The sequence below is a fragment of the Ceratotherium simum genome, chromosome 19 (genome assembly GCF_057802395.1).
Source record: "Ceratotherium simum simum isolate JZ-2026a chromosome 19, ASM5780239v1, whole genome shotgun sequence".
In the NCBI taxonomy this organism is placed as follows: domain Eukaryota; kingdom Metazoa; phylum Chordata; class Mammalia; order Perissodactyla; family Rhinocerotidae; genus Ceratotherium; species Ceratotherium simum.
The window spans coordinates 22,497,294-22,641,472 of NC_141918.1; the positions used below are offsets into that span (position 1 = coordinate 22,497,294).

At 38.4% G+C, this 144,179-nt stretch overlaps 1 protein-coding gene across 1 annotated transcript; it reads right to left on the bottom strand.

Annotated features, from left to right (window-relative positions):
- Positions 1-32,222: 32,222 nt before the first annotated feature.
- FBXL4 (F-box and leucine rich repeat protein 4) lies at positions 32,223-105,597 on the bottom strand. Its single transcript, XM_004422143.3, has 9 exons — positions 105,467-105,597; positions 85,892-86,021; positions 84,670-85,253; positions 77,342-77,687; positions 68,724-68,968; positions 61,350-61,563; positions 41,389-41,460; positions 37,404-37,716; positions 32,223-32,772 (listed from the first exon to the last, which is right to left on the bottom strand). Exons 3-9 carry the CDS (start codon positions 85,179-85,181, stop codon positions 32,609-32,611), a joined length of 1,866 nt encoding a protein of 621 aa, XP_004422200.2. The 5' UTR covers positions 85,182-85,253; positions 85,892-86,021; positions 105,467-105,597; the 3' UTR covers positions 32,223-32,608.
- Between the last annotated feature and the right edge of the window lie 38,582 nt (positions 105,598-144,179).

The following is a 144,179-nucleotide window of genomic DNA, read 5'->3' on the forward strand; positions in this document are numbered from 1 at the left end:
AATCGAAGTTTACGTGAACCAATTCATAAACGTATTTTTCTTTCTCCCACCGTTCGTTTGAAATTGCCGGGTTTTGTTTTGTTTTCTTCAGCGGAGAGAGTTGAAGCCAGCTCTTGGCCACTCTCCATTTCTAACGGTCTTGTGTTGTCCCTTGTTCTTCTTACTGTTTGTGAACTTTTGTTACCTTCACATCTCCGTCCCCCCCCCCTTACATTGATGTAATGTTTATTCGCTCCTTTTACCAAAGCAAAACGATTGGCTTCATACAAAATAAATAATTCTCTGCTTTCAGGAAATGTGCATGGTCCACCCGCTTTATCCAAGGCAAGAATCCAGTATGGAGTACAAAAGTGAGAGTCAGGCATTGGTTTTTGTTATCGGCCACGAAGTAAACTTCGTTTTCAGGCAGTGTTTCTGGGGGAGGTGTGGAGGGGAGAAAAAGAAAAATCGATCGTGAGTGACTGATCGCTTCATTTTATCAGGCGGGCCCATTGTGAAAGAGCTCAGAGGAAATGTGGAGGTTAAATATATTTCCAGAATTGTCCAACAGAAAGAAAGTGGCACTTTGGAGAGAACTAGGGAAATATACATCTTCAGACACCCCTGTATAGTTCTCTGCCTTCAGTTTTAATAACTTAATTATGAGGAATTATTTGTGCTGACAGCAGCAGTTAAACTTTGTTCCTCTAATAGCTTTTTTTTTTAACATAAAGAAAATAATCTGGGAACTTAATGGTGTATGCATAGACTGTGTTTCTTAGCACACAAATACCCACATGCATACAGAGAATATCTCCACTCTAGACTGGTTTTGTCTTGGCTAGCTCATTTGTTTATCAAATCATGTTTAAGGTCCCACACCTTCTTTCCTGTAATTTATTACAGAAAATGCTGATTTAACTTGGACAGCTTTTTCCCCTTCTTTCACTAAGGAAGCCAGATGAAGTGGGAAAAAAATGCTATTTTCAATCCTTCTGTTAATAGTTTTGTTAATAGTTTTAAGTGCGGTTTTTTACCTTATCTTGATGGAAAATGGTTAACTCCCATAACAAAAGACTTGACTGGGAAGTGTAGGTAAAAAAAGTTGTAACTGTATTGAAAATAAATACCATTAAACTGTGATCAGTTAAAATCTTAAAAAGTAATCAGCACAAAAGGGCGCTAAAAGGGAAAACACTTTTTATTAATCTTAAAAGTTTGGGGCTTTTTTCTGGTTAGGTATTAGGCAAATTTTTATTTTAAAAAATTAAATTCTCAAAACCATAAAATTATGGTTCAGCATCAGATTAGCACTGCGCACTCAGTAGTTAAGGTTTTAGGAAATATGCTTTATATTGTCTTTGCAAACACCTGTGATTGTTTCATTTTCGATGTTTTTGCAAGATAAATGATGACTTATAATGGGCATATTTATTTGCCTGTATTTCATTTCCCCCAACGAATGTCACAAGGAGATGGGCACAGAGCTGCTTTGGGTGCATCACGCTGCTTGTTCCTGAGGTGTGGGGACTGGTCTTTAGTGAAGCTATCCAGAGCAGGGCAAATAGCCAATGGTGAAGGGAGGAAATGAATTTTCAGATTCTTATAACCGAGTGGATAAGGTCAGAAGCTGGAGTTCAGGGGATGTGTCCAAAGCTCCTCTAACTCTAATAGGTTTACTAAGGTGAAAGTTACCACTGAACCTTACCACTATGTATATATGTTTAATATCTGTCTTTTGAAATGCAGAAATAGTTTAAATGTTTCTTTGTCTATTTTTCTTTTTTTTAATGCTACCCAGGGAAATATTTTCATATCATTTTTAAGTGGCCTGCCTCAATGTATATTTATTTCTTTTAAAGCAAAAAGGTTCTGGAAACTGTTTTTCTGTAGCTTTAAATGAGTAGGTGAGCAAAATCTATACGGGATGTAATTTTTTTGTTCAGTCTCTTTAAAAATACTTTGTTTTGGTACATTTGGTTGTGCTTGTGGGGAAAATAAAAACGCAGAGATCCTTATATATTTATGTTAAAGTAATATTTTATTATCTACATAAAACAGAAATGCACAATACCTTCATAGTTTGTTCTAATTATTGAAATTATTTTATTTTTAAAGATAGTGCCAAGTTTTAAGGGGGGGGGGAACCCTAGACCTCATACTGACTGAGTTGAGTTGTGTGTAAAACACTTCCCTTCCTTTATACTACATAAAGTTTTGGAATAAATTTTATGCATATACTGCCAGCTTTCATGTTTATAACTTTCAGAGGCTTTTTTTCTCTTTTCTTTTAAGAGAGGCTACTGTTCTGATTCACTTTTCTTTGCAAAAACTATCAGTCCCAAACCTTTCAGTCACTACGCCTGTAGCAGTAAATTGAAATGGTCTTTGGGTTTGCGCTTCAATTTGTTTGCCATTTCATGGTCCGACAAAGAGATGTTTGTCCCCTTTAAATTTATGCAAACATCCCTGCATCTTCTTTCCAGGTTAGCTTCACCTTCTCTGATTGCGCTTTTTTGGAGAGCATCAATGGAACTGGGTGGACTTTAATCTCTACCCACATGTCCTCACATAATTTGGGATCTACAGAAAAGCAAGGCTTACTTAAGGAGATTATTCTTTTTAATAAAAATTAACAAATATCTTTCAACAAAGAATAACTCTGACAATATGCAATATGTGTGTTTACCAAGTGATTAGAGGTAGGTCTTATATATTATTCCTGTTAGGTTTAGAGAAAAAGATGGATTTTGCAATAGTTTATACGACAGTGTCTATTTCTCTTCAGGCAAGCAAACAGGCTCTAAAACAAGGAAAGGAAAAAAGAAAAGAACGTATGGGAGAGACTCAAGACTGTGATGCTAATAACAGATTGTTTCAGATAGTCTTAGATGGAATATTACACTTACCAGAATCAGTTTTAAGGTTAGTGAGAAATCCAAGCAGTGTTGGGTTAGTTTACAAGTTTGCTGGTATATTTAAGGTCCTCCTTGGAACACTGGTTTAAGTATAAATTTGCATTTTGAAAAGTAGTTTCTGGGCTTATTACATCTGATCATCTTTTCTAACTCCTAGTCAATATTACACAGGTCCCAAACAGATTCAGCCAAATGATCTTATCAATAGTCTGAATGAGAGGTGACAGAAAGAAGTGTTTTGTGACCACAGATACGCTGATGGGTAAAATGTTTAAGCTGGATATAGATTGGAGTTCTGGGTCAATATCCTCCTCCATTGCAGGCAGAAAACAAGCAGCATCTGCCCTCTGCAGGGCATTTTAGTGGACCTTGAGAAGGCGTTTTTTGTTCTTAGCCACAGGGGCTACTGACTGGAAGCCATCACGTGTTCAACAGACACGCCATGGTTTTGACCCATGCTTGCCATTCAGATTCTAAAGCTACTCGGGCAGTTTTGATGCCAGTTGGGAATTCTTACATGCTAAGGTGAAAAACTCCATCACTGCCACTGGGAGAAATTTCTGGGACAGTCATCCCTAAGATGTTGGATAGCCACAATGACAAACCCTTTCTTTTCCCTAAAGACCACAATGCAGAATACGGCCATCCTGAAAGAGCTCCTGTGTTTCCTCAAAATATGTCACTTTTAAAATTTATGGTATAAGATGGGAGAAACGGTCATGTGGGAGAGTTATGTGAAGGTCAGATGGAGAGAATGGCCACAAATAATATTATGCTTGGCACTTGTCAACATTCTCGGTTCCCACGAAGTTACCTCCTTTATATTTCGGATGCAGCAACAAAAGCACTCTGCTCCTTCCCCTCCTGCTCCTACCAGTGGAAACCATATGCTGGTTGGCAAAATTTTCTGGTGAAATGGCTTTAATAAAGGCACTCATCTTTCTAGCTTCTTATTTCTCCAAAAGAAACTAATAAAGAGATGCTATAGCAACAATGGGGAAAAAAATGGCATGTGAGTGCATGGGTACCTACGCATGTTAGTCTATGTGCTGCATTCATTTGCCTCTCATTTGCCTTACTATGGAAGCAGCTTGGGTAGTGCTGGGTTGCTGGGTGGGAGAAATTCTCTTTTTATCACTGGTCTCTGTGATTTGTCTTTGTTGATTTTTCCATCAGTTTATAGAACTCCGTTCTAGATTCTATTGCATTCCTAGACAGGTTAAAGAATGAGGTAAAGAACAGAGCTTGTACAGAAAAAGAAAGAAAGATGGTGAGGTGAGGGTCAAAGGTAAAAATGTTTCTTTGAGTCTGCTTGTATATTTCAGTGAGGCAAAAGGGACAGTGTTTGTTTAAAACGAAAGAAAAAGATACATCTTGAAGTACTATGAGTCTTGACGATATGACTAAAAGAGATGTACAGCTAAATTTTATACACACATTTTCTCTATTGAGGAAAGTTTACTTTTTCAAGGATGCATAATCTCTTAACCTGGGCAGATGGTAGTAGGAGAGACCCAGGGATCCTGGTACCTATTCCCACCACTTGATTTAGGATGGGAAATAATACAAAAGTGGCAGAGGCTTGCCACTCAGCTAGCAAATCATGAAATAAACTTGCCCACCTTTGTAGAACTTGGGCCAGAGTTATTTCAATGCCCCCTACCTAGAGATGGGTATGGGAGTGCCAGAAAATGGCTTTTTAGTTTTCTTTAAGGCTTTGCTTGGTCATGGAGATAAAGAAACAATCAGAATATTTTCACAGTGTTCTTGTATTTGTTGGGAAGCTAGGAAATTTGTTTCCTCCTTTTTTTTTTTTTAACAAAAAAAAAGTTAATTAACTTTATCATGTAGTACTTTCCCATTACCTAAATACCAACTCTGCTTGGCTTAGCTGTTAGAGGTTTTAGAAACAATATCAGATCCCATCAAAGCAATGCTGGCCTCTCTTATTGTTCCTAGAATTCTGGTTGTTGGTAACATTAAGATGTGTTTCTTTTTTTAAAAAAAAAAATGTCTGAAATGTTATTTAATACACCAGTAAAAGTGCACCTATATGTTAAAGTTTATTCTTTCCACGTCTTCCTGAGTTTTTATAGCTCTTTGTCTGGGATTGGGAGGGGGAAACTTCCATATGCGGGGTTTGCTCGTGAAGAGTCTGAGGTCTGGAGTGGTCTGTAGCTGGCGGCAAACAGCTCTCTGCTCTCAGAATAGGGACCTGTCATGTAGAAAAAAGAAGGAAATAAATGCCCCACAAAGACTCACTTGTCACTGATTTTAGAAAGACAGGGGAGCATTAGGACCCCATCTGAGCAATATGGAGGGGATTTTGATTGTTATAAATTGTATACGATTAACTCTCGGTGTGCAGAACGGCGGCGATAGGAAACCTCGCTGTGGAGTCAATTTGAATGTGCGTCCTTTTTCATTCGGGGCATATATTTTTCCTCCCACCAGTGTTTCCTCTGGGTTTGTTGTTTAAGAAGAAAAAAAAAAAAAGCCACACACAAAAAATATGGCCAGAGTTTGGCAGGAGAGTGGGAAAAAGAAAAAGTTTCTTGCGGGTTTGTAACACAAATTAGCCATTGTAAATCAGTGGGCTTGAAGGTCCCAGGCAAATCCTTGTGGAAAGTGTTGGGAGTTCTCTCCCTCCTCCTGTTAAGAAATCTCATTCCGTCAGAGGAATTTTTATATTCCACAGCACATGATTCTGGAAAGAATGACTTGACATTAATAAGTTCTTGTTTGTTTGTTTGCTCCCCTAACAAAATATTCCTTCCAAGTTGTTACAGCGCCTGGGCCAGGCGGGCGAGGGTGCTGCCGGCCGGCATCTGCTCCGCGCCCGGGCGCAAGGGAGGCGCCCCAGCCTCGCCGTGTGCCCCCCACCTCGGGGGAGCTCAGGCTGCTGAAAGGAAGGCCCAGCCCGCCCCGCTTGCCGGCAGGGACAGGAGAGAAGTGAGAGGAGCCGGGCATTCCCTGTCCTCCAGCCCGGGCCTCCGCTCCGGGACGCTAAAGAGCCCCGGAGTGTTTGCCGGGAACGGGATTCTCTGCGCCGCCGGGCTCGGACGCCCGAACCCTTAGAGGGAGGGTCGACAGCCTGGACGTCGAGGGCCATTCCATCACTCTCCCTCTCCAGGGAGACCCCGGAGGTGGGGGGGCGTCGACGATTGCTGGGTTCGCCCACCCGAAGCTGAGGCTAGAGGTGGTGTTAGGAGGAACAGGGCAAATGTCTTAGGTTCGGCCGCCGCCCCTGGGGAAGTTGGTTACAGTCGCGGCGAGTTGGCTGGGCCTCTCTGGGGGCGCGCGTGGCGGGAGCAGAGATGCGATGGGGCGCAGAGGTGACTGCGGGTCGGGGGTCCAGGGGCGAGTGAATCTCCTAGCTTTCTGCCTGCGTGGCTTTTCCACTTGACTCTGCAAAGTTGGGCCCAGGAGGCGAAAGGCGAAAGGCCTCATGCTTTCTGCAGCAGAGGCAATCGTGGGAAAAGGTGGCCCAAGAGGAGAGGGTAGGGGAGGCAACTGCAGGAAACCTGGGGAGGAAAAAGGAATCAGCTGCCTGTGAAGTGCAGTAATTTGGCCTTTTCCTGTTTGTTCTGGGGGTGGGAGGGGGTGGGAGGTGGGGAGGGCCAACGGATGGAGCAAGGGAGCCAAGGGCTGGCAAAAGAAGTTCTGAAGCTACTGCCTCCAGCTCACACCCTTCAAACTTCCTTCTGCTCCTGCCCTCAGCTCCCTGCCTCCAGTGGAGATGAACACACTCTCCAAGCGTTGAAGCGGGGAGGAAACCGACCACTCCCTGCTGGGCTTAAAGTCGCTCTTCTCTCTGCACAGAGGGAAAGTCAGTTCCCCAGCAAAGGGAATCTGGGAGCCCCTCTGGGCACCCCATCATCCCAAGTTAGAGCTAAGGGCAGCGAGCAGGAAGGGGCCGCGCCCCACGACCCGAGGCCTGGGGTTCTCCTCCGGGCCTGGGCACTCGCAGCACAGCGGACACCCGTCTTAGCCCTCCAAGGACCCTGGGAGGAGTCGCCTGGTGGGAGGAAATCACTCAGTTCTTAAAATCCTCCTAAATGGGCGCTGGGAGTTCTAACAAGGCCTTTCGCCTCCGGAGGAAGTGAGGCCCGGCGGGAGACAAGGGGCTCTTGGCGCCTGGGGTGCGCAGCGGGGCCACTGAGGCTGGAGGCCGGCGGAGGAGGGGTAGGAAGGCGGCCAGGGGCAGAACCAGGGACCCTGGCGAGGCGCACATCTGTGCTGGCGCCCGGCCCGGCCTCCGCCCGGCGCGCCGGGGCCTCCTGCTCGCTCCCGCCGCGCCCGCTCGCGGCCACTCACCCGGCCCCGCGGCCAGCCCGGGCGGGGACGCACGCAAACAACGATGCTTCTATTTACTCGCCTCTGCCTGTGGATTTCTAAGACATTCAGCAGGCACAATCATTAAACTAATTTGTATTTGATTGTTTGGGCGGACGGAGGGTAGTTTTATTGCGCTAAGCATTCAAGCAGGCACGCATCGCTGATTACCAGTATACATTAAATAAAGTTGTTTGTACACATTGTCTTACCACATATAGGCAGAGGCTTATTATTCTAATTACTCTAATTAGTGCATTGAAATGTTTTCTACTTGATTTGAGGAGACAGTGATTAGTTCTATTACTTCTTTTAACTCGTATTTTATGGAAAACTGTTGGTGCATGTTCAAATTACTTTATTTGCCCCTGGAATATAACGCTGACCCAAACGCAGTGAACTGCACGGCCCTTGTGGGGCCCCGACTTTGATGTGGGCCTCGGCTTGGAAGAGGCGTCTGTTATTTGTTATTTTCCTGCCCCCCCCCGCCACCCCGCGCGGCCGCGTCTCCCGGAGTGGGGCCCCCCGCCCCCGCCCCATCCTGAGCCCCACATGCGCGCCCCGCGCAGGCCGCGTCCGAGCAGACGCGGATCCGAAACTTGCTCGGACGCCGCATCGCTGGCCTGCTGCCCCGCTAGTTCCCCGGGTGCGATTACTTTTAAAAGACGCCCTTAAGCATATTTTCCGTGAATCTGTTTCTTGAGCTTTAATGTTACTATTAATTGATAAGATCAGCTCATCAAACATACTATTTCGATAGGGAATTGTAATTAAAACCTTAATCCTGTTTGAGACTTTTTTCCTTTAAATTCCTTTTCCTTATGGAAGGGGTGCAAAGTTCACTATATAAAGTATTATAACAGGGAGATTAATTCGTTATCTAAATAACAATCTTTGCTATTGATCCAACGTACTTTCCGCTACCTTTTGTGTTGGTCGAGGAGGCCCTTAAAAAGGAGACTATGACAAAGCAGAAGATTTGGACCGAGCCCCGCAGACTCGGATCGACTTTGCAAAGTGAGGGGGTCCGCGGCCCTCCCCCCTGACCCACAATCCGAGGAAGCTCCGGAGGTGGGTCTTAGCGGGCTGCGGTGATGCCTGGGGGATGCGCCGCGCCAGAGCCGCGGGCCTAGGAGCCGGGCCTCCTCCGCGCTCCTCTCTCCTGGCAAAAGGAGATCTGCTCAGTTTCTAGGTAAATATTCCACCGGTCCTGCTTTTACTGTTAATATTTAAACTCGGATTATCCCATCTCTAAATGCGCGTCCCTAACCTTTGCCGGTGGCTGGGATGTAATAAACCCTGGCGGGGCCCGGGCGTTCAGCCTCCCCTGGTCGCCGCCGCCTGCCGCTCCCGCCTCCACCCCGCCCCGCCGGCCCCCGCCCTCCGCCCCTCGCCGCCCGCAGCGAAAGCCGCGCCGGGATGAAATCAGCGCCTCCCGGCAGCTGACGGCTGAGCATCCAGGGCGCTCGCAGGCTGGGGGGAGGCCGCCCTTTATCCCGGCTGAGGAGTCCTCGGGGGCTGCAGATGGAGTAGGACAACCCCGGGGCGCCCAGGAGGAGAAAGAGCCCGGCGTCCCGGAGGCAGCAGCCCCCAAAGGGGGGTGGGGGGCGGGGAGGTTGGGCGGGGTAGCTGGTGTGTTTGTGGAGAGCTGATCCTCTCCCAATCTAACTCCCCTCCTCAACACCCCCTTTAAAAGAGGTCGTGGCCTCAGTTTGAGAAGAAGCCCAAGAATTTCTGACGCGGAGAGGAGCGTCTGTGCTCCTTGGTCAGCTCAGTGGTCCCAGATTTTCTTCTTTTCTAAGAGCTCCCCCCTCCCCTTCTTTCCTTCTAACAAAATCTTCCTTCACGCACAGACTTGTTATGTAACAAAGTCTCCTAGGCGAGTTTAACTGGAGAAAAAAGGACACCCCAGCCCCACCCCTCCTTTCCTTTCCCTTCCCTCTTTCCTCCCTCCTCTCTTCCCCCAGTGCATCTGTTCTCCAGGACGTCCGTCCTTGCACCCAAGACGGCCGCAGGCCTTAGCCGAGTAGAGCTTTGGCGCCCCACAGTGGCATCGGCTCGGAATTACTCTTGATTTTACAGCCTTCCAATGTGTTCAAATGTTTTGTTTCAGATCTAGTGCTTCTTTCCCCTCCTCTTCCTCTCCCTCCTCACTTGACATTCCTTCCCTCCAGTCCTCCTAGCCACATACTTATGAAGGTGACTCTATGCATATGACTCATATAAAAGTTTCTAAACATCCAGTTCTAGGTAGTTCCTGAGTAGGGATTTGAAAAGCTTCGTCTGGGAAGACCATACATTCCATACCAGAAAAGTTCCCACAGGTAAGAAGAAAGAAGCGCTCCCCCAATCCTTGGTTCCTACATGTTTGGACTGTGGTGGGCAAGTCTTCAGTCTCTCAGAGAAGCCCCAGCTTTTCAGGGACATCAAGACCAGAACACCAGGTTAGAAGCAATGCTTAATAACAGGTAGGATGCTTCAGCAGGAAAAAGGGAGGGGGGTGAATGCCATTTTAACTCAGGCAGGTCTCACCTGTGACTTCTTCCCATACAGTACATTTGTTCATCGGTTTTAGGGTTCAAAAGTGAGTTTCCAACTTGAACAGAGACCTATCCATGGAAGAACTTTCCAGAATAGGGAAAACATCCCCCCACTCCCAGATACAACCACCAAAGATACCAATTCAGCATGTGGAGCTGAACTTTGCTTCCTTCAGAGCCAAGTGAATTAGTCCTTCTCCCACACTATAGGCCATTTTCACCATGATTGGTGATTTCTCCTTCTGCCTTTATCCCAAGTAACATGAGGAGGAGGAGGAAGAGGAGACCAAGGCCCCGGGGCAGCACCCAGAAGACCTAATGGAGCTGGAAAGGGGCCTGCATCAGAACCCTGCATTTGTGTACCAGCTCCGCACCTGCGTGTGAGCAACCCGGAGGAAGTCAGTTGACCCCTCCAAATCTCACTTTCTTCACGTGCAGAATGTGAATAATACCACTTCTTTCTTTCCAACAGGATTTAAGTAAGGCGCAGATGAAACAATGTCCATGAAAGCATATAAACCGCAAGGCCAATGTGCAGTGCTGTTGTGGCTCGCTCCACCGGAGGCCTCTGCTTTGACTGTCCAACAAGATATGTTTTTAACTTAAAAATAATGATGCAGCCTTATGTCTATCAGTGCGGGGAAAGACAAATGCAGGGACAGCCATCTCAATTGCATTATTCAGGAAAAGCACCACTGATTCTGACGAGCTTTAAATCAGGGCTGCCACTGCATGGGATTTTTTGTATTTAGGATGTTCAAGCCCTGGCTTGGAGCTAAAACCATCATTAGTGCCTCCAGCGCCACACGCCAGTAATCACAGCGATGGTAGCTCCACTGCGATGCGAGGGCTAGCCCAGTGCTCCTGCAAACCACTCCATTTCTTTACCATCTTACAAACGCTTGACGTTTATAGCATCCTGCTCATTTATAGCAGCCTGCATTAGTCAAGAAAGGGATACTGGGATCATACACTTAAAACCAAACACACACACAGAAAGCAGCAGCAGCAGCAGCAACAGCAGCACTAACCACCAGCAGCTTATCGTGAATCGATACAGGCCTCCCACCTGTGGAGAGCTCCAGCGGGCGAGGGCCACATCCAATCCCTGGGCTTGGAAATAAAGACAGTTTGGATCCAAAAGGCGCTCCGCGACACCCCGGAGTTGCCCGGCGGGGCAGTGTGGCGGAAGCCAGTCCCCAACTCTGTGGTCCCCTCTGCCACTCAGGGGTCCTATCTCACTCAGAGCCTCCTTCCACCACCCCCAAGTGCCTTCCGGGGGTGCCTCCACCACTTCGGAGGAGGAGGAGTGGTGCGGCCAATCCTTCCCTTTGCCTGCGCCCGTCGGGGCGCCCAGCAGGGCGGGGGTGGGAAGAAGAGGTTCTGGGCGTTTCTCCGCCGGCGCGGAAGCCGAGGACCCCCCTGCGGGTCGGGCGCAGACGAGGCGGAGTCTGCGTTCCTGTCCCCGCGTGGCGACCCGACGGCGCGGGCGGCTCCGCGCGCCCGAAGAGCAGGCGGAGGACGGTTTCGCCCTGGCCGCTCCGGGGCTGCCTCCCTCCTCTCCTCCTTGGCAACGCGGGGGCCGGTGCTGTGCCAGGGCCAAGTTTTACAAACAGGAGTTCTGGGTTGGGGGACGAGAGGCGGTCGGGGACCAGAGCCGCCACCCTGAGCGGAGCAGCGGGGCTCCAGCATCGCGACACCCGTGGGAGCTGGCAAAGCCGCCTCGCGCGGACAAGGAGGTGGCCGGGCCGGGAAATGACCCCCGGCCTACGGCCCGCTCCTCCCGGCGGCCAGGCGCGCTCCAGGGGCTCTCGCCTAGATGTTTCCTTCTGAACCCCGGGAGGCCCCTGAGGCTCCCCCGTCCCATCGCACGGGGGTCAGGGGAGCGGGCGGCCAAGGCTGCTGAAGGCCCCGAGGGCAGCGCGCCTTGCCCGCGGAGAAGGGAAGTGGGAAGGCACCGAGACTGTCTCCGAGCCCGCCTATCCGGCGCGAGCCCAGCACCTTCACCTGGTTATGGGAAAAGCCAAACCACTAGCCCGAGGTCAGCAGGACTTCTGCCAAGGGCGTGGAGTCCCTGAAGCAAGACCTGTGGGCGCTGCACCCCGCAACAGGCGTGATAATGCAGGTACAGGAACACACACGCATTTCCAAACGCACAGACCCAAGTTCAAGCCAGTAGGAGTCTTAGTTGGAATAATCAAAGCTGGAAGGGAAAGGTAATTGGGCAATCTTTTTATTTTTTGAGAGAGAGAGGGAGCTTTGGCAGAAAGAAGGAGGAAGTGGAGTGAGCACTCCAGGTAGGGGGCAACTGGCGCAGTGTGAGCAGGGAAGCGGGCAAGGGCAGAGGGGAGCAGGCTGGGTCGGCTGGGCCGGAGATCAGGAGCCGGCGCCCGGCGTGAGAAGGCTACTGAGGGAGCCTGCGTATGGAGTTAATTGGTAGAGGGTCTTGAAGAAGTTTTAATTAGATTCAGAGCCAATTAAGAGCCATCGTAGAGGAGTGATCCGATGAAGATAACGCTGTAGGAAGAGAGAGAGCTGGCGCAGTGCATGGGATGGGTTGGAGAGGATGAGAAGCACGGAGGTAGCTGGGAGACTGCGGGAGGAGCCCCGACGCTGAGGGGTCAGAGAAGTCTGAAAAAGAGAGTCAGGTAATGGTGCCGGAATGGCTGTAGGGGCTAAAAAGGAGAGATGAAGAATGGTGAGACCGTGATTCATTCTTGGGGAATCAGATGGACAAGGATAGAGGGATGGGAGCCAAGGAGAACTGTAGAAATTGTGTCCAGTTTCAGATGTGCTAGTTTCACTTCCTCTCTCCCTCTCTCCCTCTCTCTCTCTCCCCCTCTCTCCCTCTCTCCCTCTCTCTCTCTCTCTCTCTCTCTCTCTCTCACACACACACACACACAGAGTATCATGAAGCCATCAGGATAGCAGATTTTTCAGCAACATTTACCTTATATTGAACCTACCTCTAAGGCTGATCCGAGTAAAATCAACTTAATTTCAATTCAGGAAATTTTTATTAAGTACCTACCATATGATAGGCCCTGTCCTAAATTATGTGTTGGTAACCGAGCTGGAGAGAATAGGAAGGAAGAAAAAGTGGACTTAAATAAGAGACTACACATTTTTCATACACAGTAGGCACTATCCACCCTGCTGAGAAACCTTTCCAGAACGACCCCAACCAGGCTTCTAGCAACTTCCCAGAAGGAGGCCTGCTTGAGCCACATCACTTCTTTTTTCATGTATCTTCTACCACGTATTATCATCCAAATCTTTGCTTCTAAGGGAGTTAAAGAAAGGAGTCTATTGTAAAGAAATTTAGATATACATTAAACTTTCCTTATTTAACATGTCAACTAAAACTATGAAGGGTTAGATTTGGGGATAATATATTTGTTTATATTTAATATTATTTACCAATTAAAGTGCAAAACCCACCTCTCTAAGATTTCCTAGCCTTTAAAAGATAGGGATCGTATTCTGAGTTAGGAAGAAAGGAAGGCAATCTGAACAGAGGCCAGTGGCGTACAAGCATGTCAATATTCTCTTGAATATAGTAACTTGAGACCACCGGGCTTAAAGGACAGAGCATGAACTGACTTCCATATCATTTCCCTTCCTCTTTTCTATGCCATGGATAGTCAGTCAACACTACATTGCTTCTATTTTCCACTTCTTATTTAAAATCAAGCTAACCAGGGGAACTTAATTTTTTTTTTCTTGAAAGCTTCCTAAATAGTACTCAGAAAAGAACTTTTCACCTGAAAATGTTTGTTAGAAATTAATATTTTGGGGATCCTGGAGAAAAAATGAGAAACTATTGTCAGCAATATGTGTCAGAATAAGATTTAGCCCTAATTTGTTAAGGGAATTAAAGTTTTCTGAAGTCATTTTGCAAGCATTTTTTTCAGACGTAGACATACTACTCCCAGCCCACCCCACCCCCTCCCATATTTCACAAAATGTAGCATATAAAAAAAACTTTCAGGTGCTACTCGGTGGTCTGAAAAGGCTCTTGGCTCTGAATTAGAAGATGTATGTGTATGGTAGAGGAGCTGCCAGATGCTACCTGCCTCTCTGCTTCTTGTTACCATAATTAATTTGGAAAGAAGAGGAAAAGGTATTATGGAATGGTACTGCATAGGGGCTGAATTATCAGAATTATCTGTATAGTGAGGCAACATTTTAGAAACCAATAAAAAATTATTTCTGAAAGAGTTTCAGGTAGCATAGATTTGAATGGTGTCTTAGATGATAAATATGAAGTATTAAATTCTCTTTATAATTTTGCAGTATTTCATATAGAAATATCTAAAGAAACATATCACAAATACCTGCATACCTACCACACTATTTAAGAAATAAAACATTGCCCATGTTATTCACCCCTCATTTATGGCTCCTTGATGGTCTTCTCCTCACTTGCCCACCAGAGGTAACGACCTCTGATCCTGATTTTATTGTTTGCCATCCATGAATTTCTTTATATTTTTACACAAATATTTTTATTCTTCAGAGTTTCTCATGTATTACAACTTTATATAAATTATATAAAACTTTTGAATAAACCACACTTCATAGAAAAAATGTTACATATCTCAAATGCAAATGACAGGCATCTTGGAAACACTGCTACATTTCTCAGACTTACATAATGCAATATATTGGCTCAAAGGCCTGTATGGCTCTTTCAAACCAGTTATGTTTTCAAAAGTTAAAGCTCTACAGAGCAGAGTGAAAGCAGAATAGATAGTAATTACAATATTTATGTTTTGCCTTTTTAAACAAGAACAGAAGCTATCTTTTTTTACAAATTATCAGCTTAGTTGTGTATATAAGCCAAAGAAAATAGACTAGCATATGTGTGTACTTATAAATAACTGTATGTCCTAATACTTCCCACTTCAGAAATATTTACTTCCCAATGAAAAGCATTATTTTTCATTTTGAGTGCTTTGGTAAGTATTAGATGGTTCGGGAAGGATTCTGCTGTATGCATCAAGAGGCTTGGAAATAAAAAGGTGTACTAGTTTCTTTCTGCAAATATAAATAAAAACAACAGTGTTCCCAAAGATGGTCACAACAATAGCCCCCATCCTGCACACTTTCTGCCATGAGATTTTGCCACTCCTCTCGTCAACTGGTAGAGTTACTCCCGCGACCACCAGTCCTACCTGAGCTGAGCTGGTCCTTGTTTTGATCAAGAAAATGTTGGGGCCAGCCAGGTGGCAGAGTGGTTAAGTTTGCACACTCTGCTTCTGGCAGCCTGAGGTTTGCAGGTTTGGATCCCAGGAGCGGACCTATGCACTGCTTATCAAGCCATACTGTGGCAGGCGTGCCACATAAAGTAGAGGAAGATGGGCACGGATGTTAGCCCAGGGCCAATCTTCCTCACACACACACAAGAAAAAGAAAATGTGACCTTGGGGCTGGCCTGGTGGTGTAGTGGTTAAGGTCACACGCTCCGCTTCAGTGGCCCGGGGTTTGTGGGTTCAGATCCTGGATGCAGACCTACACACCACTCATTAAGCCATGCTGTGGCAGCACCCCACATATAGAATAGAGGAAGATTGGCAACAGATGTTAGCTCAGGGCCAATCTTCCTCACCAAAAAAGAAAAAAAATGTGACCTTACAAACGACTCTATGTAGATTGCAAGGTTAAGCTTCAAGAGACCTTGAAACTTCTATTTTTGCACTCTCGGAACTGCTCAGGGAAGACGAGAGATGTGCCCCAGCCAAGAACCTGCAAGAACCCACGCCTAGCCAATCAACTAGGTGAATGCACCACGAGTGAGGTTGGGCAGGAACAGAAGAATTGCCCAAACAATCCACAGAATCATGGGAAATAATAAATCATTATTGTTTTAAGCTGTACATTTTGAGGTGGTTACAATGTAGCAATAAATAACTGAAAGAAAGAATGAGATGAGAATGGGTTTGTGCTATATACATCTAGCATATTTTCGGTGTAAGGTGAAGCCATAAGAAAATGTTCACAAAAGGAAGTCTTCCTAGTTCTACATCACGGTAACACTCAACATTTAAAGGTTCTTGAGTGTCATTCCTGCCCAGCTCACAGTCCTCCGAGGTACGTCAAATGTGAGTGAAGGACTTTACACTAGATGCAAATTTTCAGCCAACCAGTCCAAATGACACTATACTTGTTGCTAAGTGTGTGGGGAACCCTGAACTACTCTGATATCAGTATTATTTATAATTGGCGCAGGAGTTTATAATCCAAGTACACAGATACCAATTTCCAGAACAGCAGAAGCATATAAATGTTATGTGTAAGCTGACTCAATTACAATTCTTAGTTGGAGGAGACTTCAAAGCTAGGAAGGGTAATATAAGAAAATGATTTAGCAATGTTTAATAAAATGAGGGATGTGATTTGGCAGGAAGAAGTGGGATGGTACTTAACAGAGGCAACCACTGGAAAAAAACAAAGACAAAGGTAACTTGCCCTTTATAGGAAATGGGTGGGAGGATTATAAAAATATTTTCTTCAAAATAGTGGTATATGACTAGTAGGACTCTTTCATTTGCAAGTAACTGAAACTAAATCAAACATTTAACAAACAAACAAAAAAGAAATTGTTGGTTCACACAACATAAAACTTCTGAAATGGCTCAATCCTGGGGGACAAGAGCACTAACAGGACCGAGTCGGGCTCTCTTCATCTCCTGGCAGGTGAACTCATCCTGGTGACTAGAAATGCTGGCTTGATGATATAAGTTGGGTTTGTATCCTGTACTACAAGGAGCGCCAGCTTGAAGAGTTCCACCTAAGGCCCGGAATGAGTCTTATTGCCCATCTTTTTAAACAATCAGTGTCTGTGTGTGCGCGTGCATGGGTGTGCCTGTCGTGTGGATACCTGTGTATAAAGGAGTTGCAATGCTCTGACTGGCCAGTTCTGAGTTCACATGCTAACTTCTAAAACCAAGGAATCAGCTCCATCCAAACCACATGTCCTGAGAGTCAGAGATAGGTGTTTCCCCAAAGAAAGTCAGGGTGGCGGTTCAAGAAGGGTCAAAAGATGGCTGAGTAGCCAAAAAAAAAAAAAAAATAGAGTAAAGAAAAATGAAAAGTGTCTACTATAATCAATGTACTTTCAATACAGTGATTGCTATATTTTAAACATCTCCAGATTAAGACTTAAAAGTAAGGGTACTTGGAGAGCTCTTTTCTTCCCTATCTTGACTTAGCATCTAAAAGAAATAGGTTATATCAATATTTAAGTGAGTTACAAAAGTTAAGATTATGAATCTCTTAACCCATGGTTTCCCTATTTTTTACTGTGGAGGTAATAGACCTTTCTAGGAAACTACTCTTAGAAGATTAAAAGATTTCAGCTAAAAAATGTACTTATTTTAAATTCCACAACATTCTTAATGAAAAAAATATTATCTGCATAATTACATTAAATGGCTTCTGGAATACATTATCACTAATGATGCTAATAGAGTTAGTCCAGATGCAAACTATAAAAACATCCATTATCTTTCGTCCTTGAAGGAACTTCAAAAATTGCTTTTTTTTTCCTTATAGGAAGGCTACAAATGCTACACTCTAATTTCTTGTATGTTGTTTTGTAAATTGTTCTACAGAGTCTCAATATCTCACAGAAGTTTCTGAAATGATTCTGAAAATATATCCCATAATTTTGTACTTTTTGCTATGGCCTGATTTCATATGTAATTGATTTAATGAATGTAGTAGCCAACATATTTGAATCTGATTTTTATTTTCCTTCCTAGCTTGTATTCATCTCACAGATATTAGATAGCACCATATACAACAAAAAAATTTTCTACTATTTTATAAGAAATAAATTAAGTTGCCATTATTGTTAATACATAAAGTTGAAAATAAAGTTCATTGTATATCAGTGTTATGTTAACTTAGAGAATTTACAAAAAATGTCTGCAGTGATAAAGTGTAATTTAAATATTCTGGGTCTCAAGTTCATAAAAAAGCAAATTTCCTACAAAAATGATGCTTATTAAAAATAAAGTAGATGTTTGTAAGGTAGGCAAGATCATGGTGATAGAAAAGTCTACACACTGAAAGCCCAGTGAATGACTAGATCTCTCCAATAAAGTATGTCCAATGCAAACTTCTGCTACCTTTGAGTGATCATATGACATGGTCATTAGTACATACAAAATGTTTTGAATCCAGCTAATAAAATGTCTTTATTTCCTTGTATACAATTTGTAGGTCACAGACTTTTTTGTCCTTGTTGGGATGTGTATTAGTCAGGGTTCCCTAGAGAAATGGAACCAACAGGATATGTATGTATGCATGTGTGTATACATATTTATACAACAGTAGCAAGAATTGGCTCATGGGATTATGGAGGCTGGCAAGTCCAAATGTCTGCAAGGTAGGCTGACAGGCTGGAGACCCAGGAGAACCAAGGTTCCAGTTTGAGTCCAAAAGCAGTCTGCTGTAGAACCAGGAAGAGGCAATGTTCCAGATGAAGTCCAAAGGCAGTCTGCTGGAGAATTCTCTCTTGCTTGGGAGAGGCCAAGCTTTTTGGTCTATTAAGGCCTTCAACTGATTGGGTAAGGCCCACCTTCAGTAGGGAGGGCATTAAGCTTTACTCAAAAGTCCACCAATTTAAATGCTAATCTCATCCAAACACAGAACACACCCAGAATAACGTTTGACCAAATATCTGGGCACTCTGTGGTGAACAAGTTGACACATAAAATTAACCATCACAGTTGTATCTCTTGTCAACTTGGCATCCCCATATCTCTGAAACCATACTTACTCAACAAATAGAGAGAATAAGAAGGTCATAATACCACCTAACATGATACAACCATTCTGCATACAACCAAAAACGCACTAACCCCTTCCCCAGAAGAGGATGCAAAGCCCTTAGATGATGATTACTCTTCTTGATATCCCGTAACTTAAATACTATGATGTAAGGTTAACAATACTGAAATACTATGATACAAAGTCAGTACATCTTATATTACATGACAAGGAGATAAGAGAGGGAAGAAAACAAAGATATTTGCTATACAAACACACACACATGTTCATAACACAATAAGGAGGAAATACTCATGACAGTTACCGTCCTTATTTCTGACAGTGCTCACGCGGCTGTAGCTGGTGTTCATGATGACCTCCTTCCACCAACCATTCCCTGTTCCCTTTGCCTTTAGCAAGCACCTCTGCTGGTCCTGCGTCTTCATCTAGTAAGGTGACCCCACCCTTCATTTCTGACAGTTTGCTGGCACATAGGGCATTTCTAGGCACCAGACCAGGCAGTAAGTAACACGCAGGCAAGTCTGGGTCCGGGTGGGTGGGGAAAATGTCCAAATAGGTGGACTATTTTAATCTTATTTTACTAGAAATGTTGTAAACATTGCAACGGCGACTTTTTTTCCTTTAGTTTTCCAAGTGCTTTGGACCTATTGCACAAATAACCTCAGTTCTGTTTTAGTCAGGTATATTTTTATGGCGTAAAAACCTCTACCAACACATATGCTGGGTTTAAAGGGCATGTATCAGAGGATGCTAAGGAATAAATTACCCTTTTAGTTAGTTAGTTTGTTTTTTAATCAAGAAGATTTCTAGTTTTCAGAGGAAATCCTGAATGCTATTACCCGTCCATATACCTACCCCAGATATGTATCATATAAAGGTAAGTGCTCAGTTTTATGGGAATGTAAATCTGGCGCCTTTCACCAACACTGAATTCATAGTTGGAGTTTCATATTTCAATTAAGTAACTAAAACTTGTTGAAATGAAATATCAACTTTAAATTGCCATAATTCAAAATAAAGTATCACACATAATTAAAAAGTAGACTAGAAAAAGATGGAAAGAAGAGAGTTTGCAAAAGGGATGATAAATCTGAAAGTAATAAATTAAAATGACTTTCAAAATAGATGGGAAATTAAGAGAAAATAAAACAGCGTTTAAAACATTGCCTACTTTACAAGACTTGTATCTCAATAGTCTTGCCTTGGAGAGAGGCCAAACTGTGGATAATCTCTAAAATTTGTTCGAAAAATATTTATTGAGTACCTACTATGTGCCAGGTATTATTCTAAGCCCTGGAGACATAGCAGTGAACAAAACAGTCCTTGTGCTTATAGAACTAAAATTATAGAGGGGTGGATATAAATTAATACATAATATGTCAAATAGTTATAAGTGCTATAAACAAAAATATAGCAGAGTCTAAAGGGTAGTGCTTGATGGATGGAAGGGAATATGCTATTTTATTCTGGATGGTCATAAGGGCCTCTCTGCATAGGTAATATTTGAGCAGAGACCTGAAGGAAGTGAGCAGTGGCTGGTGAAGATACATGGAGAAGAGCATTTCATCAAGGAGCAAGGTGCAGAGGGAGAGCGGGGCGTGGGGGAGGTAAGACCCTACAGGCGGCCAGGATAAGGGCTTTGGTTTTTATTCTGGAGGCTTTTAAGCAGAGAAATCGCATGATCTGAATATGTTTTAAAAGGCATACTCTGGCTGCAGAGATTCGATTGTAAGGAAACAAGGGAGGAACAGGGGGGCTGGATGTAATAACCCAACAGTAGTCTCATTTCATAGCATTTCATTCTGAGATGAATCTACCCTGTATGCATTTGGAGAATGCTAATACCAATCAAAGAACTTTCACTTCAAAGGAATATTAGGATATTTTGGTTTCCACATTTCTAAAATTTATATATGAACATAATTCCGTCACTTACAGAGGTCCAAGAGACTAAATGTGGTAACAAAAAAAATTAAATTCATGAAGACAAAATACAAACACCCAATAAAGAATGTATAATTGAGAAGCAGGCTATTATTAACAACTAATTTTAAATTATTATGCTAAGTATATAGGATCTCAGTATGTGAGGTTTTCTTATTATTATTATTACCAAAATAATTTATAGGGTTTGTATTGCTTAGACTAGTTTGCACACCTGGGGTGCTTGTTAAAAATGTAGTTTTCTGGGTTCTAGCTAGTCTCAGAATCCCCAGGGGTTTGGGACTGCAAATTTACATTTTAAACAAGCTCCCAGATGATTCTTCTATATAATGATGTTTAAACCAGCAAATCTCAGAGTAACGGAAGAGTATGAGTTTGAATATTAAGATTAACAACAAGGAGGATTGTATTCTATTACTTTATCTCAAATCCGTTTTTGAAGAGGGCAGTATACGAACCAAAGAAAATTAATATTCCATTGCTCTGCTATAATTCTAAGAAAAACAATGAGTTAAACTATAATAAAAATTGCAGAAGTGCATGCTTTGTTAATTCAATGACAATAGAAAAGCATTAGAATGAGAGCTTTAGAGCGAGAATGACCTTAGGGAGCTTGTGGAACAACTTTCTTACTTTACAGATGAGGAAACTGAGACACAGAAGGTTAAAGAAATTGAGCCGATAAGCAGCACAGTGCAGATCGTGGACGCCTCCTGACTCCCGTTTCCTCTCCGTCGTTTCCGTTACTACACCATCAACTATCCAGGAACATGTCGTTTCCGTTACTACACCATCAACTATCCAGGAACATGTCGTTTCCGTTACTACACCATCAACTATCCAGGAACATGTCGTTTCCGTTACTACACCATCAACTATCGAGGAACATGTCTACTAGCTTACCCTATTTTTTATTTCCTACAGAATTAGGTGATAGTGATATTTGGGAAAATCTTTTTATTTTCCAAAAACAAAGTAAAAAGAGTGAGGATCCTTCTGAAAATTCTGATCCTAAACCAGCATAATCAGTAATACATTTCTTCTTTAAAAATTAAGATGTTATTCCCTTTTATATTATTTTAACATCCTTTGGCTCCTCATAGTGAGCTCAGGTATTTGTGGAACACTGTGGTATCTGGAGTACTGTTGTTCAGAATTATTAGTTCCCAGCATCTTGGGCTGTGACTTATGATGGCTCCCTGCAGGAAGAGGAGTCTTGCTGCCCGATGACTGGGGTTGGCCACATGACTTGCTTTGGCCAACAGAATGTGGACAGACTTGATGAGCAGTATGTCCACTTAGACACTTTCAGATGCATTTCACACTGCTGCCAGTTCTCCTGCATCTGTGCCCTCTGCCACTAGAAGGGCACATCCCAGGTAGGGTCATCTCTTTCCACCTGGGTCTTGGATGGAGCAGACCTGAACCTGAACCACAGCCTGGAGGACAGCCACAGCAACCCACCGCAGGAGCTGACATGCCACATGAATGAGAAATATACATTATGGAAAGCCACTGTAATTTTTGAGATTGTTATTTATTGTAGCCTGACAAAAGCTAACATATAAATGCTTCCAAATCTGGACCAAAAATCTGGTACCTGAGGTGGAAAGATATCAAAAGTAAAAATTCTGAGGTTCCTAAGCTAAGAATCTTTGTTATAAAAATGTGTAAATATCTTATCAGTGTGCCTGCATATACATTAGTGGTAGAGCGTTTTTATGCGGTTCAGAGTTCTGTATAGGATAAGTACATATTTGAGTTATGGTCATTTGCGTTTGGAAAATAGATGTAATGAATCTACATGACAATTTCATAATATAAAATTGCACCAACATGCAGAAAGGAAATGTCACAATTTATCTGGGGATATAATTTTCCAAGTCCATGGAAATATAGGGGAATGTTTTTTAAAATTATAATCCCACAAACACACAATGCCCTATCAATTTACATGACCAATGTCAGATTTACATCAGCAAAAACAATTTGCTTCTCTTTATAAGTTTCTTCAAAGTTTTTCTTCTTCATATTCTTAATTCTCCTCCTAATGATTATTGGATATTAGTTTAGGAAAATTCATTTTAATTTTATTCTTTCAATGTATTCAGTGGCAAGGAAGAATTTCACAGATTTTGAAGGACCACTTGACTACAGATATTATTACCTCTGGGGGAAAACTAACTATGGTTTATTATGCCTATTTTTCAGAAATTATGAGATCAATGTTTAATAACTTCATCTGGCTGTGGTGAGCTGGAGCTGGTTCATATCAACTCAAAAGAGCAAAGTGTATGCATCTCATCCCAAGTCAGCATTGAGTGACTTCACACTGATAACCTGAAATCAGTCACAGTGGGAGTACTTTTTTCTTCTTCTTTTTTTTTTTTTGCTGAGGAAGATTAGCCCTGAGCTAACATCTGTGCCAATCCTTCTCTACTTTATATGTGGCTCACTGCCACAGCCTGGCTGACGAGTGGTGTAAGTCCACACCCAGGATCCAAAACCACGAACCCTGGCCTCCTAAGCAGAATGCACCAAACTTAACCACTATGCCTCAGGCGGGACACAGGGAGTACATATTTACATGACAAAAATTGGAAAGCACTACAAATCAGGGCTTTGTTTTCCCCCACCAGAGAGTTGGTGGTTAAAACATTTATCGATGTACCACTAGGCTTAAAAATTTATCTTCTTTAACATTTGCTACTTTCATGTTCAAAACATTAAAAATTAGGTGGCCTAATTTATGAGAGAGGACTTGAAGCTACAGAGTTAAAACTGAAGCTAGTGGCTTGTTACAGAGGTTTAGAAGGATTGAAGGCAGTAAGGAATGAGGCCTGATAATTCTCCAGGAACACTTCTGCTCCGACTCTAGGCCCTGGTAAAACTGATGCCCAGGGAGGAGGAAATGAGACCTTGACTCTGGCCACAGATGGGAAATCAGGAGACATTTTGAAAGACAGAAGCAGATCAATAGTCTAATAGTCTAACAGTTTTTCTTTTCTGTGTAGATATCCATGGTCAGACACAAAGCTGACAAACGGGAAGGCAACATATGCTAGGAATACACATTTTAAGGTCTCTCAATTTTACAAATATTTCTGATTATAAGGACTTACAAATATTCGTTTTAGGTTTTACTAGGCGAAATGAGGTTTAGGACTTTTGCACAAAGTAAACAGGGCTTCAACGCTATCAATTCTTTATTTGGGGTATCTGTGAGCAGAAACATCTCAAGTAAGAACAACGGTGTGCCAGAATTTGCATTAGTATTAATTCTCTAGCTTTTGTTGTTGTCATCTTAGCAGCAATTTATAAATATTCTATAGAAAGCATTGCAGAAATGTAACTTCCCACTAAAAACAAAGTTTAACAAAATAAACACATATTTACTTGAGAGAATGAAATGAATATATGTACATATATATGTTCATATAAAAGTATCTATTTGGGAAGAAATGATTCTTGTAATAAATTACCAGCTTCATTCACAGACTTTAGCAAAACAGATGCTAGTAGTGAATTGTTACTATCTTTTTTAAAAAAAATTATTACAGATTATACATTTTTTAAATAGTCACTGATCATAAGTTAATCTAAAATTTGTAATTTTTTCTATTACTATAGAACAGATTAAAACAGTTAATGGACTAGCACAATATATAAATAAAGTAGCCTGACAGTGAAATCCTACATACAAGAATTAAAAATCATCAGATAGTATAGTGGTTCCTTTAGCCATTCCCAATGACTAATTCATATTTCACAGAATTTTAGGATACTAAAAGTAAACACATATTCTAAAAATCTAATATATGAATTAAAATTGAGTTAAAATTGTGGGCCAAAATAAAAAGTAATTATGCTTTTATAATTCTGCTTAGCAGCATTGTCCAAACTGTGCTCTGAGAAACTGGTTTCCACAGAAAATCGGAAAACACTACAAACCTTAACTCATCCACCTTCACAGTGTTCATTACATATTAAAGGTTCTGAAGTTCAGCAGTAAAAAACCTGCCTAACTGTTGAATTTATTGTATCCCATGTTTATTTCACCATAGAATTTTTTCTTGGCATATGACCATTTTTGAAAATTGCTCTGTGGTTATGTATATGCATTCTGTAAACCCAGCCCTCCTACCCCAATCTGTGCCTAGCACACACATGTCAGTATATATTTGTTGTCAGTATATATTATTGACTAAATGGATGAATGAATGTGTCTTGTGTTTGGGGATGACCAAGAACTGTTGAACAATTTGGGAGTTAATTAATAATGAAGGAATTGGCTTCTACAAAAAGCAAATACCACATTATATGATAACTTATAAGTAAAGGTAGGAAAATACTGTATCAAACTTTGGTTTGTTTTAAGTAACAAACCAAACAAACTTTAATAAATCTTATTTGGGGAAATTACTGAGAAAGTAGAAAGAAGTAAATAACAGTGTGAATGCAGTTTACAGTTTAATTGCAGACTCGTGTAATTTCAGAGTTTCAAATGCACCTGAGCTGATGTCATTTCACAGTGTGAGGATGGACTATTAGTGTTCAGCATATAGATGACGGCTCATTTGACAGGCTTAGCCTCGTCTAATCTCACAGAGGCTGTGACACAAACCTATTTACCCAGACCTTCCATTACATTCAGCAGTGTCCTGAAATGATCAATTTTGAAAGTGAGCTAATGAGATACTCAAGCTTATCTTATTATTCTAAAGTACAGAATAATACAAGCAATAAAAATCATTAGACATTGAACAGCATTTTTATACAAATAAAATTTAAAACATCTTGGTCAGTTGCCTATACAGATTCTCATAACAGAAAAAGCTGTTTTATCTTTGGTGAAATCTACTCATCTGATCATATGACTGCTTTCCTTTTAAATTTTTCCTTAAAAATTTTATAGCTAAGACTGCACTAATTTACTTTTTGCCAAATACATTGATACAAATCTTCCTTCCTCTGAAAATGTGAATTTCGACATAATTACTCTTTTCCTTTCAAAATGTAATCAAATAAAGGGCCAGCCCCATGGCGTAGCAGTTAAGTGCTCGTGATCGCTGCTGGTGCCTTGGGTTCGGATCCCAGGCACGCACTGAAGCACCGCTTGTCAGGCCATGCTGTGGCGGCATCCCATATAAAGTACAGGAAGATGGGCGTGGATGTTAGCCCAGAGCCAGTCTTCCTCAGCAAAAAAAAAAAAAAAAAAAAAAAGAGGAGGATTCGCATGGATGTTAGCTCAGGGCTGATCTTCCTCACATACACACAAAAAATGTAATCAAATAAACCATTAATAGTATTCATATGTATAAAAATTTAAGCCAAAATCTCAGACTTATAGGCAAAAATCTTAAATACACTTTCTGCTGTGCCAAAGGTAAAATCTTGGCCTCTATCCATGTTTATAAAAAATATATAATAAACCATGATCTCTGATTAAAGTATCTTTTCCCTTTGACTTGTAGCTACTGCTGCCAATCATCACCTCATTTGCTTATCGATATTAATGAACCGCTAGAGAACTGGGCTGCAAGTATAAAACCATGGCTGCTAGAATAGTTTTTTGGCAATAGCTAACATTCTGTTAAGGGTCATTGACAAAATTTTCAGAGTGGCTGAAAAGAAAAATCATTCTGAAGTATCAATATTAAATGTGCTAAAAGGGCGAAAAACTAGATACAACACTGATAAATCGGTGTGAATGGCTTTAAAAATGAAAAATACTCTGTAACAGGCATCCTTTAATACCTTACAGTAAAAAATGAAAAGCCAAACATTCGTTATTAATATACATGGCAACCAAATGTAATTTTTATTGAGTCTCCTTGGTTAGTGTTATTACACTTTCAAATATGAGCTTTCAGTCTTTAGTTAATTCCTGGGAAATACCAAAAAATAAAAATACCTCATCAAAGAAATCAGTTTTTCTTTGCCACCTATTGGTTCAAAACTAATCACTCCAAAGGAAAGGAAGAATATTAACTGTCTAAATGTTTTGCTACATATTATATATTTTTAGGGTCTTATTTCACAGCAATTTAAATTGAGAGGATCCTTTAATTATCCTCAGAGAGTCAGGGATATATCTTTACTATTACTAGCCAATGGGAAGATAATTTATCTTACCAAAATGCTAAGATAAATGATTAGAAAAAATTTTAAGCCAGCTGACAATGTTAATAACAATGGGTCATTTGTCTTCAAACTTTAATGGTAGTCTACATATTCTCTCTTGTTAAGAGAACCCTTGCACACTGTTGGTGGGATGTAAATTGGTACAGCTGTTATGAAAAACAGTATGGAGCTTCCTCAAAAAATTAAAAACATAAATATATGATCCAGCAATCCCACTCCTGGATATATATCCAAAGGAAATGAAATGAGGATCTCAGAGAGAGATCTGTACTCCCACATTCATTTTAGCATTATTCACAATAACCAAGATATGGAGACAACCTAAACGTATGTCAGCAGATGAATGGATAAAGGAAATGTGGTGAATGTGTGTGTGTCTGTGTGTGTGTGCATACGTGTGTGTATATATATCTATACATACATATATATACACAATTATATACATATACACCATTATATATAAACGGAATATTATTCAGCTTTAAAAAGTAGGAAATACTGCCATTTGCAACAACACGGATGAACCTGGAGGACACTATGTCAAGTGAAATAAACCAGACATAGAAAGACAAATACTGCATAATTTCACTTACAGGTGGAATCTAAAATAGTCAAATTCATAGAAGCTGAGAGTAATGGTGGTTACCAGGGACTAGGGGAAGGGAAATGGGGAGATGGTGGTCAAAGGTACAAAGTTTCAGTCATGCAAGATGAGTAAGTTCTGGAGACCTAATGTATAACAATGTGACTATGGTTAACAACACTTTATTGTATACTTGTAATTTGCCAAGAGGGTAGATCCTAAGTGTCACCACCAAAAAAAAGTGGTAACTAGCTGAAGAGATTGATATGTTAATTAGCTTGAATGTGGTGATTATTTCACAATGTACATCAAATCAAATTGTATACCTTAAATATATACAATTCTTAACTGTCAAATATACCTCAATAACAAAGAAAAAAATCCAAAATTCTCGTTACAGTGAAAAGTTTTGTTTTCTTTAACTCCATAAAATATTGTTCTTCATTTTAAAATCTAAATGGTAAAATGAGAAAGACAAAGGCTGAGAACAGGTTTCAATGTGGTTTATAAAATTAGGAATGGGCAAACCCAGATTTACTAACTGATTCAATATCCTAGAACAGGGGTTGCAAATCTGGTCCACTTAAAAGTGGACCAAATCCAGAATGCCACTTAAAAATGGTTTTTACACATTTTCTACTGGCTAAAAAAAAATCAAAAGACGACGACTATTTTGTGACACACGAAAATTACATGAAATTTAACTTTCAGTGTCCGTAAGTAAATAGTTTTATTGGAACATGTCCACACTCATTCATTTACGTGTTGTCTATGGCTGCTTCCACGCAATGGCAGACTTGAGTAGTTGCAACAGAGACCTACCTGGTGCTCTCAGTGTTTGCACTGCTGCTTGACACATTACACACTGAAACTGCAGTTATAACTACCAGCATTTTGAATGCCACACATATTGTCATACCACAGTATTGTTTTTATTTTTTATCATCAGTGCATACCCATAATGTCATAACAACAAAAAAAGTGGACTTCAAATGTCGTGTGTTTAAGGCACAGTGGAGTATGGATTCTTTTGTTATGAATTAGATGGCAAAGCATTGTGTTTAAATGACACTGCACCTGTTCTGAAAGAATACTATATCTATGCTGGAATTACCAGATGAAGTCTCATCACAATATTCTCAATTCATAGGAATGCAGAGGACAGAAAAGTTAGAAAATTTAAAACAAGCTATCTCACCACAGCAGAATTTCTTCACAAAAATAAAAAATGAAACTAAAGCTGCAGCCAAAGTAAGTTTCTGAGTGGCTCATTGATTAGCTAAGCAAGGAAAGCCTTTTATCAATGGTGAGTTAATTCAACTGTTTTTGATTCATCAGATGAAGAAATGTGTCCAAAGTAAATGTGCTTAAGACTGTTTAAATTAGCCTTTTGGCAAGAACAGTTGCTCAAAGAATTGTGAACATTGGGAACAACATCAATAGTCAATTAAAAAACAAGGCAAATGATTCTGAGTGGTTTTCTTCGGCTCTTGATGAGTCATCAGATGTTACTGATACTGCCTAGTTATTGTTTATTTGATAAGTCAATGCCAAGGTTGAGGTGACTTAAGAGTTAGTGTCTATGAATAGGCTGAGTGGAACAATTACAAGCAAGAATATTTTCTAAGAAGTTAAGAAAACGTGAATTCAGTAAAACCTGAAGTAGAATCTGCTAAGATGTGTTATAACTGGGTGGTGGTAAAAATACATGTGGAGCAAAAAGAGGCTTAGTTGGTCAAATTTACCAAGCTTGTGAAAATATAAAGAGTTTAAAACCTATGGTTATTTACTGCTTCATCCATCAGCAGGCACTCTGTGGACTATATCTGACTCAATCTCGTGTTATTGAAGCAGCAGTGTCGACAGTGAACTTCATTTAACCACCATCAGTTATCTTTCGTCAGGTATAGAAGCTGAATTTCCAGATGTGCCACATCACACAGCAGTTTGTTGGCTTAGCAGTGGTAGTTTTATTGTGAGTTTTTGAGCTCAGAGTTGATATTGAAATTTTTCTGAACGAAAAGAAATACCCTCAACCGCTATTAACAGAATACTGATGGCTTTGGAATTCAGCTTTTGTTGTAGACTTGATAATGTTTTGTAATCAATTCAATCAAAAATAGAAAACAGTGCAAAACAACACAAACAGTTATTCCCACTGTATGTAGGATTCACTGGGATTCAGGAAAAGGTCCAGACTCAAGGAGAGTTCTAGAGCTTCTCAAAGGGTGGCCCTTGGACCAGCAGCAGCGGCATCAAATGATTACTCATTAGAAATGCAAATTCTCAGGGCCGGCCCCGTGGCTTAGCGGTTAAGTGCTCGCGCTCCGCTGCTGGATGCCCGGGTTCGGATCCCAGGTGCGCACCGACGCACTGCTTCTCTGGCCATGCTGAGGCCGCGTCCCACATACAGCAACTAGAAGGATGTGCAGCTATGACATACAACTATCTACTGGGCTTTGGGAGGAAATAAATAAATAAATAAAAATTATATTAAAAAAAAAACGAAATGCAAATTCTGCTGAATCAGCAGCTCTGGAGGTGGAGCCAGCAGAGTGTTTATATGTGAAACATACTAAAGTCATTTTGACGACAACTAAGAGTGTGTGACTCACGAAACAACCTCAAGCTGCTTTCCGTAGTTCCTTCGCCATCGAAAGGGAGGACAAGAAGCAGGATCTCCATTCTCACGTGAATTTGCAGCAGACATATTCTCTGAGCTCCAACCCTAGGTTTTCTGGACCCTGATGCAAGTGTAAAGGAAATTTCCATTTTTCAAAATCCTTTCAATTGTGCAGTTGAGGAGTTTCCACCTAAACTTCACTTGGAAGTGATTAATCTGCAATGTAATAACATGCTAAAAGGAAAATATCAAGAGAAGAATCTAACAGTTCTCTACCAACGCTTCCAAGTGATAAATATGCTCAATGAAAATCATATTCTTATGGATTAACATATGCATTTGGCAATACCTATCTGGAGGAAAAGACATTTTCAAAGACAAAATATGTAAAATCTTACTGGAGATCAACACTAACAGATGAATACTTATAATCAATTTTGATGAGAGGAAATACTAACTTTGAATTCCAATTAAGTGAAATATTATCCTCCCCAAGAGTATTTCATTCTTCTTGTTAGTAGAACCATATTACAAAAAATTGTTCTCAATTATTGTTATGTTTTGAATTTTGTCAACAAAAATTTTGTGGAAATTCGTTTCTATTTATGTAAGTACCTACATAATAATTGAATCTCAATATTGTCTCTTAGCCCTACAACCCTCCAATATATACTCTCTGGCCCTTTACAGAACACTTGCTGACCTCTGCTCTAGAACCAGAAGCCACCTTGATACTTAAACCATAGGTTGAATGCACTGCCTCTAAAGCCAGAAGTCCTGTGTGTGTATGCTGGCTCTACCACTAGCAGCTATGTGATCATGGGTAAGTTCTTCAATCTTTCTTTGCCTCAGTGTCCTCATCTGTAAATGCGAGTAAGTGATGATATCTATCTTAGATGGTTGTTGTGAGGATTAAGCGAGTTAGTAAACACAAAGCACAAGAGACCGTGCCTGGCACACAGTAAGCATTAACTCAATGCCAGCTGCTAATTTAAGATAAAAGTAATACTTCTCCCAGTTGGTTGTCAAGTTAAAAATCTCATCCTTCTAAAAGGTCCACTGAATAAAACATTTAAAATGCTTACACACATTTATGAGTGAAAAGAAAATCCAAGTGCACGAAGATAACAATGGAGGATAACCAAGGCCTTTTCCAACTGCCCCTTGCTTCTGCCATGAAATAGAAAATGGGGTGGCGCATACCACCAGGACAGCAATTCTCATACAGATGTTTCTTATATGGAGGAGACCATTTTAATATTTTAAATGTCACAATATTACCTTCTTTACAGTCTATAAAAGAATAGACACAGTACTACTAGTAATAATTTATAACACATTTTTAAAATTTGACATATTATATGGCTTAACTCAACATATTCTTATTTATTCAATAAATATTCACTGAATGCCTACTATGTGCCATATGTATAAATTCACTGGCTTAATAACTTTGGGGAAAAATGCTTTCATATATGTACTGTTGAGAATACCCTCAAAAATTGCCTAGAGATATATATATTAACCCTGCTAATTTTTTAACTAAATGTGCTTTTTCTTAAAAGACTACGTCTTCTAACACAAGAAATTCCAGAGTAATTCTGCCCAATATGATAACCTGTAGCCTCAGGTGACTACTGAACACTTGAAATGTGGCTAGAACAATTGAGGAACAGAATTTTTAATTACATTTAAGTTAAGTGAAATTAAAACAGCCACACATGGCTAGCGGCTGCCATACTGGACAGCAAAGTTCTACAGGATCACTCTAGGATGTGCAGATGTTAGAACACTTTGCACTCTGTGGGAAAATAAATTTTGTTACACTACACACTTAATATTAGTTTGCTATTCAAAGCAGCCCTGCCTTTTCATGCCACAAAATATTCTGTCTACTTTCTTGGCAAAAGAACTAAATCAATTCAGTATTTAACAAAACAATGTTTGTTTTTTCCTCCACTATAGCTGACTTCTAATTATTTAAGGTGCTGGGCACAGAAAAAAAACCCCCATAAAATCCACATATAATTCAGAAGTCTTAAACCTTTCCCTCTGGCAAATTTTTAAGGCATCTGCTTAACAGTTGGAAAGCTATTTTGTTTAGTAGTTTACCTCTTGTTCTTGATTATGCCCATATTGTTATACTGGTATTATCCAGTAGTAAAAGAGATAAATATATCAGAAGAAAAGTAGAAAAACTAAAAATTTTCAAGTTGAAGAATTAATGTGTCAGCTTAAAACAATAGTCTTAACAGATGAAAAAATAAGACTCTTTCTCCAACCAACTCTGACAATTTTGTACATACCAAACACAATACTGGCCAGATCATAAGGCTTATTAATAAGGCACCCTTACATGGAGGTGTGAAAAATTAATTTTATTTTTGCATAAATATCATGATACTTTATTGCTCCAAGTGTTCCTTTAAAAATAATTTAAAATGTTTCCATCGTACTATTTTACTAAACATATAATTATTGACTAAAGTATAATATCACTGATTGACATAAGGTAAAAATAATATGAGCTACTCACACATTCTTGAAGAAAAGTGCTTGCAATATTTTGTGAAAACATTTGTTTACATTTTTACTTGATTTAATGGACAAATTCATATTTTTCTTTAAAATCTACAAATGTCTTAATTCCCACCATTATAAAAACTAAACAAAACAAAAAACAAAACCCCTAAATAAAACCCTACAAAAGCACATTAATTTTATTATAGCCTACACATTAAAGTCACTGAGTAAAGCTCTTCTTTATGAACACTTTTGGAAAGCTCACACTGAGTTCTAGCACAGCTCTACTATCAATCTGTGAACAGAAGGACACATCAAGTAAGGAGAGATCTTTACAAGATTCAAGAAGTTTTCTTAAGGATGCTGGACCTACCATTCTTGTTCCTGTTTAAAAAAACAAAACCAAATAAAACAGTTTAAATATGCCACTTATATAACGTCCTGATAAACTGTTACTTCATTATTTATTGTTTAAAACAAATTTAAAATAAGTTGCCTTTTAAAAATTAAAAACATTTCTTAAAACAAAAGACTTCGTATTGAAATAGTCCTGTAAAAAAATACAAATTGAGTTTTCCCAGTGAATTTGGCATCTAGGACCCAAATTTTGTCACAATCCTCTACCTACTATCTTCATTCCTGCCTCCTACCCCTTCCAATCAGTTCTTCCAGATTTTCCTATTTCTGTCACCTCAGTTCAAAACTATTTGCACATCTCATTTTCCTCAACCCATGGGTCAAATCAGGCAGCAATGCTGCAACGATTCAACCTCTAATTCCGTGCAGTGCAGTTACTGAGCAACGATCCTGTAGAAACTTCTATTTCAAGCACCCAAGATGCAAAGATGAATAAGACACACGTCTGCCTTAAGGAACTCATTGACCAGAGTTGAAAGCAAATGACTACAAGATGATGTGATCAGTTTTACAGTAAGTGGTGGGTATGAAATGGCATTACTGAAAGATGGACGAGTACTATTTAGCCCATGTTAAATCTGAAGTGATTATGAGATATTCAGATGGAAGTTAAATTATATAAATTATGTAAAGCACCTGATACATGGCAGGCACTCAATAAATAGCAAATATCACTAGGCTCTAAGATGATATCTGTTGTAAAACATACTTGCTTTAACTACAGCTTTTCTAGGGAGAAAAAAAAATCAAAATTTTATTACATATACACATCTACTGGGATGGGGAGCAATGTTTCTGAAATGTTAACCTATGCCTCTTTCCCTGAGAACTCCTTTCTATTCCCCTCCCTGCCATGGGCTCCAGAAGCTGTAACTATACTGTTACCCTAAACTGCTGTGACTGGCCCCACGCCAAACCAATACAGATTCTCCCAGGAATTCAGAACTGGAATTCAGTAAAGCTTCAGTGTCCATAGATCCTTTGAACCAAAAACATGGACAAGTGGGTTGGGACTGTTATATTTGGCCATGGTACCCAGAGTTGCAGAGATGGCCAACATGACAAGAAGAGAACAAGGCAAAACCACAGGGAGCAGCAAACATTAAGGTCTTTGTGAGTGTACAGGGGGCTGTGGGCGGGGGTAGGGGACAGGTGCCTGAGCACGCAGGATAGGAAAAGGAAGGAAAAAGAGAAAATAGCTTCCTTGCCTTTTGATGGTTTTCCAGTCCCTCCTGAGGTCTGACCATAGCTAGCTCCTAGCCAGGGGATCTGAGAGACACCTGTATCTTCATAATAATGTTCTTTTCTTATGCTTAAGTTACCTTGAGTGGGTTTCTGTTATATAAGATCAGAGACCCTCCACTAAGACACTTGGCTGTGTGGTGTTTTTTACCTAGGGTTGTGATTCTTTTCTATTTGCCAGTCTTGGTCTTTAGAATCTGAGTTTCCTGATGAATTAGGAGTTCTGAAACCTGAGAGAATGCCAGGGGAGGAAGCTGGGGACTGAAAATTTAACTAGGCTAGGGTCCCCGTCCTGTGCTTCCAGAGTACTTTGTCAAGCTTTTGTTGTGTTACACACTTATGACAGTTATGTCTCCAGTCTGCTCACTCCTTCAGGGCAGGGGCCACGCATAGCTTGTTCACTGACACATCGCCAGTGTTTAAAACAATGCCTACACAGTATATGCTCAATGAGTGTGTAAGGAATGAAAGAATGAAGGGATGATGGTTAATTTCCTAATACTATCACTCTGGTTTGGACCCTCATTAGATGGATTATCGCAGCTAATCTCTCTGATTTTGATCTCTTCCTTCTCCAATTCACCTATTGCTTGTTTCCAGATTAATATTCCTAAAACACAGCTCTAAATATATCATTCACGCCCCTAATTAAATCCGATAATAGCTCTTCCTTGTTTAATTTTGTGCAGATTTCTCATCTTGGTGTTCAAAACCCTCCATTAATACTCCATTATACTAACATTCTAAGTCAGATTAGATTGCCTATTCTCTGAAGATAGTCTGTATTTTTAACGCCTATGCTTTTGTTTCATTCTATTCATTCTGCCTAAAATGCCCTCCTCGCCCTACTCTTTATTCACTTTTAAAGGATATCTTTCAAATACCTATTAACCTTTTTAATTAAGCTTTTCCTTATTTCTCTAATCATATATACTCTCTTTTCTTTGAGCCCCACCAAAATGGACTTGCTTCTGGCTTGCATTATGATTATTTATATACTTGTTTTACTCTTTCTTGCTAGGTAATAAACTCTCTAAAGGTAGGGGCTGTATCTTACTCAGCTTTTAACTGATCAGTAAGTATTTTCAGTATGAAGAAGGAATGCCACTTAACCCTCAAATGTGCTCATCACAAAATGACAAATAAAATAATAACTATCAACTTGGTTTAACTAAGAATCCTTTAAAGAAAAAAAAGGATTCCAACACTTAAGGATGAAAGGAAACCAAAAATAAAGAAAATATAGCATAGTGGTTAGGAGCATAGATTCTGGTTTAAATCCAGATTCCTTACTAGCCATGAGACCCTGGGCAAATCACTTAACCTGTTTCAGGCTGTCTCCTCATCTGTGGCTAATAATAATAACTACCTCAAAAGGTTGTCGTGACGATCAAATCAGTTAACATATGCTTAGAACACTATAAAGTACACAATAACGTTGCTATTAACATTATTATTAATTATTGATTATTATTTATATTATTTTTCACTGTGCTCTTCATATTTGGGATAAGATAGTCCAATATATTTGCATGATGGCTGTCTTCCATATATAATTAGTTACGAATGTTTTCAAAAATAAGTCCTTATACTTCTTACCTATTTTTCTTTTATGTCTCTGTCAAACAATTCATACATTTATAGGCTGAAGTTAGGCCACCTGACAAGTGACCCCACTGTTCCTCACAACTGTGCTTGTGTTTTAGGATCAGCGTTACTGACATCTCTGTGGTTCTGTAGTATCTCTTTCAGACACTAGCTACTCTTCATCTCTAGTGTATGCGTTTGGCTTTTTTCTTTTTTTGGAGGGGGAGAGTTGTGAAATAGATTTTAACCAACAATAGCACCATCCTCTCAAGTGAAGCCTGATGCAATTAGTGATCCATTTTAAAAGGCCCTGGCTGCCTTTCCTCATTCTCCCTGTGAATTCATGACTTCTTGAACTTTTCCAAATATTTCTCTTATAAAAGACCTAGGCTAATTCTGGGAGAGGGTGGTGAGGAAAGAAAAGAAGCAAGGTAAGTGGGTGTGGTGTTATGAAAACACAGTACTGACTGTGGGGCCAAAACCCTTGGATTTGAACCCTTGCTCTGCCACATATTAACGGCTGGGCTCCAGTACCCTCATCTATGAAAAGACAATGATGTCCAGCTCCCTGAGCTATGAAGATTAAGGAAAATACAACACAAATGAAGTAATTCGCCCAACATATGCATATAATAGGCAAGAATTTCTCCCTAAATTTTTAGCTTGAATAAGTAACATGCAACTATACTAGCAACATCTATAAATGTATCAACAACCTGGACTGTGGAGCGATTTTAACCAAAACCACAAAAACAGGTGTTGAAAATCTTCAAGTTTTCCTATTGTTCAATGTTTAATAAACAGGAACAGATATAATTAGCACTTCACAGACTAATCTATTAGTAATTAGCAATTATTAGCATTAGTAATAATCCATTGGCAATAGATTACCAGAGAACACAGTGCAAGTGCTCTGTGGGTTCACCAAGTACCAATAGTGTGGTCAACTGTGAACTGTGGCATTGCTAGAATTTCTGAAGGCTAAGGTAAGAAGTAACAAAATCTCACAGGGTTCCTGGCTGATAAACTACAGTAAGGACACAAGAAATCCCAGAACTAGAAAGGATTTTCAATATATCTGCCTTGGGGTAGAACTATTCCTAAAAACTAGAATTATCAGGGATGGAGATTTTACAATATTCCCTCATCAAGTTTAACATCAAGAATGAACCTGGGCCGGCCCCGTGGCTTGGTGGTTGAGTGAGCGCGCTCCACTGCTGGCGACCCGGGTTCGGATCCCGGGCTCGCACCGACGCGCTGCTTCTCCGGCCACGCTGAGGCCGCGTCCCACATACAGCAACTAGAAGGATGTGCAGCTGTGACACACAACTATCTACTGGGGCTTTGGGGGAAAAAATAAATAAATAAAATCTTTAAAAAAAAAAAAAAAAAAAAAAAATGAACCTGAATTCATTTTACAAATGGATTAACTTCTTACCTGACCTTGATAAAAATGGAGAACACAGCTCATATAAGTTCTCACTCTTCTTATTACACCAAGAATTAATGGTTATTTAGAGCTTTCTGATAGGTTTGACTATAAAATTCTGTTAGTGTTCTCACTCTTGTACTTACATACATATATAATTACTCTCTGTATCAGCTGACCTGTCTTGCACTTTCTATCAAAGCAGTCTTACCAAGCAGTCTTAGGAAGACAAAATTTTTATTGCATCTAAGAAGTTTTTTTTTTCCTTGCAAAAAGTCTGAGATTAGCTTTTACGTCAAAGAAATAGATTTTATAACAAATTTATATATTGCATCCTTACCTAATATATCCAGTTGCCGTAATCTGGTACAATTACATGCCAGCTCTTCAATGTCTGTGTCACACACAGACCGGTTGGCTGTAAGGAAGAGTTTCTGCAAGTTTGGGAGCTGGCGTGCCAGTCTGGCGAAGCATCCGGTGCTGCTCTGCAGCGTAGGGCACCAGCCGAGGTCGAGCTCCTCCAGAAGTGGACACCCAGACGCCAGCTCTGCTATCCCATTCTCAGTGATGTTCTTACACCGCCACAGATCCAGCGTACGGAGTTTTTTGCACTTGGCTCCTATCATGCTAGCTATCACATCATACTCTTCAATCTGGAAATCAAGTAATGCCAATCTTACATATTATGCTCAGAAATACAAACTGTTTAGAGCAAGTTAAGACATTCTTAATCATCTCCTATTGTTTGTTTCCATGTAAACATACCCACATTCTCATTAATACAGATCTGCCCACTCATCTCACAGATCTGCCACTGTTTCATAAAACATCAAGAGTAATCACTTACTTAAAAATCCATTTAACAGAGCTCCAGACAGAGGACGTTAATGAATTGAATCCCAAAGCAGTCGGAACGCCTCAGTCCCTCACGAGGACTCTGAGGATTATGTGCTGTTCTTGTGTGCCTCCCATTCTGCCCTTGCTGCTGCTCCTTACTGACAGGGCCTGGTCTCTGCTGCTTTATATATGATTAATAAACTTTGGTAGGTATAGAAGATCTCCCTGATAAAGGTGTGCACTTTGCTAGGCTCTAAAATAGTATGTGAATATGCTGACAGTACTAATAAGGATCTAGTTTTGGGTTAAATGAGGCAGTTGGGGACTGAATATACAACACGAAAATAATTTAGATTATGATGTGTTCATCGTTGTCAGTTATTGGAGGTGCCCCATGATTTACCTCATGATCACAGGATAAGCCTCTTAATCAAGGATTAACCATTTCAGTTCATGGGCTTTATATGCTTCAACAGTGTTTCTTTAAACAGGTTAAGAGTTTCATTTGATTTTGTTACAATCAGGTATCCAAACTACATCAGAAGTCAAAAGGAAACAAAATAGCCAACATTTCCAGTGATCATTTCCTTAGTTCATTTGATTGTTCATATTTTCAACTACCATGTGCCAGCACCACTCCAGATGCCAGGAACAACAGGGAACCAAAAAAATCTTCGTTCACATTTTGGGAAAGACATACAAATAAATTAGCCAAATAAATTCAGAGTGATAAGTGGTGTGACAATAACAAAACAGGGTGATGGGAGAGCAATCTTAGTGTCAGGAGTTGAGGGAGGGAGTGTGGTTGTTGGGATCTCCAGGAAAAGGCGTGGCGCATTCAAGGAACAGCAATAAGATGGGTATGGCCCAAGGCAGTGAGGAAGAGGAAAGGCTGTGAGGGCAGAGGGCTATGCGGGGGCCAGGCCAGTAGGCCATGAAGGAGTTTGAATTTTTATTTTAAGTACTAAGGAAATCAATGGAAGGTCTGAAACATAGGATTTACATTAAAACAAAAACAAAAAACCCCCTGGCTTCTGTCTGGAGGATGGTCTACGGTGGGTTAGAGCGGAGGAGGAAGCCCAGTGAAGAGGCCTGCACCAGCTCAGAGATGATGGGGCTTGGATTAAGGTAGTAGTGGAATTGAAGAAATGGACAGATTGGGAGCTATATTTTGAGTCAGAACCAAAGGCTGATGGATTAGATACAGTGGTGATGATTTCTAAGGTTCTGGTCTTCAGCAACTGTGTATGCAGAAGCATGTAAAAGACCACGAGAAACAGATTTGGGGGAACGTAACTATCTGAGTGAGTGTACCTGAACAACACAAAGCCGTAGCTTCGATAATCAGTGCAGCCAATGAGCTTCTTTAGAAAGAAGCAATTTAAAAACTTTACATAAAAATCACATAACCCATGATTCTGATTGCTATTATTTTGATAGTCAAAAATAAAATATCAAATGAATCATCCTGCCTTTTGGTCAAGTAACAGAAAGGAAACTGAAATAAACATGGTATTAAAGTATCAACCAAGAGCTATCTGTGTTACTGTCCTGGTGAAGCCTGGACCTGCTATGAAGTAAGTATTTCTAGGACAAGTATGGAATGTTCCAATCATGACGTTAGTGGCAGTATCAGTAATATTAGCAGTATTTCTGAACTTCAATGTCAAGTCCTTAAAACTTCATTTCCTGGCAAATAATTACCAATAGTAAAAATATTTTACCAGTAACTACATATTTTAACTTAAAAACAGCCCATTTATCTAAAGTAGCATTTCCCATAATATATGACATATTAATAGATGTAATATGAAAAAATGAGTTCAATAGTCAAGTAAAGTTGGAAAACACTGGTTTACGCAAAGGCAAATAGCTCCTTTGCTGTAGGACATACCATTGAAAACTCCAGGAGGAGGATACAGTAGCATCATTTCCTAATTTTGACCAGGAATCCCTACTTCCCCTCCCCATACACACATTAAATTAAGTGAATATCTTTTAGGACTAATGATCTATGGGTCAACTTTGGAAAATGCTGACTTTGGAAAATACACCTAATTCCGACTATCAACATACATATGTATATAGAATTCCAACTCTAAAGTGTCTGTGGTCAGAGGTCTGTTTTCTAGAGAAGGTTGCTCCAATTTAAGGGCAGGTAAATAACAGGCAGAATAAGGTACCTCTAGCCAAAGTTAAACAGGGTCCCTACCAATCTAAACAGGGCAGGCTAGCAAGAAGCAAAGATCCAAGTGGCAGTAATTCGCTGGTTTGTTGTCACAGAAAGCGCCATCAAATGTCACTGGGCGCATCTAGAAGAGCCACTAGAGGGACCCAACAGAAGCCCATGAAATGGCTTACTACGGTAAGAATTTGACCAGAAGTAAGGAAAACCTAATGTTAAGTTAGTGGGCTCCCAAGATTGTTTCCAGAGACAGGCCTGAGCCCATACCTGGGGTTTAATCAGGCCTCACTACCAGAATTAAAAACCATGGAGACATGGAGATAAATACATCATTATAGGAGGCCTCTCTAGCCTACATTGCCAAATCTTGGGTCATCTCTGAAGCCACTGCTGACTTCAAAAGGTGTTCCGATGGGATCTCTTTTAGGTCGAATCCAAGCCTAGGGCACCAGGAGAACTTCCTGATCTTGCAACCACCCTGCTTATTCAGGCCTTCCTAAAAAGAGGATGCAAAACTGGAATGGTTTGGGATCTCCTGAATCTGCTTTGAGGGGATGAGGAAGTGAAGAGGAATGGACTGCTCTGCAGTCAGTTATATTGGGAGATGTGTTTCCTGTAAGCATGCATGTACACATGTGCACGTACACACACACACAAACACCAAGAGTTCTATTGTTCCTTGAGTCTCAGTAGTATTTAAAAGCCATGTAAAAAAGATTTAACTCCTCCCATGAGCTCTTTCGATGGCACATAAAATCATAATTTTAAATCTGGAAGGACTTTAAAGACTATGTAGTTCAACAGTCCCTGGGCTTTTGGATTTCACAGACCAGTAACATTTCAAAAAAATCTGAGTTCTGACATAGGGTGTCCATATTTTCATCTTGCCCAGTAAGAACAGTAAAACAAACAAAATAAACCTAACTACTATCATCAACGTTTCCAGGAAATAATCTCAGAATTTAAAAACTAAAATTAGCTTTGTGAAAAACTTACTGAACTGCTGGCATTTGGGTATGACTGAGATCTTATTCGGTAAACCCAGAGAGGTAAATAGCTTGTCTGAGATAACATCTGCCTTGAGGCAGAACTGAATTCTTTCCACCACACTATATGTCTTTCCTTGCTCTCATAGACAAATAATGTCGATGTTTCAAAGACATACTCTCCGATTTAAGAAAAATGTTTGAAGGTGGGATACACAGTATCTGAAAAGTTGTGGGTGGGTCTGGGTCAGGATTAAATTCACCCACGGAAAGAAAGAGAAAAAGTGAGTGAGTGTAAAGGATTTTTAAATACTTACCATGACACAACTACCCAAACTGAGGTGCTGAAGCTCTGAACAGAAGTTCAAAATGCTGAGCAGAGCGGTTTGCTGCCATCAGGGACCACATCAGAGGCAAATGCGGAAAGTGAAAGAAAGTGAAACAAAGAGAAGAGGTCAATTACACATTAAAGGCTGTCACTGCTTTTCCTGAAATAGAGCTCAAAACCTAGGTTACAGACACCACAAATGCCATTTAATGAGTCCCCAGTGCTCCCGCCATTGATTGGCTCAGAGTCAAGGTAATCATTACTAGTCCCCATGTAAGTCGTCACTTTGTATATGGTTTTGCCTGCCCTAAAGACACCTATATTCCCTAGGACCTCTCAGTTCACTTCCTGAAGGTAAGCAATTTGAAAGTCTGGTTAAGACTGAACAACAAGACAAGCTAAACAACCCATCCCTCCAAAAAAACCCCACAAAGCGCTGGTGACACTCTGAAGAACAGAGGCAGCTCTGACATTCACTGATCAGCTGCAGCCTGATGGAACTGCCAATAGAGTCACCCCAAATCAGGGCTGAGCTGGTGACTTTAATGTCAAAGGATTCTCTCTGCTGACAAGGATACCAACAACCATTGAGCACCTGTCACTAGCAACACGCTGACTGAAACATATATAATGTGCACTTTCTAGTCATGTTCCTGCCATTTAAGCCCATCTATCCTGTGTAATGAAAACGGTCTCACCACTAAAGAAACTGAAAGGTATGCTAGACTGCTACACAATGATAGAACCTAAAATATCTCTACACCGTCGTAATTTCATTTGATAATGTTCCTGCCATGAAAAATTATAAACAACAATGCAAAATATTCACATCTCTAGTTTTTCTTTTGTAAATTAAGAAAAAAACTACTCAAACTTATGTGGCAAAATTTCTTTCTAAACATTTGAGCTAAATCATATCAACAAAATTACGACCTCATACAAACTCTGTTTAATCTGTTCTAAGTGTTCAGAAACTGAAAAATATCAGCTGGAGAGGGGATGAAGAAGGTGTCAATGACAATACAAAACATTTGTTCAAACCTCAGATAAGAATCTCATTGAGAAAATAAAGTAACGAAGTATTTCAGATAAACTTAGTTAAGGCAAAAATAAAATAATAATAGCTATAATAGGCAATGCTAGAGCAATATTAGATTTAAGACTAATTGTTTCACTGTTGCATTTCTTTAAATTTAAGCAAAAAAATGTTTACATTGATTTTATGCTTGAGTTTCAACACAACTTACAACATTTACAAGACAATCTCATGTAGCTCTCAGAACAGTGACATTAGAAGAGGTATATGAAGATAAAGTTAATTTTCAGATTCTCCATAATACTTAGGTATTCTAACCTACTACCAGATGGGAAAATGACATTAGGTTTGTTTTTATTAAAGTACTAGATCCTTATAACAAGGTTGTTTTATAAGATTTCCCCATGAGCAAGACCCAGAACATATTAGAGAATTAAATTTAAAAAAATATATACACATGCACACTTCATTCATGGAACTTGTTTGGTAATTTATTTTTAAATTATTTACAGTGCAGAATCTCAAACATACATACAAGTATAGACTCCAAAATAATGAACATCTATGTAGCCATAACTCAGATTTATCAAATCTTAACATTTTGCCTTCTTTGCTTATCCTTCTCTATTTGTGTATCCCTCCAGCCATTCACATACCTCCTCAGGTGTACCCTTTATCTTGACTCATGGTTTAAAAACATGCTTGAAAATTATGCAATTTTACTATACATTATGGATCTATAAATAGCATATAATATTGTTCCACATGGTTTTTACATGAATGGTATAATGTGCATATACTTCCGTATCTTCCTCAACAGTTATTTGTGAGGGATTTGTCCATGTTGATACAGCTTTAGTCTACTGACTTTTTAACTGTTGTATACTATTCCATTATGCAAATATACAACATACACTCTCATTTGATGAATATTTACGTTGTTTACGAGTTTTACCATAACAAAGAATGTTAGACTAAACATTCTTATATGTGCTTCCTGTGCATTTACAGGAGTATTTCTCTAGAGCACGCACCAGAGGAAGAATTTCCAGGTGTTTAGGTATGCTCTGACTTTATTAGATTTTGCAAAATAGCTCTCCCGAGAGCTTGTGTCAACCGATGCTCCCACCACCATGTAAGAGTGCTGGGTCCCCACATCTTTGCCAACGTACAGTCTCTTCATGCTTTTTAATGTCTGCCTGTCTGATGAATATGGAATGGTATAATATGCATTAGTATGATTACTAGTGAGGTTGAAGATCTTTTCAAATGTTTATGAGCCACTCGTATTTCCTGCCCTAGAAATTGCTTAATCATGTGCTTTGCTGATTTTTCCATTAGGTTGTTCCTTCCTTCTTGACCTGTAGGAAGTCTTGTTTTATTCTGGATACCAATCTTTGTCAGTTATATCCATTATAAATATCTTCTCTAAATCTGAGACTTGTCTTTTTGCTTTGTTTACAGAATCTTCTGAGACATGAAACTTTAAATTTTAATATAGTCACATCAATCTTTTTTCCCTTTATGTTTGTATTCTGTCGTCTTTTCTAAAAATGTCCCTCTTTACCCAAAGAAGAATATTCTTCTATTTTTTTTTTAATGACAGCTTTAAAGTTTTTCTTTTTTGCACTTAGGTTTTTAACTCAACTGGAATTGATTTTTATACATGGTAGGATATCAAATTTCATTTTTTTCCCCTAAGAATAACCACTGGTCCCCATTCAATTTAGTGAAGATTCTACCTTATCCACTGATGTGTGATGCTTTCTGTCATATATCAAGTTTCCATATATGTGTGGGTCTATTTCTGGGTCATTTTGTTTCACTGGTCTATTTGCCTTTCCCTGCATCAATCCTTCTTAATTACTATAGTTTGTAATAAATCTATAAATCTAGTAAGAAAAATCCCCTTTCCTCATTCTTCAAAACTCTCTTAGCTTTCCCTGGCCTTTTGTGCTTTCATACAAATTTTAGAATCACATTAAAGATTTTAGTTTATCTTTTTAAAAATAATACAAAAAGATTAGTTTTTTCTTCTTCCCCCATGGTAATTATCTAATTCACTGGAATTTTATCAATTTCTGTGTCATAATTATTTATTATATCTGATAGCTTCTTACTGAATTTTTCTTCTTCTTGAAGAATATTTTCAATAGTTCCCTTACCGAGTATCTGTGAGTGGTAAAATCTTAACAACAGACATTTACTGAGTAGCTATTAACATGTCAGGTACTGCTGTAAATTCATTCATTCATTCATTCATTTGTGTGAGGGAGATTGGCCCTGAGCTAACATCTATTGCCAATCTTCCTTTTTTTACTTGAGAAAGACTGGCCCTGAGCTAACATCTGTGCCACTCCTCCTCTATTTTGTATTTGGGTCACTGCCACAGCATGGCTTGATGAATGGTGTAGGTCTGCACCCGGGATCCGAACCCACGAACCCGGGCCCCTGAAGCAGAACATGTGGAACTTAACCACTATGCCACGGGGCCGGCCCCGTAAATTCTTTATACATATATGTTAATCCTCACAACCCTATTGTTTATATGTTTCACATATAACAACCCTAGTCACTCATTTACTCATTTAATAAGTCTTTACTGAATGCCTACTATGTGTTAGGCACTGTTTAGGCACTTGGGATATATCAGTAAATAGAGCAGATAATAACCTATAAGGTAGATATCATTATTCCCACTATACGTAAGGAATCTGAGTCACAGGATGTTAAATAACTTATTTAGTCTTTATATTTCCCCCAAATCTTGAATGAAAGTTGAGCCAGGTTTAAAATTTTAGGATAACAGTACCTTCTTTCATCACTTTGAAAGTTTATCACTCCATTACCTATTAGTCTCTATTGTTTTGATAAGAAGTCTACTCTCAGTCTAATGGTCTTCCTCTGTAGGTAATGTCTTTTCTCTCTCACAGCTCTTATCCCTTTATCTTATATTCTGCAATTTCATCACAATATGTTTAGATAAGGGTTTATTTTCATTTATTCTGTTTAGTATCCTGAGTGAACATTTGATTTGAAGACTTGCATCATTCGTCATGAAAGACGAAGATTCTTAACTTTTCTCTCTTCAAATATTGCTTCTCTATCATTCCTTCCATTTTTTTCTTCTGGAGTTCTGGGAACTCCTACTAAATGAACATTGGAGTCTCCCAAGTACCAGTGCCTACAGTAGTTTAAAAAATATGTCCACAAATTATTCTATACTTCTTCTTTCCAGAGGTGGAGCTTAGTTTCTCTCCCTTTGAGGGTAGGCTGGACTTAGTGACTTATTTCCAACAAACAGAACATAGCAGAAGTGACGATATATTAAGTTATTGTGATGGTGGTTAATTTCATGTGTCTTGACTATCACAGCTCACTTGACCACGCCATGGGGTGCCCACATATTTGTTCAAACATTATTCTGGGTGTTTCTATGAGGGTGTTTTGGGATGAAATTAATACTTAAATCAGTAGCCTGAGTAAAGGAGATTACTCCATAATGTAGGTGGGCCTCATCCAATCAGTCAAAGACCTAAATAGAACAAAAGGCTGACTCTCTCCCAAGTAAGAGAGAATTCTTCTTGTGTGACAGCCTTCAAACTGGGACATCAGTTTATTCCTGACTTCAAACTGGAACTGAAACATCAGCTCTTCCTGGTTCTCAGGTCCGCCAGTCTTCAAACTGGAACCACACCATTGGCTCTACTGGTTCTCACGCCTTCAGAGTTGGACTGAACCACATCATTGGCTGTTTGGGGTCTCCAGTTTGCCGACTCACCCTGCAGGACTTGGGACTTGCTAGCCTCCGTAATCACATGAGCCAGTTCCTTATAATAAATACACACACTCATGTCTGTTTCTCTGCAGAACCCTAATACAGTTACAAAAGGGCTGTGGCTCCTCTTGGGTTCCTCTCTCCTCCAATGCTCACTCAGGAAAAGCCAGATGCCATGTCATGAAGACACTCAGGCAGCCAGTGGGGAGGCCTATGTAGAAACAGAGGCCTCTAGCCAACGCTAAAGAGGAACTCTGCCAATAGCTTCAAGTGAGCTTAGAAGCGGATCCTCCAGCTGAAGTCAGGCCCTGAGACGACTGCAGCCCCAGCAACAACTTGGCTGCAACCTGATTAGAGACCCTGAGCCAAAATTACCCAGCCAAATTGCTTCCAGAATCCTGACCTACAGAAACCATGTGAGATCGCCAACGTAGGTTGTTTTAAGCCACTAAGTTTCAGGGTAATTGATATACAACAATAGATAAATAATACAGTGACTGGCACACAGTAGGCACAATATCTATTTCTTAAAGGAATGAACAGGGCTGCTATGAGGATTGAGTTTGCTATGAGGATTGAGTTTATATATAAATAACACATAAACTACTTACAGCAGTGCCGGACATTTAAAACTTTTACAAATTTAAGTACATTCCTCAGACCTCTCTTCTAATTGAGCAATTCTCTCTTGGTGGCCAATTTAGAATTTATCAACTTATTTTTTATTACAATGACTGTCATTTACTTCCTAGATTTCTAATCAGTTCTTTTTCACAACTACTTGTTCTTGCTGTTTTAGCCTATTTATGTTCCATAATTTCTTGTTCTGTTTAAAAAGATGCTTTCATTTACTTCTTTGAACTTCCATCTCCTGACCTCATTCTTTTTATTCTTCCCTAAGGGTCTTGCAGATTGCCCCCATCCAGAACTGGACTTCTATTGAAAGTGCAGTGGTCCTGCTCTGCAGTGGTACTGGGGATGCTGCAGAACCAGGAGGAGGCTTTGCCCAGTTCTGAACATGAGGTGTAGTCAATGCCAGGTCACTATATACTTTTTGGTATATCTGCCCAGGCCCAAATCCCTCCTTTCTCTAAGATTTCCATCCAACCTCTGGGGTGGCTTGGACAGCCATCTAACACAGTCACTCTAGCTCTAATCAACTACCCCCATGCTGGGACAGTAAGATTTTCTTGAAACAGTCTGACATTTATTCCATGTTGAATCAGTTCTTCTAATTAAAATAAGAGTAAGACAAAAAATACTTGTTCATCGAGAATACCATATTAACCTTGCTGGACTGTTCCTTAGAGGAGCTGTATCTATTGCTTACTGTCTCTCTTAAAGATTGTATGTAACTTTAAGGCACAGACTTAACTCACTTTTGAATTAAGATTCTCATAATTATATATCTAGACAACATTTTGTGTAAGTGTAGATGCATTTTGGAGGAATTTCAAGTAGTAGAAGAATTCATGGTATACTATACTTATTCAGGCAAATATTTTATAATAACTACAATCTGCACATTAAATTGGAAATTAAAATTTAATAGAGAGAACTATCATTTTTCATCGCCACCTTAAAAAAGGAACTAACATAAACAAAGAGATTCATGTTGAACAATATCATACATCTTTGCTAAATAAGAGATGTGAGATCAAATGCAGAGACCAAGATGTAAGGGGATGGAGATGATGGCTAAAGGTGACAACAAGGATGACCTCGGAAGAGATGCTATGAGGAATGTGACAAGGAGTCAAATAGAGATAAATAAAAGGGCTGACAGGTAGGACTGAGGTGAGCAAGTATAGGTTAACAGTTTCATGACCTTCTCCAGCAGAGCTCATGATAAGCCAGAGACTGTGGGTGTAACAGGTTTGGAGAACACTTCTATAGATTGGTTTGCAATCTGTCTAAAACCATTTACCCAGTTTCCTCCTAGAATATCTTTAGGATATTCTTTCTCTATGCTGTTAGTATTCAGAATTAAAGTACTCCTCTTGATACTAAGGCATAGAGGAGAAACTAACTCTTCATTTCCAGACATAAAAGGGCCTGATTTTGCAGAGACCACAGACTCGGTGGTTTAGAGCAGGAGTTGGCAAACTACTGCCCATGGGCCAAATCCAGCTCATGGCCTGTTTTTGTAAATGAAGTTTTACTGGAACAAAGGTAAACCCATTCATTTATGTACTCTCTATGGCTGTTTTCACACTACAACAGCAGGGTGGAGTAGTTGTGACAAAGCCCATATGGCCTGCAAGGCCTGTAATATTTACTATCTGGCCTTTCACAGAAAAAGTTTGCCCAGGGGCCAGCCCGTGGCGTAGCGGTTAAGTGCACACGCTGCGCTTCGGAGGCCAGGGGTTCACGGGATCCTGGGCGCGCTTGTCAAGCCACGCTGTGGTGGCATCCCAAAGCAGAGGAAGATGAGCATGGATGCTAGCCCAAGGCCAATCTTCCTCAGCAAAAAAAGAGGAGGATTGGCATCAGATCCTCACACACACACACAAAAAACAAAGTCTGCCCACCCCTACTTAAGCGAATAATTCTACCATAATGACTACTTGTAGCACTTCTACACATCTAGAACACACAAATGGGTGGATTAAAGTTACTTTATTAAGTGCACTATGAAAGAGGTATTTGAAATAAAGTGAAAAATTTTATGAACCTCTTATTTAAGATTTAAGATATCTTTTAGATCCCCAAGTCCACAAATTCTGCTGGTTTGTTCTCTAAAATTCAATAGAAGTACTAGAATATATATATAATAAAATTATATATAAATTAAAATACAATTTAAATAGTCAGAAGCTCTAATAATGCAAAGCAGCAGATTCATTTTCAAATGAGTTTGTAATTTTTAAACAAAGGCCAATCTTATTTAAATCTCTGTGGAAAGGAATTCACTAAGGAGTGACTGGATCCAGGTTAATTTCTTCTATAGAATTATCAAAACATACCCTAGGTGAATGCTGGCATCTAGAAGTAGAATATATGTTCATAAAGAAAGAATCCTTTTGTACTCCACCTGAAATCTACCTACTAACCCTGTTCAGCCACTTCAAAATCCAATGGATAACTACAAGTTATACAGAATTATTACTAATGCCTCTACTTGTTACAAGGAAATTTATTAAGAGGTAAGAGAAGGCAGGAATTCAAATTTTCATTAACAGCTTTTTAAGAGATGCTACCCATAAACTTCATGACCTCCCATCCTCCAGACTTCTAAAGAGCTAAGCAAAAATACTTAATAAAATGATAACTGATGTTTATTATACTCACATATAAGTTTAGACAGTCCAGATTTATGGCTTAGTAGAGGTATATTTATGCATACCATGTACATTTTATAATATAGTAAGACCTTGTATAATCAACGTATGAAGTACTGTGTTCACTATTTTACAGTAATACAGGTTTATAGTTGTTATAACTAGTTTATGACTTTTTTGCTCAGTTAAAAATTAATTGTTGCTTATCTTTAATAAAGAATGCAACCCTTAATTATAACACTTTTAATATAGGAAGGTAGGATTCCAAATCAGTATTCGCCACTCTAAAACATGATTCCTAGAAAGCATATTAAAGGAACATATAACAAGTCTATATATTGCAGACATAACATTAGCTAAAATATAGAGACTAGAGACATCACCTGATCACAAACAAATGTAGTTTCACTCATCGTGATATATTTCAAACACATCAGAGCAATATCTACAAGTAATGAAATAGGATTTTATAAAAGTATATTCACTAAATGAAAATTCATAAATTTACGTAACAATACCACAATACCATTTGTGCTCAAATCCTAAGAACACAATCACTCAATTATTGGAACTTAAAAAATATATATGTATGAATTTCTCTAATTTTTTTTTGGCCCCAGTGTTCCAATCTCCATAAATTTGAGGAAGGGGAATATAGAATAAAAGTTGAAGTATTTTGAGAACTATTTAAAGTACTTGTAACTAACTTTATGTAGAAATAAACAATCACCATTCCAGAATATTTAAATTCAATTACTTTACAGAGATTTGCTATGAACCATGTACTACAAATTGTTCTCTTTTATACCGTTTAAATATATAATATGGTATAGGTTATGTGCTGATACACAATCACAACTTGAAAATAATATTGTCTTCTATAGGTTAAACTTTAAGATCAACATTGTGCTGGAAAAGCTAGACTTCTGATTGATCCCTAAAAAGAAAAGGTTAAAGATAATAAATGACATAAATTAATATAAAGCTCTTACACATGTCTTTGAGGAAAAAAACGAAAGTTCTCTAAACCTAACTGCAAATGGTTAAGGCTACCCGAGATCACAGACTTAGAAATGTTGCTGTATAGTATGAGTTTCAGTATAAGGTTCAAATAACTTGTTAAATTCCAAAAATCCACGTGTGTGATGGAACAAAATCTAAAACTAAATCACACACATTTGCCTTGCCCTGTAGTCTCATTTCAGAACCTTTTTTACCATTATAAAGTGGATCTCTCCTATAATAATACAGTCAAATACATCTTTGCTCACAGATGACTAAACTGATCAATTTCCACATCAACCCATAACGGATGATGGCAGAGATCTGCAGTCAAAAAGTCATGGCAGTTTGCACACCAGCTAGACTTGACAGTAACTTTATTGACTATCTAAAGAATGTTTTGATCAGAGGGGTAAAGAGTTGAAGAGTCAACACATAAGAGGAATCGGAGGCATACAGTGGTTGACACTGTTCTTCTAAATGACGCCCAGCTAAGAGAGTGCACTGGTCCAAAGACTCTATCTTCTTCCAAAAGTACTTCTTTCCTTCCTGTTAAGATGAGACTGTCAACCTGTTCTGTGCTGATGCCTTCAAGCATTTAAGTCACATAACTGATTCTCAGTGTTCTCATTCTAAATTCACCAAACAAGTCTTATAACTAATTTGGTTTCCCTTGTGACATGCTAACAGTAAGAGAATGTGCTCATCAGCTATCTCTAATGAATGGTGTCCTTTCCAGGTAGATTTCTTACACCTGGTTTACTGGAATGTGGATAACGAGTCTGACCCCCAAGAGATGACCACTCTCCCCCACAACCACCACCCCACTGCACTGACAAGTCAGGCTTTTTGACCCTGACTGAACCACACACTCAGGTCACACACATCCAACCCCACCAAAAGCCTCACAGTCCCTTTGGAACTTCTATAAAGCCAATCAGGATAGAGAGAAGTATAGACACCTTCTTGCCTGGAGACATATCAAAGACTTTTTAAAGTTTGTCAGTTTTAGTATATGATAGTTAATAAGTTAAATATATTAAAAGTTATTAAAAATCTTAACTCTTGATTCTGCTTAAGAATAAAGCAATTATTAATACCCTTTTGTTTTATATGTTATCTAGCTAAATTAATCTGTCCGAAATTGACTGCATTTTAGGCGACAGCTAATGACAGCCTGCATTAGTCAATTTAGGCGACCAAAGTAGGTTCTTCCTATTTCAATTTCTCCTCTTGGTCTTAGCTAATTACCAGCACTGGCTCTGTTAAGGGAGAGGCCATCCCCTTCATTTGAGTTTGTTAGCTCTACTGGCTCTATTAAAGGAAAGGCCATCTCTGCTTCTTCTTACCAATGTACAATAATGTGTTCTTTAAATCAAATAAGAATGCAGTAAGAAGATCACCATTATCTCTGTGTCGGAAAGGAAATTCATGGCACTAAATCAAATCATACTGTTTTCAAAAGACAGTTTATGTATCTCTTGTAGGAAAAGTCCAGGTGCATTCATCAACCAACAGGATGGTATGAATTTTTACTTATATATCCTCTGCTGAATTACTCTGCCAAATAAACTGGCACAGGAAAAAAAAATAGGAAGAGAGTTGATATCCAGCAGGAGTAAAGATCAACTACTTTTGTTGTCTTCTAGTTCATGAGGATTAAGGCAGCGGGGTCCTTGAAACTGTCGTCCCAGCCTAGTAGGCCAAGTAAACTGTTGCTGAACCATACTTACGGATTACTGTCATATACTAGTCCCCCACAATACCTATAATCAGTTTTTTCACTTCTTCAGATTCTTTCAATTTATGCTCTATCATTCTTGAAGTGAGGCAATCAAAACTGGATGCAGGTGTTCCATTTATAACTCCAACTTTTAAAAAACACTCTTGGTTTCTTGTCTGCTGCTAAGCAACAGAATGACATTCTTACTGAGCAACCTTTCATGTCCCATCTCACCCCCAACTCCAGATATTTTTTTTTCCAAACAAAGAAAAGGTTAACAGGCTCAAACTTCAAAGACTAATCAAGATTGTTTTAGTATATGCACAGGACTTCTCTTAAAGACACTTTTTAGGCACTACGCTAAAAAGTTATTCTTATGCCATCTTTGGAAGTTGTATTAGTTTGCTAGGGCTGCCATAACAAAGTACCATAGACTAGGTAGCTTAAACAATAGACACTGATTTTTTCACAATTCTGGAGGCTAGAAGTCTGAGATTAAGGTGTCAGCAGGGTTAGTTTCTTCTTAGGACTCTCTTCTTGGCTTGAAACTAGCCATCTTCTTCCAGTGTCTTCACATGGTCTTCCCTCTGTGTGTGTCTGTATCCTAATCTCATCTTCTTATAAGGATACCAGTCATATTGCATTAGGACCCACGCTAATCACCTCATTTAACCTTAATTACCTCTTTAAAGGCCCTAGCTCCAAATGCAGTCACATTATGAGGAACTGGGGGTTAGAACTTCAACATATGAATTTTGGGGAGACACAATTCAGCCTATTACACAAGAATTTAAGAGTAGGTTACAGATATACGGCCCTTTAGGGGTAAAGGAGAATTATATCTTCTACTTATTTTCAAATGGTTCAGGGAAAAAAAGTATGCATATAATAGGGGAATTTACTTTTTATGCAACTTTTCTGTAAGTCTGAAACTATTTCAATATAAAAGGTTTTTTCCTCCTAAGTATTTAAAAATCTATTTAATGAGCTAAATTTTCACAGCCCTCTTGTCAAGAAAATACATCATCATGTATGGCTAAAGAAGTGCCTGCAATCAATGTTTATCATACATAATAAGAATCTTGTGAACGGAGAAGAAAGGGACCAAAAGGACTGAAACAAAGTCCTTCCAATCATTATATATCTCACTCTACTATAATTACTCCCGTGTCATGGATGGTAGAAGAAACTAAGTACAATACAACTAAAGTTTCTTTCCCGTCTGTTCTAAGTTCCCATCTTTTGCTTTTGCATAAAGTGTTGTCTATGTAACCTTAAAAGAGCCACCAAATTCAGTAAAAAGGAAATTACCCTATTTACCAACCCATTTCATTAATTATTCTGGGATCACACAGTAAATAGGGCCTAAATCTCAGCTTGAGGGTCATTTCCTCTCAAAAGGTTTCCCAACACAGCCCATTCTCCAACCAAGCACAAACCTGTGGCACTGTTAGCACACATTTGGACTTATTGTATACCAGTCCACTCTGTCTCTCTTCAACATAGTAGTATCTTATTCTTTATTAGGCATATATTTACTGCTCTGCATCTACTGATATTCAACAAATGTATACCACTAACTCTGCGAATAGCTTATTTTTTTTTGTTGCTGGTGTTAAAAGAAGACATTTGTCATTTCTCTGATGAAGCGATTTTTCATTGCAATCCTAAACACATCTAAAGAAAGAAAAAGATCTCATGAAATAAATTAACAAAACAAATTAAACTATATTTCACTATCTTTTAGGGCTAAAAATTCTAAACAAATACAGTTCAAACATTTTCTTATGTTTTTCAACTTGCAGATCCACTCATCCATCTGTTTAGTATTCTGTAGAAAGACAGAGTCATCTTATGCTATCTAATAACAAAAAAATGAATTGATAAGAGATAGCTATCACTCATTTTTTTGACACAAGTTTACTGAATACCTACTATATATATTCACTACAGTGAATACAAGACACTGTTACTGAAGTAAACAGTCAAACAAGGTCCCTCCCATTATGGAGTTTACAAGTTAGGAAGATACATTCCTTTTACCAGAAACAAATCATAAGGCTGAAAGAGATAATTCAGTCTAAGTCTCTCTTAGCATATGATGGAAAAGGTACTCGTATTTAGGCAGATTTATAGGACTACTTCATAAACGTGGGAATAATGTGTAGGACTATGCTGAGTAAACCTATCCTATCATTTTCACATTTACATGAGTCAATCTAATTCGTAAAGTGTGAGTTTTTTTTACATGTATGGCCTAATTTGGTCTTCTCAATAGCCTATGTGATAGGGCTATTTTTAATAGATTAATAACTTTTAGCTTGGTATAAGTGACTTACCCAAGCACATAAATCTCTCAAGTGGGGAAGCCAAGATAAGGACTGAGTTTATGACTTGGGTCCATGATACAGACTCAATAACAAATATCTTCCCAGTTTTTAATGATCAAATTATGTGTGAATCAGATACCCGAACCTCACTGCTTAGCAGTTTCAATCATAGCTAAAGTCTTAACTAGATCCTATTGCTGCTTTCTCTCGCTGTAGGGTGTTAGCCATAGTATTGGCCAAAGCAATGGAGCTGGAGAGAAAAATCTTAATGAGCTAGGCCAGACCACAGAAGGCTGGGCTCAAAAATTGGTGACAGTGACAGCTGGGACTTGTTTTAAGGTTGCTTTCGTTTTAGTTTACAACCAGAACAGCAATCAAGCAGTACAAAGGACATGTGCTGGGATACCACCCCGGCTCCTGACAAGGTTACACATGAGGCTCAGTGGTCAATGCGGCAGCCTTGTTGGTAAGATCTGTCAGGTGGAGAGAAGCCCAGTGCCCTGCGCCCACTGCCTGTTTCACCACTGGCTCAGGGAGGGGCCACATCAGCATGCCGGCATCTACCTACCAGCTTATAAAGCAATTCTGACCCTACTCTAGTTTCATACTCCTGGGTTCTGATTCTTATTGAGTTATCAGGCCTGCAACACGCCTGGCTATGCCTAACCACTTAAGAACACACTACCGAGACATCAACAACACATTATTTTACACACCAAAATTATTTTGGGGATTATATGTCCCAATGCTGCTTTCCACTATGGTATAAAATTGAGAGTTGGTCTATATAAACCTTTCACTTGAAGTAGTTCATTATATATTGATTCTACAAACTATCACTTAAATGTTTCTAAATGTAATTTGAATAACCGTTATTTATAAATTCAGAACAACTAAGACTTCAAAATTAAGTTTGTTCACAATAAAAATAAAAGACAAAAATTCCATTTCCCTGTAGTAGATATTTTAAACTAGAAAATATTTATAGAATATAACTTTATAGTTTGTGTTTTACACTGGATCCTAATGTTGTGTATCTTAGTCACAATGTTATATTTCCTTACCCATTGCAAATTAGAAAAGGAATAAGTGGTAAAGAAAAATCTCTATTTTAGACAGAGGCAGCCAGACTATTAGAGTAACTACTATTGAATGCTTTTATATATCTTACAATTTTAACTATGACACTGAGGGCACCAAGCTTGGGTTCAAAACCTGAATCTAACTTGCCACTATGTGCCATGGGGAAACTTATTTATCTTTTGGGACCTTCATTTCATCAGGTGTAGAGTGAAAGCAGCACCCACACTCATTAGACTAGTGTAAAGAATTAGATAATACGCAAAATGTATAGGACAGCAAACAATGTATTCAGTAAGTTTTCCCAAACTTTGGCACTAAAACCTAGGTCTCCAATATCCTCTAAAGCTTTATTCGCTATGCACATAGGCTTACTTAAGTCTTATAAAATGGCTTAAATGTATTATATTTATTAATGTAAATTATATATAGGCACAAAAAATATAACTCCATTAAATCATAAGTCTGACCTCTCTGAAGTTAATATACTATAATAAAGTCAATATTTATAATACTAATTTTTATTTTAGAATTTTGTAGAGTTTAGAAAAAGAGGGGTAAAAGTGGCACTAGATAATTTGTATTCCTTTTAAAAGTAAAAAAAACCTCCCCCAGGAAGTTCAAATTCGTATCTTTTTTTCTTCTCATATATTTCTTTAGAGCAAACATAGGCATTTGAAATCAAATGTTATTCCTTCTTTTCAAAACAGTTTATAGGGCTGGCCCCGTGGCGTAGTGGTTAAGTGCACATGCTCCGCTGCTGGCGGCCGGGGTTCGGAACCCCGGGCGCGCACTGACACACGGCTTGTCAGGCCATGCTGTGGCGGCGTCCCATATAAAGTGGAGGAAGATGGGCATGGATGTTAGCTCAGGGCCAGTCTTCCTCAGCAAAAAGAGGAGGATTGGCATGGATGTTAGCTCAGGGCTGATCTTCCTCACAGAAAAAATAAATAAATAAATAAAAAATAAATGAATAAATAAAACAGTTTATAACATCTGAATGTACTGCCAGTGATTATGTGGAAGGTTTAGAGAGAAGTCAGTCCCCTAAAGCTCGTCTTCTCGTTCCCCATTTGCTCTCATCCACCAACATCATCGAGTGCAGGACTGGGTGTATGGAAAGGAGGCGTGTGTATGGAAGGGCGAAGGGGGTGACATAAGGCTTTGCTTAAGTGACAAAGGAGGTGTATACAGATTGATATGAATATCAGTGCTGTGGCATCTGCTTGTTTTAAAAGAGACCAGCTGATTGTGTTGCCTTCTCCCTTGATTCCTCTGAGTTACTTAGTGTGCACATGGGAGTCTGATATAGATTTCACAAATGAGAAGATAATAGAAGTGAGTAAAGTACAGATAGAGAGCACTGAATCCAGAGGTGGGAAGCAGTAAAAGTGAACACCGGGTAAGTTTTTCATAATTTTAAATTTTGCCATTTATATCACTAAAATGACATTTTTTATTTTATTGTAAGTCAACTGTAGGTCAATGAAAATCAATTTTATAAATTTTTCTACATACTCAATGTCATAAAAATTGTATAGGATAAATTTATAAATGATTTTCATGGTATTTTAGCAAATGGACTAATAAAAACAAACTTTAATAGGTAGTAACATAGGATACAACCCAAATTTTATTTAATGTGTTCACACAGTGATTTTACATCTAAATTTAAGTAACTAAGGGAAACTGCAGCTGATGCTACCTAGACTTAGATACATATATATAGATCTCCACTCTTGAGATATGAAATCTCAATCCTATAAATCATACTTTTAAAAAATATAATCATATTTTACCAGTTTCTTGAAGTAAACTGAAGAAAACTGTGGACTACTTAATGATTCCCTGACAATTAGATCATGTTAATATATGGGATATATTTTTATAAATTGTCACAGATTATACTAACTAGCAAGTTAATATGATTTCTTAGTTTTTACCCTATTTTTTTCCCAAAGGTTCATTTCATAATTAACTCTGTTACATTTCTTCTTAAAGTTAAATTTAATCAGAAAATTTTTAAATGAGGCATTATCTTGCTCAGAGAATCTCAGATGTAATACTATAGGCCAATAAAATAGTAAATATGCCAGTAAAAAGCAGGTATGGCATAATTTCAGAATGGACAGGCCTACCCAAGAAAAGATAGCTGACAATTTTATACCCACACAAATGGTGAGTCATTTCACCACAGACCATGAACACATGGGCTAACACAGTCTTTAAAGTGGCATTCAAGGACGCTAGTCCTCTCATTTTACAAATAAAGAATCTAGGAATTTGAGCGACTATGTGACTTAACCTGGATCACTAAGCTGTCGCTGGTAGGGCCAGAACTAGAATCAAAGTCTCCTTTCCACCATACCAGGTCACAAGTTAAACTCTAGCTAAACATTTTGCCCCAAATCCAGAATGCTGAATTAAACAGAAGCTCTCATACTCACATGCTGTCAGGCTTCCACAGGGTAGGAAAAAAGCTCTGTCTAGAAAAAGGTATCTACTCTGATCTACGAATAAAAAAGGCTATACACTCAGATGGTTTCACAGGTAAATTCTATCTAATAGATAATTCCCATTTATTCAAGTTATTCCAGATCAAAGAAAAAGGTGGAAGTTTCCCAAATCATTTTGCTAAGCTAACATAATCCTAGCCCAAACTTGATAGAACAGCCTGAAAACCACAGCTCAATCTCACTTAAAAAGCAGACGTAAAAAGTATTTCTAAGGGTTAACCCTTAAAGAATATTTCCTATGAACCAGGCACTATTGTGTATATTAAATCATTTAATCCTCACAACTCTTTGAGGTGCGTGCTATTATCATCTGCACTTTATAGAAGGGAAAGCTGAAGCACAGGTCAAGAAACGTCCTCAAACCAACACAATTAGTAAGTGATAAAGCTAGAATTCAAATCCAGGCAGCTTGGCTCCAAAATATTAGGAAATTAACCTAGTTATGCATTAAATTTAAAACACGTAGGGATTACTCCAGGAATGTAAGGACTGTTCAACATAAATCAGTGTATTAATAAAAAAAAGAAGAAAAAAAGAGTGTTAATGGATGCTTAGAAACTTATAATACACATTTTTGATAAAATATTCTTAATCAAACAAGGATGATAAAGATGAACTATCAGAAAGCAACATCAAACAACACATAAAATTAGTAAGCCGCATGAGGAGTTGTCTGTTTAGTTCACTGTTCAAGTCCCAGTGCTTAGAACAGCGCCTGGCACATAATAGGTACTCAAATATTTGTTGTATAAATATTAAAAAAATGAAACATTAAAGACATTCCCACTATATTAGAAATAAGACTGGTATACCTGTTGTGACTCTATTATTCTACATTATTTACAAAGTTCTATCTAATGTAGCAACACTTTAAATACAGCTTTCCCTCAGTATCCATTGGGGATTGGTTCCAGGACTCCCACAAATACCAAAATCCATGGATGCTCACGTCTCTTATATAAAATGGCGTAGTATCAGCATACATCCTACACACATACTTCCATATACTTTAAATCATCTTTAGATTACTTATAATACCTAATACAATGTAAATCCTATGTAATACTGTATGTTATACTGTATTGTTTAGGGAATAATGACAAGAAAAAAAGTCTGTACATGTTCAGTACAGATGCAACCATCATAGGCCTTTGAATCCGCAATGCAGAACCCGCCGGATACAGAGGGCCGACTGTATTGGAAAAGAAAGAAAAAGTATTTTAATGCCCAAATTATATAATTGTATCATTAGAAAATCCAAAAGACATAAGTAAAAAATTATTAGAACAATTATAAGCATTCAATAAGGTGAGCAGACAGAAGATAAATATACAAAAGCCAAATTTTCCTTTATACAAACAATAACCAATTAAAATTAAATAGAAGAAAAAATCGTATCTGAGACTATAAAATGCAAGGGAAATATTTAACCAGAAAGATATAAAACCTGATTGAGGAAAACTGTAACATGCTCTTGGACATAAAACAAGACCTACATGAACAGATGGGAAGCCTTATTAAAGAGCAAAATGAAATATAATGAATGTGCTTCTAATAAAATTCTTGCTGAAAAATACATCTGGAAGAATAATATACAAGGATTTACCAAAAAACCAAAATGTTTAAAAGGAATAGAGAGAGGAGACTTCCCCTACCGCATAATACAACACACTACAAAACTGCCATGATGATATTATTACTACTACTGTTATTAGCAGCTAATATTTATTCAGAGTTTACTATGTTCTAGGCACCCTCTAAGCACTTTACACGTAATTTAACTCGCACAATGACCCTATGAGAGCTGTATTTTTATTATTTCCATTCTAGAGATGAGGAAACTGAAATACTGAGAGGCTGAATACCTTGATCAAGGTAACATTCAAGACAGGCAAGGGTTCACTATAGTGGAAAAGCAATTGGTATATCATTTAGGAAAAGTAATTTGGTTATCTGATTCATTCATTTAATAAATATTTATTGAATGGTCAATTTTTACCAAGTACTATTCTAGATGCTGGAAACATGGCAATGAAAAAGACATACAAGGCTCCTACCTTCATGAAACTTAGATACCAGTTTAGGAAGACATATCATAGCAAGAAAACAAATAAATAAGACAATTTCAGATTGACAAAGATTCTAAAAAGGAAAGAAACTGGGTTTCTAGAACTAGAAGGAGGGCTACCTTTTATCAATGTCCAAGAAGCCATCTCTGAAAAAAAATATTTAAGTTCAACATTGAGCTGAGAGGAGGGCAGCTGTGTAACAAGCTGAAAGAATTCACCAGACAGGCAGAAGAGAAAAAGCCATGAGCTGGGACCAGATCAGAATGTGCAAGGAACAGAAAGAAGGCCAACACAACTGGAGTCTAGGGAAAAAGTATATGACAATGAGCGGGCGTTTACTACAGGGGCCCAGGCACATACTTTTTGACCCAGCAATACTACTTACAAGACTCTATCCTACAGCAATAACAGCATGCATATGTAAAACTGCACAAACGAACATTTTTGTGAGATAATTTGTAAAAGGAAAACAACTGGAAAAACCTAGATGTTGAATAATTTGTAAAAGGAAAACAACTGGAAAAACCTAAATGTTAATCATTTGGGGAAATGTTGAATAGATTATCATATAACATACACTACACAGTTAATGAAGACAGTCTGGTGGTGTATGTAATGACCTGGAAAGATGTCCTAGAGATACTACGTGAAAAAAGCAGATAGAATGATATATATGACGTGATTCCATTTTTCTTTAATGAGATTCCTAAAGTATGGTATCAGGATTTTTAACTCCCAAATCTGGTCCTGAACAAATTCCACTTTGCTTCCTCCCCCTCCAAGCAAATGCCCTCCTGCATACTATACTCCTACCTCGTTCTCCAATTCATTCCCTGCCAGCATTTCAGCTCACCTCAGCCCACTGCTTGTTCCTTTACCTGGACATATGAACAGCATTACAAAAATTTTAAGAGCAGAGAGAAGAAATTGTCTTATAATTAAAAAAACAACACAATAGACTCTAAATAATTTTAAAATGACTGAATCACCTCTAACGATTTTAGAATAGTCAGGTGGCGTCCTAAACTTAATCTATTTAAAAATCAGAAATCACATTATTATGAGCAATTATAGGCAACTAAGTATCCAGTTGGCTGCTACACTAGCACAGATGTGAATGATGAGTTATTCCTACCTCTACTTTTGTGCGGTAGAGAACGAGTCGTTGAAGGCCGCATAGTTTGGCGATATGGTTGAAAGCCTGAGGTGGCAGTTTATCACAGGATGAGAGGTTTAAGTCCTGTAGATGTGGACACATCTCAGAAATAATCTCCAAGCACGTTTCGTTAAGAAAGTGACTGCAAGATAATTCAAGGCGCACTAATTCAGATCCACAAACTTTCAGAAACCTGTAAAGACAACGTTCCGTGTGAATTTCATAAAACTAAAAGGTATTTTTGCAAGTTCTTTGGAATTATATTAACTCTAAGCAGATACATTCAGAAGAATGCGTTTCTATTAGGGAAAATATAAAACTTGTTTCACTTAAATTTTCATTTACCGCTTACTGAAATAGGCATGGTTAGGCTAAAATAAGTCAACCTGGGAGATAAAATGGATTCACATCATATAAGAAGTCAGCTCACGCTAAGTGGAAAACTAAGAAAGCAGAGGGTGTATTTCTCCTCCTTACCTGTACTTCACACCTAAGTTGGTAGAACCAAAAAACGCAACATAACCAAACTCTAAACTCTTGGAAGATATTCCCCCTAAACAGTACCCCTTCAGTACTGGATAATTTATTTTGAACGTGGCACACAAAGTGACCGCTTTAATTAAATTACCTTAGAACAAATCAGAGTAGCCTTCTCTCAACTCAGAAAATTTCTGGGTTGGTTTCACTGTACTGTTTTGATACGTCCCTTGTAACTGTTACCATTTAGCAGCTAGACTGATGTTGAAATCATCACAAGATATACAATTGCAGCTTTATATAAGATACTCAGATATAATTCAATGTGGAGAACACAAAATTCCTTATCAGAGTAGGAATAACAATATTTATCTAAATTACATTACAGATGGGGGGAAACCAGTCCTGTCCATCATCATCATCTGAAAATAATCTAAAAGTAAATGTGAGTCTAGGAGTATTTTCATGCATGAAACTTTATCAGCTAAGCAACTTGAACCCTTAACTGAGTGCACCAATCATCCCTGTCCAGGTCTCTTGACATTTTCTTGCCTTAGTGTCACATCAGTAACATGCTGTTAGTTTATTTATGCCACATCTTTTCCCTAAATGATTTAATTAGTTTACAAATAATTATACAAAATAAAATTGACTAAATCAATCACTTATGTAAATAAAGGAAGTAACACTGGACTTCTAAATCAAAAGATGGATTTTTTGCCCAGTTCCACTGCTTCCTAGCATGTGACCTTGGAAAAGGCGTTTACCCAAGTCCCAGCATTTCTTCAGCTGTAACCGCCAGACTGGAATGTATAACAGCCCTCACCACGCTGCCTCGTGGTTTTGAACATCAAACAATATGTGAAGGCAGTTTATAAAGGTCAAAGTACCCTACAAACATTAAAATAAAAGTTAAATCTTGGCCAAGTCACATTCCAACAACAATAAAAAAATTCAGTAGCTATAAATTTATTGTAAATATTGCAAATAACTCAGTAGCCTATATATCTTATTTATACCTGAACATCCATTATTCTTAATCCATGGCAATACGTGTTCTACTTTCCCTAAATTCACCCTTGCCTTTTAAATGCCAAATTCGATGGCCTTTGTTTTCAGCCCTTATGTTCCTTATCATGGCATTTCACACAACTGCCCACTCCTCCTTGGAAATTCCCTGACCCCCTCAAGCTACTCCCTCTCCTGGACTTCCCTCAACCCCTCTCACTACTGTTACCTTAGTTAAACTGCAGCGTGCATCAAGCACGTTCATTCATTCATTCAACAAATATTTACTGAGCTCCTGCTACGACCCAGGCATCCCTCTCAGCACTGGGGAGTTTGCAGTAGACACAACGAAGTCCCTGCTCTCACAGAGCTTCCTGACATTCTGGCCAGAGAGGTAGACTACAAACAAATAAATGAGTAAAATAAATAGTATTTTAGAGAGTGAAAAGTGCCAAGGAGGAAAGAAAAGCAGGGAAGGGCAATAGGAAGTATCAAGGGTGGACAGGGTGGTCAGGAAAGTCTCATGAGAAGGTGAGTCAAGACCCAAAGGAAGTGAGGGGGTGAGGGAAACAGATTCCTGGAGAGCCTTCCAGGCAAAGGGAAGGGCAAGCGCAAGGGCTCTGGGGCAGGATAACATGTAGAGTGAGGAACTGGAAGGAGGCTAATGTGGGAGGCACAGGTGAGAGGGAGATGAGGGGCAGATAGGGAGGTAACGGGCAGTTCATATAGCATGTGTCCTGTAAAGCCTTGGGCTTTTGTTTCGAGGGAGATGAGATTCTGATCATCAGAGCGTTTTGAGCAGATGAGTGACACACCTGCTTGTGTTTTAACAGGATCACTCTGGTTTTTGTGTGGAGAAGAGACTGAAGGGGCACAGGGGTAAAAACAGGGGGACCTCCAGGACACCACTACAATATTCAGGGAAGAGAGGTTGGTGCACTGGATCCAGGTGGTAGCACTGAATCTGGTGGTCAATATTCAGATGCTGGATCTATTTCAAAGGTAGGCAATGGATACTAAATTATGACATACCTTCTGCATACTGAATTGAACTCAGGCTCATCTATTTCTCAATCACTATTTATTTTTCTCTTAACCACAATTTTCTTACTTACTAATTTGTTTATATTGAGTTTTATAAGCTGCCTCAAATCCTTTGGCAATTGAAACAGATTCCTGGTGTACCCGGTACTTAGCACAATGTCAGGCATGTCAAAAACATTTGCTGAGAGTTTGCTGAATGAATCTTCCAATTATGAAAATTCACTTGAAGAATTTAAGTTTCCTCTATTCTGGAACAGACTAAATTCTCTGGACTCAGGGTATTTTTCCCTTAACAGGGTCAAACTATACCCAAGAAATATGATGAAATTAACATTTTTAACCTTACTTTGAGTATACATAGTAGTTATGGGTACTCCTTCATTATTTATAAGCTAGCAATCTAGAAACGGATGCAGGGTTTCAGACAACTAAAGAGTATCCTATTTTGATCTGATATTTCTAAAATTATTTGCAGATTACAAAAGTTAAATGAGTATACTAATTCTCTCAATACTAAAGTCTTTAGGCATCTTACCTCTTGAAGGTCTGCATTATTTGGCAAAGCACTTTGTTCTACAATTCTTTCTCATATTGGAGTTGGAATACTTTGACATCCCTTTTCTCCTCCCTCTCATTTTTGGACTTTTCTCCTCTAAAGAATTTATAGATATCAAGCCAATCACCAGAAAACCAACTGTTAACAGACTAGAAAACTTCCCAAATTGATTTAATGAATGGTAGAATTTGAAAGCACAATAAATGATCATCATCTCTATACTACCTTTCTGACTCTCTCCCTTTCTTTCTATATTGCATATTTTTACTCTGAGCAAACTATCTGGTTAATATCACCATATTCTCTCTTCCTACAACTACAAGGTCTACACCACCTACTTCTTCATAACATCTCCATTCCAACAAGGCAGAAGTAGCAGCAGACTCAATAAATTAGCTGAACACAACACTTGTTTCTTTCCTGAATGCTCCTCATGTAAGTTTTTATTTTAATGCATAATTACATATACGTTTTTATCTTGGTCATCTATTTATTCATCTCAATTGTATACTGGTCACCTGAAAGGAGAACCACAGCTTCTTTATTTCCTAAGCTTATTCATTCCATGCTATGAATTCTTATAAAGTATTTCTTGACATTGAGGGTATTATGAGAAGATCTAAGTTCAGACAAACAATCCCAAACTACCTCTCCTGCTGAGATAAAGGAGTCTCTGGAGAGAGAAATAAATTGCTTATCCTTACAAAGTGAATTAATTTGTCCAAAATAATATAAGTACATAAGAATTAATTTACTAAATGGTAACTTGCACCCTAAAATAATTAATGTCACATGAATGAATGATTTAATCTGAGTTTACTCACCACAAAATAAAAGGCACTAATCCTCACAACCTGCCTGATGTATAAAGGGGGAATTAGATATAAATATCCATGGCTTCTGATTCCTAATCTTATGTTTTGTTAGCTGACCCTCCACTGAGTTTTATAAAACAGAATATTTAAGATAATTTTTAATCCAAATAACTTGGAACATTATTTAACACATCTGATCCAAAATAAAGCCATTAAAAACAAAATGTTCTGCTTAACTATGTATGGTATTATCCAGCAATGGTAGAAGGAAGAGGAAAGAAAGTCTTAAAATTGTCTCTATTCTCTAGGAATTGACAATCTATAAAAGACACTGTATAAAGCACAGGCAGGCAATGGAATAAACAAATATATAAATAGGCAATAAGCTCTTTATCCCATAAAACCGTAGCTCTGTGTCAAAACATCTAATAAAGTTCTTGAATCTAGAAAGCATCCAAGAATGTTTTCTGAAGGAAACAAGTAGAGGGGTTAGGGGTAAAGATCTCTACGTAACTGAGGTGGAGATCAAGGTGATTAATTTGGGCAACTATCTGAAGAAAAATGCTAGTGGAAAAATGAACCTGAGGAATTTTGAACATCAGAATGATATGATTAAGCCTCAAAGCACATACAGGCAGGAAGGCAAAGGAATAGCCAAGACTTTAGGGGACTGTATTATAAAAGAAAAGTGGAATTATCATAGATGTGATTTTAATGAGTAATGATATGCATGAGCAGTACTTGAAGTTGCAAATCACAAATCTGTAGATAGAATAGGATTTTAATAACTGATTAAAAGTTTTAAGTTCTCGTTATTCCAATTTAACTTATCTCCCTGCTATGCTGAATCATATAAATTCCTAAAAAATTCTTTAAAATCCAGTTAAACAGTTCCAACTTGTGAGCATAAGATTTTTAGGCAACAAAAATAAACTATATCAAACTTTTCCCAAAGACTTGCTCAAAAAGCAACTCATCATCATTGGTCTCCAGTTTAAAAATGTACTTTTTTCCTTTAAGGTATTATAAATAAATCTTCGTCACAGTAATGAGCCTAACTAGACCATACTTATTCATAGATTATTCATTAATAATCAAGCCATGAATATTTATTGTTTATTCTGGGAATGCTGCCTACAAGCCATAATGACTATCAATTCAGCAGTCAAGTCAAGGGGCCAACAGCAATCAGCAGGCAAAACTCCAACATCTCCCACCCCAAAAAAGTCTCTCTCCCTCTTCTTTAAACTTTTTCTTTTCCTAATGGGAACAATCACTATGCTTAAAGGAATGCTATCAAGATTTATGATTTTACTAGCTGAAATACTACAGTAAAATATGAAAAACTTTTAAATTTATGTATGTACTTTGTGATTATTCAAACAGCCCCACAGCAACTAACATGGCCGAATTGACAATGGAAGAGAAATTGCTGGTGAGACAGTAGACTGAGGATTCAACGTTGCAAAAGAAGATCTTTATCCATTATAAGCCTAAAATTTAAAAACAGCACTGCTAAGTTTTCTTCTCAGAACTTGTTTCTTCTCATGCACCCAAATGAGCTACATAAAGAGAGTTCTAAAACACTGATTTTTTATTACCTTTACATTTTATTCATTATATTATGGTTATACACAACACTTCACCAAAGAAGCTGGGCTTGAGCCATTCGCTACCAATGTTTTCTTTAATGCCTATACTCTATAGTTACCCCCCTGTTATTTTATTTATAAAAATATAGGAAGGATGTATTTATATGTTTACCTTTATACCTTTATCTCTTCTGTTGCCTGAAGGCAGGAACTATATTACACATCTCTTCACGTGGTCAACAACGCTCACTATAATGCCTTACAGACAAAGGGTGAAAACGAATACTTAAGAGTAATTAAAATACCAACAAAGGTCCTTGTAATGTAAAATGCTTACTGACACCCATTGTTCTATCTGCTCTCAGAGTTTTCAGTTAGTCTCAGTTTATGATCCATAGTGCATGCTCTAAACACCCACAGTCATCATTAGCTTCGGTTCTTCCTGGTCCTATTAGCAGAGAGGAAAATTTGCAAATGAAGTGTGTGTGTTTGGGACAAGGGGAAGTAGAAAGGACTAAGCTGTGTTTCACTGGATAGCTGTCAAACGTCCAGCAATTTTTAAAATGTGGATTCTATAAAAATTCACTGAAATCACACTGCCAAAAAGAAATGCCTCATTTTTAAGCTATAGATATCCCTCTTGAAGCAAATTTACATAATGAAAAAGAATTTTGTATACATAGTTTGTTATAAAATCTTTAGACTCTCTGACCCACAACACACAATGTTTTATCTAAGAACCCCTTCCCCGGTTCTATTTCTGGCAAAAAAGAAAGAAACTCAGTGCATCCATGGTTTCAACATGTGCTATAAGCCATTACTGCCTGTGTTTATTTTTTACTTTGGTGCATGAGCTATCAATATTAGCATTTTAAACACATTATTACTATTTAAACATTATTTCATCCGAATCTAATGGTATCAAATATTTATTTCTGGACCTGCAACTTTATTTTTATAATCTGAGTCAAGGAGAAACAAGGCTCAATATACAAATTTCTAATTCATAAACCACTGTTCAGGAATGTATCCACTGGGGATGTGTGTAGAGAGAGTTCATGTTTAACTTCTAAAAACAGAATAGAAGATTATTCATTTATCAAACATAACAGATAATTTCTCCAAAGTTTCTACTCTTCATTATTTAACAACGAAATGATGGGATTATACTGTAACATACAATGAGAATAACCATCATCAAGGTTAAGAGAAGAACACCTGTTTGTATCATAAGAAAAATTACTATGGTGTCACTAATGAATACGCACTTGTGCAAGCTTTCAAATGTTTAACAGGTGACATTTAATAGTAAGGAAACTAAATGCTTAAATAGAAAGGAGCAGAAACACCTGGGCAGGTCTGCAAGTGTGGTCTCCTATTTAGCATGCAATTGCATTTTCAACATAATTAGTTTAAATGAGCTTCTAAATTTGGGTGATGTATTGCACATGTAATTAAGATTTAATTAAAAATGTTCTATAATAAATTGTTTTCCATTTCTGACAAATCACATTAGAGAAGTAGATTTTGATTTGGAAATAGTTTTTAAAATGTGTTAATCATCTGTGCTGAAAATATGAGAAAGAAAAAAGAGCTCTGTTGAAAGTTACTTGGGATTTTAAAAGTATGAAGTAAAGGACATAGCTTCCCTTCCTATTATTATGAAGTTTAGCTGAAGAGCATGGTGAAACTCATTCACTTTTATAAGCAGAAGCATTCTGAACACGATGATACACAAAATGTATTTCTTTTTCACTTCTGTAAAGTACATGGTATATAATTTCAAACTTTTATTATGGAAACTACTAGATAGTAAGTACGGCCTGCTGGTGAAATAACCTCAGCAAGGCTTAGTACTAACCTGCTAAATCCTGCAACAGAGATGAAGCCCCTATTGCCAGTCCAGGATAAATTAAGCCACTGGACAAGAGTGCAGCGAGCCTGTAGAAATTCCAGCGAGGTGTCATTGAGTTTTGCCCAGTACGGTTGCAGATTGAGGTGGATGTATTGCAGAGGATCATAGCAATGCTGGTTCAGTAGTTTGCAAGTCTGTGCTAATCTACATAGGTCAGGTAGTGTAAGATGATTCAGAATCAGTTGAATGAGCTATATAAAACAGAGAAACCCAGATCATCAAGATCGAAAAACAGTATCACTTTAGTAAGCATAGAATATGGTCTATTAATTCTATCATATATTTTATAACAATATTTTCACACACTAAATAAATCAACATTCAACAGAACTATCCAAATCAGAAGAAACCAGACATACATAGGACCACATGACATTTCGAAATTGTTCAAAGTATACTCAGCTCATGTTAACTACTCATGTTTTTTTTACAGTGCAAAGATGTATTTTGGTAATCTGTTGAATAATACAATTTTTCAAATACTCAACATTTCCTGAACATCTACTACACACCAAACACTGATGACAGAGAGAAACGAGTTTCCATTTTCAGACTCCCTTGGGGATTGGTAAGTACAATGACGATAAGTACAATGTTTTCATAGCTTTGATAAAGAGAAGCATAAAATGCTACTAGAGCCTCAAACAAAACACAGGCCGAACCCCAAAGTGCAGGTGTACTTGTGCCAGGCAGGCTCAGCTTTAAAGGGTGAGAGGCTAATTAGGTGAAAGGAAAGACTAGTTAGTAGTAAAGATTGGGTTACAAAGAGCCTCAGGGAGGATCTTGGATTTATCCCAAAAGCAATGAGGAGTCTTGAAGGGATTTAAACTGCACAGTGACATGGTCAGATTTAGAAAATCATTACAGGAGGTACTACTGGAGGCAGGGACGCAGGAAAGGAAACCAGCCAGGAGCCTACTGCAGCATTCTAGGAACGAGAACACAGAGGCCTGCATAGGGCAGCTGGCAGTGATGATGGAGTAATAAAGAGACACAAAAAAGTATTGAGGAGGAGGAATCAAAAAGATTTCTATCTCTAATTAAAACAGTTTCCTTGAACTAGTCCAAGATTTGTGTTTTCTTAATGGTGAATAGTTGGGGCCTTCTAAACTAATTTTCAAAGAACTACTGCTAAATATCCTATTCTGAACCAAGAAACACAAAGCAAAAAAAAAAAAAGATCAAATATTTGCTAAATGGTAAAAACTTTTAGATAAGAGAGAAGGTGGAGTTTTTTACTTAATGCAGTGTATTTCTCTAGCTACAGTTTTTGTTTGGCAAATACCTAAATGCTTTTCTTTAATTTATTTGACTGCGTAGGCCCACTATTGATTTCAGGTCAGAATTTCACTGTTTTAGGCAGAAATATTACAAAATAAAGAGTGACAACAACCTGATATTTAAAATAAGTTTAAAGAGTGTATATAAAATATGAGCATTGCTAACACATATATTGAGTATAGTAAGGCTTGGGGTGTTTCTGCTATTTATTTTTAATACTTGAACTGCACTTTTAAAAAATACCATTAAGGTGTATATGTGTGTTATAAAAAGAGGGAAATACAAGGAAATTAAAAATTCGTCTAAAATCTCATCATCCGGACTGTTGACATGTAAAATACTACACAAGCAAAAGAAGATTCAGGTAAAACATTAGAAAACCCAAACATTGAAGAAACGTAGAAAATGAAAAGTTTCTCCCTCTATTCTCAAATCTAACAGTCTCTCTCCCCATTGGTAAGCCCTGTTAATGGTTTTTCTGATCTCTTCCAGATAAATATGTGTGAAATTCTATTCTTAGATTTGCATTATCAGAATGATACTATATACAATGTTCTGTACCTTGGTTTTCTCATTTAATGATATATCTTGTAGATATTTCTATATCTGCACATACAAATCCACCCCACTCCATTTTACAGATGTGACATACTAATTCAACTAATTTCTCATTGATGTATTTCCTGTTTCTTTTTTCCTACTGCAAATAATACTGCAATATCATCGTGTGTATGTACGTATGTACATCTTGGCAAACTTAGCAAATATACTTTAGGGTAAATTTCATACATTTAAAAGTTTTGATATAAGCCCAAAATTGCCCTTCAGAATGTTTGCATCAATTTACCACAGTGTATAAAAGTACTCATTCCCTTATATCCTAGCCAGCACTGATATCAATACTTTATATTTTGCCATTCTGAAAGGCAGAAAAAGAAAAAAAACAAAAACAAAAGAACAATATGGTGCTGTTGTTTTTATTAGCAGTTCTTTTTTTTAAACTACAGAAATGTAACTCTTTGCTAAGGGAGTTGCCAACGTTTCCTTCTTTCCTGTGGTATGTTTCTGGACTGTATTCTATTCCATTTATTTATCCATTATTTCTCCCATATCAGTAGCCCTCTGGATCAAATAAATAAGTTTTGTTCTAAATTTTTAAAGTTTATGAGTTGGAATGCACTAGATTGGGTGAAAATGAGAATCCATCTTCATTGTCGACCCACGAATATCAGCACTATAGCTTCATAATATGCTTTATTATCTGGTGGGATAGTGCCCCTGCCATCACTCTTCTTTTCCAGAATTTTCATGGTTTTTTTAGGTGAACTTTTCAGTTAAAAAAAAAGACCAAAAAATTGCATTTTAACTGGGACTTCATTGAATACATAGATTACTTTAAGGAAAACTGACACCCTTCTTGTGTCTTCCTACTCAAGGGCATGGTATGCTTTATCATTTAATGATCATTTATGTTCCTAGAGTTCCTAAAGCTATTGATTTTTGTTAACTTTGTAACCTGCCAACTTACTTATTGTTCCTAATAGTTTTTGGTCTATTCTTCTGAGTATTCTAATACATAATCATATTGTCTGGACATGATGATGATTTTACAGCCTCCTTTCCAAAAACTGTGCCTTTTCTTTCTTTCTCACATCTTCCAACACTGGCTAGTATTTCCAGAACAACATTAAGTAACACTGCTGCCTTGTTCCTGGCTTTAATTTGAATGTGAGCCACAAATGGGAGGCACATACGTAATTTTAAATTTCTTAGTAACTACATTTCTTAAAAAGTCAAAAAGTCTATAGTTAATGAATACAGTACTGTAAACTTGAAAGGTGCTGACAATAGACTTGAGCATTCTTACCACACACACAAACAAAAGAGTTAATGATAGCAGGCAATGTACGTGTTAATTATCTTGATCTTGATAATCATTCCACGGTGTACATGTATATCAAATCATCACGTTGTAGACTTTAAATATATACAATTATATTTGTCAATTATTCCTCAGTGAAGTATAAAAAAATAAAATAAGGTCAAAAGAAACCAGTGATATTAATTTTAATATATTTTATTTAATGAGATATATTAAAAATTATTTCAACATGTAATCAATATAAAAATTATTACTGAGATATTTTATTCTTTTTTTTGTATTAAATCTTTGAAATCCTATATTTTACACTTTCAGTACATCTCACTTCAGACTGGCCATTTTTCAAGTGCTCCACAGTACATGTGGCTAGTGGCTACCATATTGAATGATGCATTTCTGGTGTTTGCAAGTTAAATATGATGCTAGCTTTTGGTTAATAATATTTGGTAGTAGACAATTAGTAGATAGCTTAATAAGGTATTTACTTTTTAATAGAGATGGATAAAAATTTGGATATCTATCTAGCTGTCATTTGTCAACCAATTTTGCACATCTACTGAGATAATCCTAGGATTTTTCTCCTTTTGACCTAGTACTACGGTATATTATTATACAGATTCTCTAATACTAAAACACCCTTGAATTCCAGGAATACATCCTGAATGATTCTATTGTATTATCTTTTAAAATAATTCTATTACTATATTTTGTTTGCAGAAGTAAAATTAGTCAGTAGTTTTCTTTTCTTTTCTTTTTGTGAGGAAGATTAGCCCTGAGCTAACATCCAATGCCAATCCTCCTCTTTTTGCTGAGGAAGATCTGACCCTGGGCTAACATCCATGCCCACCTTCCTCTATTTCATATGGGACGCCACCACAGCATGGCTTGACAAGTGGTGCATTGGTGCACGCCTGGGATCCGAACCTGTGAACCCTGGGCCGCCGAAGTGGAGCGCACACACTTAACCGCTGCACCACTGGGCCGGCCCCATCACTAGTTTTCTTTTTATGTGCTATATAGTATTACACTGGCTTCATAAAAAAGTTGAAAACCTTCCTTTTCTCTATGCTATGAAAGAGTTTAAATAATATAGGATTTATCTTTCTTAAATGTTTGAAAGAACCTATGAGCCATCTGGGCTTGGCAACAGTAGAACCTTAAATATTTGTAGAATGAATTAAAAATTTGTCATTTTAACTACAATATTAATAGTTATTTCAGTAGAATTTTTAAGCAGTTAGTGCAAAGAAGCATTAAAAGTTAAATATATCCCTGTATCAAAGGATAAATAATTTACTTTTTCCAGGTGATGTGTAATTTAAATAACTCTCAGCAATTTCTGGCATCATTCCAAACAAAAGTCACCAATATTAAAAGATGTATAATGTGTGAAAACATTCTATGATACTTAATATTATATTTTAAGCAAATATCAAAACAGAAAAAGAACAATGAAAAGTCACTGAGACCATGACATTGACATGTGAAAGAGTACTTTTGGATTTTGATTAAATAAAAGATAGGTTTCAGGCCTACAAGACAATATCCATTAATCATTACTCATCTAGTATCTAGTGTCTGTCAAAACATGTTTTTATATGGGGGTATCCTAGCATAAAGTACCATTTGATACCACAGTGAATGTAGGATGTGATGTGTTGGGAAGGACTCCCAAACCAAAGTAGTTGTATCTGTTTTATCTACTCAAAACCTACTCTTACTCATAATATTTTATTTTCAACTCTGGAAACTTTATATCACTTGACATATTTAAATGTGTTGGGTTTTATTCCTTTAAATAATTTGGGTAACTTTTTTTTAAAGGAGTTTCTTTTTTTACTCATTGTGAAATCATTCAGCTTTTTGCAGTATTAACTCTTTATGCGTGGCACTCTGCTTTCAGCTAATTAACGTCCTCCAGGACTTCGGATTCTATCTCCTGGTTTCTTCTATGTGACTTTGTTGCACTGATTAAACCCCCTGTGTGTACTGGACGCTTTCCCTCTCTAGTAGCTCCTTCCCTTCAGCATACAAACGTGCTGAAATCTCTCCCAACCTGCATCACAAACAGAAATCTTCCCACTCTGCTGTATCCTCCACCACTCGTCTTTTCGCCCTTTAAATGGTAAGTTAGAACAGATAATACCTGTAATAATTTCATACTCTCCCTCATTTTGACATGCCTTTTTTGAGTGCGACACAAAGGGGTGGAGTGTTAGTCAGGATGCCAGGTGTTACTCCTTATTGGTGGACAGTCTTATCCACGTTAGAGCCCATAATTAGAGTATATTATCAGAAGTATTTTTCTTCCCATAATCAGAGAGTAAACACTTTTTGTCTCTGCTTCCTCCCCCTTCCTTGATGCCTTAACCAAATACAGTAAGGTTTTCTCATCCCTCACCCTATGTTCATGGCTCTGTCGAACTGATAATAGTAAAGAATTATCAAAGATCTCCCAAAGACCAAAACGAGTGGGCCCTCGTTACTTGGCTCTCTGCAGCAATGTGGCTGACTACATCCTTTTTACGTTTTTTATACCTCTTTAGTTTCCTATTGCTTTGCTTTTAAGACTCTCATCTTTGTCCTAAGTGCCTTTTCTGACTTGTCTTCCTCTATGGTACTCTTAGATGTTAGTATTTCCAGAATTCTATTCTTGACCCTTATTCACACTCCACAGAGTTTTCACCCATCAATTTCATCTCCATGGTGCCCCTCTCCCTTTCAAGTAGACTCACTCAAACATAAACTTAGACCTTCCTTCTGAGTTTCAAACTCAAATAGCTACTGCCTACTATCCTCAACCAGACAGGTCTGCTTTGATGAATCACAGGCACCTCAAAGTCAAAACGCCCTTCCCACTTTCCCCCACTGTTTTCTGGTTAATGGCATGTCCATCCACCAAGTCATTTCAACCTGAAACCTGAAAGTCCCTCTGATGTTCTGCTTCATCTCCACATTCACTAGTTACTTTTGATTTCAACCTTCTGCATCTCTGAAATATTTCTCCCACTCATTTCCTTTCCAAACCTTCCAGTATCCAGGGCTTCATCATTTCTTGACTAAATTACTGTAGTAGTTTCCTAACTGGTGTCTCTGCCTCCCACCCTGACCTCCTTTTGGTCTCTTCTTCATTTACCAACAGAGTAATCTAAGACAGAAATCTCATTTTGTTATTCTCCTTTTTAAAATAAATAAAATGAAACCCTCAATGTTTCCCTACTAACTACAGAAAAGGTTCACAATCTTTCTTTTTTTGCTGAGGAAGATTCACCCTGAGCTAACATTCACTGCCAATCTTCCTCTTTTCATATGTGAGCCGCCGCCACAGCACGGCCACTGACAGACAAGTTGGGTAGGCCCGCGCCCAGGAACCAAACCCGGGCCACTGAAGCAGAGCACGCCAAACTTAACCACTAGGCCGCTGGGGCTGGCCCTCACAATCTTTTTTATACCATGACACACATGAAAGACAAAATTTACATGAGGCCAAACACCTGGACAATTATGCTAATTATGAGCCAAAGCATGCGCAAAAATGCCTGCATATTATGGATAATTTCCAGAATGTTAGCTATTGTTCCACACTTTTCTCTCCCACTCAAAAAAAGCATGTGAAGAATACAAGAGAACACAAGAGAGTGTGAAATTATTAGAAGTATAATCTTGAATCTGCTCTAATTTTTTACCAAAAGTAAGTTATTTATAAAGTCTGAAGTACCTATGACTCCCCCCAACTGAATTTGCTGAATATACTGGAGAAACACAGCACCCTGAGGGCCACTGGCTAAAGGGATAAAATCCTCTTGGTAAAACCCACAGGGCCCTCTATGATGTAGCAGAGTAGGCTGTGCACTGCCAATGCTAGGATGTCCCAATCACTATCATCTATGTAGATGGTGTCTTGTGCAGTTATGCACTGAGGCCTCCCTGAGCCTCCATCCAGTTTCATCTCTTGTAGCTTCTGCTGTCAAATCTTGTTCCATTCATACGGAAATACTGGAGTTCCCAAACAGGTCACAGAGGTTCACTTCTTCTTGCCTTTGTACAATCTCTTCCCTCTGCCTGAAGTCCCCCTCAGTTACTCACTTGAATGCTATGTGTCAAGCATTTTATCAGGTCTAGATAAAATTCAATAAACTGTTTAAAATATATATATTTGCTGAATTTAAATTTCTATTTTGTAGTTTTAGGAAATGGGTAAGAATCAAAGGGATTTAGTTTCCTCCAGATGAACTGCTCCTACTGCTGCCAGGACAGATCTGCCTCGGAACACTGTCACTATCCCATGCTCCTCTTTCCCCAACTCAGCTCTTCCTGCATCTTTTCTCCCTCCTCCCACTAAGGGCCAGAGGGTCTTCTCCCATCTGTGAAGCTTCCTTTCCATATCACAAGAACTGACCGAGAAGGCCGGGGTTGGATCCTGCTCCCATGGCTTACTGACTGAATTACCTTGGATCCTTAAATTCAACTTTATGTGGCAACTTTAGCTACTTCACAGGATGTACCATAGCATTTTAACAGTAAAATGTTGTACAGGCATTACAGTTACTGTTAGGCATTCAGGAGGCTATCTTATTGTTCCATGCAAGTTAAGGCTACCTGTGTTATTACAATGAAACCTGAAATACCCACTAATTTGGAAGAGGGGATAGTCTGAATTGGTTAAAATTTGACTTTATAAATTTTTCTTAAAAAGATCTGATTATATTATTTTTAACCACACACAGCAGTTCTCAGCAGGGGACAGAAATACCTGGTCCTACCCCTACCCCATCCCCTGGGGTGTTACTGGCATTTGATGCCTGGAGCCAAGGAGGCTAAATTTGCTGCAGAAATGCCCCTGTGGGCACACACTGAAAAAAGACATTAGGTAAAGGCACTCTGCACCTGCCTGGACCAAAAATTATTTCTAGTTAGAAGAATATAGAATAGAGTTAGTACAGAAGAATAAATGACACTTGGAGAAACTGTGGACTTTTAAATAGAATAAGCATTTCTCTCACAATCTTATTAATACTCATTTTTAATAGCAAATCATCGTTAACATAACTGGTATAAAGTTAAGCACATATTGCCCATATTTACATTGCATAATTATGAATTAAAGTGGAGTGTAATTTATAAGTGGTTTATGTATTTTGGTTATTGTTAATCAGCAATATAATAACATATATTTAATAGTTTATCCAGAATCACTAAAGTCAGCCCAGAACAAAAGTGGTGAAATTACTCAACATAATTTTGTCCAGTTTTTCCAAAATCAAAATAAACAATACATCAGATTATACACATCTTACCAACGCTTCTATCTCTCAGATATCTAGCAAAAAAATCATTAATACCTAAAAATTTTAAAATTATAATGTATGTCCAATATTGCTACTGACTATCTTTGGCTTACCTCATAAGGTAGTTTATCAAAATATCCATTACTTGGCCCTTCCCTGAGGGCAGTACTGCTAAACTTTTTGTTAAGATTGTCCATTCCACAACCATCCTCTTCTTCATAGTCATCTTCTTCTAGATCATTCATGTCAATGAGTGAGGTCTTGAGAGAAAGCACTGGCTTGTCCTTCATACCATGTAATACAACTGCATCTAATTCAGTGTAATAATCCAGAAGAGAACTATTTATTTCCAGCCGTATAAGATTTGTAGGAAAGTTTATCTGCTTAATACAAGGTTTAAACTGGCGAGCCTGGGAAGCATTCACCTTCGTAGGTCTCTCTGACCAAAGAATCTCCCATCTGCCAAAGAAAGAAACTTCCCTATAATACAGTTTAGAATGAGATTTGCTGTTACCTTACAGTTATGGCCCCATGCCCAATACATGACAGTGCGAAGCAAAGGCATAAGGTGAATACAATTAAACACAAGTATTGTTTCAAGGACGTGAAAAAATTTTAAAAACTAAATGCCACCGACCTTGTTACTTAAGATATTTTCACTACTTAAATTATTTTGACACTTCCTAGAAAGTCCTTTTTGGCAGATTTCACATTAGTCAGTTAAAAACTGGAATAGGGAGACAGAGGTACATGAAGAGTAACATTTGGCTTTACAGAAAAAGTAAACCCTAAGTAAGAATAAAGCTCACAGGTCAAGCTCTCCTGAATGCCTGTCCTAAACCAGCTGTGGAAACTAAATTCATCATCTTGCCTCACAAAGGTCTCCTTTTCCAGCTTTTCCATTTCTGTTACTGGCATCATAAAAACTCAAAACTTTCATTATCTTTGATTTTCTTTTATCCAGCCAGTAAGTTTTGTCAAATTTTTCATGAAGTTTTCTCCATATATGCCCTTCTCCTAAATTTCCATTACTGTCATCTTGTAGTCATCCTTGTACCTAGCAAGCATCGAACACATAACAGGTGAATAACGTTTTCTCCTGTTCCTCCAAAATGAACTCCCACTTTCCAGCCAGATTAACCATTACTTTCCAGATAATAAACTTATTTCCACCTTTGTGTCTTTTTTCACGTTGTCTCCCCCCAATGAAATGCCTAACCGACAATTACCTGCCCAACTATTCTTTAAGGCCCAACTCATATTCCATCTCTTCATATAAGTCTTCTTATAAAACTATTTTCCTAAATTATTTAGATTCTTCATAACATAGGATCATTAGATATATAATATTCTCACATATATGTCATAAGTAACCATTTCTAATATGTTTCCTAATATAGGAAATTTCCTAATATAGAGAAATTAGAAACATAAAAAGTACTTTAATAAACAGCTTTTTTTATTTCTAATTATTTAGCAGAATTTTAATAAAGATTTTATGTCCAAGAATAAGAATATTTTTACGTTTCTCAACACATACTACAAACTGCTTTCAAAGCTTATGCCAATAGTATATAAGAATGACCACTGAAAGCATTATTTATTTTTTAAAATAATCTCTAATTTCACAGGTAGCTATATCTCCATATGACACAATTTATAATTCACTGATTTATACTAATAACACTTAAAATGTTTTCATACACTTATTAATCATATGAGGGTTTTTTTCCCTCCAATATATTGTCAGTTCATTTCCTTGGCCCAATGACCTCCTGAGATCTAAGTAAAAACTGATCACGGCAAGGTATATAGGAAACTGAAATAGACAAAAGAGTGTGAAACTCGGGAGAAATCTGAGCCCAAACTATAGAAGTCATCAACATACAGATACCCTAATGGTCTTTAGGCCAACATGGGAGCAAGAAGGGCATATAGCACCAATCTTAGGAGAATGGAGAAGGAAAGTATGGTAATTTCTATCTTTGGGAATAAAAGCAAAAGGCAGAAGCTCAATGGAGATTCTAGTAAACATATCATTAAACATAACAGTGGGCACTTTTGCAGTTCCTAGAAGCTTTACAGCCACTCAATGTTTGCCAGTTTTAATGATTCTCTCCCGAAAATTAGGAAGAAAACCCATCAAACATAAATTTGAGCCTGTGAGTATCTGTATTCCGAGACAAAATGCAAGTAGGAATGGAGAGATTGGTCCCACTCTATAACCAATCCTGGGAGGCAGGGGAAGAGCTCCAAAGGACAGAGCAGGTTGTGGTAGGTTTATGGAGGAAAGGACAGCAGGCTGGGCATCTTCTTCTTCTTCTTGTGACAAGGCAGAAAAGCAAATCTGGAATGCCAGCCTAGACCTAAGAAGAGCCCCTAGAGCTTAACTGCAAAAATCTTGAGAGTTCCTAACAATGGAAGTGATTTGAATGTTCTAATATAAATCTATGCAGTTAAGTAGAGTTAGCCATACAGGTACAGGGAAACAGAAGGATGAAACATTTGAACTATGTTGGTGGGAAAATACATTCCTAATTTTGGACGGTCTATTTCCAAGAATCATGGGGTAAATGGTGGAATGCATGAGAAAAATTCAAACTTCAGTTTTACTCATTTTTGTTGCTACTACAAAATGACGTCAGATGTACTGGAGGAACGTTTCATGTCTGAGAAACAGGGACCGTTCAGGCCCCTGTGAAATAGCTGCCTGTACTGGTTCACAACACGTGTGGACTAAACCAGCCTATTTTATTGTTTAGCTTCAACGAGCAGTTTTTATGAGGCTTAACAGAAACACTGAAAATGTAATATAGAAATCATCTCTGCCAGGTCCTTTGCAATACATAAACAGACACCATATGTTTGTTCTTCACGTATAGCTCGAATTTCACTATAATGTAAATTACATTATAAAATTACAAATGTAAGCTTAAAGAAGAGAATTGGTTAGAGTAGAAATATTTTATTTTAATAATGTGTTAATCTACTCAAATCCTATCTATCTTGCAGAATGGACAAGGTTAAGATGATGCTTTAAATTGATTTCCTTAACATTTCCGGTATGTTTAAACATACCAGATTTAATGCTATTTTAGCATCATTTTTGCTTCTGACTTCTACATAGCATGAACATTATATATTTAGTTATATATATATCATAAGTTGTAAATATGATAGCATACTTAAAACAATATCAGTATCTTAGTTTTTAGAGACATTTAAAAATGTCTAAATTTTAAACTCTCAAGTATCATTAGTTTATCTATATTTTATTTTGATTTTTCTTGATAACCTAAAAAGTAACAAAGAAAAAACGATAAAAAGACAAAAATTATTTTATAGGTCTGTGGCCATTTGAATTAAGTTAACATTAACTAGGAGACCAACACATATTGATTTGGGGGTATCTACATGAAGGTGAATTCTTGTTTAAAATTCCCTAATAGAACTAGAATATATTATTTCAAGGTAGAAAGAGAAGGGTATCTATTTTATCCAACAAGAGAATATGCCAATATCTTTTTATTCTGGAAAACTAAAGCTAGAATCTTAAAAACTAGTTAGTGAAAACAAGCAAATACAAACAAATGCACATATGCATGTATGTGCATGTGTACACACACACACTTTTCTGTGACACAGCTAGAACTCTTTTAATCCTCTAGACCCAGGGCAGTGTTGATGTGATTAAACTACTTTAAGTCACGGCCTTTGTAGTCCGTACATTTATGTGTTTACTATATATGCTCACACACTATACTTATCTACTGGACAAATCTGACAAATCTAACGTCCTATGTAAGTATTTTAAGTATATAGTATCACAGGTGCAAAATTCAGCTTGGAATCCCTTTCAGGCTGTGCTTCAGTCTGCACTTGGAGCACTTAATTCTGGGATGGTGACCAACAGCATTCTCTTCACCAGCCCACTTATTTCTCTTTCTGTTGATTGTACTGAATGCCTACTGTGTGTTCAGTGCCTGGAAACAAAGAAACAAACCACTTGTCTCTGTGACTGTTGACCTGTTGTTACCCCACCAAGAAAGTCTCTCTAGGTATCTCAGGAAGCAGCAGGTAGACAAGAGAGGAAGAGAGATGTTCATCAATGGAAACCGGAGAAAATATGTTTTCTAACCTATTCAGGTTGGAAGCCAGGCACATGGATGCAAAAAGCTTCCCGACAACCAAAATTCTCCTGGTTAGTAAGCACATTTAGTAGCCAGTGCAAAGCAAGTTCTCTTGCCAACACTGTTCCATTTCACCAGCTGCAAGTGAAGGGACAGAACAGAAAACCAAACGAGAATAAAAGAAAAGTATTCTGATAGGTGTACCTACTCACTCCTTGCCTCCCAGCCCATCTCTAATTGGAACTAACAAACCGGCATCTGCTTTAAAAAGAATCAACCAGTAAAAGCTGTGGTCAATTCTGATTTAAATGATACAATCACGTTTCTTGGCCCACAAAGTCAAGGGGACCGGACCAAGACGAATTTGTGAAATCGTTACTTAAGCAACTCCCTTTGGCAGCAAATTCTCTCTGTGACAGCCACTTTCTCCCTGCTTTCTTCACTTCAATACTATATAGTTACAATGCTTTTAACACCCAAAAAAAAAACATCCATACCACTAAATTTTAGCCCCAAATAACTTTATTCCAATCAGTGTTCAATTTGACCTGAATTTGTCATTGTCTTCCTCCTCTTTTCATTGTCTCTCTCTTCCAACACATAACCCTGCACTAGCCTATTTTCTGACTCTTACACAAGCATCCATTAAGATCTTATCCTCAGCACCAGGACACTCTATTTCCTTTTTTCTTTTCTCTTAATATAGCACTGGGCAAGATGTCAGAAGACTTTCAGATCTTATAGAACTACCTATAACTTTTCTACTTCACTCATTGAACAAATGAAATGGGGAAAGATTGTTTTTAAACTTTGAATGTTCTGGAACCACAAGTCCTTTTCCTGCAAAGAAATTCCTGAGCTACTCCAACACACTCTCTTGTTTGCTAACTCCTAAGGTGGGCATAAAACCATGTGCTCAATTAAAATAACAGGCAGTATAGTGCAGCGGTTCCCAAACAATAGTGTGCGATGGAGCTTCCCATGACTGTGAAAAATAAGGAACACACTGGTGTATATAAAAATATGCACACGTATACATGTAAAATCACCAACTGTTCTTTATTCAAGATCCTGATCCTGCTCATTTCTCAGTATAAACTGAGGTTTCTTTAATGAAATAATGGTGATGATAAATGATGTTGGTATTTCATTTGTTCATCTTTTTAATGTGTGCTTACTTAGCAAAGTAAATAATCTGAGAATCCTATATCAGTCCTCTAATTTTTATTATCATTATTATTATCATTATTTTATCATCATTATTAAAATGATAATTATCATTATCATTTTCTAGTTTATTGTAGGCAACTTTCCCTACCTGTGCTCCACTTAGATCTCCTGGTGGGTTGTGGGTGCCCATCCTCCAGATCTGCGTGCTTTCTCCTAAGCACTTCCACATGCAACCTTCTTCAGAGAACTACCTGGGCTCTTGGAGGCTCTGCATCCAGAGTGGAATGTGCCTGGATGATTTCCATTCCTCTTCCTATTCCCCCAGCCCATAACTCAAGACAGATGGGTGCAAGAGAGTAAGAGCCCAGCTCCCTAGCAACTTTGCCTCCAGGCAGACTGGGACTTGATGTGAAATTGCATCCTTGCCTGCCTTCTCCCCTTCCCTACAGTGCTTTCTCCACTCCCTGCCCGGTTTCTCCAGGAACACTTCCATAACAAATCATTTGCATAGGAACAGTCCTCTCAAGGTCTGCTTCTCGGAAACAGGATCCCAGAGCTCTGTGAAATCTCGAAGTCTGGAAACCACTAGTGTGGATCTTAAGAAGGCCACTCCTGTGCTTGCACCCCTTCAGCAGCTTGTTCTTACACTCTTGGACTTGTCTCACATCTTCAAACACCAAGATCTCACCTCATGATCTCACCTCTGCATGTGCTTTCTCTCTCCACCTTTCCTATCCAAACTAAAGCCTCCCTCAACCTGCAGGTCTCAGTTGTCACCTCCTCAGGGAAGACCTCTCTAAGCCCCAGAGATTAGGCTTTCCCTGCACAGTACATGTTCCCTGCAATCTCACGGTCCTCTTCCAGGCTGGCCTACGAACTCAAAGAACAAAAGCCACGTTTGTCTGGCTCTGTTTTGTTCCCAGCAGTGAACTGGTAGAGAAGGTGTTAATTTTTTTGACTGCCTAAAGAAATTCACCAAAATGTTAACAGTTACTGAATCTGAGTGGAAGAATTGTGGGGTTTTTTTTTCCTGTATATTTTCTTTTTTGGTATTTTATAACAAGTTTTTTAAACAATGAAACATCTATTGATTCCATAATCAGTAAAATTTAAAAAGTCCTTTTTTATTCTGCAATAATATACATGGTAAGATTCTTTTTCTCTTAAAATCTAATGGTATTTTCTGTGGAATAAAGCTAAAAATTAGTTAAGTAAATTAGAGGCACATCTGTAAATAAAGCTGTCACTTTAATCCCAATCACACACTGCAACTCTCAGCTAGGAACCCATGAGCATGATTTATAGTCAAAATCAGTTATGCAGACATTATATTTTAGATTAGCGGAAAGACATTACATGTTTCTTAGATCTCAGCCCCAGATTTGTTCAGCTTTTTAGGAAAAAAGTAGATAACTTGATAAGAAAGAGGCAAAGAATGACAGAGTCCAATAAAACAATTCTCACATAAGAAAGGATCCTATCCAAAGTACTTTTTTTCTCTGAGAAAAAAATAAAATCTGTATATTAAAGGATGCTGGTTTTCTGTGTTTTAAAAAAATTGATTCATTAATAACATTGTTCACAATGAATTATCAAGGTAGTTTTGAAAAGAACAAATAAAGATTATACCAGCAGTCTCCAGCTTGAGTTGAGCTGTACTCTGCATTGGTTTCCTGGTAGGCTGGGGAGGTGTTCCCTTAGAGCTGAGGGGACAGGGACTTCAAGGAAGCAGTGTGTCAGGTGGCAGCTGATCCTTGCCCCCACTCCTCCTCCAGTGGCAGCCAGGGTCCTACAGTTTAACGGGTGCCCACAAACTGCTCTGGGGCTAGAATAAGCTCATAAGCGCAGCGAGTTTTGTCTATTTTGTTCAGTGTTCACTGATGTATTCCCAATACCTAGAACAATGCTTAGCATATGGTACACACACAAATATTTAATGAATTAATTAATTAAGACCTAAAAACTGATAATATCAACAAGTAATAGAAAAATGGGCAAATAATATGATCAGATTTGTTTAAAAATCAAGTTTGTTTAATACTTAAGAGAATGAAAATGCTTCCAATAAAAAAAGACATCCAATATCAAAACAACCAAAATCTTCCAGCCATATAACTTGGTCATTAAAAAATGAATCTTACCTTACTTCAGTGGGTGGGCTTGGGGAACAGGGGTTTGCAGAACAAGCCAGAATTCTAATGACTGCTCCAGGATGATAGGTTTCCAGAACATGAACAGCTGTAGGATACACCTGATGTTCAAAAGTAAGTTCCACATAGTCTTGGCTCTGAAAATTAGGTGGTGTCCTCTCGAATGGCAAGGAAGCACTAGGACACTGATCCCACCATGTTCCATAAGTTCGAAACACAGCTGTCTGAGTGAAGTCACCAGAACTTGGGAATACATTCGGTACACCTGCCAAATTCCACATGGTATAGGACATACTATTCTCACTTCCATAATGGGAACTGAAATCCACTACTTCTTTGGCATACTGGACCACCTCTGCATTGAGAGGGGAAGTCCGGCTGTTTGATTCTATAGTTCTGTGGCTGTTCATCATTTCTCCTCTTGTAGCTGTCCTGGCTCGGTGCCGAAGGCACATATAATAAAACATAGTCAGAACTGTTAACATGGGAAAGACTGGTGACATCTAGATGTGAATTATGAAGCTTCAAAAGGTCAGGTGTCCTCAGTAAGACGCATGAACTCTTCGAAGGATGTTCTAAAAAAATGAATGGCTTGGTGAAGTAAAATAATTTAAATAAGCAGAAAATTGCATGAAGAAGGTAATAAACAGGCTTTTTACCCAATGTAATTTCCCAGAATGAAACTGAAAAAACAAAATTCATTGTAAATGTGAATCTCTGGTATAATTTATCTAATGTATTTTTAAGAAAACTACATATTGAAAATGTATACAATTTTATGCTATATGGGAAGCAAAACTGATATTATAAGGCAATGAAAGAAGCATATGCAAAAAATCTTATTTTATACAAAATTATAACTATCCTTCAAGAAAGTCCTTGAACTTTTAAAACTAAAATTATTTAAACTATATAGTGAACCACTAAAATACCGTAAATCCAAAAGAAACCGTGGGCATTTTATAATTTCACATTTTAACAAATAATACCCTATTGTTAATTATTACTTCCAAACACACTAAGTACAGAGTTCACATTTTGGGAATATAGTTTTCTGGAGTTGACAGTTAATCCAGACCAACTAAATTAACTGCCTTACACATCACAGATCACCGGACAGTGTTTAATTTATAACTCTTAGCATTATTTGTTAGGGCAGTCCACGGCTGGCTGACATCTCGTTTGTTGCCAGCTACCCTTAGAAATCACTTACCCCAGATAGAATGGTCACAGGATATACACAGGAAATGCAAAAGTTGGCATGCATCCATGTGGCGTGAAAATTGCATATATTGAAATTGCATGATTTCAGGTACCAAAGTTGAAACGTGACATTCTTTTACCTGTAAGACAAGAGTTTTAGAAAATAATTTATTTCTAACTTAGGAAGTCAAATATCCCAAAAAGATTATCATCATAGATAAGCAGCTACTTGTTAGACACAGAACTTTCAAATTGAACAGGTCACATTTTTCTGAATTTTGTGGACAATTCTGAATAATTAATATACTTTTTAAATTTTATGACAGAATGTAATAGAAATATAATAATGAACCATTTCTATATAGAGGTTGCAGACCCATAGCTTATGGGTCATACTATGCTGGCAGACATATTTTATGGGGACCAAACAGCGTTTTTTAAAATTTGGACTAGTTTGCAACCTATAACCTTCTACCCCTGTTAGAAGAGGCCTGAGCTCTTCTGGTGGCCGCTTTAGTTCCCAGCCGGCTCTACTAGTTTATAATACAGGCCTGACCCCTGTCTGCATTAAGTAGGTAACCTCTTGTCTACACAAACAGGGAAATCAACGTACTTATTTTTGTACCTGTAAAGTCTTGAGTTTAACTTCTCCTAAGTAAAGAAGGAGAATGTACCAAGTTTTCTTTATAAAGCAATGTGCTAGCCTTTCAAAACTTTAGCACGAAGATTACAAAACATTAAACATCCCTCACACTCAAAAATCTCTAATGGTTTTTTCTTATCACAAGATATAATCCAAATTCCTTGGTTTGACGTTTCAAGGCTCTCCTCAAGCTAGTCCCATCTCCTCTTGTCTAACCCAGTAAACTCAGTCAACTTCTAAAAACTCTTCATGTTTTACTTTGTCTCACTACCTCTATCATTCTTTTTCTAACACTTTATTCCACACAAACAGGCTTATTCTCTGGCACCTACTAGCATCATCTTTGTGTCCGATTTATACCCTAGCTCCACAACGGTCTACATCAGGACTAAGTTTATTGAAGGAGGGAATGTAGCCAAATATCTTCATTTCTCAAAGTACTCAATACACAGTAGGCACACAATATTTGACATGTTGACAAAGAGGTGGTGAACAAACAAAAAAAATTTATAAAGGCCTAAAATAATTTAAAATTACATAACAGCATCCTTCTGCCTCTCAATCTCAGCCAGATCCAAACACACTGAAATGAATGACAAAATATAACCAGTAAAACAGTAAAGAGCTGAGCTTGAAACAAATGAGGAAAATTCACAGGTGTGAGAAACCAAGAGGAAAGTCAAAGAGCAGAGAGCAGGAGCTGAAGCTGATACGACTCATGCAACCAGTTACAGGCCGTAATGGTTATCAGGGGACTTCCTAACACCCATGCAGAGAGGTTATTTCAAGCCACAGGTCACATCTGGAAGGACCTGCATAAAGCCAAAACTTAAGAAAGATCACCCTATCTGTGAAACCAGGAATATGAAAACTCAGCTCACTGGCCAGGAAGCCCAGGGAGACATGACGTCAACGTAGGCAATGGGGGAAAGTCACCAGAAGAAATCAGAACCCTATTAGGCATGTACCATGCGTGAAGTGTGGGCCTAAATTCACACTACCCTGTGGTTTAGAATCCCCACTCCATCTCCAAGCCAAAAAATGTAAAAAAAAAAGTAGTCCTGAACTGGTAAAACTTTAGGACCTGGTAGGGGCAGATGTGAAACCTCTTTGCAGGGATGCTTCCACAGCGCTGAACAGACTATATCGTTACATCACAGCCAAGTTACACAGGAAAGTTACAGTAAAGATGCCTCACAGTGAAAACTTTCAGACCACAAGAGAACAGCACCCACGATGAGGGACAGTCAGTAGGTAGATTGTGGAGGAATTTGCACCCCATGAATAAGAAATAATGGAACAATCTGAATAAGACTTTTGTTAGAGAAGAGTAACAAAGCATGTACTAAAATAAATAAGGTGCTTCTGCAGCACACGTTCCTAGCGCTGATGTATCATGAATCAATGGATTAGATTCACCTCAGGAAGTATAACACCGAGTGCTGAAGTACAGGTCATGTTATAAACATGGGAAAAAATAATTATCTAGTATATCACTTCTTTATTCAAACATTTCACCTACCATAAATATAAATCTGCCAAATAAAAAAATATTTTACAACTGCAATCTCAAATCTTTAACACCAAAATTCTGAAATGATACAGCCCTTTCTTTTACCATACATACTTTATTTCAAAATAGGCTCTAAGGCTAATTAAGAGGTGTAATTTTCCACAGAGGTTACTTCCTCCTCTTCTTTCTTAACAGAATTAACGAAATACATTTAAATAGCAAAAATAAAATTCAGGAATAAACAACACTGTACAAGTATCCAACTCAATGAACAGATCAGCTAATCTGGAAGACTGTGGATGTTTTATTCCTGGAAATCTTCAAGGGAAGGACAGAAAACCACCTGCCAAGGTGAATGGAGGAGTTGGACTGTATAATCATCACTTCTCACTCCACAGTCTATAAATGGCTTCAACTAAGTGCCTTTTACTTTCTTTATAAAACTGCATTTATCAAAAAGTAAAAGTTTTATAAAACCAAAGAAACATCCCCAAAGTAAGACATCATCATTCATGTGAACTTGCACAGTCATTCTTGGCAAAAAGACTGAGACAAATTGTGAACGTCAAATTCTATTTGACACACCAAGCCACAAACTTTATAACTGTCTCCCAGCTAGCTTTTACCATTGTAGATTATGGGATAATATCAAAAGTGGCAAGACTGTCATATGCGCAATGTCATTTTTAAGCTGTTTTAAAGTTAAGAAAAATTTTACAATGAGGCAACATATGTAAAAGTGAGTTATAAACTGTAGACATATATATTACAAGTTCAAATTTCTTCACTGTAGAAATGTAAATAGATGCTTTATTTTTTCAAGCTATGGATAACAATAATCTTTAGAGTTCACTTTTTGTGAGATAAAGCTAAAAACAACACAAGAAATTTTCGCAGGAAGGAAAAGCAGTGTATAGTAAACTGAAAAAGGCAATATATTTATTCGTTTCCCAGTAATACTATTTGGAAAAATGTAATAAAGTTAAAACCTGTTTTTGAAAATAAACAAGGCATAGAAATAAAAAGTGGAAATGTGCACCCACTGTTAACATCCTTCATTGATTCTGAACTCCCTTCCAGTCAACTAAGGTGACACATAAAAGTGTTTTGGGGTGGGGAAGAACATATGGAGAAGAAAGCATAGCTCACTCTTCCTTTCCCTGGGAAATGAAGCTGAAAAAGGGAATAGAGCCATAGTCTCAGGACTCATGTGGGCAGCAATGACCAATGAGAAGTCCACATTGTCCATGTACTGCCTGGACTTTTGCCAAGGCATGGAGGCAATCCATGATAACCAATGAATATCCCAACGGGCAGTGAACCAAACGCAAAAGATACAATAACTCCATTTGATGAGGAGAATGGGATTGAAAGACAAAATGATTTTTCCCACCTGGTACAAATAAATAAATATTAGTCTGGTACACTAAATTTGTCCAAAAGGGTGATTATAAAATATGCCTTTCAGGAGACATTTTCTTTTCCAGTTCATTCAAAACACTACTTTAATTGTAAAGACTCGTACAACATACAAAAATATTATCTTCCATTTAACAAAAAGTCAGAATTAGAAATAGGGTGATCTTTATTTTAGTAGTTGTTTAATCCAATCACTTATCAACAATGGTTATGAAGTGAGAAATTCTCCACAACACGCTGAACTTTTATACTAGCGCAATCAAGGAATATAAAACAACAGCCATTTTAACTTGTCTCATGAGACTTTCAGACTCCTTGGGAAACAACTTGCTTTATATGACATGATTGTATTATAATACAACTTTACTTTCAACCACATCTTTCATATTATAAAATGCTTAACAAAGTTAAATAATACAATTACAGAGAAAGCAATAACAGTGGAAAAGAGAAATTAAGAGGAACAGACAAGGGAGAACATATGTTTACTACTGAGATTTGAAGTGAGATGGGGAGTCGATGAGGCGGAGAGAAGCAGGATGGCAGGAACCGCAGAGAAGACGGCTTGTGCTTGGGCTGAGGAACAAGGAGCAAGGAAAAGGACTTTTCATGAAATAAACAAAAGGAAGCAGTCGGAATGAACTCGAGCCAGGACAACACAAAGGCTAGGGTCATAGTGTGATGAAAGAACCTGGAAAACAAGTTTAAAACTCAAAAGAGGACTTTCAACTTTTAAAGTGAAAAGATATAGAAAAAGATAAAAAGGACAAGCAATAAGGCACAGTCATACACTGAAGGCGAGTCATAACACAATACTTACTTGCAAAATAGCCCAGAGACAAGTCAATGAAGTGATAGAAAAATCGAGGGCTTAGGCAGCTTTGCAGCATAGGACCAAAACGTAACAGAGTGAATAATGTGGTAACCAATCAGGAAAAGAGGCTGAACTTGAAATGTTACCATTTCTGAATCCTGCTGAAACTGATCGAGAGACACTATTTTGAGGAAAAGACTTTTCTGGTTGAGTTTAGAAATTAACTCGTGGCAGCATGGAGGAAAATATCAATCAAGAAGAGTGGAATTATATTCGAATTTGGTGCAGCAGCTGACACTCATAACCAGCCCTCTTTCCTGGCCTGTCCCCTCTAGGCTTCTATGCCACCACAGGCTCTTCTATCTCCTTCCACCTCTCTGATAACCTCTTCTCAGTCTCCTCCTGATGTCTTCTTCCTCCTCATTATCAAATATATAGAGGTACCACTGAAGGAAGGCTGTCTTTTGATAAAATGATGCATAAGAACGTTCCACCTGCCTTGGCACTGGCCCTCTCCTTCTCCCTCCACTTCCACACACCCTCCACCCTCGCTGTAGACCCACCAAAACATCTACCTCACCCTCAATTACACTTGTGCTTTCACACCTCAGCAACTTCAAGTCTGCCCCCCCAGGCTAGGTTGCTCTGGAATACCTTCGCTCTTCCTCTGCTTGGTACCCACCCTCTTACTCATCCTTTAAGGTCAGGTTCAGACCTTATCCACCACCCACTTTTTCTTTGCTCTTACATTTCGTTTGCCATTTCTTTCATGCTAAGATATTTTTCTACCCTAATAGACTATGAATTCCTCAAGTTCAGAGAATGTGTCTTAATTATAACTACACCCTAAAGGCCTAGCACATGCTAATATATGCTCAATAAACATTTGTTCTGTTTTTTGAAAATTGGCAGAGTAGATTGGAGGAGAAAATTCAAATAAACACAGAAATGAAACCAGTAATTCTTCAAGATAAGGCACATGCAGACCAAAAAAATGAGGCAAAAAAACTTGCATGTCTTGATATAGAGAAAAAGAGGGAAAAAAAGGGATAATAAAAACCGAAACACAATAGGTAAGAATCAAAGATACGACATTCTTTGAAGCCATCCAATAAGGAATAGGATACATATTGAAATTTCACTGTTCAAAGAGAATGTAAAAAAATAGTAACTTCTGTTAGTACAAAAGCAGCCCCTGAATACATAAAAGAGACTTGACCTTGGCCACAAAGAAACTCTGATTGAAATTTAAAAAAGATTCATGAAAGAGATGATTGGAGAGGTAAAAGAAAGCTATTTTCTCAAACGCAATGTTTTTTTTTAACACTTCAAATCTATGTCAAGATCACAGGGTGATTATGGGAAACTTGGAAAAACTACGGATGAAAAGAAGTTCTTAAAAAAAAGGATAACCTAAGAGAGCAAGAGGGAAGAGAGAGGCCAAAAGAGGCAATAATATAAGAGGAGGGGTAAAAAGACAGGTTGATACTGTTCTGGTATTAGATATGCTGGGGAGGCGCAAAGGCCAAGTGTTAGCAAAAGCATCCCTTTTGCTTCATCATAATTATCTACATTCCAATGTACTATATTGACAAAATTTAACAATGTCAGTGAGGAGACTACTGGAGATGGAATAGTACAACCTGATGTGCCTCTCTTCCTCTAAGTAAATTCTCCTCTAATGAAAACATTTCTATTATGATTATAGTTTTTAATCAACAAGGCCCCAATACAGAATAAACAGGTACAGTTCTTCACTGAACCAAGCCGATGAACAGGGAGAAGAGAGCCTCCTACCCAGCTTCAAAGCTTCTTGAAAATTCAGGCAAATAAAGCAGAGGGAGAACGCAGAGGAAGCAACCAGGAAGAAAAACCAAAAGGCCAAGGAAAAATCTTGAAAACCAAAGAGGTAAGCAGTACCGCTCTCTCTTCCAGGAATCAAAATAGGTCTCAAAAACACAAAAAGTATGGAACCCAGTGGGCTCTTCAAAACTTCTGCTGAGTTAATGAACAAACAGCAAGGACTAAGCAAGAAGTGCCTAAGAAGTCAAGCTAGGAATGAATTTGTCAGAAAACAAGGGATGAGACAGAGAACCAATTTAAACTAGGAATTGATAATGTTAATTCTGCAGAATGTTCTCTCTCCTCTTTCTTTCCTAGACTTCAACAAGCATATCTAAACTTATGAAATATTTCGTAAGCAACCTTTAGTAGCAAGAAAAAGAAATTAAGGAATCAATGTTTAAAAAAAAAGCAGTTGTAGAATAAGTGAATGGTGATTTTCTGATAAAATGGATCTAGAAACACTCTTCCTGCCCAAGGTACTATCTCACAAAGTGACAAGGAAGGACATGTTTCTAATTACACAGGTATGATAATATAAAGTACCTTAGATAAAATGCCACTATGCTAATATTATCTATATTTTACCATGGGTGAGAATAAGCCATCTGAATGGGAAGATTGTAAATTTAGAATAACCCTAAATCTTTAGCAGATATACAATATATATTTAACTAAAATCTAAGACTGAGGACTATTTTAATGGATTCACTAAAGAGAGAAAAAAAATCTCTCCTCTAGCTAAAAACCATAAAGTAAAAGTTAATTTACTTTAGCCAAATTCTAGCTATACATTTTTGTACATTAAAATAAAAAGCATTTTACCTAATAAAAATAGACTGAATTTAGTTAGCCTTCCCAACAAAAATCCAAGTACAAGATTATAGGTATGCCACTGCCAGCCATTCAAGCTAAAAGAGCAATTAACTAAAATGGTCTAATACTGCGAAATTAACTTTGGGATATAATTTACATTCCAAAACATATATTCCATTTTAAGTGTACAGTTCAATGAGTTCTGACAAAAACATATACCAATGTAACCACCACCAGAACCAAGATATAGATATAGAATATGGCCATCCTCCTAATCACTCAACCACTCCCTGTGCCAGGAAAAAACTGGTCTGCTTGCTGTCACTATAAATCAGATTGTCCTTTATTCTTAAGTTACATAGAAGTGCAATATGCATGTACTTTGTGTCTAGTTTATCCTGCTCAGCATATCTTTGAGATTTATCCCTGTCGTCATGTGTATTAGTGGTTTGTTCCGTTTTATTGCTGAATCATACCCATTATACGGACATCCATTCACCTGTTGATAGACATTTGGATTGTTTCTAGTGCAAAAATGTTTTCAAAATGGTTGTAGCATTTTGCATTTCCCTCAGCAATATATGAGAGTTCTAGTTGCTCCACATCCTCACCAATAGTTAATACTGTCAGTCTTTAGCCATTCCAGTGGGTGGGTAGTGGTATCTTGTGGTATTAGTTCACATTTCTCAATCGACTAATAATGATGTGCAGCTTCCTTTCATGCCCTTACCTGCCATTTGTATCTTCTTTAGTGAAACGTCTATTTTGACCATTTTTTAAATCAGATGTTTTTTTTTTCCCTTGAGTTGTAGGAGTTCCTTATATATTCTAGATACAAGCCCTTTATCAGATATATGTTTTGCAAATATTTTCTCCCAGTCTGTGCTTGCCCTTTCATTTACTTGATAATATCTTTTAAGTAGAAAAGTTTTCAGTTTTTTATTAAGTCCAATTCATCATTGTTTTATGGCATATTTTTGTGTGTCCCAGCAAACATTTTACTTAAGAGCAGTATCAAGCATAGTTTCCAAAAGGTAAACCCTGGGATGGATAGTATTTAATATCTTAAATCTTGGAACAGTTAATTACAGATTCATCAAATTTTAAGACAATACCAAAGTGGATACTGCAAACACTTCCAGTGGGAATGCAAAACGGTATAGCCACTTTGGAAAAGTCTGGCAGTTTATTATAAAGTTCAACATACCCTTACCAAACCATCCAGCAATCCTTCTCCTGGATATTTACTCAAGTGTATTGAAAACCTATATTCAAACAAAAATCTGTACACAAATGTTTACAGAAGATCTATTCATAATCACCCCAACCTGGAAACATCTAATATGTCCTTCAACAGATGACTGGATAAACAGTGGTCCATCCATACAATGAAATACTACTCAGTAATAAAAAAGGAATGAACCATTGATTCAGGCAATAGTGCAGATGAATCTGACAATGCATTCTGTATGAGAACAAAGCCACACCGAAAAGCTACATAGTATACAATTTCATGTATATGATACTCTGGAAAAGACAAAACTCCAGGGAAGGCAAACAGATCATGGTTGCCAGGGAGTTAGGGGAGAAGACAGGGGTGAATTCCAACAACCAGAAAGGGGTTACACAAAGGAATTCTTAGGGTGATGGAACTGTTCTATACGCTTTTGTATTCAGTCTTTGTTTTAGAACAAAATAAGTCAAGTAGAAGATTTGAAACTCTGGCATCACCTTGTTTACAGGCCTCCTAGCTTATTAGTCTGTTCTTGACCAGCACTCCCTGAGAGAGAGCTACTAGTTGCCAAGTCCTGCCCATTCATTGTGCCCAGAGCAAAGCCTGATCACAGAGCCCCAACCACTCACCCGGCCTTACGGAATACCTGTGCAGAAAAGAGAACAGTGACCTTCACGACTTCAGAGCGACTCTCACCCAGGAACAAATCAGTCAATAGAGCTCTGCATTTATATATAGGAGTAGAACCAGCCATCTTAAAGACCAAGAAAAGAGGTGGGCAATTAACAATAATAGTAGGGGACTTTAACACTCCACTTACACCAACAGATAGATCATCCAAACAGAAGATCAATAAGGAAACATTGGCCTTAAACGACACACTAGAACAGATGGACCTAGTAGATATATACAGAGCGTTCCATTCAAAAACCGAAGAATACACGTTCTTTTCAAATGCACATGGAACATTCTCCAGGATTGATCACATATTAGGCCACAAAACAAGTCTCCATAAATTTAAGAAGATTGAAATAATACCAAGCATCTTTTCTGACCACAACGGTATGAAACTAGAAATCAACTATAGGAAGAAAATCAGAAAAGCCACAAATACGTGAGATTAAACAAAATGCTACTGAACAACGACTGGGTTAACGAAGAAATCAAAGAAGAAATCAAAAAATACCTGGAGACAAATGAAAATGAAAATACGACATGCCAGAATTTATGGGATACAGCAAAAGCGGTTCTAAGAGGGAAGTTTATAGCAATACGGGCCTATCTCAACAAACAAGAAAAATCTCAAATAAACAATCTAACAATGCACCTACAGGAACTGGAAAAAGAAGAACAAACAAAGCCCAAAATCAGTAGAAGAAGGGAAATAATAAAAATCAGAGCAGAAATAAATGAAATAGAGACCAAAAAAACAATAGAAAAAATTAATAAAACCAAGAGCTGGTTCTTTGAAAAGATCAACAAAATTGACAAACCTTTAGCTAGACTCATCAAGAAAAAAGAGAGAAGGCACAAATAAGTAAAATCAGAAATGAAAGAGGAAAGGTTACAACAGACACCTCAGAAATACAAAAGATTATAAGAGAATACTATGAAAAGCTATATGCCAACCAATTCGACAATGTGGAAGAAATGGATAAATTCTCAGAATCATACAACCTTCCAAAACTGGATCAAGAAGAAGTAGAGAATTTGAATAGACCAATCACCAGTAAGGAGATCGAAACTGTAATCACAAACCTCCCCAAAAATAAAAGTCCAGGACCAGACAGTTTCCCTGGTGAATTCTACCAAACATTCAAAGAAGACTTAATACCTATCCTTCTCAAACTCTTCCAAAAAATTGAGGAGGGGGGGAAGCTCCCTAACTCATTCTACGAAGCTGACATTACCCTGATACCAAACCCAGACAAGGACAACACAAAAAAAGAAAATTACAGGCCAATATCACTGATGAACATCGATGCAAAAATCCTCAACAAAATACTAGCAAATCGCATACAACAATATGTTAAAAAGATTATACACCACGATCAAGTGGGATTTATTCCAGGGATGCAGGGATGGTTTAACATTCGCAAATCAATCAACGTAATACACCACATTAATAAAATGAAGAAGAAAAATCACATGATCATCTCAATAGATGCAGAGAAAGCATCTGACAAGATACAGCATCCATTTATGATAAAAACTCTGAATAAAATGGGTATAGAAGGAAAGTACCTCAACATAATAAAGACCATATATGACAAACCCACAGCTAATATCATCCTCAATGGTGAAAACCTGAAAGCTATCCCTCTAAGAACAGGAACCAGACAAGGATGCCCACTGTCACCACTCCTATTTAACATAGTACTGGAAGTCCTAGCCAGAGCAATCAGGCAAGAGAAAGAAATAAAAGGGATCCAAATTGGAAAGGAAGAAGTGAAACTGTCACTATTTGCAGATGACATGATTTTAGATATAGAAAACCCTAAAGAATCCACCAGAAAACTTTTAGAAGTAATAAACGAATATGATAAAGTTGCAGGATACAAAATCAACATACAAAAATCAGTTGCATTTCTGTACACTAACAACGAAGTAGCAGAAAGAGAAATTAAGAATACCATCCCATTTACAATTGCAACAAAAAGAATAAAATACCTAGGAATAAACTTAACCAAAGAGGTGAAAGATCTGTACACCGAAAACTATAAAGCATTTCTGAAAGAAATTGAAGAAGACACAAAGAAATGGAAAGATATTCCGTGCTCCTGGATTGGAAGAATTAACATAGTTAAGATGTCCATACTTCCTAAAGCCATCTATAGATTCAGTGCAATCCCTATCAAAGTTCCAACAATATTTTTCACAGAAATAGAACAAAGAATCCTAAAATTTATATGGAACAACAAAAGACCCCGAATAGCTAAAGGAATCCTGAGAAAAAAGAACAAGCTGGAAGTATCACACTCCCTGATTTCAAAATATACTACAAAGCTATAGTAACCAAAACAGCATGCTACTGGCACAAAAACAGACACACAGATCAATGGAATAGAATCGAAAGCCCAGAAATAAACCCACACATCTATGGACAGCTAATCTTTGACAAAGGAGCCAAGAACATACAATGGGGAAAAGAAAGTCTCTTCAACAAATGGTGTTGGGAAAACTGCATAGCCATATGCAAAAAAATGAAAGTAGACCCTTACCTTACACCATACACAAAAATTAACTCCAAATGGATTAAAGACTTGAATGTAAGACCTGAAACTGTGAAACTTCTAGAAGAAAACATAGGCAGTACGCTCTTCGACATCGGTCTTAGCAACATCTTTTCAAACACCACGTCTGAACGGGCAAGAGAAACAATAGAAAAAATAAACAAATGGGACTACATCAAACTAAAAAGCTTCTGCACAGCAAAGGAAACCATCAACAAAACGAAAAGACAACCTAATAATTGGGAGAAGATATTTGCAAACCATACTTCTGATAAGGGCTTAATCTCCAAAATATATAAAGAACTCATGCATCTCAACAACAAAAAAACTAACAACCCAATTAAAAAATGGGCAAAAGACCTGAACAGACATTTCTCCAAAGAAGATATACAGATGGCCAACAGACACATGAAAAGATGTTCAAAATCACTAACTATCAGGGAAATGCAAATCAAAACTACAATGAGATATCACCTCACGCCCATCAGAATGGCTATAATTAACAAGACAGGAAACAACATGTGTTGGAGAGGATGTGGAGAGAAGGGAACTCTCATACACTGCCGGTGGGAGTGCAAACTGGTGCAGCCACTATGGAAAACAGTATGGAGATTCCTCAAAAAATCAAGGATAGAACTACCATATGATCCAGCTATTCCACTGTTGGGTGTTTATCCAAAGAACTTGAAAACACCAATTTGTAAAGGTACATGCACCCTTGTGTTCATTGCAGCGTTATTCACAATAGCCAAGACTTGGAAGCAATCTAAGTGCCCATCAAGGGACGAATGGATAAAGAAGATGTGGTATATATACACAATAGAATACTACTCAGCCATAAGAAACGATGAAATCCAGTCATTTGTGACAACATGGATGGACACTGAGGGTATAATGCAAAGTGAAATAAGTCAGAGAGAGAAGGTCAAATACCATATGATTTCCTTCATTAAGTAGTAGATAATAACAACAATAAACAAACACATAGGGACAGAGATTGGATTGGTGGTTACCAGAGGGGAACGGGGGAGGGAGGAGGGTGAAAGGGATAATTCAGTACATGTGTGTGGTGATGGGTTGTAATTAGTATTTTGGTGGTGAACATGATGTAATCTATGCAGAAATAGAAGTACAATGATGTACACCTGAAATTTTTACAATGTTATAAACCAATGTTACTGCAATAAACAAAAAATTAAAAAAAAAAAAAAGTTTGGCAATTAGAACAAATGGTCTCCAATAAAGGTTAATGCAAAAAAATAGGAGAATCGTTTTAAAATATAATTATTGTTAGTGTAAATTAATAGGGTATAGGATCCATAAAACAAGTACAAGCTAATTTTTTTTAATTTTTTAAGTTCTTAGAAATTAAAAACATGGTGATCGAAATAAATTAAAAATTAAAATGAAAATAATGATTAGTGACCTAAAACACAGATGCAAGAAACCTAATACCTATATAAAATGAATTCAAGAAGAGATTGAAGCTAATGAAAATTCAAGCAAATGCTAGAAGATATGTAATATTTTAGAAATTCTAAAAAAAAAAACTGACTCAAACTCTTATTCACATAGAAAAACAAAAACAAAATGAAAAATATTTCTAGACATGCAAGTATACCTCCCATAACTCTTTTTAAAAACATTACTCAAGAAAGTATTTCAGTCAAAAACACAAATGAGTTAAAATAATTTTAAAAAGAGGAAGACATAATGTTCAAGTACCAGTAACCTTATAGTTAAATCTAAATCATTACAGATACAGTACTGGTAAAGTTGAAAAGGATGATTAGGGGACAAAACAGAAGATAAGTAATATAAAAAAGAAATCAAATCAATAAGACCAAGAATGTGGGGAAGGCAAGGAGTCAAGGTCTCACCTTATTAAATGGAAGTGTGAGGACAACAGAAAGTCAGTTATAGATGGTTTCAAAATTTCCGAACTTGCAGAGCGGGGAGAAAAAAGTAAATATGAATAGGTTAAAGTTTCCTCTTAAAAGATAAAACCTTTTGGGGTCCAGCCCCGTGGCTCAGTGGTTAAGTGTGCACGCTCCACTACTGATGGCCTGGGTTCAGATCCCTGGCACGCACCGACGCACTGCTTGTCCGGCCATGCTGAGGTGGCATCCCACATACAGTAACTAGAAGGATGTGTAACTATGACATACAACTATGTACTGGGGTTTTGGGGAGAAAAAGGGAAAAAAAAAAAGGAGGAGGAGGATTGGCAATAAATGTTAGCTCAGGGCCAGTCTTTCTCAGCAAAAAGAGGAGGATTGGCATGGATGTCAGCTCAGGGCTGATCTTCCTCACAAACAAAATAAAAAAGATAAAACCTTTTGCACAAGGAATCCTTGTAATGGAACTGTTCTGTATTTTGACTACAGGGGTAGTCACAAGATCTACATAAAATTGCAGAGAACTAAACACACACACACAAGTGCCTGTAAAACAGGTGAAATCTGAATACAATCTATAGACTGTAACAATGTCAATTTCCTGGGTGTAATATTATACCACAGTTATGCCACATGTTACCATAGGAGGAAACTGGGCAAAGTATACACAGGATCTCGCTGTATTATTTCTTATAATTGCATGTGAATCTATAATTATCATTAAAAAAGTTTTCTAAAAATGCAAATAGATAAATAAAGGTAAACTTTCAAATTGGGAGGGGGGAAAACTGGAAGGAGAAGTAAAAGTCCAGCTATATGATGCTGATGTTTATAAGAGAGGCAACTAAAGCAAAATGATGTAGAATGACTGAAAATAAACATAAGGACAATAATTAGATCTATCTGGTACACACAAAACTGACAGAGACAGCAACAGTAATATCAGACAATGTAGATTCCAACGCAAAAATTACTAAATAGGGCAGAAAAAAATACTTTATATTTTCTAAGATTAAAATCCACTAAGAACAATGACACACAGTAATCTATAAAGATGAATCCGACTAAATTCATAATCACAGGAGACTAACATATTTTGCTTACTCATTTTTCAGTATGTTATGATAAATGTCTCAAATCAAAACAACAGGAAAAGAACAGCTTATTAAAATAAATGTTTTGGGAAAATGTCCAGACATTTAAAAAAGTATATTTAGAATATTACTGTAGCAACCATTTTTTTAAATTTTAAATATATGATACAAAATATATAATTAGAAAATATATACAAAGAATATTTTAATAATCTTGGGGTGGAAACTCAGACCATAAAGGAAGAGAATAACAGAACTGACATCACATATATTTAAGATTTCCATATAGCAAAGCTCTCAGTAACAGCAGTAAAAAAACAGACTATGAAAAAATACTAGTAAATGGTGTACCAAGTCATTAATAGCCACAATACATAAAGAGCTATTACAAATCAATAAGAAAAAGAGGAACACTTCAATAGAAAATTAAGCAAAGAATATGAACGGGTAAGTAACAAAAGAATACAAATGGCCAATAAACATTTACAGATATTCAACTCCAAAAAAAAAAGGCAAAATTAAACCAGTAATAAAATAGCATTTTTCATCTATAAAATTACTAAAATGTAAAAATTGATTGTATCATCTTAGCAGTGATTCTTTTGAGACAATCTTCACAGGTCTCTCATGTTTCTGCATGTCTTATAAGCAGGGGCACTGAAGGCCTTCGTTCCAGACTATCTTTTCAAGGGTGTTAATATAGCAAACATCCTTGGCAGATAAAGAGAGGCTTCCCGCTGGAGTAGAGAGCAGGTTCTTTTACTATCCAGCATAATGAAGATACTGTCTCTCTCCAGGGCAAAGGTTAAGCAGGTTTATTTGCACCCCATTATGAAACACTCAGGTTCTCTGAACTCAGGGTTCCTCTCCTGTTATGCAATCTACCACATGTGTTAGAGTCACCTGGCCCTTGTCACATCACCCTGCAGAAACTGGGGCTCAAGGAAGTGGAACAAAAAAAAATGATGAAACTCTGGCTAACGACTGTTGTTGCTATGCTTTGTCTCTGACCCAGGAGTCGCACATCTTCTGCCAGTATCCATGAACTGTTAGCTTGCAAGTAGGGTAAAATCTCAGATCCTTGACAATTCTTGGCAATGATATGGCAGCAGCAGCATTCTTATAAATGGTATAAATTTACTCTTACAACAACCTTTTGAAGAGCAATATGGCACAATCTATCATAATTTAAAACGTATATAGTCTTTGACCCAGCAATTGCACATCTAAGCATTTACACTAAGGAAATTAACAAACATGCAGATACATACATACAAAAATGATCCCTGCAGTTTTGTTTGTAATAGAAATAAATTTGGAATAGTGTAAATATCAACAGGGGATTGGTTAAATAAATTCTAGTTATTCCTACAATAAAATACCAAAAAGACTTTAAAAAGATAATATTATATGCACTGACACTGAAAGATGTTCACCAATTATTACTAACTGGAAATTATAGAAAATTATATAATACACTGCCATTTATGAAACAAATATGGACTTGTACACATGTATTTTTAATGTCTGGAAGGAAAGAGAACAAATAATTAAACAGTGATGATCTCTCAAAAACGAGGTTACAAGGTAGGTGGGCACAACACTTTCACCTTCTCCTTTGGCTATTTCTATATTACTCGACTTTTTTTTAAAGAATATATACATTTATTTTATAATCTAATAAAGTTTCCAAGCAGCTATCATAGCCACATCTGAAAATTCATTATATTTAAGATGTCCAGTTGGGATGGTAAAATACAAATGGACATGAGGCTGTCTCCGGGATCGCGTCCATAGACATTTATCCCATAGAGCTGCTAAAACGAGGTAAAGAATACCCCGAGTGATAGCTGATGAGGACAGACACACTACACTTACTAACACACAATGCCAAGTCAAAAGACTGCAGATTCCAAAGAAGATATACAGATGGCCCAGGGCCACATGAAAAGATGATCAACACCACTAATCATTAGGGAAATGCAAATCAAAACTACAATGAGATATCATCTCACACCCATCAGAATGACTATCATTAAAAAGATAAGAAATAACAAGCGTTTGAGAGGATGTGGAGAAAAGGAAATCCTCGTACACTGCTGGTGGGAATGCAAACTGGTGCAGCCCACCATGGAAAACAGTATGGAGATTTCTTTAAAAACTAAAAATAGAAATACCATATGATCCAGCTATTCCACTACTGGGTATTTATCCAAAGAACATGAAAACACTCATTCGAAAAGATATATGCACCCTTATGTTCACTGCAGCAATATTCACAATAGCCAAGACTCGGAAGTAAACTAAGTGCCCATCAATGGATGAATGGATAAAGAAGATATGGTATATACATTTAAGGGAATACTACTCAGCTATCAAAAAAGACAAAATCATGTCATTTGTGACGACGTGGATGGACCTTGAGGGTATTATGCCAAGCAAAATAAGTATGATGGAGAAAGACAATTACTGTATGACTTCACTCATATGTTGAAGATAAACACACACATAGATAGGGAGAACAGATTGGTGGTTACCAGAGAGGTAGGGGGTACAAAAGGGGTAAAGGGGCACATGTATGATGACAGATAGAAACTAGAGTTTTGGTGGTAAACACAATGCAGTCTATACAGAAGCCAAAATAAAATGATGTACACCTGAAATTCACACAATGTTATAAACCAATGTGACCTCAATAAAACAAAATTTAAAAATGCATGCAGATTTTGAATTGAGCTGCTTCTCTATGTACAACTCTGAGAAGCAACTCTACATGGCGAGTTCTGAGTTAGCAAGAGAAGGAATTTATTTAACAATGGTTAATGATTCAACTGACGATGGGAAAGGCAAGCTAAAAAAAAAAATTACAAGAATAGGCAAGAAACTCTAAAGGAGGGGGAAGGAAGGGGTAAAAAAAGGAAATCAACTTACCCCCATTAAATGTATTCATTCCAAAAATATTTAGGGATATCTACAATAGGCCAGGCACTGTCTGAATAGACATTAAAACACATTACAAAGCTAGAGTAATAAGAGTGGCATAGTATCAGCACAGAAAGCCAGAGATTACTGAACAACAGTTCAGAAAAAGTCCCAAGGATGTATAAGAATTAGAGCCTAGAATAAACACAGTATTTGTTATCACCAGGGAAAAACAGAATTCAACAAATGATGGCCAGGTCACTGGGTAACGATTTTGGGAAAAAAAAAAAAGTTAGAGCCTTACTTCCTTTTTCACACTAAAATATAGTTGAGGTAGGTTAAAGATTTAAATATGAAAAACAGGACCATTAAAAGTGCTGGAAGAAGGGGCTGGCCCAGTGGCACAAGCGGTTAAGCGCCCGGGCTCAGCTGCTGCCGCCCGGGGTTCACTGGTTCGGATCCCGAGCACGCACCGATGCACCGCTTGTCAAGCCATGCTGTGGCAGTGTCCCACATAAAGTAGAGGAAGATGGGCATGGATGTTAGCCCAGGGCCAGTCTTCCTCACCAAAAAAAAAACAAAGAGGAGGATTGGCAGATGTTAGCTCAGGGCCAATCTTCCTCACATAAAAAAAAAAGTGCTAGAAGAAAACAGAGGTGGATATTTATATACAATTCATGTGGCAAAAGGTCTTTCTAACAGGACACCAAAATTAGCTCCATGAAGTTAAGATGGAGAATGTCAATCACGGGAAAATTAAGAGTATGAGACAATGAAACTGAAACAGTTAAGAAAGAAAGGGCAGTTTTTGTTAACTGACCATACTGGAAAATAAAAGATAAGCAGTTAGCAACGTTTTAAGGTGCCACCGTACAGAGGACTATAACTGTATTACTGGATCATGGTATTAGTAAAAAGTAATTAACCATCTTACATTGAGCTGACCTCTCTGATTTTCAAGTCTGTCATAGAAAGGAAGACCATGAAAATGCAGGGTTCAGAAAAGCCAAAATTTGGGATAGCAGTTACAAAAAAAAAGTTGGTACTCAGAAAGGAAGTATGGAAAGAAGAATCCAATTCAAGGAACAATTACAGAGTGCCTACTGCGGGGTGATACACATCGCCACTAGAAAGACAAGTACATTGCCCCTTTCCCCCAAGAACTTAATAGGATGGCTGATATATCAGGAGAATCTCCCTCTGTTCAACCACCAGGTACAATATGTAATAGAAGACAACAGAAGCATGAAGCGAATTTTAAGGAAACTATGTGCCTATATTCTTTTTTTTTTTTTTAAGCTTCTTTTTTTAAATTTTATTGTGGTAAGATGAGATGTGCCTATATTCTGAACTTAAAGAAACCGAGGAGCGCAAGCCAGGAAGCAGTCAAGACAGCTTGTGTGCTCGAAGAGACTAGAAAAAGCAAGATCCCCGGACCTGCTGTCAGTGAGTCCCCCAGGGCATAAAGCCAGACACAGTGTCCTGCCAACGCATCTACCTAACCACAGGTTTATATCATCCCGACTTTCTAATTATTTGTATATTTCAATTAGTGAATGCATCCCGAGGCTTTGTAGCAGTTAGCATTTGGGAAACCACCAAAGAAATCTAAAACCACTCCCACTGTCAACATGTTGACAAGGAGGCCAAGTGGATGTTCATCATCACACTACACTCTCAAGACAACCCTAAACATAGAAACAAGATTGCTGCCGGGTATCCTGTGGCAGTCCTGAAGACGGACAGGGGCCTGGTTAGGCAAAAACCATCCCATGCCAGAGGGAAGTCAAGGCAGCACGCAGAGGAGCAACAAGTACCCAGGCAGGCCGGTGGCCAACGCGGGGCAGCAGGGTCAGCTAGGCCCGCAGACACCGCGTGTAAACACCCACGCGCCGCGCGCACGTCGGGGCGACGCCTCACGCCCTGCGGACACGCTGGTGCAGAGCAGCAGCGCCCAAGGCACGTCAGCTGTCCTCATGGTCCCCAGCAAGCTCCGCCGGCGCAGCGGGGGCTTCTGGGGAGGGGCGACCGGCAGGGACCTCAGCTGGGCGCCCAAGCTCCCCAAAGCGCGGCGCTCCGCCCTGACCCGGCCCCGCCCCAACGCCGAAGGAGGAAGAGGGAGACCCTCAGGAGGGAGAAGGAAAGGAAGGGCCGTACCCTGCAGCGTCCGGGAGAGGCGCGCGCCGCGGGCTTCACCAGCGACCAGGCGGCGCGGGAGGCCCGGGCGCAGGGGCGGCTCCCAGACGCCGCGCTGCGGCGCAACGGCAGCGAGCCCGGCCCAGCGCGACCCGGAAGGAAGACGCGGAGGCCGCGAGGAGGGGAGGGGCGGGGCCAGCGGGGAGGCGGAGCAGGGCCGGCGGGGGCGGGGCCAGAGGGAAGGCGGGGTGGGGCGGGGCCGGCGGGGACGGGGCCAGAGGGAAGGCGGGGCGCTGCCCCCGCTGGAGGCCGTCCGCAGCGTCAGAACCGCCTTCTCCTAGGCCGAGGGGAGGAGCTTCCAGCTGGTTTTCCAGACCCAGTCGTGCCCTATAAATTGCCAGATACTCCCCAGCGGGCACTGGTTGCAAATCTACTGCGAGAGTAGTTCCTTCCTCCCACCGGCCTGGCACCTGTAGTGAAGTCCTGCTAGGGCTTCTTCAATCCAGAGTTGGTGGGTCAGGTGATGCATAGGGATTACAGGTGGTAAGGTCCTCAGAGGAAGAGGGGAATATGTTATAGGCACTCTAAAGGCATAAATCACCAAGTTGGCAAACGTCTTCTGCCCCAGATAACAAATCCGTCGTGCGGGTTCATCTCTCTTCCAACATTCCGAAGCCGGTGATCATTACCTCTGATGAAGAAGATGCTCTCATGGTCTTCCTTACTCAATCGTTTTTATTTATTTTCAGTAGATACAATATCACCCTTTTTTCAGTTTGCATCATCTTTATCTTGTTACAAGGTTTCTATTAAGATGGAAAAACATTTAATAATGAAGACATGTTGAACTACACCTTACTTGCTATCTAATTGCTCCTAAAAGGCAAAATAGTAATGATATGTATTTATAAATTATATACATGAATTGAGCTGATACATGATATGGAGTATAAATTGTATACAAAAATGAAAATTTTGAAAAGGAATTGAAGCTTAATCTGCGTCCCACCCCAATCCCCCTTGAGTGTGGCCAGCACTTAGTGACTTGCTCCTTCCAAAGAATATAGAAAGGAGGGAAAAGTGACTATTGTGGAGAAACCAGGTAAATACTCCCTTGGCCAGATGAAAGTTAGCACCATCAGCTATAAGCCAAGTTGATAGCATGCACCCTAATATTGTGTGATGAAGTAGGCACTTCATCTCTGTGATATTCTTCTTCAAAACCCATGAATCCAGTCTAACCTTGAAACAACATCAGAAAACCCAGATATCCTACAAAATACCTGAACAAACTGTCAAGCTAATGGAAAAAAACAAGGAGAAACTGAGAAATTGTCACAGACCCAGAGGGGGACTTAGGAGGCAGGACCACTAAATGTATTACAGTATTTTGAAAGGGAACCAGGAACACAAAAAAGACAGTGGGAAAACTAGTGAAATCAAAATAAAGAGTGGCATTTAGTTGATAGTGATGTACCAGTGTTGGTTTCTTAGTTGTAACAAATGTGCCATTGTAATGTAAGATGTTAACAATAAGGGGAAAACAGACGAGTGGTATAAGGGAACCCTCTGCATCATCATTACAACTTTTATGTAAATCTCAGTCTATTGGAAAATCAAAAGTGGATTACAAATAATAAATTAACTTATTAATAAGTAAATAAAACTGACCTTTTTATGGTTGCCAGTGAGACTTAATTGAGTTGATGCCTTTAGGGCACTTGGACCTGGTGTAACTAAAGCAGTTTCTCATTTCCAACACAATTTCTAAATAAACTTTTCACTGAAGTATAAAATAGGTTCAGAAAAGGACACAAAATATGAGTGCAGAGTTTGATGAAAAGTGAACACACCCATGTTCACCACTCAGATCAAAAAATAGATCATTACTAGCACTCAGAAACCCCTCACTTCCTCTCCTAAATCTTCCCTTTACTCCTCCCCACAGGTAACCATTATCCTGACTTCTAATACCACAGATTAATTTTGCTAAGTTTTTGCCTTTATGTAGGTGGATTCATACATTGTACACTCTTTTGAGTCTGGCTTCTTTCTCTCAGCATTACGTTTGTGTATAGTTATTCATGTTATTGGGTGTAGTAGTAGTTTCTTGAGTATCTGTTGTATAAATATACCATAATTTGTTTATCTATTCTACTCTTGATGGACATTGAGCTGTTTTTAGTTTTGATTATTGCAAACAATGCTGCTATGGACATTCTTATTCATTTTTTTTTGGTGCATATCTTTTGCATGCTGCTCCAGACATTTTCATCTCCTTGGTGTCTAAGAGATGTAGTAGTTGGTGCTGTTATTTGTTTAGTGTTGTTGTGTAGTTTTGTTTTAAAAGGAGCTTAAAGTGCTGCTTGGAAAGTATATAAGTTTATATTTAAGGAAAGGGGAAGACTAGGGCAAAGTTCCATTTCTGTGACTAGCTGAAATTTTGTCATCACTGCTCAATCTACCCTCCCTCCAACCTTCTCGTCTCAAGGGCCACGCCGTTGCGATGCTTTGTTTGCTGGGCAGAAGAGCCAAGTGAGGTCATGGAAAAGGGCGATACTTATCAGTCAGTGATGGCGCTGATTTAATGGGTGGACTAATGCCTCGTTATTAAATGGAATGTTGTTTGGAGCTGAATAGCATCCCACGCCGTAACAGCACTATTACAAATAAAGAAAGTCCCAACAAAGCTTAATTGTGCATAAAGTCACCAGCTCAGCAAGCTGGTTATGATCCATTCTATGTGAGCTTCAAAAGTTACAATGTTCTACTCAGACGGGGAGGCGGGCAATGAAGCAGCAGGTTCAAAACTCTTCTTTGTCTCTAACTCTTGAAACAGTCACCATCATACCCTCCACTATTTTCAAGTGATTTTTATCTTAAAACGAAATCTCTATCAATTATAAACTTTCAGAGTGAGGAGTACACATGACAATAAGATACTATATCAGAGAGGTAGAGATATCATTCAGCACATTGCAGAGGGGGACAAAAATCTGTTCACAATGAGCTCCTGTAGCTTTTCTATCGTTGGTTCCCAAGTAAGGTCTTCGGTCAAGTCAAGACCTCTCAGGAAATGCAACTCCATGCATTTTCTACGTAACTCAGCCAAAATAATTTGCCTCTCTGTGAAATCTTAAGTTAACTAGTTTGTTGGAAAGTGGTGTTCAGTCAGTAATGTTAGTCCAAGGTTTTTAATATGCCAGTGGCCAAAGAGCTGAATAATAGCCAGTAGAAGTCATCTCTTAGTGTATTTTTTTAAGCTCTTAGTTTCATTTTAATATTAATCTATCATAATATTAATCTAGAAACAGTCACAGCCACTAAAAAGAAAATAAGAATTTTAAGCAAGTAAGCCCAAAAGTCTTCAAGTCCAAAGTCTTGTTTTTACAGATGAGGAAACTGAGGCTCAGAGAAGTTAAGTGACTTCCCCAAATCATAGTGTCAGAACTGTCAATGAAACTTACTTCTCTGACTTTAAATCCAGAAGTTTTCTTTTTTTAATGATACCATATTACTTTATGATTTAACAAAGACTTAACTAATCATGCTCCCATGTTACTGTAACCTTGAAGTAGCTGAATACAGCAGAAAGAAGATTGAAGTTGAGTATAGGAAGACCTGTCTATCCAGCTCTGCTCTATAAGTAACTCTGCTGTCTTGGATAAGTTACAACTTCTCACTTCTATGAAATGTGCCTAACTCACAGGCACTAGAGAGATTTAAAAGAGATCTTATATGTGAAAGCACTTTGTGAGCTATAAAGTGGTAGGCAAATATATGAATATTATTAATATTTATTAAAACGTGTTGAAGACCAGAAATTGAGTCTTTCCAGCACAAAATGTCAGAATAGAACCTTCAAGTTCATTCTAGTCTAATCCTTTCAATTGTCACCAAAGGAGAGAAAAGGCTAGAAAGACTGGGTAATTTAGCCAAAAACGTATGGCAACTTGCTGGCAAAGCCAAGATTTGAATCTAGGTCTCCTAATTTGCAGTTTCCAGTAAAGAACTTCTAATATCTTTGATAAGTGAATACTAATTACAAACCAGTAAGATGGTTTAAAATAATCTAATAAAACTTTAGACTGGATTTATACAGGCCTAGAAGGGATATCCTGAAATATTTTTAAAATACTTTAAAAATAAATTTTAAAATAAAATCTTATCTAATTCATACTGTTTGTGCTATATTGATTTGTACTATTTTTTTTTTCTGTAGCTTGGATCTTTTACTTAAAAACTTAGCATTAATAAATTTTGTTAGGGGCTGTCCCGTGGCGTAGTGGTTAAGTTCGCATGCTCAGCTTCAGGGGCCCAGGGTCCGCAGGTTCGAATCCTGGGCACAGACCTACTCACTGCTTGTCAAGCCATGCTGTGGCAGGCATCCCATATATAAAGCAGAGGCAGACAGGCACGGATGTTAGCCCAGGGCCAATCTTCCTCAGCAAAAAGAGGGGGATTGGCAACAGATGTTAGCTCAGGGCTAATCTTCCTCACCAAAAAATTAAAAAAATAAAATTTTGTTAGTGGTCGAGAATAATGTAGTAGAAATATCACCTGGAGAGAGTTAGACAGAATAGATCTGTTCCTGAGGTAACTTCACACCTGTGGTTCTATGATGGATGAAACACACAGCCATGAAAATGAAGCTCATGAATAGGGTCTCAGGTAAGCCCAATTGAGGCTACAATCCCTTTCCTTCATACTTTTTCCTTTTTCAAGTGGAGATGCTTTTGAGAGAGTTCCTGTGTATCTGCATTAGGCAGATCCCTGTGGTCTATTCACAGAGTGACCTGGTAATCGATAGAAAAAAAGCGAAGATTTTCTGTCCATACAGGTAAAGCAAAGTGGTATGTGATTATCTGAGAGTTTCAATATTAATGTTCCATATAATTCAAAGTCTTCAATCCCTCACTGTTATTTTGTCCTCAGTGGAAGATTTGAAGGGACTAGATTATCCAGATAAACACTCAATATTCACCCATTTATTTGTGCCCTTGTACAACTGTGAATGTCTCTTCCCCATTGTAACATAATCGGTGTATTTAAAACAAAAAATTGCAAATACGATTTTCTGGGTTACCCTTATCCTTTGGAACATAAAGAAGTGTATCCTATTTTTGTTATTGAGCTGTAAATGTTTTCCCCATCCAGTTAATATAAGTAATAAAATATATATAGTAAATACAAATAACTCAAGAATAATTTAAGAGTAATTTAAAATGAAATCTTTACAATAATTGATGAGCTTTTATTATAAAGCTTCCCCCAAACCCAGTACCCTTTGATGGTGCATTTCCTTCATCCAACAGTCCTGTATCTCTCTCACGGGTAGCGTGTGAAAGGACAAACGTAATCTGGCAAGTTGCTCCCCAAAAGCGCATCTTTAAATATCATCCTTTGTGATACTGTAAGTGTTTGGAGTTTCTTGGTTATATTCCTTGGTTCCTTATTGGGAAAAATTCCTCTATTTCAAAGTCATTTAAAAAGAAATATAGAAAATGAATTTAAAAGTAGGCTCACTTTTTTTTTCTGGTTATAAATTGATATAAGGTTTCCAAAATTTTGAGAGAAATTGACTTTCCTCTTTAATGGGTTTCTCAAAATGTTACCAAAGATAAAGCTCCCTATTATAGACTATTCTCTTGCTGTGTTTTTTTCTTGCTTATCATTTCAGCCTTTAACGGTGAGAGATCTGATTGCTTTAGAGTAGGGGTCTTTTCCTCCAAATTAAATGACTCACAAAGCAAGTCACTAAGAGAAGAGAGTGAGAAGGCAAGATGGGCTGCTGGCAGCGTTCCCCCTTCCGCCCGCCTCCTGGCCTCCTGCCCCCTGAGAACGCCTGCGGCTGCCAGGACAGCATAAACAACTTGGAGATGGGCCAGACAAGATTTAACGATGGTCAGTTGGGATGGAGCTGTAATGGAACCAAGCACTTTATTTACTATTTACTAAGTAGATTGCTATTCATATAGTGTTGGACTGTTTTATAGGATGGGAGGTCTTGAGCTAATTTCATATTTGTATGTCCTATTTCCCTAATAATGAATATATTTCCATAGCCTTTACTGCAGCTAGAAAGCAAGCTTAATGCAATCACTCAAAAGTACCTCTTTAGGGAAACAACACAAGTATTTGAAATTCAGAAGTGTGGGTTTTGAGCTACTTTCTTTGAAAGTCATATTTTGAGGATAGGAAGGGCTGTTTTTTTGTAAAGACAATATCAATATTTTATGCTCCCACTAATAAGAATTTAATGTTCATTTAGACTGAGACTTGGACCTCACATACAAATTGTATTTAGTGGTGTTTTTAATTCCAATTTTGTCTATGCCTCCAACTACAGATGGGAATCTAAGCAGGCATTCTTTTACATGGAATGCCTGACATACCATTTGCAGTAAAAATAGTAGAAGTCCTATATGCCAATACTTCTCAAACTTTAATGTGTAATGGAATATTATTCAGCCGTGAGAAAGGAAGATATGTTCCCATTTGTGACAACGTGGATGGACCCTGAGCACTTATGCTAAGTGAGATAAGGCAGACAGAGAAAGACAAGTACTATATGATATCACTTATATGTGGAACCTAAAAAACTTAAACCCGTAAAAAACAGAGAGTAAAGCAGTGGTTATCAGGGGATGGGGGGGGCAATAAAAGTGATGGTGTTTAAAGGTACAAACTTGTAACAAGAAGTAAATGAGCCATAGAAATCTAATGCACAGTATAATGAATATACACAATAATATTGTACTATAATTATGTAATGTGATAAATATTGCTACATTGGCAATCATATTACAGTATATAAATGTATCAAAGTAACGCCTTGTACACCTTAAATTTACACAATGTTACACATGAAATTTACTCAATTAAAAAAAACTGTAACGTGCATATGAATCTCCTGGGAATCACGTTAAAATTCAGATTCTGATTCTGGGTGGAGCCTGAGTTCTGAACTTATAACAAGCTCCCGGGTGATCTGAATGCTACTGAACCCTGAACTACACTTTGAGTAGAAAGCTTTAGGCTGTTTCTTTCGCAGAATATTATATCTGAACTATGAAGACTTACCATGGACAGGTACTAATATTATAAAGCAATACCTCAAATTTGACTGGAAACTTGAACAACATAAATGGGTGGAATCTTGTTGAACATCTGTGTTGACTCCTTTAGATAGTTTTAGGTTTCCTTTGGAATAAAGGGAAGCAATCCATATTCTATTTTTGTTTTACTGAAAAGAAAAGTACAAGCATCTATGAGGTGATGGCACAAGTGGGCGTTCCTTTAGTCTCAGAAGACTACGGCTGGCTCGTTTTAGAAAGCAATTGAGGAAGCCAGCAGCCAATAATAGAAGAGTTTTGGGGATAGAATTCTGGCACGTGCCAGGACTACATGAGGTTGACCAGTTTAATTTTCTATATGTCAAAGTTCCCCACCAGTAACGTCACGTCTCCAGCTGCTGCTCTGCTCTGGCCTACCTTTGTTTTCACCAAGTGCAAACACAGCACAGAAATAAAGACATTTTGTTATTCACAGCAACAGCTCCAGGCCCAGACAGCTCCAAAGTAAATCTGAGCAAGGTCTTGCTGTGACTTTGTGACCAAAGACTTAATGTTCTCATACCATTAGTGGGCTTTGGCACTTTATCAAACCTGTGATATTGACTAACCACCAGTAATTGCTGATTTATGGGCAGAGTCTTCTCAGCCTTGTTTTCTTCAGGACTCTAATATACGCCCATCTTCTGGAAACGTGTTGAATCGGTCAGTTCATGTTCTCTGTGAGCTTTGCTGTTGACATATCTAAATAGAGAACATCTTGCTCTTTTACCTGTTGCTGTTGAGAGGACCTTGTAGTAGTTCTCTTGCCTTAAATTATCTCTTTAAAGAAACAACCACACTTCTTTGCATGCAGGGAGGGCAATTAACAGAACACAGCATGTGGGAAATAAATTTTATTGTTTTCAGAAGCTCTTTACTTAAGCAGGATAAGATAATGATATACCTAGAAGGATTTCTAGAGAACATCTAGTCCAGGATGACAAATGGTGTCACTTCCAGCGCCATAGGACAGAGGAATGAGGGCAGATGTGCCTTTTATTTTCCAAACAAGATCTAGTGTCAACCCTAACTTCTAGTCTATGCTTTTCTTTTCTTTTCTTTTCTTTCTTTCTATCTTTTTTTTCCCATTGTCTGAGACCTTCTACCTAGATACAAGTACCAACGGCCCCAAAATTATATCTGAGGAAAGATTAGGGTCACATCAAGAGACTGGGACAACTCTTCCAACCTCACCTCACCTTCAAATTTGCTCTACCTTCCTCTACCCTTCTTCCATCATTGACCAGCACCTGAGGCTCCCCAGAACCTCGTCCACAGCAACCTTTGCCCTCGAGCATTTCCAAAGGGGCTCGTATCATTACTGGGTGCTTTGTGCCTGATTCCATCTTCACAAATGCTCATGTTACAACAGCCCTTGAACCATACTATAGAATGTTTACGACCAAGCCACAGGTCACAATAGCTGGACACATAGATGTGGCTCTGGTTTTCATTTATATTTTTTTCCAGAATTGAGGCCTCAAAACTCCCATTAGGTGCCTCCTCCATCTCTTTTCACACTTCCTCGTTCATTGCATATAGCATTGGGAGGAAGGCAGCGATTGGGGACGCATTGTTTGAGACCTTATAATATCTTGAAAGCGTCCAAGTATAGCAATATATTTTGTCTTGTTTATTTCTGGATTCAGAAGAGTGCTAATTGCAGCCAAGACGTGTAGAGCTGATTTAGATTTCTCTCTGGCAGTGTGACCTTGGATGAGTTACTTCACCTTTTTGATATTTTGTCAAGTGTGGATAATGGCATGTGCTCTTAAATGTGGTTAATCAAAGAAGATATGCAAAAGAACTTTGCTCTCTCCACAGGAAAAGTTGCAGTCTACATAAACACAAGGAATTATTAAGATACTGATATTTTCAGGCTGAGTTAAGTGTGATTGAATTTTACACCATTAAATGTGCATGTTCAGTGATTTCGTTATTGGTGGGCTGATTCTTGGTATGTTAATGAATACCTATGTATAGTTTTCTTGATTAACTCATGGCTCAGGACTTGTTACTTCAAGCACCAAACAAGATTCAGTTTTTTGAGGCGTTGCATCCAATATCTCAATTATTCATCTTAGGATTTAGTGTAAAATTAGCACAGATCCCTGTTCATATGGAAATAGATGGGTATGTTAATTGGAATGCTGTAGCTGGAAAAAATCTTGCATAATGAAAGGATTGATATTAATATCTTTGAATGGAAGACGTATATCATATTGTTAGTAAAGAATAACTCATTCATGTGTACTTGTTCTAAATAATTATTTTATGTGGTTTATCTCACTTTCAAAGTAGATGCTATTCAATATATCTAGCAAATATTTTGAAATAGAAAAATGCTAACACACTTTTTAACTTAAAGTAAAGCTATGTTAAAACACTGAAATTTCTTTCTTTCTCCTTCTTGTCATGTTTTCTATCACTTTTCATGTTCAAATTTTCACATTCAGCTGTTGTAAGTGTTTATTCATTCTAATCAGAACTGGATAATTAGGGTACACTTCCACTAACTATCCAGATTAAACACTAGGTGTGTGTGATAACTTGCTGTCACTAAAATTCCTTGGTTCTTCCAGGTAGGTCCCTCAGAGCCTTTTCTGAGTTTATATACAAAGTTAAGCCCAAATAGTGGCAACAATAATTTATAGAAATGCTGAAGGAAATGAGATACCAATTTACATCACATGTAAACATATATATGTGTAGTTATGTATATATGTATACACCCATACACACACACACACACACACACACACCTCTTGGACTCAAGTCAGGGCCTCTAATCAGTTTTAAATTTCTGAAGCTAATTATAACATATTTTATATATATATATATATATATATATATATATACACATTATATATAAGCCTTATTATAATATTTCGCCATTCCTTTTCATTTAGAAATTTAGCTCAACAAACTTATACTGAGGATCTATTATGTGAAAGGCATTCTACTAAATGTTGTAGAGGAAATAAAGACCACCAAGGGCCTCACTATCCATGTAAGGATATCTTAATCACAAGAAAAGGGTTTAAAAGCATTACAAACAAAATTCTGTATGAGCATAAAGTTGGACAAGATTGCCACTAAGAAAGGCTACTTAAAGGAGCTGGCATGATTAACGGAGCTAAAAAGACAGGTAGAATTCCAGGATTTCCCGGCAAAGGCAACGAGAAAAGCCTGCAGGGATAAAAAAGGCAGGAAGTGGTTTGGGATTGGCGACGAGAGAGTTGCAAAGGGTAGCAAAGTATCTCCTACCCCTTTTCTACCCACAGCACTTTGTGATAATTTTACCTCCTTTTCATCAATGCTGTGAAAATATTGGTTTTGAATACAGATTGATATGTGAAGAAATTCTAAAGCAGAGATTTTCTAGGGAGAACAGATATAATAATTTCACTGCTTCAAATTGCCCAAGACAACTGAGGATGGTATTAACTAAGGTTGTAAACGTTCACCGGGGGCCTAATGAGTACCTAAAAGGAGAAAAGAATCATCTGGTAATACAACATTGGTAACCATCCGACAAGACTAGTGCATGGAGAAGATGGCAAGGCATAAGGGGCCACTGGGGTGAGTGTCTGTCAGCTGAGACTGTCCAGGCACCAAGTATCACTTCATATTCCAGTTGAAGCCCCGTAGTGAAGGCAAGTGAGAATGTGGGATAAAAACGTTGACAAAGTAATCCTAAAATGGTGGGGCTTCTCTAACCATTTCTAACTCAAAATTCTGGGAAGAGGACCCCTAAACATACTATATATCTACTTATTTGCCCAAAAGTCCTGTTCCACTAACTATGAATGCATAACAAGTTACTCCAAAACTTAGTGGAGAAAAGCTCACAGATCCTGGGGGTCAGGTTTCTGACAGAGCGTGGTGGAATCAGCTCGCCTTTGCACTATACCTTCTGGGCCTCAGCTGGGAGACTTGAAAGCTGAGGGCTGGAATCCCCTGAAGGCTCCTTCACTCACACGTCTTGAAGGAAACACTGGCTGTTGGCTGGGGGACTCAGTTCCTCTCCGCTTGGGCTTCTCCATGTGATCTTGCTGCAAAAACACCTGTTTGACTTCATCACAATATGGTGGCAGGGTTCAAAGGGCAAGCATCCTAAGAGAGAGAACCAAATGTAGGCTAGCTATACCCTTTCTGTGCTCTGGCTTCGGAAGTCATATAGCAACACTTTGGTCATATTTTACTTGTGGAAGTGGTTACAAGCTCCTGCCCAAACTCAAGGTGAGAAAACAGAAACCCCATCTCTTGGTGAGAAAACAGGAGGAATGTCAAGGTTCTGAAGAGCATGTTGAACCAGAAATAATGCCATAGCCATATTTGGAAAATACAGTCTGCCACAGGGCCCCCAAGAGCTCATAGAACAAATACCATGCGGCTCTCTGTTTCTGCCCCATCCTTCCCTTTCCTCTACCTTTTGCAACTGTTGCAATTTCTCAAATAAAGACAGGCAGAGGACTTAACAAGAAGCCTGAGCTCTGCTTCGGGAAATTATTAATAAAGTTTATTATGGATTTCCAAAATTCAAACTCAATACAGATTAATATTCCTGGAGCATGGAAAGGATAAATGTATTGGAGACATGATTTGGGATAAATCATTGAAGACTTTAAATGCCATGCTGAGAATTTAGGTTTCATGCTGGACTCAGGACTTTGTTCTGTGACAGTGGAGAAATGGCTGCATGTTTTTGATCAGGTGAGTGACATAATCGTTTAGGAAAATGACTCACTCTGAAAGCTCTGGGCAGGATGGCAAGAGATTGGAAACTGAGAGAAAACAGAAGTTCTCTGAACTGACTTCCTCTTCACTGAAATGCCTCATTAGTCCCTGCTCTCAGTGTCGTCCCTAAAACCATGGACTGACGGCCGGGTCCTCCAGAAGCCGAGACCAATAAGACGCACTCTGACACTCCCTAGTATTCTTACTTTTTCCAGATGAGTTGCTTGCTTACCAAGAGTCAGGATGTTTGTTCCAAAATCTGTTTATGAATTTTGTTGCAACTTCATTAAATATTTTAAGACAAAATTAATTATGAATGCAAAAGGAAAGACGGTGGTTGTTTCTGTAAAAGCCAAACTATCTGCTTTGGGAGAAACTAAATAGGGTTTAATAATTGCTGTAGGATTAAAGGTGGGTGAAACAAGGGGAAAAGATTGGGGAAAAAATGAACATCTGGAAAGATCTATAGTCAGGTTTTTTGTAAGAGTCTTGCACTTTTCAGAGTAGATGAGACGGTGTAGTACAGTGATTAAGAGCCTATAGAGCTAAACTGAATGAATCCAATTCCAATTTTTCCAGCTGCTATCCATGTGACTTTGAGTAACCTACTTAACTTGTATGTGCCTCAGTTTCCTCATCTGTAAATAGAGTTAATAGTACCTACTTCATAGTTTGTAGTGAAGATTAATAGAGTTAAAAATTTTAAAGTGCATAAAAGAATATATGCTACATAGAAAGTGTTAACAAGGGTTAACTATTATTATTATTATTATTCACTATGGATATGACTTTCAAAAGAAGGACAATGCAGAACACCAATAAATGGATCAATAGTCATGAAAATGCTATGATTATATGAAAAGATGAGTGAGTGAATGTACATTTATATGTTCATAAAGTATATGTGTGTCATTATTTTTATAATTCCCCATGTAAACAGATTTAAAAACAACATTGACAAGCCATTGGTGCCAATGATCTCAGATAAAAGAGCCTTCTTTGTCGGGAGGACTCTTGCCAGGTGGGTGATGTTAGGGGTCTAGAGCAGAGGCAGGGAGAATGGAGAGTAAGGGACAGAGATGAGAGATTTGATGAAAGGAGACTCAGCCATACCTGAAAACTGTGCACAAAAGGAGAGCAAGGAATACGATCCCAAAGTTTGAGCCTGGGCGCTTGAACAGATGTTCATCAGAAGAGAGAACCCAATTTGGAAAGGGAATGATGAAAACACTTTATTTAAATATAATTGTTTTTAAACTTTGATATTTCCCAGGATTTGGTCCTGGGCCCTCTTCATTTTTTCTCCAGAACACTCTCTCTAGGCAAACTCATCTCATGGCTTTGGTTAGTATATTCGTAACACAGCTCAAAACTTTCCACTGAACTTTAGGTTAGTATATACAGCTGGCTCCCAAACACAGCTATGCTTGAATGTTCCCTAGAACATTCATTGAACATTCAATATGTGTAAAGCAATTTATCATCTTCCCAGTAACACCTGTTCCTGTTCCAAATTACCTTAACTAATGATACCATCATTCACCCAATCACTCAGGCCATGGAAACCAATCTAAACATCTCCCATTACCTTACCCCTCACACTTAATTGGTCTCTAAAACTTGCCATTTCACCCTTTAAATATTATTCGAACCTGTCCCTTCTGTGTCCTCACTCATTTCCCTCCTTTCATAACTGGTATCTCTGCCTTCATGCTTTCTTCCTTCTAATCCATGCCTCACATTGCTATCAGAGTTATATTTATAAAATGCAATATGATCATATTACACAAGTGGTTAAAACTCTTGAGTGGCTCTTCATTTTCTATAGGATCTAGCCCAAAATTCTATAGATGGTACATAACATATGATACATTGTGATCTGCTGTCTGCCTCTTTCTCCAGATTCATCTCTACCCCTTATACTCTATGATCAACCATATGGAATTTTCATGAAAATAACCATATCTCCCAGAATTTACCATTCAAGAACTACACAATGGAATTTTCAAGGCAGAAAATCTTAACTTGATCAATGAAGAGCATCTCTATTTGCTTCAAGGAATCTTTCAAGAAACAGAACAAAAAATCTCAATCCAAACTTTCTGGATTCATTTTAAGAAAGCTTACCTAATATAACTACTCAGAGGAAAATCCTCAAAAAGGGATGTTTGTGATTTATCTTTTATTCTAAATATTTGTTTTATGAGTTTATAAGTATTCGCTTCTAGTTAACAATTATATTTTGTATTTTCCTTGTGTTTACTTTATGATTAACATTGGTATTTTTATAGTATGAATAGGACCAGAACTCTGATTTGTAACATCGTATCTATAAGACAAAAAGAATTTGTCTGAGAATGACTTGACTTCTAACGATTACACAAGCACCAATTATGCTGTCAGAAATGAAAAAGAGAACAAGAGAGGATATTAAAAGAACTCCAAGAAAACATTTTGCACAGCTCTATAATAATAAAATCTAAAAAAAAAGAACAGTAGTCTAAGAAAACATAAATTTCCAAAATTGGCCCTTGAAGAGGTAGTAAATCTAAATAAATCAATTTTCATGGAAAAAATAAAGTTGTCACAGAACTACTCCTCAAAAATGTGCAGGACCCAGATGGTTTTACAGATGAATTGTTCAAACCTTCCAGGAACAAATTGTTTCTATGTTACATAAACTGGTCCAGAACATAGATAAAGAAAGTCTCTATTCTTTATATGAAGTTAGCATCTATCTAACAAGAAGAGCACAAACTTCAGACCAATCGCCCTTAAAAGAACTGACATAAAACTCCTAAGTAAGGGATGAGCCCATTACCTTAAATATTTTTAAATGTTAAAGAATGACCGAGCAAAGTTAATTTCAAAAATACAAGGATAGTTCAACAGTAGAAAATGTATTCATAGATCAAAAGAGGAAAACCATATTATCATCCTATAATGCAAAAAAAAAGTATTTATTTTGATAAACTTGAACTAGGAAAATGCACAGATACTCCATGTTTGGCATAACTATCACCTACTCTTAAAATGGGTATGAAATGGTTAAACAATAAAACCCTGAGATGCCACAAGGTATCATAAACTCCATACATTCCGTGTACTGGAGGAGCCTATTTCAGTCCCGTTCTATCTACTTCCTCCTCCCAGAAACGGAGAGTGAAAAGCAAAGTGCTCCCACAGCTGCCTTGGAGCAGAGTGGGTTTAGATAGAGCACAGGGAGACAAGGCAGGGAGCAGAGAGCACGGCACAGGTATAAAAACCCCACTTCTAGGAAAGTAGGCAGCCATGACAGGCATTTAAAGAGCATGTAGTCAGGGAGAAATACAACTGATGAGGCAAATGCTGATGCAAAGGCTGTTCATTCTCTGAAACTGACATCACAGCTCTGGTGTGAAGAGGCGATCATTTAACATAGATGATAGAGGACCTGAAAAGTGGGGGACAGAGAAAAAAGTCATTGATCCGGCTCAATACAAGGAAAGCTTCCAAACTGGGCAGGGCAGAACCCATTACCATAGCCACACCTGGAACCACACTGGCTATGTGCTATAGCTTTGAACATTTATTTATAGTTAAGTTCGTCGTACAACTTGTAGGGTAAAGAAAGAGGGATGTACTAGTCATGTTACAAAAGTCCATGAAGGCCTCAGGTCCTACAGGCTACACTGCCCCTTTCTAGGAAGAGTCTCCTGAACTGTTTTGTTTTATTTTTTCTCCCTTCAAAAGCTGGGCTGACATGTGTCTCCAGCTTCAAATGAAAACAACCTGCCACTTTAGCCACTGCTGATTGGGGAAGAGACTGGTATATGAAGCAAAGGCAGCCTTATAGTGGAGCCTATAGGCATTAAACTAATAGTAAATAATGAAAATTGTTTCTAATGCAATAAATTTAAATTTAAATGAAAAGATGATGTTTGAACTCTAAGTATGTGATTACCTTTTAAAAATATACTTTGCTGGCTTGTGTGCATGAGCATCTATGTCAAGAGTCCCAAGACCACTGTCAGGCTGAATGGTTCACTGAAAGGACTCATAGGATGCGAGGAAGCTGTTGTACTCATGGGTGTGGTTTATTACAGTGAGAAGACACAGATGAAGGTTAGCAAAGGATAAAGTTACAGAAGGTGAAGTCCAGGCACACCAGGCACAAACCTCCAGGTGTCCCCTTCCAGTGGAATTGCACAGGGACACACTTAATACTCCCAGCAACGATGTACAAAGTGTTCCCAAACAAACAACTCAACTGAGTCTTGGTGTCCAGGGTTTTTACTGGAGGTCGGTCACGCAGGCACGCAGGGCTGCTTGAATGATCATAGCTACTCAGACTCCACCCACCTGCCCAGAGCAAAAACAGGCATTCACTATAAATCACGTTGAAAAAAAAATAGACCTTATTTGTTATGGCAGTTTTAGGTTCGTAGCCATACTGAACAGAAGGTACAGAGATTGCCCATATACCTTCTGCCTCCTCACATGCATAGCCTCCCCCATTACCAACATCCCCCACCAGAGTGGTACATTTGTTATAATGATGAACCTACATTGGCAAATTATTGTTACCCAAAGTCCATAGTTTACATTAATCTTCATTCTTGGTGTTGTACATTCTATGTGTTAGAACAAATCTGTGACATGTACCTACTGTTATAGTATCACACAGAGTAGTTTCACTGACCCAAATGTTCTCTGTGCTCTGCCTATTCATCCCTCCCTTCCCCCAAACCCTGGAAACCACTGATCTTTTTACCGTCTCCATAGTTTTGCCTTTTCCAGAATGTCATATAGTTGGAATCACTCAGTATATAGCCTTTTCAGATTGGTTTCTTCACTTAGTAATGTGAATTTAAGTTTCCTCCATGTCTTTCCATGGCTTGATAGCTCATTTCTTTTTAGTCCTGAATAATATTCCACTGTCTGGATGTTCCACAGTATATTTATCCATTCACCTACTGAAGGGCATCTTGGTTGCTTCCAAGTTTTGGCAATTATAAATTAAGCTGCTATAAACATCCATGTGCAGGTTTTTGTGTGGACATAAGTTTTCAACTCCTTTAGGTAAATACCAAGGAGCTCAATTGCTGGATCACATGGTAAGAGTATATTTAGTTTTGTAAGAAACTGCCAAACTATCTTCCAAAGTGGCTGTGCCATTTTGCACTCCCACCAGCAATGAATGAGTGTTCCTGTTGCTCCACACACAAATCACAATTTTAGGGTAAACTTACCTGGTTGAAAAAGTGTAGCATGACCCAAGGTCTCTGGCACACAAAAACATTCTTATCAGACAGAATGTTCCAAGGTCTCAGAGACTATCTCCCAGAAGTTGGCCAATGGCCAGCCCTGAAGATAGGCCTTGAATTTGAGCAACCAAGGCCTGCTGAGTTAACCCTTTCCTGCCCCCACAGCCCAGGTCCTGAGAGCCCAGCTGCTCTTGGTAAGAATCTGTCTACATCCAATTAGCATCATAAGAGAGAGTGCCCCATGACTTTCTCCCAGGCAGCCTGAAGTAACAGGAAGTACCCAGTCTGAAATATTGATCCTTCTCTGCTCAGACAGGACGTTTGCATCATTCCTGGGTGATAGCACTCCAATCCCCAGTTCTCACCTTTATGTCCAGCTAGCACTGTACTCTGCCTCGAGAGATGAGAAATGAAGCCCTCTACTGTCCTTTGGGCTAGAAATGCAACCCCTGCCCTTCCACATGGCCCGAGGGATGGTGGGAGGAAGCATTAAAGCCTGCCTGGGTATGATTTGGACTTGATGAGTTGGAGTTCTTGAGAAAGGATCCATTTGGTTAGAGGAAAAGAACCTGCTCTCAGTTCCTTCTTTGGAACTCAGCAAAATATTAACCTTTAACTAAACTACTTTAGAGACAATCCTTTGTGAGGCTGGGATGAGACCCTACGGAATGAAGCATGGATTGGCGATGCTCCATCACTCTCATAGTCAGAATGTCTGGATCTGGAACACAAAGGACGAAGGTGAGAATGATGCCACTCATCATGACACCTAAGGACTCACTCTCAGCATTTCAGGTTAGACAAGGCCAGACCAAGAAAAGTAGTACATGGCATGTTAAGAAAGTTGGATTTATCCTGGAGGTAATGGGAAGCTACTGAAGGAATTAACATGGGCCATGGCAGATTGAGATTTATATTTTAAAAGTATTGTTCTGAACACAATGAGGATTGAAGGGACTAAGAATGGATGCCAATTTAGGAGGTTACTGCATTAATTAAGGCAAAAACAGGCTGAACCAAGATAGTATCCGTGGGAATGGAAAAGAATTTGGATAAGAGATATTCAGAGAATAAAACTGACATGTGCTAGAAATAATCTAGCATGATGTCCATATTCTGGGTTGGATAAGAGAAGGACAGGGAATCCATTAGTCCAGGGCTTGCAGTAAGGAATACAGAGGAAGGAATAACACCTAGCATGGTGGACCACACATAGGAGGGGTTAATACATCTTTATTAAATTGAATGTTGGAGGTAGAATTTTAGGAAAATGATTTTGGAAACAATAAGTCACAGGCCCTGGATAAAGGGGAAACAAAAGCAGGAGAGACCTCGATTAGGGTGTGACAGTGATAACAGAAAAGGCATAAGCACTAGTGAACTTTCAAAAGAAAAATCCATAATCTCTGATGATTGATTAATAGAATACAATGTATGAAGGAGAAAAAAATGAGTTAATGTTGCCTCCTGTCTTCCAACTCTTAATTCCTGGCTAAAGTACTCCACATAACTGAAGTCCAATAGATAAATAATATTATTAATTCTAGTAAGAAACTTCAATTTGAATTTTTATTATATGGCTAAATTATTTTTCTCCATTTGGCACAAAAGTCTCATTATATTTACAACCATTATCCCCACTGGGAAAAGAAGTTTTCTTGCCCAGAATTAAGCTGATTGCCAAGTTACCATTTGTGCTGATGATGTTTAAGCGCCATAGCTTTCGTTTCTATGTTACTCTTGCTCCCTGATGAATGGCGATTTAGTCTGTGTAACTATTTAACGCACCAAGTTTTAAAGCTTGATGGTAAGTTTTAGTTTGAGATGTTTGACCTTTTATCCACATTTAAATATCTGAAAAACATTTAGAAACTTCAACTGGAAGATCAAACAAAATTCTGTCACAAAGGTTCCTGATCTTGCTACAGCTCTGAGAAAAGGAATTAAGACGTCGGGTTTCGGGTTTTCTTAATACACATTTGAAACCAAGTTCATTGATTGAGAGCTTTCTGTTCTGCATTTGTCTCCTCAGCTTCACTGAATGTCAGTGTGAAATCTGTGGCTCTCCATCCATTATTTCCTCTTTTTTCCTCTAACCTCTATGAAGTTCAAGTGACTTTCAGTTGAGTAAATACAAGTCCATACTCTGTTTAGGTTTGAGTGTGTATTACCAAAGTGGTCAGAGTCTTAAACTGGGAAGCTAAAACATCAACAATCCTAACACTGACTGGCGGAGAATTTACTTAAATTCGGAATGTCAGTTTTATTTTCATTTTAGTAAAACTGAATATTTTCCATTTATTTATTTGAGGATTCTTTATTGGGGTATACTGTGTGGCAGATACTTGGTATACATCAGTGAACAGAACTAAGACCTCTCACTCATAAAGCTTTTACTTGAGTGGGGATGTAAAACGATAAGCATAATGAGGAAGTAAATCTATGGTACGTGAGGAGGTGAGTGTTCTGAGAACAAGAAAATGTAGAGCAGGCTAGGGAGGAATGAGGAGAGGGGGTGGGGCGCAGGAGTTGCAGTATTACGTATGGAGATCAAGGTGGACCTCTTGGAGGAGGTAAGATAGGAGCATAAACTTGAAGGATGTGAGGGAAATAACCAGAAAGATATCTTGCAAAAGAGCATTCCAGGGAAAGGAGACAGCAAAAGCAAAGACCCTAAGGCGGGATGGGGCTTAACATGTTCCAGAAACAGCAAGGAAGCTGGTATAGGTGGAGTGTAGAGGGCAGGAGGTGTGGTGACAGTGTAGGAGAAGCTGTCAGAACTGTGCCATGAAAGGTGCAGATCAGCAGGGCTTTGTGAGCCATTGTAAGAACTCTGGCTTTACTCTTTTTTTTTTTTTTTTGGTTTAGCAGAGAACGTAGGCTGTTGCAAGCACAGGCATGTACAGGTACACAGAAACACGTGTTGAAAGACTCAAGGCCCCATTTGATCTGGCCATAACTATGCAGTCAGTTTTTACCCGCAAATGAATCTTCTGCTTGTTAAGCTCATATTTTCTCCATCCCTCCAAGACATTGTGGTCTGTTTCTACCTTTATGCCTGTGCACATTCCTCTCACACCACATTTTGTACCTTTCTCTTGGTAGTAAAATCCTTTCCTTTGCTAAGGTCTACCTCATGGTTCATCCATCCTTGGTGATATTTTCCCTAACTTTCCCTTACTTGTTTTTTTTTTTTTTTCATTTACTCAGTGCCACACATTTTATCCCTTAAGAATTTGCTGTCTTGTGTCATTCCTTTATTATATCATGCATGTTACTCCTTTCTTAAAGAGTATGTGTTTCCTGAAGTCCTAGCTCACATGTCATATTTCATCTGTATTTAACTAGCCTTTACAGAGTGTTTATGTCATATCAAGCACTAGGTATACAGAGAGGACTCCATCTCTGTCCTGGAGGAGTTCAATCTGGAGAGAAAATGACTGGCAAATCAGTAAAGATGATGCTATACGATCAAGGTACAGCTATGATTCTGAGAGTGACAGCACTCTGAACAGAGAGGAAAAGAGGAACCAACATGTATTAGATGCCACACGTTATCTCATTTAGTTCCTGCAATAGTGTGGCAGATAGAGGTTATATACCTCATTTTAGAAGATCAGGAAGTTGAGGTCCAGAGAGGTCGAGTTTCCTGACCATGGTTACTCAGGTAGATGTGGTCAGTCCTGGGACAGGAACGAGGCCTTGATTTTCATTTAACCACCCAATTCTTCCACTTGCCTGTTTTCCTTTGCCAGTCCAAAGAACAGAGCAACTAAGAAATATGTTTTATACCAGTCAAATAAAATAGCGATTTTTCCTTTGTCCTTATGTTGCCTTACAAATATTAGAGAATGCCCATGGTAAACATACTTTTCTTTATTTTATAAACTTCAACCTTGTCTCTCCTCAGACCTTGATTTAAAAAAAAATGCAATCTAGTTCTAGCTATATTTTTCTCTTACAATTCCTATTATATGTTTGTTTAAAGATCAGGTGTGAAACGAAAATGTCAAGTTCAAATTCTAACCCTGCCTTTTATTTATTACGGGTTACTCAATTTAGCAATTTTAGGTTGCTCCATTTGTAAAATAGAGATACCAATATGAGGACCCTGGTAGAGTTAATTAATATTTTTAAAACGTCTGAAACTATGCAACTGAAAAATGGTACTTAAGTGAACAGAATTACTGTTTTCCTTGCATTCATAGAAACTACTATAGGATACATGCATTAGACAATTGTGTGACTTCTCAAGTAACTGTCGTGGAAAGAAACTAAGACCATACAAATGAGAACAAACAGAGGCTATTTATTCAGAGCTAGCTATAGCAAGGGAGTCAGCCACCATCATTTACACTTTGGCAGAGACTCAAGGGCAGGCAGAGGAGTGGGAAAACTTTATAATAGGAAACAAGGAACATTCAGGTGTGCCCTGACGGCAGGCTGTTGGCATGGGGAAGTGGTGGACAGGCTAACTAGAAGTGGGGCATCCTATGTGATTGGTTAAGAGTGTTTATTTGGCTCTCTCTAGTTGGTCCTTAGTGGGGAGCAGGAATGAAAATTAGGGAAGCTGCCGGTTATCAATCAAGTCCTGGCCATTTTGTTACAGTTGTTACAGAGGTTATTGTTTGGCTTTCTGGGTTGGTTGCTAGAGATAGTAGTCTGACTTCCTACAAGTCTGACTTATAGCAGGTTGGTTTCCTGGACTAGTTACTGCAGATAATGGATTGGTTTCCTGGGCTGGTTGCTGCAGATGGTGGGTCAGAGTTCTATTTTTATATATGGCCTGGCCCGCCTGTTTATATATTCAGTGTGTTTGTGTATTCAGATGTAGATCTATCAACAGTTGATTTACCAGATGTCTATGATGTATAGAACTTTATATGTGCTTTAATGAATTGCTATTTTTTTAATTTAGTTCCAGAATCATGTAGAGTACATGTACCAATTTTTCTAAGCATTAATCTCACTAAATTTGATATATTAATATTTTGAGTGTTTCCTTTTCTTGTCAAAACTTTTAGCTAAATATTCCAAATGTGACCTAAAATTTCCATCATGGTTCATTAGATGATATATGTAAGGTGGAAAAGTCATTCTAAAGAGTTTATTACCATTGTTAATTAGCCCTCCAAAAAAAGTTAGGCTGACCTGACTATATATATGTGTGTTCATATACTTCGAAGGCTGACAGGAAATAAAAAACTGTAACTGGAATTCAAGGTGCTATATAGTAAACAATACGAAATTTCTGGAAAATGAAATCACTTTCAAAACTCTCCATGACAAAAGTCATGGTAGCCAACACAGGAAAGGTAATTCAGATATATGGTCAGAGAGTCATAAGATACTATCAGCCTTGTGGCTTTAGTAACTATTCTCTTGGTAACTTCACATGAAGGTGGCCAGAAAGACAGAATGGACATTTGTTCTTTGCCTGCCTGGATAATTTTTGATTAGTGATGCATCCCTCCTCCACTCTCAGTTCTCATTGTCAGGGGTGAGATGGGGCTCCTCTCCCAGTCTTAGAGGGTAGACTCAGGCCTAAGCCAATCAGTGTCAAATTTCATGACCAGTGATTGGTTGGAAAATGGGTTCATGACCTAATTTGGTCCAAAGAAAGTGAATGTCAGGACTTCAAATGAGAATGCTGGAACAAATACTCTTACCGTTTTTCTCATGGGCATGAGCCAAGAAGATTATAACCCAAGGGCAGTTGGCAGCCATCTTGCAACCACAAAAAGAGTGCAAGTCTGAGAATAAGATCAACAGAGATAAAGCACAGTCCAGCAGTAAAGTGAGGAACCAGAGAGCAACTGATGATATTGTTTGAATCTGAGTATTTTCTATTGATAACTTTATAGTCTTTCCCTAATTACAAAACAAACATGGCAAAGCATAAAGACAACATAAACAAGGCTAAAGAAGCAAATAATCCCACTGCCCATAATTCTATCATATAGAGATAACCATGCTAACATTTCAGAGGGCAGAATTTCAATTGGCAAAGTCAACTGGATGAAAATAAGTTTGCAGCTGGAAAATGAGGGATATATTTGAGGAGCAAACCAGAACAGCAACATCGTATAACACTTACCATCAATAGCAATAGACAGCAACTACCGTGCAAGGTAGAACAATTTCTCTGGCAAAAGCCCTGTGGCAAATATGATGATTTCTTGCAAGGAGCAACTATAGCTCCAAACCAAAAAGCAAGATTTGACTACAGACAGCATAAGAAACATGGCTAGTCTAGCCCAGGTTTGATTAGACAAATCCACTCACGTTATCTCAGTGTCAAAGAAAAACTGCAAAGTCACTAGAAAAGCCAAGACAAAAGTCATTGCTCTGAAGGGGAAGATCTGTTTAGATGTCCCTGAGGCTTCCCTGCCCTCAGGAAGCTTCCCATCAAGAAATGTGCTTCTGGGCCGGCCCTGTGGTGTAGCAGTTAAGCACACACGCTCCGCTGCTGGCAGCCCAGGTTCAGATCCCAGGTGCGCACTGATGCACCACTTGTCAGACCATGCTGTGGCAGTGTCACGCATAAAGTGGAGGAAGATGGGCACGGATGTTAGCTCAGGACCAGTCTTCCAGAGCAAAAAAAAAACAACAAGAGGAGGATTGGCATGGATGTTAGCTCAGGGCTGATCTTCCTCACCAAAAACAAACAAACAAACAAAAAAAAAAACGTGCTTCTCAGCCCCATGGGAAGTGAAATAGGCAGCCATGTACATAGTGTGTTTTCGGGACTTCAAGTCTTCATTTGATCAGAAAAGTGCCTTCACTTTGGGCCTTTTATATGCCATACTGCTTGAGCCAAAAAGTCCCACCCCAGAGACATTTCTGTGCATTAGAGAACAAGGCCTAGTGCATTAGTCTTAAAAAGATATTTTTTACCTCTAAAAGTAACAAAAATTGATGGAGCCAGAGTTGTGTAAATGAGTCAGAGACAGCCCCTGTGTGTCAGCCTAAAACAGCCCCAGTGTTATTTACTTCACAGCAGGCTGAGGCCCTTAGCCCAAAGCCTGCTCTCACCAAACTCAAATTCTCACACATCCAATTGCTTTAAATAGAGTCCAAATAAACATATTTTTAGCCATTTGGAGCCTACCTACTTTACATACCCCGTGAAACCGCACCCAATATCTGCTAACCGTAGATAAAACAAAGCCTGTAGCTACAAAAGACACGGAACCACTGTTGCCCTTCAGCACTCTCTGACCCAGAATCTCCCACCTTACTGCTGAGCACCATCTCCTAGACACAAAACCTCCCTCCAATTTCCCCTTCTGCCCTGGGAGTTCCTCTGCCCTATTCTCCTTTTGGGGGGTGGCCTCGTGCTGCTGTCTCCGGAAGGTCTCTTGCTGGAAGGGGCTTCCTCTTTCATGCAACCCCGTCCGAGCACTCCCCAATAAAGCTGTTGTATGTTACTGCCTCTCGCGGTCCTGTCTTTCTCTGTTCAATCCTGACCTCTCTGACCTTACCAGAGCTAGCTGAGTCCAGCCTTTCTTTATGCATTTGTATCATTTTGTTCAGAAGAAATGTGTTCCCAGAATCTTATTAATGAAACAAATTTCATTCTATATTAATATTAACATATTTCCCCTGATCACCCAAGTTCTGAAATGACTGAGAGATAAAGGGGTCAGGGGAAGGTGATAAAACTTCTGATAAAGCTCCTGAAGACGGTGACATTCATTTGTGAATTCAATAATGGACTTCCTAGTGCAACACCCAGAATTAGGCAGATTTAATCACTCAGTCTCAGACGGAGCTGGAGATCCAACCTTCGCACTCCAGGGGCAGGTCGGAGCTCCTGCTTTCTCCAGGCAGCCAGGCAGATGCACCCCAAAAGGACAGGCAGAGAAAGGGGCTCAGCCTTTTCACAAGTGCATCAGCCAGAGAAGACACTGAGTGACAGGAAGATACAGGACAAGAGTTTCCTAATGGATGGCCCTCCACGTGGAAGGAAACAGCAGCATTGGAAATAAGTGTTCTCCCCTAATAATCATATTCTCTTTTGTCATTGCAACTTATAAAAGAGGAAATGTTTCTGTGGAGAAAGTTTAGATTGAAGATGGTATGATTTCTTTTCTAGGATCTTTTTGTTTTTTGCAGGGAAAGATTCTCCCTAAGCTAACATGTGTTGCCAATCTTCCTCCTTTTTTTCTTCCTTTCCCCCTTCCCAAGCCCCAGTACATAGTTGTAGGTTCTTCTGGTTCTTTTACATGAGTCGCTGCTGCAGCATGGCTACTGACAGATGAGAGGTGTGGTTCCGCACCAGGGAACTGAACCAGGGCCACTGAAGCAGAGGGTGCCAAGCTTTAACCGCCGGACCATCAGGGCTGGCTCAAGATGGTATGATTTTACTTGAGAACCACCACGTTTACAATCATATATTTAAAGGAGGAATACTATTATTCCTTTTGATAAAATGCTCACTAGGATGCTTAAATTATATCAAGGAAAATGACTAAATGTGTTTTTATGTTTAGGGTAATAAGAAACATGCCTAAAAATATGTCGCCTTACCTGATTGAAACACAATGGACTGACTAACCCTTAGTTTAATCTGTGAAAAATTTCATACTGTATTCTATGCTAGAAAAACATAGCACAGTTTTGGGTTTGTTGAGAACGTCTTCTAGTGATTGTAGTTACTTTCTGGCTTTTCAAAACGAATGATTCCATCTTGGTTTTAAGAAAGAAGAGGGACTAAGCTCCAGCAGCGGTAACAGCCTGAAATATAGCAACAAAGAAAAGAAGAATATGTGTGGGAACACATCATCCTAAGAGTCTCCAAGGCAGGTTGTCGTGTGACGTTTATCAAGTCACGACCTTGATTACAAATTCCATAAGCCACTTATCTGCCTGGCGTGCTTCTGTATTTTGAGGTACACTTGTAAATATCAACTGGGCAGAAATGAAGCATAGAAAACCCAAGTCACAGGAAACAAGAAGGGAAAAGTTTTGAGCGTATGAGAATGAGAGGTTATATGAGGGTACTGTGGCTTTAACTGTAAGCCCTGAAACCCTGAGTGTGTTGTGACACTGTTGTGACATTTAAGAAGAGTTACACCAGACAATTTAGATTTCACTGTGACATATGCTGTATAAATTCTTTAATGTTTAGCTTATCTTGCACTAAACAGCAGAAGAATACTTACTAAGTGCAAGTAGGTCAACATCACTTTAATTTGCATTATCAGTTCAGAAGAACATTTTACACTATACGTGTTGTGATAAAACACTGTGTCATTTCTGTCACCCAATGCAGAGTATTTTTAGGTCTTTGCACATTATGTGTAGAGATATTTGGTATTGCCTTTAATGTAACTTGCCATCTGTGTTCTAGTTTCTAAGCATTGGCAGAAGTGAGCTGAAAGCATTGGCCAAACTTCAAGGGGTTAAGATTTTTGCTAACAAATATGGACTATTTGATATGAAAACCATCATTGTTTGATATGTCAAATAAAACATTTGTCAATCAAAAGTCTTTAAGCACTGGGCTATGTGACATTTACTCTTTTATAAACCAACAAAGTCCCTGGTGGCATGCCTTTTTTCCTCTCATTTAAATAGTGGTAGGAGAACAAATCATACTTCAGGGCAAGTTGATAACTGCCAGTCACGATTCCTGCCTTGTTTACTATAATGAGGAGGGTAATAAATGCATCTGACCATTTCAGCTGGCATTTGCATAGATGAATGATTTGTCCAGTCAGTCGCTCTCCAGTGATTTGGGTCTTTTTGTCAGCACAAAGAGCATTCAGTCTCCCTGGAATTTACAGCAGCCAAGCTCTCATTAGCAAACATCCTTTACCATGAATGATTCAAATAATTACCACTGAAATAATAAACTGTTTCACAAAAACATTTTATTTGATGGCTCCAAACATCAACTTTTCTGAATTGTTGACATTCAAATAAGCCAGAGAGCTTTATTGTTAAGGAACAATGGCACCCTTGTTAAAGGGTGGGCATTGTTTTACCTCCAATAGACCTTTAAACTTGGCCAGCTATCAAATGCGTCCCTCCAACGGCCAGCCAACATTCTGGGTAATCAGAGGGCATGGACCAGATGGAGCTGTTAGAACTCTACATATTCAAACTCCAGGAAATATTCTTTGGATTTTCTTTTGAGGTTGCAAACCTAGAACTCCAGATTAATTCACAGCTGCTACTTGGTAACTTTTTTGCACCTATTGGAGCCAAATAATATTAAATGTCCTCACTTATGCTGAGCTATTCAAGTGCGAATTCTTTGCTGTAATGGTATTCTACGTGTATAATTAAGTGTTATTTGATATAGTTTTGGAGTTCAAACAAATGAGCAAGCAACAATTATACCTTATTATGATCTTCCTCAGTGCATAGCCATCGGGTTGCTCTCAGTGCATTACCAAATTCATAGCACCAGGCAGGCAGCATTTCCTGTTATCAACCTTTTTCACCCTCTGCACCATGCATAATTTAGAGAGTTTTATTAATTTTGAGCTGATTTAATGTATGCGCATGTTCTAAAGATCTAGGTAGATTGTATGACTAAGTTTAGCTTTCATAGTGCAATTGTTTATGCATGTAAATGTCTGAAAACTATTTGCCCTCAAAGCTTAAAAAGCTATGGTTTCATTTAAATAGATTAACTTGAACATCGCACCTTCTTCCTTACCTGCAAGGAAAAATTCAGGAAGGAAACGAATGGAATATATTTCTGTGCTTTGCAAATTTGCTCATTATGTTGCTTTCACTTTCAAATTTAGACATATTATATATAGCAGGAATGGAAAACCGTCAACAATACTGAAATACCTTGATGTTCATACAAAATCACAACATGATACAGGAAAGTCGCGATCATTGGTAAGCAAAATCTTAAGATGTTAATTTTGTGGAATAGCTTAAGGATATTAGTAATATCAAGCAGATTTGATAGACCTTATAGCCATCTCTCATAGAAGTCAAGGACATCAAGATTACCCTTCAAGATTACCTGATATAGGGGGCCACTTAAAATGGCATACAATTCCTTAAGCTTCCATTTCCATCCCACAAGGATAGATGCAAATTAGAAACATAATTTGTCATACTTAAAATAATTTACTTTCTTTTACTGGGAGTTCATGTCCAAATTCTCCAGTTTCTCCTTTGCCACCAGCTCGGAACCTTTTGCTCCGAACGGGGTGGCTTTTTTGTTTCTCCTTCCTCATGCTGCCTGCCCTGGTTGGTAATCATGGTCAAGACTACAGAGCCCATTTTTCATTTTGTTATTTGGCTTGTCACATCAAAGGTCAAGAGATGATGAAGAAACCCCAAAATAGCCCAGGATTGGCAGATTTTCCCCCAAGTTTGCTAACGGAATTTGGTGCTTATGAAAGAGAGGGAATAAGGACCTGGCTATAGCCATAAATCATGCAGGCAAGAGCTTTCCAAGTTTTGCACAGTTTCACTGCCTAGTGCCCAGAGGCCCAGAAAAGAAAAGCAGGCATCCTACCTTTAAGAGTGGCATCCTCAGGCTCTTGGGGCTGAGGGCGTGTGAGGACAGCTTTGTGACACTGGCTCGTCGTTTACGATTGGAGATGTGGACAATGAATACGTGCAGCCTTAACTCTAGCTCTGATCCCTTTCAGACACAGCTTGATATACGAAGGATAGAGAACCACAGAATGTTGGCGCCAGGAGCGACATCAGGACCACCATCAGCAGCAGAACTTGTACTTGAATCCAGGTCTCTTGACAGCCTACGCTATTCTCCTAGAGGTAGACCACAGTGAAACGCCCTACAGCTTGAACCTTACTTGTGAGGACCTTTACATTACAAGTTGACACAGGCACATGCCTCACACATGCATAAACTTTCTTTCACGTTAATAAAAATGATTCCACACAGTGCTGCTCTTGGTCAACAGATCTTTTAGTGAAGATGTCACTCTAGGAGCTGGACAAGAATCATTCATGGAGTGTTGTCAGTTCTTCCCCAGTTACCAAAGGAGAATTGTCTGATACTGTGCTAACAGAGTAAGGGGAATATGTTCTTTTTAAAAGACAGGGGTTTTTGTTTGTTTGTTTGTTGTTTAACAAAATATTCCAGGGACTGCTACTATCAAGTTGCTAAGATGTTTTTAAGACCAGATCTTCAACTCATGTGCGCAAAGGATTGTTTTCAGTTCCATTTGGAGGGGACAAGAGAAAGCCTCCTGGTTCCTTTTGAGACAATTAATGCAGCCTCTTGAATTATCCCAAAATACTTATGTATTTGACATTGTAGTTTGGTTGTAGAATTTACACAAGTATTTTCTCTTTTATCAATGCTTTGATAATATTAAATCTTGCTTTAAGCTCTGTTATGGGCTGAACTGTGTGCCCCTAAAATTCTTATGTTGAAGCCCTAACCCTCTGATTTCTCAGGATGTGATTGAGTTTGGAGATAGGGCCTTTAAAGAAGTGATTAAGTTAAAGTGAGGCTGTTAGGGGAGTCCTAATTCAATCTGACTGGTGTCCTTATAAGAAGAAGAAATTTGGGCACGAAAAGAGACACCAGGGATGTCCCCACACAGAGAAAAGACCACTTGAAGAGGCCGTAAGAGGGCAGCCGTCTGCAAGCCAAGGAGAGAGGCCTCAGAGGAAAATCACCCTGCCAGCACCTTGATCTGGGACTTCCAGCTTCCAGAACTGTGAGAAAATAAATTTCTGTTGTTTAAGCCACGCAATCTGTGGCATTTTGTTACAGCAGCCCTAGCAAACTCATACATGTTCCTTGAATGTATCACTTTCTCTTACCTTTAAAACAGCCCTTGCCCAGCCCTCAACCTAAAATGTGTTTCCTCTCTGTCTTTTTCCTGGCTAACTCCTACTCATTCTTCAGTTCTCAGCTTAGATGACACCTCCTCCAGGAAGACTTCCTTCACTGTGCAGCCCTGGACTGGTGCCCCTCCTGGTATAGTGCCCCTCCTTTGGGCTCAACAGCATGTCATAACTCTTATCATATCGCATTAAGCAGTAAACCTGAGTTGGAACTCTAGGAAGCAGCAACCAGAGGCTAATTGATTTGACATTTGACACTGCCTTGCCCAATTTCAGTGGAAAAATGCATTATACAAATCTTAGTGACATGAGCAGCTTGTTCCTCTGTAAGGAAGCAAGAAAGTTCCAAGTACATGTACCCTGTACTAGCTTTGGTGAGACATTTTCTTAATTAGGGTTGGTAAAAAAGTAGCATAAACCAAAAAGAGTTAGGGTAGGCAATAAAAGTTGCAACTAAAGAGTTTTATAAAGCAAGACATGTGTCAACCCATAAGTGAGAACAATATAAGTTAGAGAGAAATTTGGGGAAGTTCTGTGGTTAGAACACATATGCAATGGAAAATCACCAACTTGAGAAATCAAATGAAAATTAGGATTGTTAAAGACCTGGACTTAGGGCCTCAGACTTGCAAAATCCCGTGCCATGCTGACTGCCGGTCTACTAGAGACACACACGTACATATATTCATGCACACATGCACACACACATTCTCACACTTATACACCTGTACACACATATGCATGTACATGCACACACTGCATTTGAGGGAGAGGCAAACTGGACAATCCCAGAAGGGACTGACACTCATTAACACTTTACCTAATAATGTGTATTTTTCCTGTTTAGCCTTTATTAGCTGCTTTGAGACTGCTTTTCATATCCAATCTGATGTGGAAAGTCTTCTGATTGGGCAGCACTTAACTAAAGCAAGAAACTCACCTAATGGAATTACTTCCCTATTCTGAAGTGCCCTGAGAGCAGGAACTGCTTCCACTGCATCCTCAGTGCCCATGGGCATGGGACCTGGAACTTAGAAGGTGCCCGATAATTATTGTTCTTTAATACACTGAAGAAGGGAGAGAGAAAGAGTAAAGTCAGGAGAGAGAGGAAGAGGAGAGCAAGCTTTCTTATTGTAGTTCATTCCTCAACTACTAGCCTGAAACCCAGCAGCCTCCAGTATTTGCATTCATTCTTTTTGTACTTGAACCTCTCTTAAATGACCACATTTATATTTCTTTTTAATTTTGAAATGGATGGATTTGAATCCAGGTTTTCTGAGAATGACAAATTCTGCCTTTCCTAGCCTATTGGATAAATACACAGCCACAACCCTTCTGATAACTTCTCCTGTTTGACTCTAACTAGTTATCATGAGATAATTATAGATGCTTTCTCCTGTTACGTGGAATAACTGCCTCTCCCACCTCTACCCCTCAACTTATTCACTAAGCTTTAATCATCGCAAAAAATTTATTTATGCGAGGAAATAGCAAGTTATTCACTCAGCTCATTTTATTCACCATTGTCTTCTGATTTCTTCTCGCTACTTAATTTAGCACGTCAAGGTGAAACGATGAGTTTAATCTCAACTTGACACAGCTATCGTCCACTGACAAAACACGTTTGTGGGCATTCTTGTTGGATACTTCTTCTCTAGTAATAGCTATCTCCTGAATTACTTATCATTGGTTGGTATTTCCAAGTCAGAATAAGTATGTGACCAGCAGGTAAATCTGGTAGATAATAAAACAGAACAAATAAGGGCATCAAAGAAAATGCCATCTCTTAGGACCACTACACACTATAAGGGGTTGTTTCAGATCACATCTGCTTTTACTTCTCTTGATGATAAGAAAAGCCCAATTAACACCCGCGGTTTAAAAAGATGCAGCTTTTCATTTATCTGAGACTCTACTGCTAAAAACCTTGCCAGATTTACAATTCTAAAGACAACAGCTTTTTGTAAATGTGTTTTATTTGCAGTTATAATATCTACAGTTAAGTCAGTTCATTAAAAATAGAGTTGTACACTATCTCCCCAAATGCCATATTTGAGTGTTTAAAACAAAAGGATTAAATCATACTCTTACACTGCATTTGGGTAGAACTGTGAAGTCGTCTATTATACAAAACAATCTCCTTAGATAGGAAATCCTTTCTTAATGAAGATAAAGGTTAGGACCATGTAATTTTATGTTATACATCTAGTCACTCAACCCAGGATTAGATAAGCATTTTCCCTAAGCACTTTACCATGGTTGTATTTGCTACACTTAACTTCTCAAGACTTGTTACCTGTCTAGGTCTCAAGGCAAATGAGCAATAGTATATGATCAGTGGAAAAAGTGACACGTTCATAAGCCCAGAAACAACCATGGAGTACACCACAGGTGCAAAGCCTTCAGTCTGGGTAAAAGCAGGCTGTATTTTACCTTTTGAATTATATTATTTCTTACAGCCTTACTTGGCTTCATTCTTTTCACAAGAAAACTAGGGAATTTTTTTCTTTTAATAAGAACTGAAAAGATCCTAGAGTTTCCACCAGGCTCTGTTGCGGAAAAAGTCCTGTGAGTGAGGGTACATGGGAAGGAGAAGTTATGGACCCACAGGTAGAGACCTGGGTCCGCAGGGCAGCTCTGCTCTGTTAATTGGTGGTTCGGGTTTATCTCTTAATCGCTCTCTACTTTTATGTCTTCATTGTTAAAATGGGAATACTAATAGCTGCCCTGCCTGCATAGTTGTTATGAGGATCAAATGAATTAATAAATGTGAGAGTGCTTTGGAAAAGTTAAAAGTGCCACTCAAGCATTAGTTATTCTTATTTGGCTTTCATATTCTTTGGAAACTCCATTTATAATAAGGCTCTCCTGGAGAAGTAGCTGTTTCTTGAAAGCCCATGAAAACTTTGTCTTTGTATTATGTCTTATGGGTTCCTTTGGAAGTTCAGCAAGTCTGTCTTTTCCCTACTGTGCTGTGCATACATTGCCCCAAGTGGTTCTGCAATGGATGGCCTGCTCTGTGCATGGTCAGCTCCTTGAGGATTGGTGCTATGGTGATGAGATTAAAAATACGTATACTGTTTATAGTGCTTTTCTGATTACAAAAGTGATATACATTCTTAATAGAACATTTTGAAATGACAGGAACTCACAAAGAAAGAAAAAAAAATATAGACTACCCCAATCCTACTACCTAAACACAAGCATTGTTAATATTTTGATGTATATCATGTATATCCTTCAGGCCTCTTTCCATGTATATATAATATGTAGGAGAGGAAGACCTATCCTCTACCCATGCTGGGTCCTTTCTGGCTGGGCTACAAATTAAATTGACATGAGACCGAATAGCGAGAGAAAATCAAACAAAGCTTTATAACATATACACATGGGAGAGTCCAGAGAAACTGAGTAACTCGACAAATGGTGGAGGTTCTCACATTAAATAGCATATTCAGGTAAAGACATAGGAGGATGTTGGGTGTGAGGGGAGTCAGCTATGGGAGATTACCAGAAAAGCACAGTAAACAAGAGTATGCAGATTTAAATCCTGCCTTCCGCATTGATAAGAGTTTCTAGAGATATGATCATTCCCCCTTCTTCTGGGTACAGAGAGGGAGGTACGTTTACAAATGGACATTTCCCTTACGAATGTAAATGTTTCTTACAAAGGGTAACTTCTACTTTTACTTGGTTTTCAGAGCTTTGATAAGAATGGGCTTAGCAAGGACCCTCCCAGTCTATCCATACCCAGAGTTATCTATGGTGATGGCCTGTTCTGGGGACAGGCCTTCTATCTTAAATTCTTTTAGGCAGATAGTGGGGGGTGAGGGGGAGGTCAAAGTTTCTTACAGGGAAAAATAATCAAGGTAAAGAGACATGTTTTGAGGTGGCCAATTCTGATCCCCCACAAATACATGTTGTGTATTTGTAAATATACATGTTGTTATGGACTGGATGTTTGTGCCCCACCTTCCATTCATATGTTGAAGCCTTAACTCCCAATGTGACTATATTTGAAAATATGACCTTTAGTAGGTAATTAAGGTTAAGTGATGTCACAAGATCACAAGGGACCCTGATCTGATAGGATTAATATCCTCACAAGAAGAGACACTGGAGAGTCTCTTCTCTCTCTCCTTACCATGTGAGGACACAGCAAAAAGGCAATGGCCTTCTCCAAGCCAGGAAGTGTTCTCACCAGGAACCAAATTGGCCACCACCTTGATTTTGGACTGCCGAGCCTCCGGAACTGTGGGAAATAAATTTCTGTGGTTTCACCACCCAGTCTATGGTATTCTGTTATGATAGTCTGAGCAGACTAATACACATGTATTATACACTGCGATATCATTTGTGTTTTTTTCACTTAACAGTATATGCTGAACATTTCTCCATGCAGTAACTATTCTACGATGTGATTTTTAATGGCTTTAAAATATAACAAAACATAGATGCAACCTAAATTTCAACAATCCTCCATTCTTGGACAGTTTGATGATTTCCAATTTTTGGTTATTATAAATAATGCTGTAATGAATATCCTTGGATTTATCTTTTTGAGTAGCTCTCATTCCTGAAAGAAGAATTGCTGGATCAAAAAGAATGAATATTTTTTAAAAGTTTTTGATGTCCTCCAGAAAGATTGTATAAATTTACACTCCTATTGACAGTTATTTGAGGTTGCCTATTTTCAAGAACTCCCACCAACAAAAGGCACTAGCATTATAAAATGATATTTATTGATTTGAAGACAAAAAGACATATAATTGCTATTTTAATCTGCATTCTTAATTACTAAACTAATGAATTATGTTTATTTTGGATTTACTCTCTAGGGATAGTAAGGAATAAATGTCCCTCCTAACATACATTATTACTGGTAACAATTTTATATTAAAATCTTAATTTTTCAATATATTAGATACTTTGTTTTATGACATAAACTTTACCACATATAGAATACCAAATGTAATCTCCAGACCTGCAGGTTCCAACATCATTTGCACAACTTCACCGCTTCACCTTTCACGATTCTTAGAAAATCCCAGAAATGTGGAATTTTTAAAGGTTTTATGGAAGCTGGAATTTAAGTCTGAATTAGACTTAAAAACCTTCCAGGAATCCTTAATTCAGAGGATTATGAAATGCTTCAAGGTAAATGATATGCTGATAATATGATAATAGGATCTTCAAAATAAGTTTAATTTTATTACCTGGCTGTTTTTTTCTATAAGCCTTAATTATCCACTCTTATTCTTCATTATGGCACATAGTAGATGCAAAATAAACATTTGTTAATTGATTGAATGGATTAATGGGGGAATCAACTACTATTTTCTCGTTTCAAATAAGAGCAAATAAAATCTAATTCTATTCTAAACCATTTTAAATTAATGACTAAATCCTATCCATTCCTATCCCCAATGTAATCCTCCTTTGCATTCCCCTTTGTTATGATGCATTTTACTTTTTTCTTCCAAGATCTCCTAAAAGACCATCTTTCTAGAAATTATTGAGTGGCTAAAGGTCCAATTGTTCTTCTAATGCTCTAACTCGATGACCAAGTCTTTAGCTGAGATTCAAAGTAGCAAAGGATAAAATCAGGGAAAATGTGGTTCACAATTTCCCCAAGTCAGATGGAGAACAAATGACATGTAAAGCTCCTTATTTATTCTTTTGTTTCATCAACAATTGCCATAGAAAATTTGCCCTAAAATGGCCTTGGAAAATTCTTTTTTTTTCCCAGCTTATTACCCCAGGAGGCTTTTTGATCTTTATTTTCTTTGACCGAGACTAACCTTGATCTACCCTCCACTTTTGTCCATTCCCAATGAAAACATCTGTTTTTAAAAGTTAGTGTCTATTTGATGGTCGTTTGTGAAGAGGCAATCGCTGAAAGATCTGTCATAACATTTTTGATACAGTTAAAAAAGAGTTAAAAGAAATTTTCCTCAAAAAGACCAGTACAAAAATACTCCTACATGTACTAGGCTTTCGGATGCCTCAAATATTTTCATGAATGAAAGCCCTTTTGGTTATTTTCATTATAGGAGAAATTCTTTTATGGAAAATTCAAACCAACAAAGGAAGCTCAGATTGCAGTTCTAACATTTTTCAGCAGAGTTGACCAAACATGAGTCCTAAATTGACGTATTATGAACACAATAAATAAGGTTTTAAAGATTGGCTAACACTGCAAAGCTTTTTGAAACAGACCTCTCCTTTATGTATCTATCTTTCTGGCAGTTCATGGATCATGAGAGGACATGGGATTTGAAGGCCTCTGGTTATTCTTACAATAGCCACAGCTAACGGACAGCTGGGCAGTGAGGGTCAGTTCACTTCCTGTAGAATTATCTGTGATGAATTGTCCCTGTTGCCAGCTCAGAAGCGGAGGAGCCCTTATATTGCCTGACCAGGCAGAGTTATTAAAAAACTGCACCGGCACTGTGACAGGTTAATTGCTAATGGATAAACAATTCAACTCAAACAATTTCTGTTGAATTCCTACTTTGTATAAGGCACAAAGAAGGTAGTGTTGGCAGCTGAGGCATGGGAGGTGGTGGTGGTGGTGATGGAGGTGGAGGCAGTGGGGTCTGTGTGTCCGCGAGGGGGAGAGAGTGATAAAGAGAAATGACCTAGTCTCTACCCTCAAGTGTGGAAATGCTATAATGGAAGCACAGCGAAAGACTGTGGGAGCAAAGAGGAGGAGACATCCATTCTAAAAGATAAGGAAGACGTATGGATCACCCAGGAGAAGCCCAATGTTCTAGTCTCAGGGTACAAGAGATCAAAATTAAAGTCAATGGAGTGAGTCAAGAGGCAGAGGATAGTTTTAGAAAGAAGGGTATTGTAGGAGGCCACAGGAATATAGCTCAGACAGACTAAGGATTAATCAATGAGAGAGACAGAGGCAGAAGTCTGCAAAAAAAGCAGAATCTAGAACAGCCCAAGGCATTCAGTGAGACTTAATTCCTTTCAGGTTCTTATCTGTAATAATCTACTGACATATAGAATGTTTGCTCCATCACTAGAATGTAAGCTCAATGGGGGCAGCCAGTTTGTCTCTTTTGTTCACTGCCCCCAAGGAGCACCTGGAACTAATAAGCACATAAAAATACCAGCAGAAAGAATATGAATGTATGTGATGGATGACTTGTAGAACTACAAGAGAGACCTGTGTTCCAGAAGCTGTGATTTGCCACTCCCCCCCACAATATCAGGTGATAGCATAAATCTGTAAACAGCAAACTGCAACAAATGTGTAGGATATAACAAGATATTGATCAGAAATTTTTTTTATTCCCCTGTAATTGGCATTTAGGACCCAAGACTGACACAAAAGACGAATTAATTATCCCATATTATAAAGACAGCAGAAAACAATTAGAAACAAACACCTCTTCAAAGCTAAGAGTTGGCTAAATTGGTTTTACTATTACAGGGAGAGGGGAGTCAAAGGGATCCTTGGAGTCATCAGCTCAGTGGGGAGTGCTGTGTGAGTTTTCTTCTTCTTCCATCCTTCCTACTAGCCCTCCACTCCTCTACGAAGTTAGGAGGAGGGCTTTAAGAGAATTGCTTGTAGAGATTGAGGTTGTCTGTAAGAAGAGGCTGGCCTCTCATCCTCTGGTTGAACATGTACTATGCAGCTGACTACTCTGGGTGCCTTTTTGAGTAGAAAGAAAAAAGAAGAATGGCAGAATGAGGAGAGAGGACTAAAGAAGAGTGGCCTGACTCCCACCATTCGGTGTGGCAAGGATGGCTGAGTTCCCCATGGATCAAACAGATGCAACAGAAGGTAGCTGAGCTGAAGTCTGGAGTGAGAAGACATAGAAGCAAGAGGTAGCAGGTGCTAGTCCTAGAGATGAAGGTGGAGGGGTTGGAAGAGATTGAGCTGAGTGGACCTCCCAGGTCAGGGCACTGTGCAGTGGGGAGTTGTGACATCCCTGCAGGGCCTTCCCAAAGAGCTAGAACCCTCATGTAGAAGGCCTGGAACACTTTCATCCCATGAGAGAGACAGCATGTAGACACCTGCCACCCAGAGAACCTCATGGACAGTCACTCTTGGCGAACAAGCAGAGACAGCCATGAAAGGAACAGGGCCACACCCGGGTAAATAAGAGATTCTTGTCTTTTCCCACTGTCCTCCTCCCTGTGCCAAGCTATGGGAGGAGAATGAGACTCAGTGGGAGAAGAAGCCAAGCCATTTCTGGAGAAGGAAGAATGGATGAATGCTAAATTGAATGTGAAACTAAAGACTTCAATTAGAATGGATTTTTCCTTTTTATCTGAAAGAGACTGTTGAAAGTGCTATGGAATGATGAAAAATGAGGATTTGGCAGACTACAGTTAAAGGCTGTGATCTGGGGGAAAAAGAGATGATGATTCTACTCTGTCAGCATCAGACTGTTCAACAATTGATTACAGGTATAATCGTGGTCTTTCCTCACTGGGAAATCAGTGAGACTTTCAGCTAGGAGGGTGTAGGTTGGTGTTGCTATTCTAATGCTGGCCAGAAGCCTTAAATTTCATTACCCTGATTCTGCATCATCTGTTTAACATGTTAATGAATCATTCAACAAACATTTATTAAACCTATAACACTATGAACTAGGTCCTGTGCTGGTCACTGGATATACAAAGGAACAAGACAGCCACAGTCTCTGCTTTGTGTCGTGGGTCCACAGTAGAACATGCTGGGCTGGTTGTTTCCTTGGATAGAAGATTAGACACTAAATACACTGAGTTTGCCCTCTCAATGTCTGCAAAGTTTCAAAGTTTCCAGGTTTTAAAATACAAAGACTTTTTGCCTTATATAATATAAAC

Coding starts and splice junctions, on each gene's coding strand:
- FBXL4 (XM_004422143.3), bottom strand. CDS start 85,181: ATGTCACCAGTCTTTCCCATGTTAACAGTTCTGACTATGTTTTATTAT. Junction 68,969..77,341: donor TTGATAAACTACCTTATGAG/GTAAGCCAAAGA, acceptor TGTTTTATATAG/CTCATTCAACTGATTCTGAA. Junction 32,773..37,403: donor ACGGCAACTGGATATATTAG/GTAAGGATGCAA, acceptor TTTTTTAAACAG/GAACAAGAATGGTAGGTCCA.